General features: G+C 51.8%; 2 protein-coding genes and 1 long non-coding RNA gene across 10 annotated transcripts; 2 read left to right on the top strand and 1 right to left on the bottom strand.

Annotated features, from left to right (window-relative positions):
* Positions 1–1,226: 1,226 nt before the first annotated feature.
* On the bottom strand, positions 1,227–53,742 carry LOC105489773 (bromodomain containing 1). 6 transcript variants are annotated; one of them, XR_011614253.1, is made up of 14 exons: positions 53,389–53,742; positions 48,532–49,912; positions 31,101–31,257; positions 26,397–26,528; positions 25,931–26,059; positions 24,873–25,185; positions 21,117–21,377; positions 14,155–14,465; positions 13,968–14,072; positions 5,567–5,702; positions 4,932–5,059; positions 3,949–4,058; positions 3,497–3,651; positions 1,227–2,331 (listed from the first exon to the last, which is right to left on the bottom strand). XR_011614253.1 is itself a non-coding variant. In XM_071080780.1 (14 exons), exons 2-14 carry the CDS (start codon positions 49,896–49,898, stop codon positions 2,148–2,150), a joined length of 3,339 nt encoding a protein of 1,112 aa, XP_070936881.1. In that variant the 5' UTR covers positions 49,899–49,912; positions 51,305–51,534; the 3' UTR covers positions 1,227–2,147. The 6 variants fall into 6 exon arrangements, 5 of the variants coding, with proteins under 5 accessions (XP_070936881.1, XP_070936879.1, XP_070936878.1 ...); XM_071080780.1 differs by lacking the exons at positions 14,155–14,465; positions 53,389–53,742 and adding exons at positions 43,540–43,701; positions 51,305–51,534; XM_071080778.1 differs by lacking the exon at positions 14,155–14,465.
* Positions 53,743–75,941: 22,199 nt separating this feature from the next.
* Positions 75,942–80,723, top strand: LOC139358765 (uncharacterized). The gene is made up of 2 exons (XR_011614254.1): positions 75,942–78,420; positions 80,552–80,723. It is a non-coding gene; the product is annotated as an uncharacterized lncRNA (long non-coding RNA).
* Positions 80,724–80,825: 102 nt separating this feature from the next.
* LOC105489772 (zinc finger BED-type containing 4) lies at positions 80,826–117,359 on the top strand. Of its 3 annotated transcripts, none has more exons than XM_011754860.3 (2): positions 80,826–80,938; positions 112,247–117,359. In XM_011754860.3, exon 2 carries the CDS (start codon positions 112,576–112,578, stop codon positions 116,089–116,091), a length of 3,516 nt encoding a protein of 1,171 aa, XP_011753162.2. In that variant the 5' UTR covers positions 80,826–80,938; positions 112,247–112,575; the 3' UTR covers positions 116,092–117,359. The 3 variants fall into 3 exon arrangements, with proteins under 3 accessions (XP_011753162.2, XP_011753160.2, XP_011753161.2); XM_011754858.3 differs by lacking the exon at positions 80,826–80,938 and adding an exon at positions 84,670–85,143; XM_011754859.3 differs by lacking the exon at positions 80,826–80,938 and adding an exon at positions 108,917–109,029.
* The last annotated feature ends 14,962 nt before the right edge of the window (positions 117,360–132,321 follow it).

Here is a 132,321-nt window from a genome sequence, read left to right on the forward strand (position 1 = left end):
AATAAAAATACAAAAATTAGCCAGCCGTGGTGGCAGGCATCTGCAGTCCCAGCTACTCCGGAAGCTGAGGCAGGAGAATCACTTGAACCCAGGAGGCGGAGGTGGCAGTGAGCTATCGAGCCACTGCACTCCAGCCAGGGCAACAGAGAAAGACTGTCTCAAAAAAAAAAAAAAAATTGATATGCAGTTGACCACATATTATGTGGTCAGTCCAGGCAGTACCGCTCCCCCCCCCCACCTCAGCCCTCTGTCCCTACAGCTCCAGGCCCTCCCCAGCGCCTCCCCTGGACAAGACATGATGCCCAGAGGGTGAAAATCCACCAAGGTTAAGCCAGAAACAAAAAGCTCAAAGCTTCAGCATCTCCCTCCGCTCAGACCCATACTTAGAAAGCAGATTCCGCTCGACAGCACCATGAGGCTGTGGGTGGGAAAGAGAAGGGACACAAACTGCACCCGCCCTTAGCTGGGCCTCTCAGCAGCCCTGAGTGCTCCTGGGCTCCACCTGGCTCCTGCACCCGATTCCCTTCTGCGTGGGCGGTGGGTGATTCTGGGGGCCACCAGCTGCCGGCGGTGGGGAGGGGCCTGCCGGGCGGGGCTGGCTGTGGGAAGGAGAGCTACGACAGCTAGGAAGCACCTGCCAGATGCAGGACAGAAACTATCTAAGGAAAGCTTTATTTCCAAGTTTATTTTTATTTATTTATTTTTTTTTTTGAGACGGAGTCTCACTCTGTCGCCCAGGCTGGAGTGCAGTGGCCGGATCTCAGCTCACTGCAAGCTCCGCCTCCCGGTTTCACGCCATTCTCCTGCCTCAGCCTCCCGAGTAGCTGGGACTACAGGCGCCCGCCACCTCGCCCGGCTAATTTTTTGTATTTTTTTAGTAGAGACAGGGTTTCACCGTATCAGCCAGGATGGTCTCGATCTCCTGACCTCGTGATCCGCCCATCTCGGCCTCCCAAAGTGCTGGGATTACAGGCTTGAGCCACCGCGCCCGGCCTATTTCCAAGTTTCTATGGAGATGTTACCAACGGTGTAGGCTTAAAAAGCATTTAAAACTTTTTTGTAATTAAAATTTTAAAATAAAATATGATCAGGTGAAATAATACATACTGCCATCCCATAACAATTTTTAAGATAAAGGCGTGTCCCCGCCCCTCGCAGTCAGCACCCCACCTGTCCTCGGGGCTCACCCAGCCGTCTAGGGCTGTAGGAATAAAATGGCCACACCGTCCAAATCTTGACTTTATTTTTAATATAAAAAATGCAAATTTGGAAACCCACCCTACTTTCCCCAACATAATGCTTTACCTCTTAAAAATAAAAATAAAGTACTAATTCTATATACATCACATGTACCATACAAAAATGTATCCAAAGTTTCTATTGCTACCAAAGTGTTCTAAATTAAAACAAGTTACAGAAAGCCCCTCATTGTAAACAAAAGATTACAAGTTATAAAATCAAAGTACACACAGGCCAGAGTCATTTATACAACGCAATGCATTCTGCTCCCAAGCCGAGTTGAATTTTTATGTGCCTGTATAAAAATGCATATCAATATACCTTTGCAAATGTATTTTTCATTATAAAGCAAATGAATACACTTTCTACAATAAATAATCCGCTGGGAGGCACACCTGCGGGGTGGAGGCGGGCGGGACGGCGGGCGCGGGCAGCGGGCGTTTTTGGTGATCTGCAAGTGATGTGCACAGCATAACTTTATTCTCCCCTTTCCACAAAGTACCATTCAAAATAATGTCCTTTTCTTTCTTAAAATACACATTTGTCATTGTAAATTTACATCCCGTCTTATTAAATAAGTGGTACTCTGTGTAAAGAGGATGATTTACAAAATTATTAAACATTCAAAAGTCTTTAAGAAAAAGCTACATGTCAAAGACAGTGACGCCAGCAGCACGGCCCGGGGTCGTGTGACAGACGCACTGCGCTGCCCGGACGCGCCCACCCCACTCACAGCGCCCAGACGGAGATGGGTTCCTAGAAAACGTGGAAATAAAACCTCCCCCTCCCTGGGGAAAAAGAATTAAAGAGCTACAACTAAAAACCAGAATAAGTTAAGTTTTGAACAATATACAAACATGTACAGCTTATCAACACTATGGACAAGACCCGCGCTGGCAGCCGGGCCGTCAGTCAATGTCACTGAGGTCGCTGGTTGGCTCCCCGTGGACGCGGCTCAGGTGGTTCATAGCGCGGTCAAAAGCGATCCGCACGGCCTTCCGGATGCTGGAGTTCCTCCCTTCCATCATCTTTAACTTGTCTATAGTTTCGTCAATACCAAGGGGAACCATTTTGGACTTAGGAAGCCACTGCCTTTTTAAAAGGAAAAACATGGGGAAATCATTGCTTGCATGTGGTGCTTCAACGTGCTCCATGTAATCATCTAACACATCCACTGCCCTCTGATAGAAAGGGACCCTGCTCAGCACCACCAAGACAGCTGGGCCCTGTGTAGGGACAGGCCCGAGGCCAGGGGTGCACCCCTCCCTTCCCCTCCCTGGCTTGGGGATATGGGGAGCTAAGTAAGGCAGAAAAACCATCACCTCCTCCTCCACCTCCAAAACGTTCCCAGTGCCTGCCGAGTGACAAGACATGCACACACGATGCCCAGAGCCAGGGTGGGCCCCGGAGCAGGGGCCGGCGGCTGGGGAGACCCCATCAAAGGGGCCCTCGGATGGACAAGGTGTGGGCCTTGCTCAGGGCCTGACAAGGAGCAACGGCCGTGTGGCCAAAGAGGCAGAAGTCGGGGCAATGAAGAGAAAGACGGTAGGGATGCCTGTGTTGCCAGCCATGCTCCAGGCACACCATACACAGGTGGCCCTGAGCCTCTGCGCCAGGTCCCCAGAGCAGCCAGCTCCACGGGGAACCAGGAAGCACCTGCCTGGGCCACGTGCGCAGGGCACAGCTGGGGCTACATCTCTTCCCAGAGGCATGTGCTGCCAGCGCGTCCCACGCAGAGGCGTCCTGGGGTCTGAACCCTGGCACATCAGAGCCCCAGGCACTGTGCGAAAAAGCAGCCCAGGGCACAGGGGGAGCCTCCTGTGATGGGGTAGACGTCTGAGCAGAGCTGGGTGACGCCAGGACGGAAGGCTCTAAGCACAGGGCCAGAGGCCAGGCCCGGGCGGGGGCCGTGTCCTGCAGCACAGGGGTCCAGGAGCCCAGCAGTGGGACCCCCAACACTATAGCCGACACGGGTAAGGAATAGAAGAGATAGCCCGGGCCAATGGGCTCAGGTGAGAGGGAAACAAAGCCATCAGACAGAGACAGACCCTGTGCTCAGTGCCCATCCCACAGTCCCAGCAGGGGTGCTGGGCAGTGCCCTTCTCCACCAGGCAAACAGCAGAGCACCCACCTCCAACTTTAGCTCTGCCAGGGCCCAGCAGATAAAGAGGCTGCTCACCACAGGGACCCTCGGGTCACCAAGCCCACGGCCCCCACACCCCAGCCGGCCCCCGGAGTCTAAGGCCTCTTGACTCACCAACTTCTCTTATTATCAAAAAAGAGAACGAGGAACAGCTTCTCGTCGGACTTGGTCTGCATGTGCTCCCCAATCTTCAGCACGTCTAGGGGTGGGGCCGGGATGGTGACGCCATTGTGGTGGCCAGGCACGCGCGGCATCTTCGGGTCAATGATCTGCACGAGAAGGACCCACTGAGGTCACTGTGAGGCTCACACCCACAGACGACTGCACCTGTCACCACACCCCCCCCACCCCCCCCAGCTGTGTGAGCCTCCTCGGACCCCCCCCACCCCCCAGCTGTGTGAGCCTCCTCGGACCACCCCCACCCCCCAGCTGTGTGAGCCTCCTCGGACCACCCCCACCCCCCAGCTGTGTGAGCCTCCTCGGACCACCCCCACCCCCCCAGCTGTGTGAGCCTCCTCGGGACCCACAGGTGCTGGGGCCCTGGGCACCACGAGAGCCACACTCACCAGTGCCGGGTAGGAGGGGTAGCCGCTGCACTTGGCCCACACCACCTTCAGGGGCTCCAGCACTGAGGCGGCAGCATCGGTGGAGATCCACATGCTGTTCTGGCCAACTTCTGCGGAGAGAGGCACGGTGTCAGCAGGACAGAGGGGGCGTGCCCTGCCCCCCAGCAAAAGGTACACAGCAACAGGGTGGGGTCTCCGGAGCACAGCCCAGTTCCCAGGCCTTTCTCACCCACCCCCGGCAGCACCACTGCCTCTCTTGTGGAGTCCAGGCCCCTGCATCCCCCCCCGTCCCTGCAGCCCACCTGGGGACCCACCAGCCTCCCCCGGACCCAGAGAATTTTCTGCCCTCCGGGCTGGAAGGCTCTGACTCCAGGTGCCCAGCCCAGTCCCTTCTGAGACCTCCTTGCCCCAAGGACGGGGCTCCCAGCGTGCTCCTGCCTCATTTATGCAGCTGACACCCCAAATCCGAAACCAAAGTCCTGGCTCCCCCTCCGCCAGACCAGCTCCCTGCTGTCCCTCCCACCGGAGGGGGTCTCCGTCCTGATGCCCCCTCACAGCATGGCTGCCTTCCACAGTGAGGGCCGTGCCAACCCCAAACCCCAGGGCCTCCCCCTCTCCCAGGAGCCTGAAGCTGGGGGCACCCCCTCTGCAGTCAGTCCCCTGTGCAGCCACAAATGACCACTGAACCTCAACAACCCCAGACAGCCTTGACAGTGCCCGGCAGCCAGGAGCCACACAGAGCTGGACGTTCCACAGGGAAACGAAGGCAGGATGGAGGAGGCGCCACCTCCACAGGCACCCCAGCAGGGCTGCAGCCCAGAGCCCCTCGGTGTATGATGAACCCCTCCCCAGGAGGTTGGCCAGGGTGGGGCTCCACACAGGGCACCGTGCTCCCTGAGCCAGAGTCCAGTCCCCAGCAGTCGAGCCCTAAGACGCTAACCGGGAGGTGTGGAGAGCCACGGACGCAGGTCCGGGCGACTCACCGGCTGCGATCCTGGCCGCCTTGGCGTAGTTCCCATTCTCGATGCAGGAGATCAGCTCACTGCGGTCCTCCAGCGTGTGCCTTCGCACAAGAGCCGGTTTGCCCCGCCCACATTTGGGCACACTAAAGCTTCGGGAGGAAGAGCAGAGGGAGTCAGGTGTCCCACCCCTGGCTTCAGCCTCACTCAGGTTTCGTCCCGTGGGCTGCCCACCACCAAGCCGGCCACGCGTCCTGCCTGACACCCCTGCAGCCAGGCAGGCCTGTGGGTGCACAGGTCTGGAGGGAGTGAGCCTGTGGCAGGGGGTACTCAGGAGGCCAATGAGACAGGCAGGGCTGTGCTCACTGCCAGATTCTGGGAGGAAAAGATCAAGTATAAACTTAATTGCAGTTTCTAAAATTGCGTTCCTATTTCACGTAGTGTTTTTCCTACTTCTGCTTGAATTCTACAAAGCAGATTAATATGCAGCACGGGAAACCACCCACAAGAGCAGAGCACACATGAATCCCAGGCCAGAATTTTTCAGAGGGCACTAAGATGGGAGCTGGAACGTCCTGGTCTCCTGGTCTCCAGGACAGCCAGGCAGGGCGGGTGGCTCGGGAGCTGCGTGGCAGGAAGTGCGAGGCCGCGGTGCCCACCTCGAGTCGCAGAGCGGGCTGTTGCTGGAGGAGATGCTGGACTCGGAGGCGCAGCGTCGTCGGGGTGTGGCTTTCCTCCCCAGGCCGCCGCCTGGCTCCTGCTCGCTCCTCGTACCCCCAAAGCCGTTGGTGAGACCTGGAACACAGGCAGGCCAGCCCTGAGCTCAGCGCAACCAGGGCGTGCCCAAGCAAGACTCAACTAGGTTTCACTTGGAACACATCTTACAAGGAACGTTTCACAGACAGGTAAGACAGCATCTTCCTTTTCACTCCCAGAGTACAGTCCTTACAGTAAGCAAACACCAAAGTTACTCGTTAAATGAAATCAATGTAACAAATTGCAGTCAGCTCTGACCACAGTAGTTTGCTGAGCACCGTGAAGATGCTCCTCTTGACAAGCCCAGGTCTTTAAACAGGCTCTGTGAAGGCAAAGAAAGGATGCCGTGAGCCTGCCACAGGAGCAGATGTGCAACCTGTGAGTGCAAACACGGGGGTGGCCTGTCCACGTGGGCACACGCCGCATCGGGACGGACCCTTCACCAGGCTGAAAGGGTCACCAAAGACACAAAATCGTGTTCACAGGAGCAGAGTTCCAGGGAACAGGAAATCAGGTTTTAAAAAGAAAAAACCTTGGTTCAAAAGACAAGTGTTAACATGAAGTCAAAAATGCTGACGAAACACTTTAAAACAGAGAATCCGGGGCCATGGCCATGTCTGAGTGTCTCCGGCCTCACTCACTATGAAGCTGTGATCACTGGCATTCAAGTATTATACACAGCTACACAAAACACAGTCTACAATTCCATCATCTCAACATTTGAAAAATAAGGCATATCTCAGTCTTTTCCCCCTAAAAAGGCCTGACTTTATGTCAGTCAACAGGAAACAACACATGTGCCCAAGGTCCCCCCCATGAGGTCCCCCACGGGAGTCACAACGGGGGACGATGTTCCCGCCAGGGCAGCCTCTGGGTGTGAGAGCTGAAGCGGTGTGTAAATTTTTTTTTTTTTTTTGAGACGGAGTCTCGCTATGTCACCCAAGCTGGAGTGTAGTGGCCGGATCTCAGCTCACTGCAAGCTCCGCCTCCCGGGTTCACGCCACTCTCCTGCCTCAGCCTCCCGAGAAGCTGGGACTACAGACGCCTGACACCTCGCCCGGCTAGTTTTTTGTATTTTTAGTAGAGACGGGGTTTCACCGTGTTAGCCAGGATGGCCTCCATCTCCTGACCTCATGATCCGCCCGTCTCAGCCTCCCAAAGTGCTGGGATTACAGGCGTAAACCACCGCACCCAGCTGTGTGAATTTTTTTTATCCAAAAAGAACCCCATTTTCTTGCCTACCTCATCCTTAAAAATTTTTAAATCTATTTCCAAAGGAAACTGTGTAAATTTGTAAATAAAGCATTAATGTAGAATTTTTTTTTTGGAAACGATGTCTTGCTCTGTCACCCAGGATGGAGTGCAATGGACTCCACAGCTCACTGCAACCTCAACCTCCTGGGCTCAAGTGATCCTCCTGCCTCAGCCTCCCGAGTGGCTGGGAGACATGTTTCAAAGGGAATGGCTGGACTGTGGGGTTTTCCACCTGATTCGAACGCTTCCCGTCTGTTCTCAATGAGCACGACTGACTGAAACAGAGGGGCTAAATCAACCTCGGTGAACAGCTCAGAAGGAAATGCGCAGACTAGGAGGGCACCGTGCTGCCCTCCACAGACTCAAGTCAGACACTCGCTCTGTGTCTGCTGGACTGGAATGTACCGTGAGCTCCAAATGAAGCTCTGTGTTTCTCATTTTAACCTCGGTCATTTTAAGGCAGGAAATACGGCCAGGTGGGGGTGTCATACTCATTTTTGGCAAGGGAACAAATAAACGCAAGAATCTACAGTAGAAGGCCTTGAGCCACATGCTGAGCTGCCCCAGGGCTCCACATCCTCCCCACACTTATCACAGAGCGGCTCAGACCCTGCACACTCAGGCCCTGAAGGTGTCTCAAGAGGGAGTTTAAAGTCCTGTCCTGGCCCCTGAGGACCCCTCAGGAGCAAGGACTCCATCCCTACTCCCACCTGAGTGGGTGAAGGCAGGGGAAGCCCACCCGGCTTGCATCAGCAGTGGACGGATGGAGCCCAGCACCCCTGCCAGCGTTCAGCCCACAGGCCCAGGGACGGGTCTGCCAACGCGTGTGAGCCGTCTCCAGACAGCAGCCACCAGCCTGGCGACCCACACCCCACAGCCAGGCCCCCAGCGCACTTCAGACCCCAGGTACAGGGTGAGCAGACGTGGCCCAGGGCCTGGGTGGGGAGGCTTTGAGTAGTTACTGCTCCGCCGAGCAATGGCCACCTGGGGGGAGACGAGGACCAGTGCAGCCTTCACAAGACTGCCCAGTGACGCCAGCCTGAGGGCCCCAGCACCAGAGCACCCGCAGCTGTGCCGGCACCTACAGCCCCAACACAGCCAGGCCATGCACAAGCCACTCACTAGCCATGACGGCCCCAGCTCCATGAGCACCACCACATGGAGTGGGGCCAGGCAGGGGATTAAAACACAAGGCAAGTCCTTAATTCTCAGGAAGAGAAGAATGATAAAATGCCCCTCTTAATTTTCCTAAGCATTCAGTGAGTGCACATATGACGCAAGTACACACAGAGGTTCCGCGTGTCACCCGTGAAAATGTGACAGCCCCCAGGAAGACGTGGGCAGCACGGACAAACCCAGACCAACCAAGACGCCACCCAGCGAGAGGCCTGGTGGGGGCGCGATGGCCGCAGGGCCTGACAGGCAGTTCGGGAGCTACAGCAGTGCAGGGTCACCCCAGAGGCCAGACCAGGCCACAGACACAGCCCGGGAGGCTCTGCGGCCACTGCCTGGAGTCCCCAGAACCTCAGGGGAGCTTCGAGGTGGCCTGTGCTGCCCAGACCCTCCCAGCCTCCACCTGGGCCACCAGAAAATAATCTAAGACAGCTATGGTTCTGAGATCTCTCCATCTCAGCCCTGCCAACTCCCGCCCTGTGAGGCTCTTCCGGCCAGCTGGGAAATGTCCATCATGACGCGCACCCTCGGCACCCCTGCAAGGACCTCAGCCCAGAACATTCTGAAGCCCAGGCCAGCCTTGAGGTGGGAGCCAACGTGGGGAACCCAGGGCCTGAGGTCTGCAGAGAGGGGTGCCTGGTCCATGAGGCATTTGCAAACTGCAAGCACTGACATCGGGCCCAAGTCTCTAAATTGTGTATACAGCAGGGGGCAACTTTCAGCAACTTTTTCAGCACGAGGTGTTTTTTTAATGCTGAAAGTAAAGCTAGTGATCGTGCAAAATACATTAAAAGAGGCGGCGGCTGCCAGGGAAGGGCCACTGTCCCGTCAACACAGGAGCTGCACAAATTCCCACAGTGGCCAGGGTCTGCCCACCCTCAAGGGGCCTTCCCAGTGACTTCCTAGGAGGCCAAAGACTGAACACAGAAACGTCCCTCTCTGCTCCCAAAGGAGATGGCACAAACGAGATGACGCAAAGGTGTCCCACAGCCCAGTCAAGCGTGGTCCCTGGAAGCCTGCCTGTCACCAGGTATATCCACAGCACACCTGTAACTGCCCTGGGAGGTCCCCAAAGGGTCTTCTGAGAGACTGCAGGCCACGGCAGCTGGGACACCGCCCCTCCCCACAGGCAAGAGAAGCCCCAGGGCCCACCTGGGGAGGCGGAGGCCTGCAGGTCTGACTGATGGGCCATAGTCTCCTCTAGCCTCAGGTTCCCAGCCCCTAACCCATATGGACACCACAAATCCTCCAGGCCACAGGTACAAGATCACCAGGCCCTGATCAGTGGCTGCAGAGACGCCTGAGGGCAGGGAGCCATGGGAACACATCCCCACAGCCCAGGATACAAGCCCGCCCCTGCCCACCCCTGCCACCAGCACCCAAGCTGCCGCCTCGGCTTCTCTGGCTCATAGGAAGCTTGGCTGTATGAAGCAGGTGGGCTGAGCCTGCACCCCGAAGACCTGAGCCCTGAGGGCCCCACGCAGTGGCAAAGGCTCCAGCATCCACGCTGCCCCAGAGGTGGGAGAGCCCATTATCTTCTGTTTTCAGTTTCACTTTTACCGTCGTTAAAAGGAGAGCATTTTTGGTGCATTTTTCAACCTCTCAATAAAAACACACACAGAAGAAGAGTCCAACAGCACTCTGCTCTCGCTGGGACCCGCTCGTGATAACACAGCCGGGACGGTCAGAGACAGACCCAAAGCCCAGGCCAGACGCCTGCACAAGACTTGCTGGGACCTGCTCCATGACAGTGCAGCTGGGGACAGTCAGAGACAGACCCAAGGCCCATCTCGCCGGGACCCGCTCCGTGATGATGCAGCCGGGATGGTCAGAGATAGACCCGAGGCCCAGGCCAGACGCCTGCACAAGATCCCAGGCGTCCAGGGATGCCCCATCCAACGAGCAGGACTTCTCAGTTGGCCGCAGGGACACTCAGCGTGGCAGCCAGCAAGAGATAAACAGCAGCACTGCTCAAGAATCCACTGGGGATTATGGGGAGAAAACAGAGGAAGGGGAAGTAAGGGGAGAAGAAAATCAGGTAGAAAACCCAGAAATAGAGAAGATGCTAGCAAGTGAGTGAGCACGCACTGTCCATGCCACATCCTCAGATGGCGCCGAGCCAAGTTCCTCCATACCCCACGGCACCAACACAGCACAACGCGCCTGGGCATGGCCGCGGCACGCGAACCAAAGGTCACTACGGGATGGCTCCACACGCTCAGGACAGCCTCAGAATGCTGTCCACTGTGTCGTCGGCTGCAGCAGGCTCCCAGCCGGTGCCGGGCTCTCCTCTGCGTCCTTTTGTGACTATCCAGAGGGAAGGCTGAGGCGCCGCGACATCCCACCAGCTCCAAGCGTGCACCGGGCGCCAGCACCATTCCCACTGCCGGGCTGACTTACAGAGGGGGCGGGCTGGGGTGGGGGAGAGCTCCTCCAGGGCTGCTGTTTGTGTTTGTGTTTAGAGGATGTTTGAGCTGATGATTCCAATGGGATCCGCAAGAATTAAGTGAAAGGCAAGATGCAGTGATCTTTGTGTGTTCCAAAATGGCCGCTTAGCAGAACTCCAGTCCAAGTTGAGGTAAGAGAAAATGATTAGGGTCCAAAGAGTGAACTACCCAGCACATTAGTGGTTAAAGTGAGAACCTGGAAAACAGTGAAAAAGCCATTTAGTCTGAATGAAAGGGCAGGACAGCTCAGCCTCCTCCCTGAACCGCCGGAGACACCGAAGACACCTCCGCACTCTCACGCCCCACCACGTGCACACGGAGACTCTCGCGGCAGGGGTCTCCGAAGGGCGGCGAGTGGACAAAGACACCCCCCGCGGTCTCACACCCCAGCATGTGCACACGGAGACTCGCGGCAGGGGTCTCCGCAAGGGCGGCGAGCGGAACACCGCTTCCGGTGACGGTTCACTGCTGGCGAGCGCGCAGCCGCGGGGGAAGGAAGCCACGAGCCAGGGCCAGCCTCTGGGGCTGGGCCATCGCGGAAGCAGAAGGCCGCTGCACCGCACTCAGGCGGGAGGCCCACAGTGAGTGCTTCGCCTCCGGACCAGCAACGCTGTTCAGCCTGACTCAGAATCGTGCGCGTGCTGGTAAATGCCAGAGCAGTCCTTAAAGTTCAGAGCACACAGATGAATGTTTGGAAAACATCAGAAGGTTCCGAATAATTCCTGTCCTAAGACTGACAAGAACTGCAGCTCGGAGCAAGAAATCCCCCATGTGCAGAGCACCAGAAGGTTCCGGTGAACCCAAAGCGAGGGCGGATGGTGGGACTGGCACCATTCAGAGCACGCCCAGCCCTCCCCCGGGCACCTTGGCCGCAGCAGTGGAATGCTCCTGCTCCCGAGGGCCTGGTCTTAATGCTGCTGAGGCTCCCCGCTGCTCAGGAGAGAGCTCAGGAACTCGCCGCGCCTCCACGGAAATCCACTGTCACTCGGGAATGAGAGAGCAGAAATCTCCACTTCAGTCAGGACCAAAGGGCACCACAATTCTCAAAAGCTACCATGGGCCACGCTCACTGAAGGTCTGCAGTGAGACTGCTCTACACCACTGTCACCACGGGAATCCCGCACAACACAACACTCCACTCCGGTGCAGGACAGTGGCCTGCAGGGGACACGTGCGCTTCTACAAGGGACATCTGATGTGCGAGCCTGAGCGGTTGCTGAGGCCGTGGCCGCCAGCCGGCAAAACCCTGTCCACGGGGGGAGCCACAGCCGGGGCAGGGCCCGGTCGCTGGCGCCCCCTGGTGGAAGCCACCACATGAGCATCCTGCCGAGTGCGGAGGGGAGGCCGCCCCAAACCCCGCCCCGCGGCCAGCAGGGCCTCCACGCACAGAGCCCCACGCCTCCGCCACCGACAGACGTGAAACCCCCAGGAAGCGGAGCGCCAGCCGAACTCCAAGTTCTGCGTGCGGAGGGGACGCCCACACCTGCACCGAACCAACCCCTAGTACCCAGCGCACAGCACCCTGACCCGATGCATCGCAGGACTTCCAGGGCGCTTGGAAAACCAGGTCAAAGAGTCTTTCGCCAAAGGTGGCTGAGAAAGGCCAGCGTGGTTAAGAGACATCCCCAAGTCCTGAGTCAAGGGCCACCTATCCTTATTGGTATCTTGTAAAGGATTTCAATAGCCTATTACTTAGAAATCAAAAAAGCTTTTTCAAATTATTTTAAAATGCCAATTTAGTATCAATCCATCAAAGTAAAAGCACATGGGCAGAAAATTTCTACACAATTCATTTATGTGCAAAATTTTCATACAAATCAAAATGACATTTACCAGAAATTACTTTGGCAACAAGAGGCATGACCTGATCGCTGGCAAGGGTGGGAGGTGCCCTTCCTTCCGCACAAAGACCTAAAGACAGCACCTGGTCTCGCTCCCCTCCCCGACGCTTCAGGCCAGAGACCAGCAGAAGGAGCAGGGTCAAGATGTGAAGAGTGGCCTGGGCGGGTCTCGCCCACCACAGCCTTCCGTCTGCGACCGGCCCGGCGAGGCTCCACGACACAGGGCTCACTCGCCGCCCCTCTGGGAAATAAGCAACACCACCCAGCCCCACTCTCTCTCGCTGCCGAAGTGCACGAGGAACCACCGCACACCAGCACAGCCAGAAGAAAACGCGCTTCCCCTTATCTAGGTATAACAGGCAGACAGGACAGCCGGGAACCAAGCCTTGACTTGGGACAAAAACCAGAATGACAAACATGCTCCAAACACGCTTCCAGAAAGGAGACACTGGCAGCCTGACCTGGCACCTCCAGAAGCGCAGCCGGGACTGAACAAGCAAACCAAAGACAGGGGCTCCTCTTAAAAGGACACAAACTCCTCGACTTCCTCTGAGGGGCGGGGAGCAGAGGCTGCAGGAACACAGCTGCCCTCCTCAAATGCTCTCGGCACACACACGGGAACACCCCCGCCGAGTAATTCAACAGAGTTCAGTTACGAAAGCGCAGGAAGAGATGAGAAGCACTTTCCGGTGCTATTTCGGCAGGTCCTAATACCTCATCACATATGTGGCTAACAGGGCCACATAAAACAGTGAGGAAACGTTGCTGAAATCAACTGCAAAGTACCGCATTTACCATGAGGGCAGGTCCTCTCAGAGGCCCAGGAAGGGCCAGGCTCAACCCCGGTGTCCTAGGTCTGTGGGGCTACAGGAGACCTGACTGAGGGGTGCAGAGTGGAGCTCCCACAAGTGCTGGGAGCGGCCAGTCACCAGTTTACCCAGATGTGCACAGCAAAGTCAAGATGACCAATTAAAACTACACTTGAATTCATTCTCAGTACTTTTTTAAAGATCAGAAGGGGCCAGGTGCAGTGGCTCAGACATCTAATCCCAACACTTTGGGAGTCAGAGGCCAGGAGTTCAAGACCAGCCAGGAGAACACAGTGAGACCCCATCTCTACCAAAAATTTTCAAATTAGCTGGGAGTAGTGGTGTGCACCTGTAGTCCCAGCTACACAGGAGGCTGAGGCAGGAGAATCACTCGAGCCCAGGAGTTGGAGGCTGCAGTGAGCCACTCACTCTAGCCTGGGTGACAGGGCAAGACTCTGTCTCTCTTTAAAAAAAAAAAAAAAAAAAATCAGAGAGGAAGTATGCGCAGAAGACAGGACCAAGGACCACTGACCCCTGGCCCAGGGCAGCCCGGCAAGGCTGCACAATCTCTCGTGGCAAACAGACCCCCCCATGAGGGCGCCGACCTCAGAACCACAATTCAAGGCTTTTGAAAGAAAAAACTGCACTGCTGTCTTCCCTGGAAATTCAGAGAATGCTGCAAAAACAAGCTCGGCACCCCCCCATCACACCAAGGATCCTGAAGGACGCTCCCGGCACCGGTCGGCAAGGGCGCCTCTCAGGGCCGCCCGCGGCATTTACCTGCATCCAGGCGCTTTCCTGGGGACTCCTCCTCCACCTCGGAGTCTCCGCATGTGCTCCGCGACCTTTTCCTTGGCTGCAGAAGAGTCTCCAACCTCGGAAGGACTACAGACAAAAAGGTTTTGGTCCCTAGCTGAGGAGAAGTTGGCTGGGTTTCAGTGTTCTTGGCAGACTTTGGGGGGCTTACACTTTTCGATTTGCAGAAGAGAACAGAAGTGCGTCTGTTTACATCGCTTGCTGGCTCCGCCACCGCGGAGGCCGCCGCCGCCGGCACATCGCCACTACTGGCGCGGGTGGGCTCTGGAGGGCGTCCGCTTACCAGTGCGCTCTGAGTGCAAGCGCTATGTGATTCATTATCAAATGTGACTCTTTTGAAAAGTTTACTCTGCTCTGGGTTGAGTTCTACTGGTTTGAGGGTTGGTGGTTCTGAATTAGTCTCCGAGTTTGAAGGAAGAGGTAATGCATCTGATGGTTCAAGTTTAGGGGGAGAGTTATCTCCTGAAAAAATTATAAATAAAGTGATTTTTGAAAACTGAAGATTATAAAATCTATTATAAAACTTACTATAAATGTGAAGCCCACCAAAATACTAATTCAGTTAAGGAAACAATGCATCGCACGTACTGACTGCTCGGCAGTGCGGCCCTGTGGGCTCGGGCCACACTGTGTGGGCTTCCCTAACGCCAAAGGCTGTGGCCCTGGGTGCAGTGCCCGAGCGCACAGTTACTCTCTGAAAAAAACTGTGAAAGATTATTTCACACGCGCCAATATTAAACACATCACTCAAGTTCATAACAATTTCTGCAATCAACAATTCACTTACCTTGAGGAGGAAAAGGTATCTCACATAACTAAAGGAGCCTTAAGTGGGCATTCCCACAGAGCTCTACTGCGCCACGAGGTTCGCAAATAAAAGGAAAGAAACATTAAATCTGATCTCTGGGCCGGGCGCGGTGGCTCAAGCCTGTAATCCCAGCACTTTGGGAGGCCGAGGCGGGCGGATCACGAGGTCAGGAGATCGAGACCATCCTGGCTAACACGGTGAAACCCCATCTCTACTAAAAATACAAAAAACTAGCCGGGCGCGGTGGCAGCGCCTGTAGTCCCAGCTACTCGGGAGGCTGAGGCAGGAGAATGGCGTGAACCCGGGAGGCGGAGCTTGCAGTGAGCTGAGATCCGGCCACTGCACTCCAGCCTGGGCGACAGAGCGAGACCCTGTCTCAAAAAAAAAAAAAAAAAAAATCTGATCTCTGCTCAAGGTCTTCCAAGTCAAAAATGCAAAACAAGCAAACAAACAAAAAAAGAAAAAAGCGGAGTGGTGACTGGCTGTGGATGACTCTCAAGAAAGGCAGGAAAAAAAGCCCCGCTCACCCCAGCGCAGAAGTCTGTGCCACGTTCCCAAATACTGTGATGGGAGCTTTCAGGAAAAAAAAAAAAATGTTTTTAAATAAAAAGTCTTTGGAAAAAGACTAACCTCTTTGTAAAGCCTTTTTGACATTATAAAAACCAGAAGTGTGAAATGGTACAGAGCCCACGGTCAGGGGGACGGGCTCTGTGCGCTGCCCTGAGTCCAGGAGGCTGGACGGGCTCTGGCACAAGGCTGACGGGGCGAGGCGATGCCACACCAGGCCGACCACTGAGGCTTCTTCCCAAGCAGGACCGGTGCTGGCAACAGGAAGTGTGACCACTTTAATCCTTAGTATATATTGTCACCGGGTACAGCTTTCATTTCATTAAACCTACAAACTTTTCTAAAACTGTCTGAAGTATGTATGGTTACTTCTGTATTTCAAAAAGTCGTTTTGAAAATCCAAAACTACACAACAAGGCTCAGAGCAATGTTTTGAGACTGACAGAAAAAGTTCTCCCCAAGGCTGGGCCCCATGATGCCGGGCAGCAGTGCTTTTGGCTGCAAGGTGCCTCTGATTTCAAATGACACTGAGCGCCTTAGAGCGCCTCACAGCCGATTCAAATACAAGGGGGAAAGCCTCACCTCAACAAAAAGTCACCCGTGCCAGCCGCTGGGAGCACAGCTGTCACGTGGGAACGCTGTATCCCAAGGCAGGGGCACACGCGAGGTGACAAAACTCCTTCCCCTCCTGTTCAACGTCGCCAACAGGCTTAAGGAAAAGGTGTTTGTGAGACACCTGGGAACGCTGGCCGGAGGGAACTGGGCAATGCGGAGGAACAAGGCTGCTCATGAGCATCTACGGCTCCAGCGTCCCTGGGCCTGTGCAGCAGCCGGAGGGGCTCAAGCACTGAGTCTGCAGCGTCCTGATGCAGCCAGTGTCTGGGGCACAAGGCCTGGGGCCTCACTTCACTTCCTGCCTCCTCTTCCACCTCCTGGCCCCCCTTCGAGCTCTCGTCCTGATCATGACATTCAACTGCTCACTGCAATCCCAACGGCCTCTGCAGGGCCAAAGCCAGTGGTCAACCCCAGTCTTGGCCTCTGTGAGCACAAGAGCACCAGGCCAGCAGAGATGGAGCCTGAAGGAGCCTCCTCCCAGCACCTCCAAGAGATCCCCTTCCCCCCACTTTTCCACAGCTATCTAACAGGCACTGTAAACCCCCATCTCCTGCTTCTGGCGCAACCCTCAGAACCACCACTCCTGTCTGGCAGCAGCCCCAAGACGTGCAGACGTCCCTGCCTTGCAGAGGGCCCTCCCCCACCATGGGCCACACCCCCTCCTCCACACCTCCAGCTCTCCGCCCAGCAAGGATGCCCCATGTGGGACTCATAACCATCTCCACGCTGCAGGGACTTCCCCAACCCCTGGTCTATCCCAAAGTGGGCCCCCGTGGCCCTGCCTCAGCCATGCACGCCCCCCACATGCACCCCACACGCCCCCGACCTCTCTGCGGCAGCTCCACATGCAAGTCGGGCTCCAGCCACCAGCACACAGGCTGAGGACGTGCTCCTGCAACACTGACCAGAGGCATGAAGGAGGCCGTGGTCAGGAACAGAGGTTGCCGGCACCTGGGTGCACAGCCACCTGCCCAGCCGGGACCACACAGGCCCCTCCCCCAGCCAGGACCAAAAAGGCCCCCGGACCGTTCAGTGCCTCAGTTCCTCATCCATAAAATCAGAAAAAACAGGACCTGAGCCTCCAGGCTCCACGACACAACAGGCAAGCCCAACCCATCCCTCGAGTGGAAATCTGACTAGAAGTTAACATACAAGAAGGAAAACTCCTCTCAAACCTCGCTGACTGCGGGCCACCTCAGGCCGTCACTTAACTGCACATGAGAAAAGCTCAGAACACACTCGATACAACTCGGGCATAAGCCTCTCAGACCCCGTCCATGTATGAGTCAGGATCCTAGAATTCCAGTCCCTGGAACTTGTCACATATTCCAAATGGCAAAATGGTTATCTAATCTAAACCAGCTACTCTAAGAAACTAAAAGACCTAGTTAAGTCTGCAAGAACAATTCTGCAATATTTTGCCCACCTGGCCACCCACGATGTCAATCAAAGGCTTCTGTATCGAAGCCACAGATGCTTTGGAAAATCACAGCATAACACAGGCAGACATTTTAGCTCACGAGCGGCAACCACACTGTCCCTCCAACAACCCTGCCTCGAGCCTCCATACTCTGCAATTCTGAAGGGATAAAGCTGCATACTCTGCACCTTCTACCCTGAGGAACACGCATCCTTTCTTGAGGGCCACAGTGCTCCACAGGCTCAGTGCCCGTGCACATGAAGGGCCCACAGCTGCCCTGGACTAAAGGGGACGCCCCAGAGCCTCTGGCAAAGGCATCACTGTGACCGGAAATCCCAACAACTCGACATGCAAGCCCCTTTCACCAGTTCACAGTGCAGACCCTGCTCCTCCTGCCTGCACTGTCCTGCCTCACCATGTCAGCAGACACCAACCTGAGCACACGGTGGAGATGAGCCTTCTGCCATCCCACAGGCTCATCAGACAGGATGGAATCCCAACTGTGGCATGGCCCCCACCCAGCTGACACGCAGCCCCGGGGAAGTCAGACCTGGCAGGGCCAGCTCACAGCAACAGCCCGAACCTCTGCACTTGGCAGACTGAGTCATGGCTACAGCAGAGCCTGCGGGAGGGCAGGTGCAAGGGAACTGACCGGGACCAATGGCGCAGCCCAGGAGGTGTCTCCTTCCTTCAGATACTAGAGTCTCAGGGGTCTGGCACCCAACGGCTACAGCTTGTTCAAGCTACTTCAAATGGAAGCAATATAAGTATGACATAGGTACTGTTAAATTACAATTTAAGTGAGACTGTATATTTGCCATTGAGGAAATACTATCTTTTCAGGTGTGAAAATATTGTGGTTATATTTAAGAAAAATGATGGAGAGGCTTTACTGATGAGAACGTTCCTGCTGGATTTTTAAACGTCTGATTCTTGGTTTTCGTCCTATTATAAGTATCATAAGTTCACATTTCTATACCAACTAACAAGCTTGCTTGTGGCTGTCTTCCCTAACACTGTGTGACGTCCCCATTCCAGTCTGGCGCTCGCCTCTCCAGAGACCCCCATCTTCTCTGAGGGGCAGGACCCCGCCCACCTCACCTTGGAGTGGACCTTCAGGCCGCTTGCTTCTGCACCCACTTTCCTGTCGGCTCACAGGAAATGCCCTTTTCATTCATGGAGTCACCGTGAACATCGGGTGTAACAGGTGATTCAAGGCCACCTGTGTCTCAGTCACACTGTATTGTGTTTTCTTTAGAATGACCCCAGAAAAAAACTACATAAAAATAAAATGACTCCAGAGCTACAAAGCAACAAAAACGGTCTCCAAGGGCTCCTGCTAAGCGTTGGGGGGTATGAGGAGCCACGCTCACCACAGGGGAGGGCCAAGCGGCTCCAACCGTGCAAGGTCCTCAGCCCTGCGACCCAATAACCGTGCGGGGTCCTCAGCCCTGCGACCCAATAACCGTGCGGGGTCCTCAGCCCTGCGACCCAATAACCGTGCGGGGTCCTCAGCCCTGCGACCCAATGGCGATGGAGGAAGCCACTGATTAAAAAAAAACTAAAAAGGTAACTTACTGCTCTACAGTGAAAATGCTACAACTGTGTGGGAAGAGAAGCGCTGGAAGCTATTTTGAGACTGGTGAGTGGACCTGCTGGCAACCTCCTCACAACTCAGTCCTCAGGACCCAGGAGACAAGGACAGAAGGGCAGTCCGCCTCGCGGGAGGCCCGCACAGCCTCAGTGAGCTGCATGAAAGCAAAGGCTGCGGGACCAGGCACCAACCTGGACTCCTGGGCACAACGGGGCAGCCCAGGGCCCAGACAGCTGTGGCCGCCAGAGGGTCCTCTAGGCAAACGTTCCCCAGAAAAACCACGAGGCCCCCAAAGCAGACGAGGGATCAGGTGCTAACAGTAACAGCCTTTGAGAGAACAGAAAAGCAAGCGCTCACCTTGAAACAGAAAAGTCTTTATTCTATGGACCTAACGTAATTGACACCAGCCCCAAAAGAGACATTCTAGAGTCTCGCTGCTATACTATAGTGAACTAATCAGAAGAATCCCAAAACAGAAAAACAGGCACAGAATGAGGAAAAGGATGCGTAAGAAACTCTCAGCTGCATGCACAGGAGTAAGTTTCTAAGAGAGAGAAAAGCTTAATGGCTCTCATTCAAGTTGCCCAATGCAAACAGCATAAAAGGGGCGAAGCTCTGCAGACAGGAGCCACACGAAGTTTGGGGGATGAAAAGGGCCCTGAGACCGTGAAGACCCGCTGACCTGTGTGGCGTCATGAAGACACAGCGTCACTCAGAGCACAGACGTCCATAAGAGATGAACGTCTTTAGGCCGGGCGCGGTGGCTCAAGCCTGTAATCCCAGCACTTTGGGAGGCCGAGACGGGCGGATCACGAGTTCAGGAGATCGAGACCATCCTGGCTAACACGGTGAAACCCCGTCTCTACTAAAAAAAATACAAAAAAAATTAGCCAGGCGAGGTGGCGGGTGCCTGTACTCCCAGCTACTCGGGAGGCTGAGGCAGGAGAATGGCGTGAACCCGGGAGGCGGGGCTTGCAGTGAGCTGAGATCCGGCCACTGCACTCCAGCCTGGGCAACAGAGCTAGACTCCATCTCAAAAAAAAAAAAAAAAAGAGAGAGAGATGAACGTCTTTGTTTCAAAAGAAAATTGTACAACAATTCTGTCTTATTTCAATTGTTTGCTGTTCTGACTTTGATGTGCAGGGGAAGGGCAAGAAGGCCACGAACCAGCTGCTAATGCTGTGGCGAGAGGGTCTGACCCTACTGTCTGCTTCGTGTAACTGGAGCGTGTCAAGGTCAAGGTCAACTCCAGAGACACCGGGCAAAACACAGCGGCAATGACTTTCCACCAGTGTCTCCAAATCCAATTTAGTTTTAAAATTCCCCTTTCACCAAGTATGGGACACACCAGCTCTACCTCCTCACCCTGCCAACCTAGATGGACACAAACCATCACTCGTCAACTCCCTCCTCACCATCCCAAGCCTACATCTGCCCTGGGTTTTGCTAGTTCTCCTTCTGGATAGATGGATTTCTTCCCCTACATTCATTTCTTAGTCATTAAAGCATCTTTGCTGCCGGGACCTTTCCCCAGACATTCTTTGACAATGATCACGGCAGGCTGCTACCTACCGACCGCTGCAGAGGAGCTGGTCAGGGACCCTCCGGGCAGACGAGGCCTCTGCGGTACCATCCCTCCCTTCACAGCATCAGGGAGGAGCCTTTAAGTGATAATAATCTAAAACGGCCCTTTGAAAATGCCACATTTGATGGCCTAGTGTATCATTAAATGGCTTCCCGTCAATTTACAAAACACAACAAAAACATTTCTCACTCTTATCGTTCAAGCTACCTTTACTCTTCAACATAGATCTAAACCATTCTTTTCAAATAGTTTTTCAGGCCCAAGTTAAGAGAAAAATTTTATTCTGTGCCTTAAATTTTATCAACTAATTACGTGAAAAAACACAGACAGCACAAATTATAAAGTCTCTTTCGAAGGAAACCACCACCCAGTGGGAAAATCAAGTGTTCTGGGCTTTGTGAATTTTACGGAACTGGCGCTAACCCGAGCCTCCATGCACACCAACGCTGCTGCCCGTGTCTGGGTCTGTGCCTGTGCCTGAGCCCTGACGGCAAGAAAGAGGGGCAGCCCTCACCATGGCTTACCTTCCTCGCCCGCCTCCAGCCCCAGTGAAGCTCCGTCCTCGTCACAGCCTTCCGAGCCTGGCCCCACGGGCGGGGGCTGGCTGTGCTGCTGGCTCAGCTTGTTTCGGAGAAGGGCAATTTCCTTTTTGAGCAGCTTTGCCCGCTTGCTCCGGGAGCCACTGGACTTCATAGCGCAGGTGAGGTCGAGCATGTCCAGCAACTCTCTCAGCTGCTCCTCCAGGCCCAGGTGGGCTCTGTTGGCGGGGTCCAGCAACCTGTCCACTGAACCAAAGGACACACGCTGTCAGTCATCAGGTCCCACGCACCTTCTGGGAACACATCACCGGTCCCATCTTTCAAATCACCTTCGGCCAAGGCCCTGAGAATGGCTGTTAGCAACGAGGCCCAGGCCCTGCTCACCAGAGGCCCCAAGCGGCCCCTCCCCTGCGCTCTGAACCCACCATGGGGCTGCTGCTACAGGAACACCCTGGGATGCTCCTGATGGAGAATTTCTACTCCCATGACAGTCACCGCAGAAGGGGCAGCGTTCAGGTAACATCGCAACCTCTCCTGGACCAGGACCCTCTGAGGCTCCCTGTGCAGAGAGCCCGGCTGGCTGGGTGAGGGCACAACACACAGACCCCAGAGAGAGCCCGGCTGGCTGGGTGAGGGCACAGCACATAGACCCCAGAAAGAGGCCCACGCTCCACCAACCCAGCACAACTCAGATGGACCTGCACTGGCTCTGCAAACAGAGGTGACGACTGGCAAATAATAAGTTAGGGCCACGGCACGTCCTGAGCAGTGTCTCAGCTGAAGGATTCAGACGCTGATCACTATGTGGCTTTATTAAACGGGCTGTAAAATTCACAGATCATTCTGAATTTCAGGCGTATTTACTACAAAGTCCCTAAAAACTTCACTTTCAAAAACACCAAAATGTATAAAGCACAAATTACCTTAAGTAAGAGGTGGCCAAGAAAAGAAACTGCTCCTCAGAGCTGTCTGAAGATAAAACCAGAGCGAGGAGAGAGGACAAAAAACAAAGTAAGACTGCCCAAAACACGTGGATTCTCTTCATCTAAACACAGGTGTTTTACTGAAAGCATCTGTCTTTTTGACTGAATAAGTAAAGCAGTAGCAGAAACAAAATGTTTAAATCATTACTCCTTCAAGACTTGTATCCATAACATCACTTTGAACAAATGTCATAGATAATACTCAAAAATGTTCATACAAAAAAACACATCCTTTGAAACCCCAAGAAGAAAGCCTCCAAACCTCCGTTTCTTTTAAAACAAGAGACCCATGGCCTCCAGGTCTGTGGCTCGGGCTCCAGGCAGTGGGAGGTGTCGGCTGTGCTGAGAAGGGCAGCAGGTGCGCCCTCAAGGCACACCGTGGCCACAGGCTCACCTGTGCACTCTGAAATACTGAGAAAGAAGGAAACTAGGACTTCTCATCCTTCATTTTCTCCTTAGCAAAAAAAACCCGAGTGTAGAAATTCACTTAACAACTTGCATGACCATGATCTGAAAGACGCTGACACTCAGAGACCTCCACACCGCTCCATTCGAGGGAGGTGGCGTGGTGCTGGGAGCACGATGTGGGGGAGCACAGGAGCAGGGCCCTAGGGGCAAAGGACGCTCCAGGCTGCTCAGAAGACAGGGAGTCCAAGAGTGATGCGTCTTCCTGCTTTTAAAAAAGGGCAGGCAACCAGCATGCATCCTGAATGGCCGGCACCGGGCACCAGGTGGGCGTCTGACAGCTGATGGCAGGCAAGGCATCCAAGCTAGAGCGTGAAGGCTGTAGGGGGCAGGGGAAGCTTTCCCATGATCACCAGAGGCTAGAGAAGGGCCTTCCAGGACAAGCATGAGCCCTGGGCTCACTCTGAGGCGGCTCAGCCCCAGCTCCTCTCAGATCCTCAAGGGAACGTTTCGGAAAACGATAGCTGGTCTGATCAGCCTGGAGAGTGCAGCTTCAGGGAGGGGTTAAAGCTCCACCAGGGTTCACCAAGAGTCAGCAGCACTGTTTGGAGCTTGTGTTTATTTTCTAAATTTCTCCAAGAAAAACGTGTTACTCTTAAAATCAGAGACAAAGCATAAAAATATAATCCCATTCTGTTTTTTCTTCGAGACGGAGTCTCGCTCTATCACCCAGGCTGGAGTGCAACGGCACAATCTAGGCTCACTGAAAGCTCCACCTCCTAGGTTCACACCATTCTCCCGCCTCAGCCTCCCGAGTGGCTGGGACTATAGGCGCCTGCCACGCCGCCTGGCTAATTTTGTTTTTGTATTTTTAGTAGAGACGGGGTTTCGCCGTGTTAGCCAGGATGGTCTCAATCTCCTGACTTCGTGATCCACCCGCCTCAGCCTCCTTTTCTTTTTTTTTTTTGGAGACAGGGTCTCACTCCATCACCCAGGCTGGAGTGCAATGGCACAATCTCCGCTCACTGCAGCCTCCGCCTTCCACGTTCAAGTGATTCTCCTGCCTCAGCCTCCGAAGTAGCTGGGATTACAGGCACGCGCCACCACGCCCGGCTAATTTTTTGTATTGGTAGTGGAAATGGGGTTTCTCCATGTTGGCCAGGCTGGTCTCGATCTCCCAACCTCAAGTGAATCCACCTGTCGGCCTCCCAAAGTGCTGGGATTACAGGCATGAGCCACAGAGCCTGGCCCTATTCCCATGCTTTAAAAGAGTACAGCCCATCCTCCAATGCTCACAGGTGTCAAGTGCTGCGGGACCCCACGGGAAGCAGAGAGCCAGCACTGTTGCCATGAGGGGAACGGACGGTGAAGCAACAATGGCCCAGCTTGGCTGAACCCCACGATGGCAGGAACATGGAGGAGAGAAAGAGGGCCAGGCCTCATCCCAGAAGAAGCAACCTGGCACGGGTCAGTGATTCATCAGGAGAAAGGGTAGGCCAAGAAATCAGGGATATGGGACCTTTTGATAAATGAGCCAAACACACCATGATTTCTGCTCAGTTTGTGGCTCAGAGCTGGAGCTGAGGTGCAGGAGCTCTAGGTGCTCTGACAACCCATGTGGGCAGGACACACCCTTCGGCAGACAATCCCGGAGGTGCAATCAACAAGCAGGGTGCAGGGGACACCCCTGGTTTCCGAGGACCGGTCTAGAGAAGGGTGCAGGTGACTGCACACGGCTGCAGCACGTGCCTGGGCAACCGAGAAGCGCAGGCCCTAGCTGGAGTCCAGGTGGGCCGTGAACATGCTCCTAGAGCCCTTTCTACAACATGCGCAAACCACGAAGTTAAAGGGCCGGAGGCAAAGCCAGAGTTCCTCCGGCTTCACGCCACCCTCGGAAGTTATCCACTCCTAGAGGCCCACTCTGGATGCAAACCCCCAACTAAGCTGCTTTCTGGGTCTGCATCATCGAGACGGGCCACCCCGTAGGGAGCCACAGCCACATGGGTCCTCCTGGCGGGCACCCAAAACACAGCCAGTCTGAAGTGACAGGTGCTGAGTGTAAAATACACATCAGATGGCAAAGAAAGCTTATATATCCTCAGTAACGTTTACACTGATCCCATGTTGAAATCAACTCTTCCATATACTGAGTAAAATAAGATACATTATTAAAATAAATTCCACCTGCTTTTTTTCCATTTTCCAGTGAGGCTACTAGAAAATGTAAATGATGTATGCGGTTGCGTGCAAGTCCTCCCGGACCGTGCTGATATGGAGCTGGCAACACAGAGCAGGACAGAGTCTGCTAGAAAGAGCGTCTTCCAGCTCCTCCGGACACAGCGCCAGTTCTTACCGTCTTCCCAGGAGAAAGGCCGCCGCGGCGCCACAGCAGGCCGCTCAGCCAGGTGCATCCCCGAGGCCTCCTCCAAGCCGATGCTGTCCACCTCACGCCGGGCCTGCCTCAGAACAACACCTCCCTGATCACGCAGCCTCACCGCGGCTCTATAGAACACGGTGTCCCTGGCATTGTACTTCATGCAGTTATCTATAATGAGACCAAAATCCTCCTCAAACTCATGGAGGTTTTTATACCCTTGAGCTTCTAACCGTTTCCTCATCGTGGCAAAGTCCATGGGCTGTTTAATGTGATCCAAATAATCTGGTACCTAATTTTAGGAAGGAAAAAGAATCATTTACAAACTAAAACAGGATATTAGTTTACTCTGTATTTATTATTCCATAGAACCCACAAGCCCATCCTATCTGAGAGCCACGCACACACACACACGGTACAGACACAAGACCCAAGTACTGCAGGGACCTTCCCGACCCCAGCTCCTTCAGCTAAAGCGCACTGGAGGGTGCCGGGTGCATGCCGCCACAGCTCAGGGTACTGTCTGCACAGGGCCTCTCACTCACTGCACTTTCAATATTTTACAGTGAAATGCATCACTTTTATAATTTAAAAACAAATATGTTAAATAAAAACGAGAATTTTTTTTTTTTTTTTGAGACGGAGTCTCGCTCTGTCGCCCAGGCTGGAGTGCAGTGGCCAGATCTCAGCTCACTGCAAGCTCCGCCTCCCGGGTTCCCGCCATTCTCCTGCCTCAGCCTCCCAAGTAGCTGGGACCACAGGCGCCGCCACCTCGCCCGGCTAATTTTTTGTGTTTTTAGTAGAGACGGGGTTTCGCTGTGTTAGCCAGGATGGTCTCGATCTCCTGACCTTGTGATCCGCCCGTCTCGGCCTCCCAAAGTGCTGGGATTACAGGCTTGAGCCACCACGCCCAGCCAAATACGAGAATTAAGAACACAAGGGACGTACTCTAGCCAGTCACACATTTCCCAGTCAAACGGCAGCACAAATCCACAGTCACAGGTGCTGCAGGACAGATGAGCGTCGCAAACACCCACCTCCTTCAGACTCACGGGCTGCGCAAATATCCTGGCGGGGTCCTTGTCCTGCAGCTGGTCCAGCACTGAACGCAGCAGCACCGTCAGCGGGGTCAGCCGCAGCTCCATGGCAACCTGCTCCACCTTCACCTGGGGGGGCCCAGCAGAGCCTCAGCTTTAGGGAGCCCCACACGCACCCCACAGCCACACGCACCCCATACGCACCCCCACAGGCTCCTGGGCTTCTGTCAAGGCAGGGGTCAGTGCAGCCTCCACTTAGGGCCCTGCGACCCATGGCAGCCAGGCACCCGGCCTGGGCTGAGCAAGGCACTGCCGTGGGCCAGGACCCACAGGGTGCAGCCCACCCTCTGCAAGAGCTGCCAGCATCCCACCCACACCCCATGGCCAGAGGTGCACTCCATGCGGGACAGACCCACCCACACCCCATGGCCAGTGTGCACTCCATGCGGGATGGGCCCAGCCCCACCTGCTCACGCTTGAGCTTCTCCCGCTTGCGCAGCAGCTCGATCAGCAGGCGGGCGCGCTCCAGGTCGTGCCGCAGCCGCTGCCAGTACTTCAGCTTCTCTTTGGCAGCCTTCATCTCCTCATCGTTTTCTCTCTGAGAACAGCGAACACTTCCGTCAGTCAAACCCAGAGGCTCCTCCTGCAAAAGGCCTCAGATACTGCGCAGGTAAGACCCCAGGAGGTGTCCACAGCAGGGGCCCTGCAGGCCCATCCTGGGGAGGACAACAGACCCACCCTCACTAGAGAGCCCCGGACAGCACCGGGACAGAGGGGACAGAGGGGACAGAGGAGATGGAGGGGATGGAGGAGATAGAGGGGACCACCAGGCCAAGGTGAGCAGGGAGGTGGCTCCGGGGCACAGATTCCACCCTCCAGAGAGAGCAGAGGTCTCCACAAGCTGGCGGGGAGGGGCCTTCACAGAACCAGAAAGGCCCACAGAGGTGGGACCAGGACAGAATGGGGGGCCCATGAGGACCCACCTCAAGGACAGCTGGGAATGGAGGGAGCAGCTTTGAAAAGAAACCAGGTGCATAGAAAACAACATGCTGGGCCCATCCTGGCTTGGACAGAGCGTGATGGGGGCCTGGCACACAGCCGACCTGCCGACCTGCCGCCCTGCCCTGCACAGCGCCTCCATCCCGACGCACATTTCCCCACAGCCAGGGTGTCATCTCCATCGACAGCACCTGCTCCCTTCTCAGTGGGCAGAAGGGTATGCCAGACAGCACAGGCCGCCAGCCTCACCCCAGCCCACATCCACGCCAGGATGATCAGAAGAAAATCAGAGCCCTGCAAAGGCCACGACACAGACGGTCGCAGGAGAGGAGGCCACCTGGGTCTGCCCTCAGCCCCGTCCTCACCATGTCCCCCAGGCCTGGCCATATGAGGCCTGCTCATCACAGTGCCAGGGGCACCCTGACCCTACCTCAAAGGGGAGAGGAAGTCACCGAGTGAGTGGGCCTGAGCGGGCCCCCGATGCCTGTCGTCCTCCACAGCTGCAGGACACGCACGCCCTGCCAGCCTCAGGCCAGCTGTGGCCATCGGTTTCTGGCACATGCTCCACAGCTCTGAGACCCTCCTCTCCCCCAGTGCCTCTGTCCCCAGATTCCCACCCGCCCACCTCAGGGTGCCGTCACAGCTTTCTGAAGGACTGACGGTGTGAAGGCAAAGACTGCTGGACTACAAGATGCAAGGACCCCGGACTCCAAACTGCTCAGAAAAGGAGGCTCAAGGAGGGAGACCGAGTCCCGCACCCCCAAATCTCCTGAGGCCAGGCCTCTCCAGGGCGAGGCGGGGCACTGAGGTGCCAGTGTCCCCTGCAGTGAGGATCTCTGGGTTTTCCTCAATGCTGCTGAACACCCTCAGGCAGGAAATCGGGGCTAACAGTAACAAGGTCCACATCAACTCAAGCAAAGACGGGAAAACATGGGCTCCAAACACCAAGCTCCCCAGAGCATATGAATACTGCCTGTCCCCCAGCTTGCAATCGACACTTCTGAAAACCGTGGCCAAAAGGATGTTTGGCATGGGAATCTGTTACGAAGCGGAAGAAATCTCATCACCTGAAAGTCCTTTATCACACACTGGCTGCTGAACAAACTTACTAGTCTGCTCCCCAACCTGGTTTAACAAAGAAACGCCACTGGCAGCGGCAAGGGCCCCATCAACGGCACCTGGGCCCTGAGGCCGACCGGCCTCCCGGCTTCGCCATGCAAGGTGCCATGACACACACAGCCTCATCCACTCAGAAGGACCAAGGTTCCTTACTCAGCTCTGAAGTGGTTGATACTTTCCATGTAAAAATCAACACTGGGAGGATCCACAAGAAAGGACAGAAGTGAAGGAGAAGCACTCAGGTGTCCCCACTGCCGGGAAGCAGCACTGAGCGCCTCCGCGTCCATTCCAGACACACGGGGGAGACGCAGGGCTGGGGAATGGTCAGGTTAAAATCCCCTCTGCTGGGAGGCACAGACCAGCTCCTGGAGTGAGGCCCAGTGTCACAGAGTGGCCGGTCTCAGCCTCACCGGCCCCAGGCCTCCTGGCAACAGCACCCGGCTCCTGCCACTGGGCCCAATGCCGCCACCCGCTCCTGCCACTGGGACAGGCAGAGGCCACACCCGCAGCACAGCAAGGACAAGGTGGGCAGCAGCGCCCAGCATGCCCCAGAACAGACACTGGGAAAGCTGGAGGATGTGCTCCCAGGACAGGAAGGATGGGCCACGGGAGCAGGAGACAAGTGCGACGCCACCAGCATACGCACAAATTGCTGCTCACCCTAAAGCTAAGCCACCGCCCTCGTTCTCCCTGCGGCCTTCAACAGCCGCACACGCCAGAACAAACACCAGGGCCCTGCACGCGCAGCCAGCACAGACCCGCCATTGCCGCAGCATCCTCGGCACCTGCGGGCCTCTCAGAGACCCCATCCAGCTCGTCCACCTGCCCCCACCCCAGGGTCCTCTCCCAGGGGCAGGCTGGGGCAGGAACACAGAGACACAAAAGAATCAAATGCGTCAGGTACTTCCAAAGCTTCGAAACCATGAAACCGCACCACGCCATGGCCGTCCCTGGCCAGAAGGTAGAAAGAAGCACAGTCTCTCCCAACAGCCCATCCACACAGAGGCAGGCTTCCAGGCTCTCCACGCCAACTACTGTGCTGTGGCTCAAGTCTGGGCAGCTCCTTCTGCCCCAGGTGTCTTCACAAAGCCGCCCCTCTGCCGGAAGAGCTGCTCCGGCCGCGCCGTGGGGATGCTCCCTCCTTACAAACGTATTCTGCACACAACAGGACGTGAGGCCTAACAGGCAGTGGTGAAGCAGAGGGGGCCCAGCTGGCAGGTTCCAGCTGATCACCTCTTCTTTGCAACCCTCCCCCTGCCCTTGCCTGGCTCTACCACACCCCAGGCCACCCCCAGCCGCCTGGGTCCCCGTGGCCCCTGCCCACTGGCCCACGTGTCCTGCTACAGCAGGGATCCTGGCCCTCGTGTCCCAGGTCCTGAGAGTAGAAATGAAGAGTCCCACCGCTGGACGTCCCCTGTCTGGCCACATCCACGCCCACTTCCCATGGAATCCGCCCTTCACAGCTCCTCTGAGGCTTATCTGGAGTCCTGTCCAGCCCCAAGTTGAGACCCAAGATCTGAATCCTCAGCTTCCTCCCAGCCAAGCCTCTCTTCCATCCCCCAACATTGCGGGGCCAAGACCAATGCCTCCAGTCCCCAGAGCTTCCCGCCACTCAGCCACTTCCTGACTCTGCCTCTTTAGAGCACCCCCCCAACTGCGCTCTCCTTCTGGGAGCCCTGGAGGCTACGAGGTGAGGACGAGGAGAGATGGAAAGCAAAGTCACATCACGGAACGGAAGATGCAGTTAACACATTCAACAGCCAAAAAACATTCACTGAAGCCTCAACTCTGTGGCCATGTGAGGATCCCACTTGGAGAGGGACTGGCTCACAGACTGTCCGGGGAGCCCCAAGTTCCCTGGACAGACACACAGTGGGGCAACCCAGGTAGACGGCACAGGAGGCCCAGAACACTCCACAACCAGGACACACCAAGGCCATCAGAAGACCCTGGACCCCACCACCAAATCAGACCCACAAATCACCAGCTGCCAGACCAGAGCGCCAGACTCTGAATTCCCTGGAGCACGAGGCAGCCACAGCAGGTGACTGAACAGGGCTCACGCTGCGGGGGCAGAGTCTGCAGGGCAGAGACAGCACCGGCCACCGCACAGGAACCCAACTGTGAACCCTGCAGGGGAACCCTCAAGCTTCCCCTGAGCAAGTCGCCACCTCACAGCAGAGCAGGATGGTTCTGCTTCGTGCCCAGGATGGCAGTGAAAAGCACCATGAGGAAATTCCAAGAGGTGCTCAGGCCACGCAACACTGGCCGCAGATAGCTCTTCCAAAAAATCAGCGGCTCCTCACTAGGCAGCGTGGGCAGAGGGTGCTGGCCGCAGGTTCTGGGCCATGTGCAGAGCCATTTGTGTTTTCAATTTACTTTTGTGCATCTCACAAAAGCTACTTCACTCTGTAAACCCATTTTTTCAGAACTGTTTCACAATATCAGATGAGTCTATAAACTCAAACCTACTACCAAAATGTAAGAGTTTGAGTTGGTTCTTTTAAAAAGGAAAAGTACTGCTCCTTCTCTTCCACTCTCTCAACTCTCTCAAGCCCTCCCCACCCTATCACAGTCCATGCTAAACCAGCCTTCAGAGCAAGGCCCTCGAAATAAACCACTCCTCACACATTTCTAAAACCCACACTCCAGGCCCAGCACACAGACCCCCACCCACTGGCCCAGGTGCTCACTGGGTCCCACTCCTGCTGTCCTCAGCCTGGACACTCATGCAGCCACAGCATAACACATCCCTGAGCATCCCCAGCCCCCAGAACCGGTCACTGCCCATCAGCATGTGTGCGGGTAGGGCAGGGCGGGGCAGGGGAGCACAACTCACAACCGAAGAAACATCCCCCAGTGACAGGCATGGATGAGAATCACCCCCAAAGTCACAGATCCAGGGCCCAGGGCACACCTAACTCCTCCTACAGGTCCGGGGCTGGACGAGACCGAGGCTTCCCAATGGGGAGCCTGGACCCAGGGGGCAGCACCACGTCCAGCCTGAACCAAGTGCCCTCTCCCTGGAGGGTGGGGGCCGTGAGCCACATACCTGCTGTGAGCTTCGCTGAGACTGCAGGCTGGACTGGAGCCGCCGCAGCAGGGGGGCACCGTTCCTGGACAGCCGCTTGAGCAGCCAGTAGCTGTGGGCTCGCTCCACAAACTGCTTCTTCCGCTGAATGGCCACCTGATTCGCAATCCTATTTAACCTAAAACATAAACACTCAGTTTATCTTTGAAGCAGTACATTAAGATGTTTCGTCACATAAACTAGAAATGACAGTGTTACTGCTAATAAAACCATGTGTTCATGCTTTTTCTCCCTAAACCATGACACGTGTAATTTCTACTATCCCTAGTGCTGCTAAAATTCACAATCTCCAACCACTTGAAGATTTCATCTACTTTTTAGGTTGGGTGCAGTGGCTCCTACCTGTAATCCCAGCACTTTGGGAAGCCGAGGCGGGCAGATTACTTGAGGCCAGGAATTTGAGACCAGCCTGGCCAACATGGTGAAACCCTGTCTCTACCAAAAATACAAAAATATTAGCGGAATGTGGTGGTGCATGCCTGTAGTCCCAGCTACTTGGGAGGCTGAGGCAGGAGAATCCGTTAAACCTGGAAGGTGGAGGTTGCAGTGAGCCAAAATCGCATGACTGCACTCTCAGCCTGGGCGACAGAGCGAGACTCTGACTCAAAAAAAAAAAAAGATTTCATCCACTTCTCATTCACAACATTTATCAGATTGAACATCCAAAAGAAAACATGCTGAGCAAAGCCTTCGACAGTTTTCATTCTTCCTGTATGACCCCATCTGCACACAAGCTGACTTCAACCACATCTGCGTCAGCGGGTTCAAAACCCTAGACCCCATCCACTCGGACACCATGGGAGAGGTGGGTGCTGGTCCCCACATCACCTCCAAGAGGAGAGAGAGCTCCAGGTATGAGCCACTGACAGGTGCTGTTTCACTGTGCTCACTAAAATGACCTCGGCCATCTTCAAGTCTCCCAAGAAATGCAAAGTGCTGCCCCTGGGGACACACGGAGCCACCAAGACCCTCGGCGCCTCTCATCCACCAAGGGAACACCCAACACTGCCTCTTCCGGCAGGACCTGGCTCAAGTGTGGAGCCTGCAGGAGAACACCCACCAGACCCAGAACTGACCGTGAGGTGCCTCCTCACAGGTGACCTGCCGGGGGAACTTTGCCAGAGTGACCCATCACCAAGAGCTCCCGTGCAGGTGTGGAACCCCTTTAGGCTAAAACAATCCTGCCCACCACTCCAAGGGCAGTCTGCATGCTCAGGACACCAAACGCCTGCCCACAAAGCACACCCCTCCAAGGACAGCCAACGGAAGGAAGCCAGAGGCGGGGGAGGGAGTCGGCAGGTGCACTGGGACACTGGGCTCCGATCACAGCCCCACGTGGCTCCTCCTCTGCAGACTGGGCTGCGCTGGGCTGGACCTGGTCATCTCATGGGCTGTTGTTTTGGGAGCAGTTTGTTTTTACCACTTTGAACTGAGGCAAACCATGTGCAGGAAATAGCACGACCCTTAACTCTTCCGGTTCAGTGAGTCTTGTTTGTTTGTTTGTTTTGAGACAGAGTCTCACTCTGTTGCCCAGGCTGGAGTACCTCCGCCTCCAGGGTTCCAGTGATTCTTCTGCCTCAGCCTCCCAAGTAGCTGGGACTACATGTGCCCGCCACCAGGCCCAGCTAATTTTTGTATTTTTAGCAGAGACAGGGTTTCACCATGTTGGCCAGGCTGGTCTCAAACTCCTGACCTCAGGTGATCCGCCTGCCTCGGCCTCCCAAAGTGCTGGAGTGACAGGCGTGAGCCACTTACTGGCCGCAGTGAGTCTCAACAGGAATGCAAATGTTTCCACACATGTATACCCTCAGGGTATTTTAATGACCAAATGAGGCAATATAGATAGAAGTATTTTTTAACAATTTGAAGATCCAAAGAAATGCTACTTGACAATATGCTCATAAAGAAAGCATCCAGAGGCCAGGCACAGTAGCTCATGCCTGTAATCCCATCACCTTGCGAGGCCGAGGCAGGCGGATCACGAGGTCAGGTGGTCAAGACCATCCTGGCTAACATGGTGAAACCCCGTCTCTACTAAATATACAAAAAATTAGCCAGGCGTGGTGAACGCACCTGTAGTCGCAGCTACTCGGGAGACTGAGGCAGGAGAATCACTTGAACCTGGGTGGCAAAGGTTGCAGTGAGCCAAGATCATGCCACTGCACTCCAGCCCGGGCAACAGAGTGAGACTCCATCAGAAAGAAAGGGAAGGAAAAGGGAAGGAAAAGGGAAGGAAAAGGGAAGGAAAAGGGAAGGAAAAGGGAAGGAAAAGGGAAGGGAAGGGAAGGGAAGGGAAAGAAAGAAGAAAGGAAAAGAAAAGAAAGGAAAAGACAGAAGAAAAGAAAAGAAAGAAAAGAGGCTGAGCTAGGCGCAGTGGGTCCGCCTAAAATCCCAGCACTCTGAGAGGCCGAGGTTGGAGGATCACTTGAGCCCACAAGTTCAAGGCCAGCCTGGGCAAGATGGCAAGACCCCATCTCTATAAACAAATTTTTTTTTAATTAGCCGGGCACAGTGGAGCATGCCACCTGTAGTCCCAGCTACTCAAAAGGCTAAGGTGGGAGGATCCCTTGAGGATCTCCTGGGTCCCCAGGAATTCAGAGTGGCAGTGAGCCGAGATCATGCCATTGCACTCCAGCCTGGGCAAACAGAACAAGGCCCTATTTGTTGTTTGTTTTAGAGATGGAGTCTCACTCTATCTCCCAGGCTGGAGTGCAGTGGGGCGATCTCGGCTCACTGAAACCTCTGCCTCCTGGGTTTAAGCAATTCTCCTACCTCGGCCTCCCAAGTAGCTGGGAGCACTGCCACCACACCCCAGCTAATTTTTTTTTTTTTTTTTTTTTTTTTGACAGAGTCTCACTCTGTTGCCAGGCTGGAGTGCAGTGGCGCAATCTCGGCTCACTGAAAGCTCTGCCTCCCAGGTTCATGCCATTCTTCTCCTGCCTACAGCTGGGACTATAGGTGCCCGCCACCATGCCCGGCTAATTTTTTGTACTTTTAGTAGAGACGGGGTTTCACTGTGTTAGCCAGGATGGTCTCGATCTCCTGACTTCGTGATCTGCACACCTCAGCCTCCCAAAGTGCTGGGATTACAGGCATGAGCCACCGCGCCTGGCCCACACCCTGCTAATTTTTATATTTTTAGTAGAGATGGGGTTTTGCTATGTTTTCCAAGCTGGTCTGGAACTCCTGGCCTCAAGTGATCCACCCACCTCAGCCTCCCAAAGTGCTGGGATTATAGACATGAGGGAAGAACGAGAGAGAGAGAGAAAAAGAAGAGAAAGAAGAAGGAAGGAAAGGAATGAAAGGAAAGAAAGGAAAGAAAAAGAAAGGAAAGAGAAGAAAGAAGGAAAGAAATAAAGAAGGAAAGAAAGAAGAAAGAAGGAAGGAAAGAAAGAAGGAAGGAAAGAAAAGGAAGGAAGGAAGGGAGGGAGGGAGGGAGAGAGGGAGGGAAGATTGTTTTTATTTCTTCTGACCCTTAAGATGTGAGAAAAGACTCTAACTTCATAAACAAGCCACCATCTTCTCCAGTCAGGGCTTCTGGAAATGTGAACAGCCCATGAGTTGTGAGCAAAAAAGGCTTTGATGAAAATGCTTTAAAAACTCAGAGCCAGAGACAGGGGTGTGCGTCTGTAACTCCAGCTACTTGGGAGGCTGAGGGAGCTCATATGAGCAAGAGGCTGAAAAACCCAAAATTAGAGTGAGGAAGAGCATGGAACAGCAGCTTCCCAGCTGAGAGGATGAGCCTCCACCTCAACTCAGACAGAAGAGTTAAGGGGAAACAGACCTCAGATGAGAAAACTAAGCAAAGACATACATATGACAACCACAGAAAGAAGTCCCTGAGGGCTGGCTGGACTGAGATGCCGGCAGAGCGGGCAAGATGAGGGCCTGGGTGCAGCAGCCGTGATGCCCACCTCAGGGAGGATTGTAGACAAGTCAGAACCCACAATAGGGAAAAGAACCCTGGAAACGAGGGGAGGTCACTAGAGTTCCAACATCAAGTGTTCCTTGGATTTTTGTTAAGCCAAGTCTACATGCTGACATCTAAACACTTTACCATGGGACCCACTAAATGCACTAAGGAATGTATGACTGGAAGACTGATATTGTTAAGATGTCAATACCACCCAAAGTGATCTATGGATCCAATGCAATTCTTATCAAAATACCAATGATTTCTTTTGCAGAAATAGGAAAATCCACTCTAAAATTCATATGGAAATTCAAGGAAACCCCAACAGCCAAATCACCTTGAAAAAGCTGGAAAAGTCACGCTTCCTGACTTCAGAATTTACCACAAAGCTACAGTCATCAAAACAATGTGGTGCTGACGAAAGGACAGACATACAGACCATGGGGATAGCAGAGAACCCTGAAGCAAACCCTCCTGTATCCAGCATAGACTACTGACAAGGGTCCCAAGACCATTCAGAGGGGAAAAGACAGTCTTTTCAGCAGATGGCACTGGGTCCAGTAGATATGGCTATGCAAAAGAACGTGAAGTTGGACCTTGCCTCATTCCACATATAAAAATTAACTCAAAATCAAAGACCTAGACATAAGACCTAAAACTATAAATCTCTTAAAACAGAAGGGGAAAGCTTCATGACACTGGATTTGGCAATGATCTCTTGAATAAGACACCAAAGGCACAGGAAATGAAAGAAAAATAAACAGGACTTCATGACAAATGTTAAAATGTGTGCATTAAAAGATACATCGCAGGCCGGGCGCGGTGGCTCAAGCCTGTAATCCCAGCACTTTGGGAGGCCGAGATGGGCGGATCACGAGGTCAGGAGATCGAGACCATCCTGGCTAACACGGTGAAACCCCGTCTCTACTAAGAAATACAAAAAATAGCCGGGCGAGGTGGCAGCGCCTGTAGTCCCAGCTACTCGGGAGGCTGAGGCCGGAGAATGGCGTGAACCCGGGAGGCAGAGCTTGCAGTGAGCTGAGATCCGGCCACTGCACTCCAGCCTGGGCTACAGAGCGAGACTCCGTCTCAAAAAAAAAAAAAAAAAAAAAGGATACATCGCAGAGTGAACGGGAGAAAACATTTTCAAATCACGTATCTGATAAGGGATGAATATCCAGAAATTCCTAAAACTCAACAAAAAATAAACAACCCAATTCAAAACTGGTTAAAATGCTCAGACAGACAATTCTTCCAAAGTACAAATGCTCAATAAACACAGAAATGCAAATCCAAACTATGATGTTACCTTCAAACCCATTAGAATGGCTACCAAAAAATACTAACAAAAATTAAAAAAACATTGGTGAGGATGTGGAAACCCCGAACTCTTGTGCACCACAAGCAGGAACGTAAAAAGGTGCAGCCACTGTGGAAAACAGTGTTGTAGCTCCTCAGAAACTTAAAGACAGAAATGCCGTGTAACCTGGCAATGCCACTTCTGGGTACACACCCAAAAGAACTGAAAACGGGCTCAGATACTTATCACCCGTGTTCCTCGCAGCATCACTCACAATGGCTAAAACATGGGAGCAACCCAAGTGCCCATGGAGGAAGGAATGGGTAAGCAAAAGTTTATCTCCACATACAGAGGGTTATTCAGCCTTAAAAGGCAAGGAAGTTGCAATGCATGCAATGACATGGAAAAACTTTGAAAATGTGCTCAGTGCAATAAGCCAGACACAAAAAGACAAATACTGCCTGATTGCACTTACGTGAGGGACTGAAGAGGAGTCAAATTCATGGAGACAGGGAGTAGAACGGTGGGTGCCTGCGGCCAGGGAGGGAGGAATGGGGAGTTCCTGTTTCACGGGGACAGAGTTTCAGACTGGGAAGACAAAAAGGCTCTGAAAATAGATGGTGGCGAAGGCTGCATAGCATTATCAAAGTGCTTCATGCCCCTGAACTACACACTTACAATGGTTAAGACGATAAATTTTATGTTATGTGTACGTGACCACAGTAAAATACTGAAAAAAACTTGAAATCAGACAGTTAAATGGAATGTGTACCTTCCAAATCAGTAGAGGAGGAAAAATGCCCCCCACTCAAAAAAAGCAAAACCATCTGAGTCAATACATCAGAAGAAAAAGGCAGCCGGGCGCAGTGGCTTCCGCCTGTAATCCCAGCACTTTCGGAAGCTGAGGAGGGCGGATCACGAAGTCAGAAGTTCGAGACCGGCCTGGCCAACATGGGGAAACCCCATCTCTACTAAAAATACAAAAAAATTAGCCGGGCGTGGTGGCGCACGCCTGTAATCCTATTCAGGAGACTGAGGCAGGAGAACTGCTTGAACCTGGGAGGCGGACGCTACAGTGGGCTGAGATCACTCCAGCCTGGGCAATACAGCGAGACTCCATCTCAGAAGAAAAAAAAAAGAAAAAGGGAAAAAAAGGATCATGGAAACAAATCTAAAATAGATCAGTAATCCAACATAAGTCAACAGTCTAAACTTGCTAATGAAGAGTTTGTCAATCAGGTTAAAAATTTAAAATTCCAGTTTTAGGCCAGGTGCGGTGGCTCACGCCTGTAATCCAGGACTTTGGAAAGCAGAGGCAGGTGGATCATGAGGTCAGGAGTTCAAGACCAGCCTGACCAAGAGGGTGAAACCCCGTCTCCACTAAAAATACAAAAATTAGCCAGGCATGGTGGCAGGTGTCTGTAATCCCAGCTACTTGGGAGGCTTGAGGCAGGAGAATCGCTTGAACCTGGGAGGCGGAGGTTGTAGTGAGCCGAGATTGCACCACTGCACTCCAGCCTGAGCAATAGAACGAGACTCCGTCTCCAAAAAAAAGAAAAAATTTTAATTCCAGTTTTAAAATACCACAGCAAAGCTGAAGCTGGACATAAGGAAAATGTCCACGTATACACTAAGGAGCAGAAAGTGGGTACTGCTGACCGATCAGCTGAGCTGAGGCCAGAGAAACACCTTGACTGGAGTAAAAGGGCTACGAGGGCTACTGCACCATGATCGAAGGAAATAACCAAATTCCAATGCGTACACACCGCCTAACAGGACATCTTGAAAATATCAAATACAAAACCTCCAGGAGCTACAATGAGAACTGTTAAACTTACAAGCCTAATGAAGCCAATTCACACAAAAATAAAGACATTAAAAATGTAAGCATGATTTACACATTTGACCCAAGCTCATATAGAATATTGCATCAAATAAAGAACACACATATTCACAAGCACAGATGGACTATTTACAAAAAATGTATAATCTATTGGGCCATAAAGTCTCAACAAGCATCAAACAATGAATGTGTACCATGCAGGCCACATCCTTTGCCCATAGCACAAGCAATGGATATTAAGAGTTTAAAAAAGAAAGAAGGAAGGAAGGGAGGGAGGGAGGAAGGAAATCCCACATGCTTCTAGACTGCTAACAGGTAAAGGCAGAAATTATCATATAGAGGAATACGGTGGCCAGACACGGTGGTTCACATCTCAGTCCCAGCACTTTGGGACACCAAGGCGAGAAGATCGCTTGAGCCCAGGAGTTTCAGACCAGTCTGGGCAATACAGTGAGACCCCATCTCTTAAAATATATTTATGTGCATATATAAAAATAAATAAAACCAGACCCAGCACGCACACACCGCGCAGGAAAAGGGTGATAAATTTGAGGAGTACAATGAAATTAACAAACTTCGGTTCATCAGACACTATAAAATTAAGGTTGCTTTTAAGAACCTTTACACACTGACAGGTGCATGAATGGAATTTCATTACCGGGACTTGCTTCAAAACAAAGGAATGGAAGGAACAGGCAAGTGGAGGCTGGCCAGGCGCGTATAACTTCTGAAGCTGAGTGAAAGAACGGGGGGGCTCTCTCTAAAGATTTCCAAATTAAAAAAGAATTTTTTAAGGATATCACTAAAAATGAAAAGATACACCCACCCGGCCGGGCGCGGTGGCTCAAGCCTGTAATCCCAGCACTTTGGGAGGCCGAGACGGGCGGATCACGAGGTCAGGAGATCGAGACCATCCTGGCTAACACGGTGAAACCCCGTCTCTACTAAAAAATACAAAAAACTAGCCGGGCGAGGTGGCGGGTGCCTGTAGTCCCAGCTACTCGGGAGGCTGAGGCAGGAGAATGGCATAAACCCGGGAGGCGGAGCTTGCAGTGAGCTGAGATCCGGCCACTGCACTCCAGCCTGGACCACAAAGCGAGACTCTGTCTCAAAAAAAAAAAAAAGGATACACCCACCCACGGGCACAAGCGCACAACATACAGGGCACAGGCAGGGCAACAGTCCCCACAGCAGGCCCAGAGCCCTGGCATGACACACATGCACACCCCATGCCGGGCGGTGCAACATGGAGGACGCCGTGCCCACATCCATCGCTCAGGAAACACGAAAGGCCAGCCAGCCAGAGCCCTGAATCTCACCTCAGGGAACTCCTGCACCAAGGCTGGAGCACCACCAAGCCTGCTGCCCATCGCCAGGGGACACCTGCTCTCTTCACACGCCTGACGTGCATGGGGAAGGGCCACATCTGGGATCCTCTCCGACGGGGCAGGGAGGGCACAAAAGGACGCAGCCCCAGCAACAGGCAACTCTACGTAGAGCACCTGGTAGTCCCTGCTGTCTTTATTTTTGTGAATATTTTGTAAATTTGAAGTTATTTCCACATAAAAAGGTAAAATCAAGCTCCCCACCAGCCCGAGCCCGGGAGGTGCTCTCAGGAAAGCCACCACCGCCTCCAGCAGCTCTAGAAATGAGCCAGTTCATCCACCGGCGACGGCAGGTGGGAACTCAGAGTACCTCAAAACAGCTGCACTCCCCCCGCCCCCGCCCAGGTAGCACCTAGGCTGGAGCAGAGGCGAGAATGTGCGGCAGGAATCTGCCCCACTGTCCCCAGTAGTAAAGAAAACTTCACATAAATGTTCAACCCTACTTCTGCCAAAAGTAAGTAAATATGGTGACAGTGAAGAGAGACAGCAGTCAGCTACACTGTGGTGTCTCCCCTCTGCTGAGAACATCCTCTGCATGCCTGGGGTGCTTCAGGAAAGAGAACTAGGCCCAGCAGAACGGTGCCCCACAAAGCTAGGGGTGGGAATGACATGGTTGGGTACCCAAGTTGTGGGGGGCAGGGCAGAGCTGTCTAAATGGCCAGGTGACTGTGGTCCATGGCCCATGGCCCTGCTCTGTGAAATGCTAGCTTTAGTTCAGGAAATGCCAGCATCTTTAGGAGAGTCAGAGTGTGAGAGTGCAGAGGAAGGTGTGGTGAGGCCGGTGAGAAATACAGCCCATCCTGTGAGCACTCCATTCTCCCCAGCACAATTTTTATTTGCTTCAGCTTTTTCAATCAAAACAAATCTAGGCCGGGCACAGTGGCTTATGTCTGTAATCCCAACACTTTGGGAGGCTAAGGCAGGCGGATTACCTGAGGTCAGTCAAGAGTTCAAGACCAGCCTGGCCAACGTGATGAAACCCCATCTCCACTAAAAATACAAAAATTAGCCAGGCACGGTAACAGGCACCTGTAATCCCAGCTACTTGGGAGGCTGAGGCAGGAGAATCGCTTGAGCCTGGGAGGCAGAGGTTGCAGTGAGCTGAGATTGCACCACTGCACTCCAGCTTGGGTGACAGAACAAGACTCCGTCTCAAAAAGAAAAAAGAAAAAGAAAAGAAAAAAATCTGTTCCCAGATACAGTAACATCCATTTCAGTAGAGGAGAATCCCTCCCGCCTGTCAGCCTGCACCGGGAAGAGCTCCATCGTGAGCTGCCAGCTACAATCTGCACGAAAACCCAGAAAACCAACAAAGTCACAGGAGGGCAGGAATGGGTCCAGTGTTTCAAACGGCATTCAGGTCTGTTCCTCACGCAGGAGAGCAAGTGCTCCCGCAGACTGCGTCCACCCAGGTGCCCTCCCGGGCTCCCAAGCACTGGCTGGCCCTGCCCTGCAGCTCCTCCTTCCAATGTGTCGTCCTGGTGCTTCCTTTTCGAGTGCCCACTACTCTAGACCTGATGTAGGTCAAGCACAGGGAGCTGCCACCTGTGGCCTCAGTGCCCCTGCCATGCCTCCCAGTGCCACCCACAGCAGCCAACTCATGCACCCACACTGCCCGGGAGGTGCCTACACAGGGCCTCCCAGTGCCACCCGCAGCAACCAACTCATGCACCCACACTGCCCGGGAGGTGCCCACACAGGGCTCCCCCAGGGGGCACTGAGCCAGAACTTTTATAAAACAAAATTAACAGCCAGAAATATGGAGGAAAAAAAGACTTAAAAACACAAGCCAAAGGGGGCCCCGCCCGGTGGCTCTAACCTGTAACCCTAGCACTTTGGGAGGCTGAGGACCACTTGGGCCCAGGAGTTCAAGGCTGCAGTGAGCTATAATTGTGCCCCTTCACTCCAGCCTGGGTGACAGAGCAAGACCCCGCCTCGATTAAAAGAACAAAACCAAACCTCTGCAGGTGCCCACCAGGTGACAGCTGGGATCCTCACAGGGCCTACCTAGCAGACTCCATGCCCCCAAGACAGAACAGCTTCCCCACCCTCTGAGGACAGCTGTGCAGCTCAACAGCCTGGGGCTGCAGCAAGAGCCCAAGGGAGACAATGCCTCCCAACAGTGACCCCAGAAAACGTTCCAGAATAGTGACATCTTTATTCCAGAGTCAACATTACTACCCTCCAGCATCAAACAGACTAGAGACTAAGGCCGGGGCTGGGCGAGGTGGCTCACGCCTGTAATCTCAACACTTTGGGAGGCCTAGGCGGGAGGATTGCTTAAGCCCAGGAATTCAAGATCAGCCTGGACAACACAGTGAGACCCTGTCTCTATAAAATCACAAACAGACTAGGGCCAGGTGGCCTCCAACAGTGTGGTAAGCGAGTCCGGGTAGGAAAAAAGGGCCAGCAGCCTTCTGAATTCCAGGGCCCCGGGTGCCTACCGGGCAGGGAATGGCAGACAGGCACTCTCTGGACTGTGGGGACTGAGGCCCGCCACCCAAGGCCCTTAGCGGCCGGCATACACCACCTGTGGGTGACCGTGTCTACACAGGACTTTGCTATCCATCCACCAGGACCTGAGGGGAGAGAACTGCCGGACCCCATTTTTGCCCGTTCTGCCACCATTTCAGACACCCCACAGGGACTCATTTTGGGGGTTCCCACCGACTTCCAGCAAGTCCAAAAGCCGCTCAATGACCCCAGCTTATAGGCAGCCATCTGTCCTTGCCATGCTGACCCTTTTCCCCTGATCTCGCAGTGCCTCAAGCTCCAGGAATGGCTCAGAAGGGGTGCAGAGCCAGTGGTGACGGCACAGTGGGTTGAGGAGTCATCCCTGGAGCGATGTGTCTGGCAGAGGCCTTGGGGAGCTCAAAAGGATGGCACTAGGGGTGCACGACTGTTCATGAAGACAAAAAGAAATTAAAAGAGGCACCAGAAGGAACTTTCTTCACGTGAGATAGTTCAAGTTCAGACCACCTGCTAAAAACATCTATTAGGACACGGGATGGACCAACTAATCTTCATATCAAATCCAAGACAGGAGATCCAGACGAACTCCATAATGTGTGCCAAGTCCAAGCTCAAACGATCAGCTGGGGGACCTGTCTGCTGAACGACTGGCGGTGATGGGCTAGGACCAGCAGGCGGCCCAGGGGCCCCGAACAGCTCTGTTCACCTCCATCCAACCACATCGCTCTGCACACCAGGCACCATCTCTGTAGGCTCACCACTAACAAAGGGACCAGTACCATCTCAGGACTGCCTTTAACAACAAGACTAAGATTTCTTGGAAGAATATCAATTGCAGGGATCAGTGTTTCTCTTTCTCTAAACATGCCTCACACAGAGGATCTCCAAATGCAGCTGTGTCAAGGAGAACCAAAACTCAAGAGACTGCTCTGGATAACCATGCAAAACCCTTTAGAGACAGGGTCTCCCTCTGTCGCCCGGGCTGGAATACAAAGGTGCGATCACAGCTCACTGCAGGCTCGAACTCCTGGGCTCAAGCAGTCCACCCACCTCAGCCTTCCAGTGTTAGGATTACTAACCCGAGCCACCGCACCCAGTGAACTTCTCTAACAGCTGAAGTCAATCAAACTTAAATGCATGATGAGAAGCAGCTAGGTATTTAAAGTTCGCCGCGCATTTTCACCTGACTGATGCTTCCCTTCCTAAGGCTGACCAAGACCAGTTGATCTTTTTAAACTAAAAATAAAAAGTCCCCAGTGAAGGCAGGAGGAACACCCTATCAGGGTGAAGGCGGGAGGAACGCCCTATCAGGGTGAAGGCGGGAGGAACGCCCTATCAGGGTGAAGGCGGGAGGAACGCCCTATCAGGGTGAAGGCGGGAGGAGCGCCCTATCAGGGTGAAGGCGGGAGGAGCGCCCTATCAGGGTGAAGGCGGGAGGAACACCTCATTTGAATGAAGGTAGGAGGAGCACCTTCAGAAAGCCTTGCCTATCTGAGGTTCCTGTCCATGAGGTCAGAAGTTCAGGCTCTCTTAGTAGAAGAGCTCCTCTAGAAGATGTGAAGCAGTCAGAGGAACCAAACCAACACAGGCTGTCTGCCTGCTGATCACAGTCTCTTTTAAGACACTTTCTATTTTGCATGCTGATGAACCTAGGAGTTTTGTTAAACAGATTATGCGTGTATTTATCCCTCATTTCATGCAATTAACCAAAAACAGTGACCATGAAACCCTGTTCGTCTTTTCACTGCATGTATGAACCCTCATGTGAATGAGTCCTGCAGCAATTCATGTTAAGGGAGCCCTAATTTTAAACTGGTGCAGATGGAAAAGACTTTCTCTTTTCCTTTAATGCTAAAGACAAAATGCCATCCTCTACAGATGCAGCTCAATCCCTGTTAACAAAAACTGATGTATGCTGGAGAGAGGCAGTGAGAAGAAAAAATAGGGCCAGGCGCGGTGGTTCACGCCTGTCATCCCAGCACTTTGGGAGGCCGAGGCGGGCGGATCACCGGAAGTCACTAGTTCGAGACCATCCTGGGCAACATGGTGAAACCCCAACTCTACTAAAAATACAAAAATTAGCCAGGCACCGTGGCTCACACCTGTAGTCCCAGCTACTCGGGAGGCTGAGGCACAAGGATCGCTTGAACCTGGGAGGTGGAGGCTGCAGTGAGCCGAGATCATGCCATTGCACTCCAGCCTGGGCAACAGAGTGAGACTCCATCTCAAAAAAAAAGAGAGATGAACAGAAAAGAAAAAATAACAATAAATCAATGTAAGGTCTGGCATGGTGGCTCACACCTGTAATCCCAGCACTTTGGGAGGCCAAGGTAGGCAGATCACTTGAGCCCAGGAGTTCAAGACCAACCTAAACCCCATCTCACCAAAATAAAAACATTAGCAGGACGTGGTGGCACACGCCTGTGGTCCCAGCTACTCAGGAGGCTGAGGTGAGGGAGTCGCTTGAGCCCAGGAGGTTGAGGCTGTAGTAAGTCATGATCATGCCACTTCACCCCAGTCTGAGCAAAAGAGCAGGACTCTGTTCAAGAGATTCTCCTGCTTCAGCCTCCTGAACAGCTGGGATTACAGGTGTGCACCACCACGCCTGGCTAATTTTTATATTTTTAGTACAGATGGGGTTTCACCATGTTAGCCAGGCTAGTCTCGAACTCCTGACCTTGTGATCTGCCCACCTCAGCACCTCCCAAAGTGCTGGGATTACAGGCGTGAATCACGCACCCAGCCCTGCCTGTTTTTCAAAGTGTCTATTTACTGCTGTCTTTTTAAAAAACTATCTTTTTTAGCCTGGTGCAGCGGCTCACACCTGTAATCCCAGCACTTTGGAAGGCCGAGGCGGGTGGATCACCTGAGGTCAGCAGTTCGAGACCATCCTGGCCAATATGGTGAAACCCTGTCTCTACTAAAAATACAAAAATGGGCCGGGTGTGGTGGCACATGCCTGTAATCCTAGCTACTAGGGAGGCTGAGGCAGAGGTTGAACCCTTGAACCCAGGAGGCAGAGGTTGCAGTGAGCTGAGATCACGGATGGCACTGCACTCCAGCCTGGGCAACAAAGCGAGCCACTGTCTCCAAAAATAAAAATAAATAAAAGCAGTCAGTCCCTAAAGGCAGATTCTGTTCTGTCCACAGGGAATAAGCAAGATCCCCTTTCTCTAAAATCTCCAAAACATTGCTTAGATGGGGTCACATCCTCTTCCAGTGTGCCTGGCTGGCCTGAAGCTCTAGACAGGCCCTACCCCAGAGCCATGGGTTAGTGCACACCCTAACCAACTAGACTCAGCATCCCTGCCAACAGCTGCACATCGAGAAGCTTCACCATGGGCCAGGCACAGTGGCTCGTGCCTGTAGCCCCAGCTGAGGATGGGAGGAGGCTGAGGCGGGAAGATCGCTTGAGTCTAAGAGTTTGAGGCTACAGTGAGCCATGATCACGCCACTGCACTCCAACATGGGCGACAGAACAAGACCCTGTCTCTAAACACAAAATAAAAAACAAGAAGCTTCACCCTCATCTACACAAAATTCAAATGCACAGCTGAGGCTTCCTACATGCACCCAGGGTAGTGCCCAGGGCCTAAGAACAGGGCTGCCAGATCAGCTGCCTCTCAGGCCACAGCAAGGCTATAAACCTGGTTTCAGGCAGCAGTCAGTACTGTGCTGAGAGGCTGCCCCTCACAACCACCCCAGAGATGGGTCCAGCACCATGGTGCCAACAGGCCAGGAGCACTGGGAGCTCCTCCACTGGTGGCAAGGCGGCCTGAAGCACCAGCATCTCCTGGAGACTGGGAAACCCAGACTGCAGAGACTGCGGCCAAGAACACTTGTCCAGGTTTGTTTCTCTCTCTCTACTCAAAGCTAAAATAATAGTTTATTCCTAAGTTAGGAAAAGAACAGAACCACATAGTACGTGGTCTAGCTCCAACACCTGCTTTCAAATATTTAGGTCCAAAGCACGAGTTTTCTTCTCAATCAGCCCTGGCCACTTCAGGCCCCCGCGTCTCTGCATGCAAACGCTGCGTCCTGCAAACAGTCCTGCTTACCCAACACCAGCAGCCAAAGAATAGGGCGTGGGGCCCGGCCAGGCCCTGCCTCTCCCAGAGCAGGTCATCATCTGGTACTGGCCAGGGAAGGGAGCACTTCAGACTTTCGGCTCTTCATTTTGTTAGATCACATTTTGTTTATTTTGCTTCAATTTCAGTAAAGCTGAAATTTTTAGACCTCTTATACAGAAGCTCTTAATACAAACCCTAGACTTTTTGACTCATAGGTAGAAATCCAAGCAAAACCATCTCTTCAAAGTCAGATTAATTTACAAAGATAAACACCTTGGTTTTCACAGGGGTTTTCTCTGGATGGGAAGGATTATGAGCATTTTTTGTTCATTCTGTCTGAACTGACTCATTCTCTGAGTATTTACAGCTCTGTGAAAAGAAACTGCACTTCACTTTGGCAAAGTAGAGTAATATTAACAAAAATCACTTAAAACTTTTTTTTTTTTTGAGACGGAGTCTCACTCTGTCACCCAGGCTGGAGTGCAGCAGCACAATCTCAGCTCACTGCAACTTCCCAGCCTCACCATCCAATGCAGCTCAGCCTGCATGCGTCCCACCTGTGCTGCCCTCCCCTCACATGTGGAGCAGGTCTGACACCTCAGAGGGTCCTGCTCGCTGACCCCCAGCAGTCCTGGAAGGTCTGTGTGGTACTGGGGCTCCAGGCATCTCCCCCAGCCAAGCTGCAAGCTCAGCACTAGGCTGGCTCTCCCCGCCCTGTTGAACAGCAGGCCCCGTCTGTGCTCACAGCTTCTCCCCTTGTTTGGCCACCCTGTCCTCAGGGCATCTGCAGCAAGTGGGGGGCACAGCACGGGAAACGGGGCCAACGCCACAGCAGTGGATGTCCCGATGCCAAAGTCACTGGGAAGCCCAGGCCAGAGCCTCTCAGGTTGAAAGTCATACAGAGTTTCCGTGTTGGCTTCATTCCTTCTTAAAGTTTAGTCACTGAAATTCTTAAAAATCTTCACCCTTGGCTGGGCGTGGTGGCTCACGTCTGTAGTCCTAGCACTTTGGGATGCAGAGGTGGGCAGACTGCCTGAGCTCAGGAGTTCCAGACCACGCTGGGCAACATGGTGAAACCCCACCTCTACTAAAAATACAAAAATTAGCTGGGCATAGGAGCATACGCCTATAGTCCCAGCTATTCGGGAGGCTGAGGCATAAGAATTGCTGGAAGCTGGCAGCAGAGATTGCAGTGAGCTGAGATCGTGCCACTACACTCCAGCCTGGGCAACAGAGAAAAACCCCATTGAAAATAGAGAAAAAAAGGCCGGGCGCGGTGGCTCAAGCCTGTAATCCCAGCACTTTGGGAGGCCGAGACGGGCGGATCACGAGGTCAGGAGTTCGAGACCATCCTGGCTAACACGGTGAAACCCCGTCTCTACTAAAAAATACAAAAAACTAGCCGGGCAAGGTGGTGGGCGCCTGTAGTCCCGGCTACTCGGGAGGCTGAGGCAGGAGAATGGCGTAAAAACCCAGGAGGCGGAGCTTGCAGTGAGCTGAGATCCGGCCACTGCACTCCACCCTGGGCAACATAGCGAGACTCCGTCTCAAAAAAAAAAAAAAAGAAAAGAAAATAGAGGAAAAAAAAAAAAAAAAAGCTGAGCAAGTGCTATAATTCCAGCACTTTGGGAAGCCAAGGTGGGCAGATCACTTGCGGTCAGGCGTTTGAGACCAGCCTAGCCAACATGGTGAAACCCTGTCTCTATTTTAAAAATACAAAAATTTGCCGAGCGCAATGGCTCACGCCTGTAATCACAACACTTTGGGAGGCCGAGGCGGGCGGCTCACGAGGTCAGGAGATCGAGACCATTCTGGCTAACGTGGTGAAACCCCGTCTCTACCAAAAATACAAAAAATCAGCCAGGCGTGGTGGCGGGTGCCTGTAGTCCCAGCTACTCGGGAGGCTGAGGCAGGAGAATGACGTGAACCCAGGACACAGAGCTTGCAGTGAGCCGAGATTGCACCACTGCACTTCAGCCTGGGCGACAGAGCAAGATTCCGTTTCAAAAAAAAAAAAAAAATTTGTCAGGCATGGTGGTACATGCCTGTAGTCCCAGCTACTCAGGAGGCTGAAGCAGGAGAATTGCTTGAACCCAGGAGGCGGGGGTTGCAGAGAGCCGAGATTGCACCACTACACTCCAGCCTGGGTGACAAAGCGAAAACTCCATCTCAAAAAAAAATCTAGAAAACTATAGATCATTCCAAGCCTACAGACTAAAATCTTTTACAACATCTATTCCCCAAAAAGACGTGGTAAACAAGCAGAACCACACTTCAGGGGAATATCAGGAAGCTGCGCCAACAGGAAGCGCAATGATCACCCAGCACGGGCCCTGCAGGTTGTGCCTGCGTCCGCCCAGGGTCCTGCACTGCAGGCTCCTTGTGGACCCAATGCTTGGACACGCTTACCTCTGCGGGGGTATGTAAGGAGCGCACACAGTCGGCAGGACCGCGCAGGGCTCAGCCAGAGCCTTCTTAGCCTTTTTTGCCTTCTTCCTGACCTTGGATGTGGACCTGACCGTTTTGACCGAGCTGTCTTTTCGACAGACGCCATTTTTCATTTCGACATCCCCGTAAATATTCAGAGGCCTCCGGGTGCAGCCTGGAGGTGTGTGGACATCACAGTAAGCGGTCTTTCTGACGGAGAAGGTGGTGCCACCACCAGTCAGTTCCTTCACGGGCTCCATTTTCATGTACAGGCCAGCCTTCTGGGCACACGTCACATGGAATGCTGTGTAGCAGTTTGCTTTGTGGCACTGGATGCAGGCACCCACGCCCTTCTGCTTACAGAGGTAGCATGTCAGTTTCCACCGGGCTGGGGGAATGTTCCTCACCCCGTCAATGGGCTCGATGAACACCGTGTTGGCAAAGCCGACCTCTGGGATCCACAGGGCACACACCACGTGACCCCAGCGGTCATCATCTGTCTTTTTGAAGGCACCACCCTTGTTGGGGCACAGCACACAGTCGGCGGGCCGGGCCCGGGACTGCAGGCAGTGGCGGCAGAGCCACTGGCCCTCGGGGATGTAGGGCACCCCGTAGCACTCCTGGTGCACGGCCAGGTTGCACATGTCGCAGAAGAGGATCACGTTGCTGTTCTGGCACTCCCCGTCCATGCAGATGCAGCACACGGCGTCCTCATCGATCAGAGACTGCTGCTCGCCCTGCTTCTGGTTCTCGCAGTGCGACTCCTTCTCGAAGCGGTCCATCAGGAACTCAAACATGCTCTGCGACACGGCGGGGACGCAGTCGCCCTTGCGCTTCTCGTTGATGATCTCCAGCCAGGCGTAGTCCTCCTCGTCCATGTCGTACTCCACCTCGTTGTCCAGTTCCTCGGCCGACTTCTCGATGAACTTGTAGTACACCGGAGGCCTCCTGGGGGCGGACGGAGGGCTGTACTCCACGATGCGCACCTTGGGCTCTGGAAGGGCGCTGGCCGAGGCCGGCGTGCCGTGGGCGGTGGGGAGGGCTTCATTTTTCTTTTTGACTCTGTTGTTTTTGTGACGCTTAGTTCTTAAGCAGACAGGGGGCCGCTCGCTGTTTTCCTTATTGCTGTTGCATTCACTCATCTCTTGAGCCGTGAGGTCATCTTCTAATATGATCTCCAGGGGATCAAAAATACTGATCCTGTGCAAGCGCCCTTCAATTTCTATCTCTACCATCCTTTGAGCTTGAGCGTAGGTCAGCGTTTCTCGCGTGGGGGAGTGTTTAACACTGCACGGGGAGGAAGGATGCCTCGCTGCAGAGCCTCGATGACATCGTCCTTTCCTCCTCATTTGGTAATGATTACCTAAAATAAAGGCAAAGATAAAGTTAATTCTTTTTTTTTTTTTTTTTTTTTTTTTGAGACGGAGTCTCACGCTGTTGCCCAGGCTGGAGTGCAGTGGCGCGATCTCGGCTCACTGCAAGCTCCGCCTCCCGGGTTCCCGCCATTCTCCTGCCTCAGCCTCCTGAGTAGCTGGGATTACAGGCGCCCGCCACCGCGCCCGGCTAATTTTTTTTTTTGTATTTTTAGTAGAGACGGGGTTTCACTGTGGTCTCGATCTCCTGACCTTGTGATCCGCCCGCCTCGGCCTCCCAAAGTGCTGGGATTACAGGCTTGAGCCACCGCGCCCGGCAGATAAAGTTAATTCTATGCAGGGTGACCAAAGACTCGAGAAAGCTGCAAAAGTACACTTGGGCAGATCTAGCTCACCAGCTCAAAACCCAATCAAAGCAAAACTCACAACTAACTTCTTTCCGAGGTGTCAAAAATCACGCATCCAGGCCCAAGCAACTCCCCAGGACCAGGGAGAGAACAGCGGTAATAGGCAGAGAGGTAGCCTGAGGAGCCCTCCTGAGCACCTGCATCCCTATCACTACGCACCAGTCCCCTCTCAGACCACACCAACAGGCTGCGGAGACCACAGAAATGCTCCCCAAGAAGGAGGGGTCTGGCCCAGAGCCCACAGCTGGACTTTCCTGGCATGCAGGCGATAACCCAGGAAGTCCACATATAGGGCTGGACCCCACCAGACACAGAGGCTATGCCCACCAGAGAGGCATGCTCAGTGGCTACCTGGTCCTATCGGATACTCCCCCTAAACCACTCTTCCCCTCCCCACTGCTCCCAGGAGAGCACCCACATGAGCCCAAAGTCACCACGGTCCTTGCAGCATTCCTGCTGGGCTAGGGGTAGGAGACAGACCACAGTCTGTCCATGCTCTATAGACAGGCCCTCCACACGCACACCACAGCACAGGGGACCAACAGGGGAGCCCTGTACTGGTCTGAGGGGACAGTCTTCGCCCCTGGGAGGCCCTAACCCCGCTTCTGCAGAGCCTTGACAGTGACCACCACGGAAACACCCACAGGCCGAGTCAACCTGCCGCTTCCCCTCAGGGGCACTCCTCAAGCCCCAGTGAGACAATGGTGCTGGCCATGTCCTCCTCCTTTCCGAGCGAATCCGGATACGTGCAATACACCAAAGGGCATCTCTCTGTTCTCCCCGGCACACGTGAAGGTAGACACTCTGCTCAGGCTACACAGCGAGGGGTGGCCCCCAGGACCCCCTAGAAGCTTGCAGAGACCCTCACCAGGAGGGTTGCCAGCGCTGGCTCAGGTGCCTGAAGACTTGGTCACAGAGATTTAGGAGAATTTGCCTTTCCAGAGATGGGCAAAATCAGTGAGCTGCCACCCATACCTCCAGCTCCTTGTGGCAGAGGCCTCTGCAGTTCGAACACCACGGACTGTGTCTGTTCCCAGCTGTCCCCGGGGTGCCTCGTGTGTGGGCACCTCCAGTGAAGACCACCACCCGCCGGGCAGTGCCTCCCTCCAAAGCGCCACACTTCACTGAGAGGAAGCAAAATGATTTTTCAGTGACTGACTCGCAAAACAAATATTCTCAGCTGAAGCCCAAGGCCCACTCTGCATCTAGCCCTGCAAGGTCAGGGACGCCTGGCCTCGGGGCCCAGGGGGAGCAGGGGCACCCGCAGCAGCCTGGCTTCAGAGCCTCACCCTGGGCCTAGATCTACTGGGCCTCAGAAAAAGCCCTCAGGGAGCAGGCTTCCCTCTGTGAGTCCCGAAAGGAAATCCCAGCCCACTTCAAGGGCACTTCTTAAGACAGACCCTCCAGCCACTGTGTATCTTTCCCTGTATCAGACAGAAATCCTCATTGTATGTTGAAACTAGATTGCAATTACCTACAGAGAGGACAGGAGAGAAAATGTGGTCAGCCAAACCTCAGCCCCCTTGCATTTCTAGGGCCTCCAGGTACCCACTCAACCCTGGATTCCTGGAGAGCTGTCAGTACAGCCCAGCCGGCCCTGGGAGCCCTGCAGAGGTGACACCACAGCCTGCAGAGAGCTACCCTAGTGCACCCGGGACGGCGACACGCGTCATTACTGAGGTGGGGCAGAAGCAACAGTTGGTTACTCACCAGATCAGAAACGAACCTGTAATTTTCCCCTCGACAGCAAAGTCCTGAGTCGCCCTAACGACAAGCAGCCCCCGGAAACCCACTCTCTCCCAGGGAGCCGCGAAGCTCTTCATCTCAACACTTTCTACAAGGGGGAGAACTGAACCGAAGGCTTCACGGCCACAGCAGCTCTCAACACGGAACTGGGACCCGGGGAGAGTAGACCCTCGGCAGCGCAGGGCGACCCACGCCCTTCCCTGCTTCCCCGCTTCCCCCCTGGGCCGGTTCTGTCCGTGCTGGGACACGCATTTCCACCGGGAGGGATCCGCGGGGGCACACACGTCGCTTCTCAAGGAATAATTCCCTTAAGTACATCCTGAAGAGCTCTGCGGGCCAAAAGCAGGGAAGGCTGCTGCCCACAAGACGGCCGCTTCCCTCTTCCCACCGCCCGCCCAGGGAGAAGCCGACCACGCGCCGGGCCGCTCCCTAAAGGCCACGGGAGCCGCGGCCGCTGAGCTGTGCGAAGTTGTGTGAAGCACACGGCACTCGGGACGGCGCTGGGCCAGGCAAACAAAAACCTCCGCCGATTCCACTAACTACACAACCACCTGGCGACCGACCCTCAAAAACAGACCCGGACGGCCGCGCTTTCTGGGGGACGGGCCCGCACCCCGCGGGGCAGGGGCTCCTGCTGCTGAGGATTCTCAGAACTCCCGCGTCCGCTCACAACAGCCGCGTTTCCCGTGAACTGCGCTTCAATCGTGTCACTCGTTTAAAAGGCCCGGGGAAGCCTCGCGTTCGTCGCGAGGCGTCTCCCTGCAAACGCCCGGGGAGGCGGCGGCGCCGGTTCTCCAGCCCGGCCGCCGCAGGCCGCGCGGCTCCTGGGCGATCTCGGGGCGCGTCCCTGCTCACAGGGAGTTCCCGTCTGGGCAGAGCTCGGCCGGCCTGTCTGTTACATAAGGGGCGGCCCGGCCGGCTCGGCGGCTGCCCGAGGCCCGACCCGACTCGAGCGCGGACTCCGGGCGGGCGCCGCGGCCCAGGCCGCCGAGACCCATAGCCCGACTCGGCCTCCCTCGACTCCCCGGCCTGACCTCCCCGGTCTCCCCGCCCGGCCTCCCAGGCTCCCTGCCTGTCTCCCCGGCCGCCCGGCCCGAACTCCCCGGTCTCCCCGCCTGGCCTCCCCGGCATCCCGGGCTCCCGGTCCGCGGACAATGCGGAGCCGCCGCCGCCGCCGCCGCCAAACATGGCGTCGGCACCACAACCCCGAGAGGCCGGGCCGAGGCGGAGGCGGCGGCGGCGGCGGCCCGGGAGGCCCGGGCGGCCCGCGAGGCGGCGGGGAGGCCTCCACGGCCAGGCCTCCGCCCACTCACCTTCGGGGCGCCGCAGCCGCGGGAGCCCGGCAAGCGGGCGGGCGCGGGGGCCGGCGCGGCCGAGGCGGCGCTAATGGCGCCCGCGGCTCCTCCGCCAACGGCCGCGCAGGCCGGGCCCCGCCGCCGCTCCTGGGCGCGGGCTCCTCTCGGCCGCGGCGGCTCCGGGCCCGGCAGCGGCGGCCGCGGACTCTCGGGCGGCGGCTCGCGCGGCGCGGGCTCGGGGCCCGGCTGGAGGCCCGGCTCGGGGGGCCCGGCCGGCGGGCGCGGGCGGCGGGCGGCGGGCGCGGGACGCGGGGCTGGCTCGGACGCCAGGGCCGGGTCGCTCGCTCGCTCCCCAGCGAAGCAAACAATGCGGCGAGCGCTCCGCCCGGCGCGCTGCGTGCGAGACGCGCCCCGCCCGCCGCCGCCATGACGCGCGGACTCCGCCGCCTCAGTGGCGCGCGGGGGAGGGGGCGTCGCGAGGAGCTGGGGCCAAGTGGGGACCCTGAGGCGGCAGGGACCGGGCTGGGAGTGGGGGGTCGGGAGGATGGAGAGTGGGGGCCCTTGAGTTAGGGAGGACCGGCCCAGAGGGTCCCTGAGGAGGTCAGGAGGATGGAGAATGAGGGGCCCTGAGGCAGGGGGACAGGCCTAGGAGTGGGGGACCCGAGGCAGTTGGGGAGCAGCCGGGAGTCGGGGGCCCTGAGGCAGAAGGGCATTGGCCCGGGGTGGGGTCGCTGAGGCGGGGGGACGGCCCGGGAGTGGGGGACCCTGAGGCGGGGGGTACCACCGTCCGGGAATGGGGGACCCTGAGGCCGGGGGACCGGCCGGGAGTGGGGGACCCAGAGGTGGGGGTACCGGCCGGGAGTGGGGGTCCCTGAGGCAGAAGGGCTTTGGCCCTGGAGTGGGGGGGGCCATCGAGGGCGGAGGGGGGAGCAGCCGGGAGTCCAGGGCCCTGACAGGGGGGACCGGCCAGGAATGGATGGCCCTGAGGCAGGGCGATTGGCCCAGGAGTGGGGGGCCCTGAGGCAGGGGGCGATTGGCCCCAGAGTGGAGGGCCCTAAGTGGGCAGAGGGGACCCTGTGGGCCCACTGGGTGAAAGTAGAAGGGGCACTGGCCGGGGCACCCGACTAAGTAGGGGAAGGTGGTGCAGCCGGGCTGGGGAGCCTCCCCTAGTGAGTGTCAGGCCAGGTGTGCAAGTAGTCCTGCCAGTGTGAGGGCCCTGCCCAGTCCGGCGTGAAGCAGATGCCCTTTGAGGTTGCAAGAAAAGGCCCCTGCGGGCGCGAGTTGAGAGGCCTGAGTCTCTGCCTTCGCTTTGGCCTTTTGTGTAAACTCTAAAATTCAGTGGGGTCATAACAATTTTCACTCCAAGATTAAGTCCCAAAATGTTTTAAGGTGAGGCAGGAGCTCCTTGGTTTCCTTGAGAATCTGTGATCAGGACGATGGTGCTGTGGAATCCCTGGGTTCCAGCAGTCCAGCCTGTGGCATCTAGGCAGGCCCCTCGGGCAGAGCAGCTGTCCACCCTGGGACAGACCTTCCCCATGGGGCAGCGGAGCGGCCCCACTGCTCAGGGCACTGCATCAAACACCTTATTGGGAGTGGGGTGGCTTTGTTCACCCAGGTGTCCCTGATGGGACAAAGCCCCACAGGCCTTTTCCTGGCCAGCCCTCATGCCCATGGCACTGTGCGTGGGTTGTGATGTGAAGACTTGAGGGCAGGTAGGACCCCAGCCAAGGTCCCTAGTGGTCAGTCCTGATCTAGGACTCCCTGCAGACACACCCTTGAGCCGAGAGGGTGCAGGCCACTGGGGCCCTGACCTCTTCTGCACGAGACCCAGGAACTTCGTGTCACCTCCGTTCTACTGATGTCTGTTTACCTGTGGCCAAACAAGCAAGCTGAGCCGGAACCCTTCTCTCCTCCACCTCAGGGAAGCCAGATGGAAACAAGCTGGAGGTTCTCCACAACGCAGAGTGAAAGTAAGACACAGTCTCATGAAAGAGAAGATGAAAAGACACGAAACCCTTCACAGAACAGGAGAGAGACGGGGACAGTGACTTCTCAGACAATGGAGGTGATGCTCAGAGGAGAGAAGAACAAAGCCTCGAATGTAGGCGTGTCAGAGGGAGACTCAGGAAGGCCTTCGGAGAGAGAGAAAGGATCTTTTTTAGAGTTCAGACTGATCCTACAGAGGAGGGGTTGCCAAAATACTAAGAGAATTGAACCATAACTCATACACAGTGAAACTAGCGTTCCAGTGAGACAGCAAAATAAAGGTGTCTTCACGGCTTGTAAACATCCATGTTTACCACACACGCAGTCTCTAAAAGTACTAGAAGAAATACCTTAACAAAGTGAAAAGTGGACTCAAGAGTAAGACGTGGATGCTAGCAAATAAATCAGTCTGGTCTGTTAAAATCAACCTGAGAGAAATCCCAGATGAGCTCAACATGACACATGGCAAGGCCGGGCGCAGAAGGAAGTGAAAGTGCACGAAAGCTCTTGTATTGTTTGGTTTGAGGATTTTAGAATCAATAGAAAAAAAGGTTAAAAATTTTAGCTGGGCATGGTGGGTCACACCTGTAATCCCAGTACTTTGGGAGGCCAAAGCAGGCGGATCACCTGAGTCGGGAGTTCAAGACCAGCCTGATCAACATGGAGAAACCCCATCTCTACTAAAAATACACACACACACACAAAATTAGCTGGGTGTGGCGGCACATGCCTGTAATCCCAGCTACCTGGGAGGCTGAGGCAGGAGAATTGGTGGAAACTGGGAGGTGGAGGTTACGGTGAGCTGAGATGGTGCCATTGCACTCCAGCCTGGGCAACAAGAGCAAAACTCCGTCTCAAAAAAAAAGAAAAATTAAACTATCAGAAAGTTTCCACAAGAATGGTGGGAAAAGAATATACCACTTTCAAAACAGCTGAGGAAAAAGTGAAATGAAAAATGACAGCACCAAAACAACAAAAAAAACCAGGAATGAGTAAAAGATAAAACCATGATAAATATGGAACATAATATGAGTTGGCAGGACTAAGTTCAAACATTTGAGTAATCAGAGGAATGTGATTGGATTAAATTCATCTATTAAAAGACAGCCTCTCTGAATGGAATATGAATATGGTTAAATACTGCTGCAAGAAATTCACCTGAAAATAACAGATGAATAAAAAAACAATGAGGCCAGGCACAGTGGCTCACGCCTGTAATCCCAACACTTTGGGAGACCGAGGCAGGTGCATCACCTGAGGTCAGGAGTTCAAGACCTGATGAACATAGTGAAACCCCATCTCTACTAAAAATAGAAAAATTAGCCAGGCATGGAGGCACGTGCCTGTAGTCCCAGCTACTTGGGAGGCTGAGGCAGGAGAATCACTTGAACCAGGAGGCTGAGATTGCAGTGAGGCAAGATTGCCCCACTGCACTCCAGCCTGGGTAACAGAGCAAGACTCCGTTTCGTAAATAAAAGGATGGAAATTATCATATGTTTGTTCCTCAAAAGGCACTGTAAAGAGACTGAAGAATGAAAAACTAAAAGATATGTACACCTTGCAAATGATTAGTATTTAGAATATAGAGAGAACCGCTTCAGAACCATTAGAAAGAGAGAAACAAGGCCGGCGCGGTGGCTCAAGCCTGTAATCCCAGCACTTTGGGAGGCTGAGATGGGTGGATCACGAGGTCAGGAGATCAAGACCATCCTGGCTAACACGGTGAAACCCCGTCTCTACTAAAAAATACAAAAAACTAGCCGGGCAAGGTGGCAGGCGCCTGTAGTCCCAGCTACTCGGGAGGCTGAGGCAGGAGAATGGTGTAAACCCGGGAGGCGGAGCTTGCAGTGAGCTGAGATCCAACCACTGCACTCCAGCCCAGGCGACAGAGCGAGACTTCCTCTCAAAAACCCAAATCAGCAAAGAAACCCGTGTCATAATCAGGCTTCTTGCAGAGAACATGGAAACGCCTATCATCTTACTAGTAAATTTGGAAATGCAAACTAAAACCACACCAAATAGGCACCAACATTCATATGTGGCATTACTCAGCAATGGCAAGATGGCAGAGCAATACCCTGCTGGTCAGAATGTCAAATGGGACAACTATTTGGTAAATATGGCCATATGGCATTACCCAGTGAAAACGGACATGTTTGTCAGTTTCCTGTTGCTGCAAAACAAACCACGCCCAAAACTTTGTAGCTCAAAACAACAGTCATTCATTTTGTTCACACATACGCTATTTGGGCAGGATTCAGCAGGCACAACTAGACTACTTCCTGCATCCTCACTGGGGCACCTTCACTAGGGGCTGGAAGAGCCACTTCCAAGATGGTGCACTCACGTGGCTGGGACCTTGATCCAGGTTCTGGGCTGAGGGCCTTGGGAACATCCTCATGGAACAGTAGCCATGCTCCAGGAGCAAGGGTATCAAGAGAAGCAGGTGGGACCTGTATCACTTTTCACATCCTAGCTTCTGAAGTCACATAGCATCACTTCTGCCGTAGTGACAAGCCTGTCCAGATTCAAGAGTTAGGGAGATGTGTTATCATCACATTTTAAGAGAAGCATCCTGTATGGAAGAAGTTGTTGTGGCCACTTTGAGAAGATGCAAGCTCCCCGAGTGTGCATACCCATTCCCGGCTGTAGGGTTAAGTCTATTTGTATTCCTAGGTGCATTCCATGCCTGGGTGTGTGCCTGAGAAACTTGTTCATCAGGAGGCATGTGGCATGTGCATGAATGTTCAGAGCAACACTGTTTTTGTTTTTGTTTTTTTTGTTTTTTTTTGAGATGGAGTCTCGCTCTGTAGCCCGGGCTGGGGTGCAGTGGCCGGATCTCAGCTCACTGCAAGCTCCGCCTCCCAGGTTTACGCCATTCTCCTGCCTCAGCCTCCCGAGTAGCTGGGACTACAGGCGCCGCCACCTCGCCCGGCTAGTTTTTTGTATTTTTTAGTAGAGACAGGGTTTCACGGTGTTCGCCAGGATGGTCTCGATCTCCTGACCTCGTGATCCACCCGTCTCGGCCTCCCAAAGTGCTGGGATTACAGGCTTGAGCCACCGCGCCCGGCCTGTTTTTGTTTTTGTTTTTTTTGTCTTTTTTCTTTTTATTTTGTTTTATTTTAACACTGTTTTTATTTTTATTTTTATTTTTTTAAATTTATTTGTTTGTTTTTTTTTTGAGATGGAGTCTCGCTCTGTCACCCAGGCTGGAGTGCAGTGGCTGGATCTCAGCTCACTGCAAGCTCCGCCTCCCGGGTTTACGCCATTCTCCTGCCTCAGCCTCCCGAGTAGCTGGGACTACAGGCGCCCACCACCTCGCCTGGCTAGTTTTTTTGTATTTTTTAGTAGAGACGGGGTTTCACCATATTAGCCAGGATAGTCTCGATCTCCTGACCTCGTGATCCGCCCGTCTCGGCCTCCCAAAGTGCTGGGATTACAGGCTTGAACCACCGTGCCCGGCCAACACTGTTTTTAATAGCAAATACTGAGGGAAATCTTAAATATCAAAGAACAGTAAAATGGACAAAGTGAGGTATCTCCACACAATGGAATAGCACACAGCAACAGAAATGAATGAATTCCACCACCAACATGGCCAAATCTCAAACACATAATTCTAAATGGAAGAAAGAAATCTCAAAAGATTACAGAATATGATTCCATTTACACTCAGCAGACAGAGCTAGGAAATATGTAAGTATGTACACACAAACACATACACACACACCTTTTCTGATACCTCTTAGCAAATCTTGAGTTCATACTGATACCTGTACCTCCAGTTACAATCTGGCATGGAGCTGATTCTACTCTTCCATCTTTCTACATAACTATCTATGCCTTCACTTAGTAGCTCAGTACCCCCCTACATAACCATCTCTGGGCTGTACAGAACAGAAAATTGGCCCCAGACACAACCACTGCCCCCATTTATGCACCAGCCAAAAACACGGTTCTGGGGTCATCACTGCTCCCCAGAATGGTTACATCTGCAGGCTGAAAGCACAGCCCAAGAAAAGGCAAGGAGGAGGATGATCATGTTGTTTCTGATATTCTGTTTCTGGCAGGAATAAGACAAAACCCTTTTTCTTTGATCTATCTCACCTTTAATTAATTAATTAATTTATTTATTTATTTTATTTATTTTTTTTTTTTTTTGAGACAGAGTCTCGCTCTGCCGCCCAGGCTGGAGTGCAGTGGCCGGATCTCAGCTCACTGCAAGCTCCGCCTCCCGGGTTCACGCCATTCTCCTGCCTCAGCCTCCCGAGTAGCTGGGACTACAGGCGCCCGCCGCCGCGCCCGGCTAGTTTTTTGTATTTTTTAGTAGAGACGGGGTTTCACCGTGTTAGCCAGGATGGTCTCGATCTCTTGACCTCGTGATCCGCCCGTCTCGGCCTCCCAAAGTGCTGGGATTACAGGCTTGAGCCACCGCGCCCGGCCTCACCTTTAATTTAATTAATTTTTATTTTTACCCAGTGTCTACAACAATCACCTTTAATTTAGGAGACTATCCTTTCACAAACAAATGAAACGTTCTTTAAATGTTGTTTTTCTCACTTCAGAATTCAGGAAAAATAGTTTTACTGACATTTACTTTTAATAAAAATGTAGTAATTTGCATTGTTGCAGTAGAAATCTGTCCTCCTTGGCCGGGCGCGGTGGCTCAAGCCTGTAATCCCAGTACTTTGGGAGGCCGAGGCGGGCGGATCACAAGGTCAGGAGATCGAGACCACAGTGAAACCCCGTCTCTACTAAAAATACAAAAAATTAGCCGGGCGCGGTGGCGGGCGCCTGTAGTCCCAGCTACTCAGGAGGCTGAGGCAGGAGAATGGCGGGAACCCGGGAGGCGGAGCTTGCAGTGAGCCGAGATCGCGCCACTGCACTCCAGCCTGGGCAACAGCGTGAGACTCCGTCTCAAAAAAAAAAAAAAAATTAAATTAAAAAATAAAAAAAATAAAAGAAATCTGTCCTCCTTGTCACTAGGATATAATCAGTCAAATTGATAGTGGAGCCCAGGCCTTAAACGGGTGTCATATTTGAGACTAATGTTCCTGTGCTTCCACAACATGCCCACCATTAAGGAACAAGGGTTGTGGCATGTGTGCTGAACCAATGCCCACAGAACCCTCAGACCCATACTGGCCAGGCACCTGTATTCTGGCACACAAGGCCTTGGCCTCACAAGTAGTGAGAAGGACACTTCCTGGCAGGCCAAGAGCCATGGCAAACACCAGAACCCTCTGGAAGATAGAAACTTGCATACGCACAGGTCCTGCAGGCACACCTGAGGAAGGTCGATTTGGTTCTGCTTCCTGACCTAGGAAGAGAAAAGCAAATAAGATTAAAAAAAAAAAAAATCTCGGGTGTAATGTAGGCTCAGTCTTACATTCCTTCTGATGACACCTCCCAACAGAAGTTGATTTTCTGGCTTGGTCGTTGCATAACGCCATCTGGTTTAGATGTGTCATGTTAACAAGGACACTCGTGCGTGTTAATTACCACTTCTTGCAGAGCCTGTGTAGATGAATTAGGTCAGAACGCAAGACTAGCTTGCTGTGGTCAAGAATAACCTTCGGAGATTATCATCCCAAGGGGGAGCTAATAAAAATGTCCCAAATTGAGGATTAGACACCCCAAAATGAGTGTATCTATTCAGTGGCAGGTTGTGTTCCTGAGCAAGCCTGTCAGGCAGATTTTCGGATCCTCTGGAGTGTGCACCTGTTTAACTTGCTATTTACTATTGATTATGATATTTTACAACTCAGCAAGGGTAGACTTTAATTTGTTGAAGACAGATGGCCAAGTAAAATTATTCCTGTCTGAAAGCAACGCAAATAAATTTTGCCCGGCAGTGAGTGATAGAAATTATTTCTCTCCAGTAGAAAAGATTACAGTTAGAAAAGGTTGCAGTTTGGCCAGGCACAGTGGCTCACGCCTGTAATCCCAGCACTTTGGGAGGCCAAGGTGGACGATCACCTGAGGTCAGGAGTTCGAGACTAGCCTGGCCAACATGGTGAACCCTCGTCTCTACTAAAAATACAAAAATTAGCTGGACGTGGTGGTGGGCGCCTATAATCCCAGCTACTCAGGAGACTGAGGCAGGAGAATTGCTTGAACCTGGGAGGTGGAAGTTGCAATGAGCCAAGATCACACCATTGCACTCCAGCCTGGGTGACAGAGCAAGACTCCGTCTCAAAAAAAAGAAAAGGGCCGGGCGCGGTGGCTCAAGCCTGTAACCCCAGCACTTTGGGAGGCCGAGACGGGTGGATCACGAGGTCAGGAGATCGAGACCATCCTGGCGAACACGGTGAAACCCCGTCTCTACTAAAAAATACAAAAAACTAGCCGGGCAAGGTGGCGGCGCCTGTAGTCCCAGCTACTCAGGAGGCTGAGGCAGGAGAATGGCGGGAACCCGGGAGGCGGAGCTTGCAGTGAGCTGAGATCCGACCACTGCACTCCAGCCTGGGCGACAGAGCGAGACTCCGTCTCAAAAAAAAAAAAAAAAGAAAAAGAAAAAAAGAAAAGGTTGTGGTTTATGACTTGTAGAACATTAACCAGTTTTTAAAAAAATCTAAATAAGCAGAATTACTCAAACTTTTTTTAAGTCACTACAAATATTTCCCTCTCTCCAACATTTTGAACCAGCCTCACCATCGTGCTGGTTCCCTCATTAATGACTTAAATAAATCCTTTTTTTTTTTTTTTTTTTGAGACGGAGCCTCGCTCTGTGCCCCAGGCTGGAGTGCAGTGGCGCGATCTCTGCTCACTGCAAGCTCCGCCTCCGGGTTCCCGCCATTCTCCTGCCTCAGCCTCTCGAGTAGCTGGGACTACAGGCGCCCGCCACCTCGCCCGGCTGATTTTTTGTATTTTTAGTAGAGACGGGGTTTCACCGTGTTAGCCAGGATGGATGAGTCATGTTTTTAACTTTTTTTTTTGAGACGGAGTCTCGCTCTGTCGCCCAGGCTGGAGTGCGGTGGCGCGATCTCGGCTCACTGCAAGCTCCGCCTCCCGGGTTCCCGCCATTCTCCTGCCTCAGCCTCCCGAGTAGCTGGGATTACAGGCGCCCGCCACCACGCCCGGCTAGTTTTTTTGTTTGTTTGTTTGTTTGTTTGTTTGTTGTATTTTTAGTACAGACGGGGTTTCACCGTGTTAGCGAGGATGGTCTCGATCTCCTGACCTCATGATCCGCCTGCCTCAACCTCCCAAAATGCTAGGATTACAGGCGTGAGCCACTGCGCCAGCCCTGTTTTTAACTTTTTAAGAAGTATGCTTTGACAGCTCCAACATCTAGCTGCCTTCTCAGCCTCTCCTCCAGGATGTCCTGCAGGCATCTCGAACTCAACGTGTCTGGCACTCAGCTTTTGGCATTCATCCCCAAACTTCTCCCCTGTCTCCCTCCTCTGTTAGGGGTTGAATTGTGTACCCCTCCAAAAGGTATGGTGAAGTCCTAAGCCACAGTACCTGTGAACATGACCTAATTTGGAAATGGGGTCTTTGCAGATATAATTAAGTTAGGATGAGGCCAAGCACAGTGGCTCACACCTGTAATCCCAGCACTTTGGGAGGCCGAGGCAGGCGGATCACCTGAGGTCAGGAGTTCAAGACCAGCCTAACCAATGTGGTGAAACCCTGTCTCTACTAAAAATACAAAAATTAGCTGGGCATGGTGGCGCGTGCCTGTAGTCCCAGCTACTCGCAAGGCTGAGGCAGGAGGATCGCTTGAACCTGGGAAGCAGAGGTTGCAGTGAGCAGAGATTGCACCACTGCACTCTAGCCTGGGCAATAGAGTAAGACTGCATCTCAATAAATAAATAAGAATAAATAATAGGCCGGATGCGGTGGCTCACGCCTGTAATCCCAGCACTTTGGGAGACCAAGGCAGGCAGATCACGAGATCAGGAGATGGAGACCATCCTGGCTAACATGGTGAAAACCTGTCTCTACTAAAAATACAAAAATATAGCCAGGTGTGGTGGCGCGCGCCTGTAGTCCCAGCTACTCGGGAGGCTGAGGCAGGAGAACGGCATGAACCCAGGAGGCGGAGCTTGCAGTGAGCCGAGATCGCACCACTGCACTCTAGCCTGGGGGACAGAGAGAGAGACTCCATCTCAAAAAAAAAAAAAAAAAAAAAAAAAGACATAAGAAAAAAAAAGAATAAATGATGATGATAATAATAATAATAATAAAGTTAGGATGAGGTCATTGAGTTGGGCCCTAATCCAATGACTGGTATCCTTTTCTAAACTACAATCTGCTAACCTTCTCTGTATCATTCCAATTTTAGTATATGTGCTGCTAAAGCAGGCACACGGTATTCTTATAAGAAGAGAAAGTGGGACGCAGACACCCAAGCAAAGACAGCTGTGTGACAATGGAGACAGAGAGTGGAGCGATGTGGCCACAAGCCAAGGAATGCGAAGTACTGATGGCCACCAGAAGCTGAAAGAGGCCGGAAAGACCCCTCTTTCTGGGCTTCAGAGGGAACACAGTCCTGTTGATGCCTGGACTTCAGGCTTCCAACCTCCAGAACTGTGGGAGAGTGAGATGCTGCCATTCTCAGCACCCCCCAGGCTGTGGCGCTTTGTCATAGCGGCTATAGGACATGAATCTACTTTCTCAGCTAAGGCAACTCCAGGCTTCCTAGGTGAGAGGCAGTCCCTCCCTTCTCATGTCTGACTCGCTGGCAAAACCTGTCAGCTTCCCTTTCAAAATAAGTCCAGAGGCAGCCCTGTGTCACCGCCTCCTCTGTTCCCTCCCAGGGACAGTGGCCAACACTTCTCACCTGGATTATCCCAGTAGCCTGACCCACCTCTCTGCTTCACCCTTGTACCCTTCTGCTTCTTCCTTTCTACAGCAGCCCAAGTGACAGCATCTCCTGTGTTTAATGCCTTCTGCTGACTTCCCATCTCCCTCGGAAGAAAAGCCACAGTCCTCAACTCCACAACAAAAAACACAGAACCTGATTTTTTTTTTTTTTTTTTTTTTTTTTTTCTGAGACAGAGTCTTGCTCTGTCGCCCAGGCTGGAGTGCAGTGGTGCGATCTTGGCTCACTGCAACCTCTGCCTCCCGGCTTCAAGTGATTCTCCTGCCTCAGCCTCCCAAGTAGCTGGGATTACAGGCACACACCATCACGCCTGGTTAATTTCTGTATTTTTAGTAGAGATGGGGTTTCACCATGTTGGCCAGGCTGGTCTCGAACCTCTGACCTCAGATGATCCGCCTGCCTCGGCCTCCCAAAGTGCTGGTATTACAGGTGTGAGCCACCGCGCTCAGCTAGAACCTGATTTTAAAATGGACAAAGGACTTGAACAGACAACTACAAATAGCCAATAAGCACATCGAAAATGATCATCATTAGCTCTCAGGGAACTGCCAATCAAAACCACAATGACATCCTACTGTGCACCCACCCGGAGAGCTAGACCCAAAAAGTCAGGTAGTGAGTGTTGACGAGGATGTGGAGACGCCAGAACTCTCTCATGCTGCTGGTGGGAATGTCAAACGGTGCACCTGCTTTAGAAAATGGTCGCGCAGGCCGGGCACGGTGGCTCAAGCCTGTAATCCCAGCACTTTGGGAGGCCGAGGCGGGTGGATCACGAGGTCAGGAGATGGAGACTATCCTGGCTAACATGGTGAAACCCCGTCTCTACTAAAAATACAAAAAAAAAAAAACTAGCCGGGCGTGGTGGCGGGCGCCTGTAGTCCCAGCTACTTGGGAGGCTGAGGCGGGAGAATGGCGTGAACCCGGGAGGCGGAGCTTGCAGTGAGCCAAGATCCGGCCACTGCACTCCAGCCTGGGAGACACAGCGAGACTCCGTCTCAAAAAAAAAAAAAAAAAAGAAAAAAAAAAAAAAAGAAAATGGTCGCGCAGTTCCTCAAAATGCTGAACACAGAGGAGCCATAGGTCCCAGCAAGTCCACTCCGAGTCGTATCCCCAAGAAATGAAAATATGTGTCCACATTGAAACTTGTATGTGAAGGTTTGTCACAGTGGTATTTTTCGTAATAGCTAAAAAGTGAAAACAGGTCGTGAATGGATAAATCTGGCATATACATAAATGGTATATAATTTGGCAGTAGAAACCAAGTATTGACACACGCTGCATCATGAAGAACCCTTGAAAACATGATGCAGGGGCCGGGCGCAGTGGCTCAAGCCTGTAATCCCAGCACTTTGGGAGGCCGAGACGGGCGGATCACGAGGTCAGGAGATCAAGACCATCCTGGCTAACACGGTGAAACCCCGTCTCTACTAAAAAATACAAAAAAAAACTAGCCAGGCGAGGTGGCGGGTGCCTGTAGTCCCAGCTACTCGGGAGGCTGAGGCAGGAGAATGGCGTGAACCCGGGAGGCGGAGCTTGCAGTAAGCCGAGATCTGGCCATTGCACTCCAGCCTGGGTGACACAGCAAGACCCTGTCTCAAAAAAAAAAAAAAAAAAAAAAAAAAAAGAAAACATGATGCAGGCAGGGTGCGGTGGCTCAAGCCTGTAATCCCAGCACTCTGGGAGGCCGAGACAGGCGGATCACGAGGTCAGGAGATCGAGACCATCCTGGCTAACACCGTGAAACCCCATCTCTACTAAAAAATACAAAAGACTAGCCGGGCGAAGTGGCGGGCGCCTGTGGTCCCAGCTACTCGGGAGGCTGAGGCAGGAGAATGGCGTGAACCCGGGAGGCGGGGCTTGCAGTGAGCTGAGATCAGGCCACTACACTCCAGCCTGGGGGACAGAGCCAGACTCAGTCTCAACAAAAAAAAAAAAAAAAAAGAAAACATGATGCAGACACAAAAGATCACATATCGTATTGATTCCACTTACATGAAAAGTTGGGAATGAGCAAATAGGCCGTCAGGGGTCTCGGGGAGGGGAAATAGGGAGTGAGTGCTAACGGGTATGAGGTTCCTTTGGGGGATGATGAAAATGTTCTAAAATTGACTATGGTTAGGATTGCACAGCCCTGTGAATATACTAAAAACATTTCACTGAACTTGTTTTCGAGACAGGGACTCGCTCTGTTACCCAGGCTGGAGTAAATCACAGCTGGTGCAATCACAGCTCACTGAAAGCTTGAAATCCTGGACTCGAGGGACCCTCCCACATCAGCCTCCTGAGTAGCTGGGACTAAAGATGCGCACACCACACCCGGCTAAATTTAAAAAAAAAAACAATTGTGTTTTTTTTTAATTAAAAAAAAAATCGCTGTGCTGCCCAGGCTGGTCTGAAACTCCTGGACTCAAGCACTTCTGTCTCCTCAGCCTCCCAAAGTGCTGAGATTATAGGCTCGGGCCACTGCACCTGGCTTGTCCGTTTTAAACACACAGTAAACCACATGGTATGTCTGTGACTTCTGTATCAGTGAAGCTATTTTAAAATCCATAGAATAAATAATTACATAAATAGGCCGCGCGTGGTGGCTCACGCCTGTAATCCCAGCACTTTGGGAGGCTGAGGCCGGCGGATCACGAGGTCAGAAGATCGAGACCATCCTGGCTAATACAGTGAAACCCCGTCTCTACTAAAAAACAGAAAAAATTAGCCGGGCGCGGTGGCGGCGCCTGTAGTCCCAGCTACTCAGGAGGCTGAGGCAGGAGAATGGCGGGAACCCGGGAGGCGGAGCTTGCAGTGAGCTGAGATCCGACCACTGCACTCCAGCCTGGGTGACAGAGCGAGACCCTGTCTCAAAAAAAAAAAAAAAAAGAGGAGGCCGGGTGCGGTGGCTCAAGCCTGTAATCCCAGCACTTTGGGAGGCCGAGACGGGCGGATCACGAGGTCAGGAAATCGAGACCATCCTGGCTAACAGGGTGAAACCCCGTCTCTACTAAAAAAATACAAAAAACTAGCCGGGCGAGGTGGCGGGCGCCTGTAGTCCCAGCTACTCGGGAGGCTGAGGCAGGAGAATGGCCTGAACCCGGGAGGCGGAGCTTGCAGTGAGCTGAGATCCGGCCACTGCACTCCAGCCAAAAAAAAAAAAAAGAGGAGATGGAAGGGACTCATCTCTCCGTGCTCCTCCAGCTACGTACACCTTTCAGCACTGGGAGCCAGTACAGGAGACAATTGCAGGCCTCGAAGTGGTGGGAAGAGGGGAGTCGGCCGGTGGGGACCGCGGACTGGGAAAAGCGCGGCCGCCTGGAGCCTCCCATCCCCGCCCGGCAGTGGAAGGCAGTCCAGGCCCAGCATCTCCTGACCCAAAGTGGCGTAAGGGAGTCCAGGCCTAGGGCCTCCTCGCCTCCCACCACGCCTCCCCAGCAGCTGGGGGAAGCCCCACAGCCCTCCCATGGGGGAATCAGCAGAGGCGGAGCCGGAACCTGCTGGCACCAGGTCCGCCTACTCCCCGCCTAACAGCTCGGAGAAGCCTGGAGAGGCGCCTCTGTCCCCACCGGCAGCACCAGCCTAATCACGTAGACGCCTAAATAGCAGATTTAGTAGATAAACTAAATTATGGTAGGAGCCACAACCCACAAAAGTAGGCCAGGACGTGCTGCACCTCCACAGGGTGACTGTCTGGTAAAATAGCAGGTTTAAGTAGGATTCAGAGTCTGCTAATACGCAAACTGTCCGGATTACAATTCAACAATCACGCATCACACCAAGAGCCAGGAAACTCATAACTTGACTAAGAAAAGACAAACACATGCCAACACTGAGATCAATCAGATATTGGATTATCCGAAAATGATTGTAAAGCAGCCATCACAAAAATGCTTCAACAAGCAATTACAAACTATCCTGAAACAACTGAAAAAATAGAGAAAAAAAAGCTTCTTTTTTTTTTTTTTTTTTTTTTTTTTTTTTTTTTTTTAATAAAACCGGGGTGTGGGGAATGGGGGCGGGTAGGCGGCTGAGGCAAGAGGATCGCTTGAGCCTGGGAGGCTGACGCTGCAGTGAGTCATGATCGCACCACTGCACTCTAGCCTGGGTGACAGCGAGAGACTCCGTCTCAAAAAATAATAATAATAATAAATAAATAAAAGAAAAGAAAAAAGAACCAGATGGAAATTATAGAGTTGAAAAGCACAGTGGCCGGGCGCGGTGGCTCAAGCCTGTAATCCCAGCACTTTGGGAGGCCGAGACGGGTGGATCACGAGGTCAGGAGATCGAGACCATCCTGGCGAACACGGTGAAACCCCGTCTCTACTAAAAAAATACAAAAAAATAGCCGGGCGAGGTGGTGGGCGCCTGTAGTCCCAGCTACTCGGGAGGCTGAGGCAGGAGAATGGCGTGAACCCGGGAGGCGGAGCTTGCAGTGAGCTGAGATCCGGCCACTGCGCTCCAGCCCGGGCGACAGAGCCAGACTCCGTCTCAAAAAAAAAAAAAAGAAAAAAAAAGAAAGAAAAGCACAGTAAGCCAAAATAAAAAGCTCACTGAATGGGCTCGATAGCAGCATGAATACCACGGGGAAAGAATCCGTGAACTGGAAGACAGAGCAATAAAAGTGACCCAATCTGAATAAAAGACGGAAAATAGACTGAAAAAAACTGATGGAACACAGCCTCAGAGACCTGCGGGACTATGTTTAAAAATCTAGGCCAGGCGCGGTGGCTCGCGCCTGTAATCCCAGCACTTTGGGAAGCTGAGGCGGGTGGATCACCTGAGGTCAGGAGTTCGAGACTAGCCTGGCCAACATGGTGAAACCCCGTCTCTACTAAAAACACAAAAATGAGCTGGGCATGGTGGCAGGCGCCTGTAATCTCAGCTATTCAGGAGGCTGAGGCAGGAGAATCCCTTGATCCCAGGAGGCAGAGGTTGAGTGAGCCGAGATCATGCCACTGCACTCCAGCCTGGGCGATGGAACACGACTCTGTCTAAAAAAAAAAATCACCAAAAATTGACCATAGATCTAAACGTGAAACTATAAAACTTTTAGGAAAAACATAGGAGAAAATCTTTGGGATCTTGGGCTAGGCAAAAAGTTCTTAGATTTGATAACAAAAGCATGAGCCATAAAATAAAATATTGATAAATGGGACCTCATTGAAACGAAAAACTTTTGCTCTGTGAAACACCCTGCTCAGAGGATGAAAAGACAAGCTACAGCCTGAGAAAAAGCATTTGCACACCCCCTGTCTGACAAAGAACTGGCGTGTATAATGTAGAAAAGCTCTCAAAACTCAACAGTAAAAAATAAAAATAAAAAAGCAATCCAATAGAAAAGTCAGCAAAAGATATGAAGAGACATTTCCATGAAGGGGATATACAGAATAAACACACACAAAGATGTCCGTCATCCTTAGCCATCATGCAGGTGCAAACTAAAAGTGCAACGAGACATCACACCTGTGAAAATGACTCATATGAAGAGCAGTACCACCACCAAACGCTGCCAAAGACCTGGAGAAGCTGGGCCACTCGTGCATTGCTAGTGGGAATGTAACATGGTACAGCCATTCTGGAAAACAGCTTGGCAGTTCCTTCAAGAACTAACCATCCAACTACCATGGGACCCAGCAGTTGTGCTCCTGGGCATTCATCCCCGAGAAATAAAGACTTTTTTTTTTTTTTGAGACGGAGTTTCGCTCTTGTTGCCCAGGCTGGAGTGCAGTGGCGCGATCTCAGCTCACTGCAACCTCTGCCTCCCAGGTTTAAGCAATTCTCCTGGCTTAGCCTCCAGAGTAGCTGGGATTACAGGCGCCCACCACCACACCTGGCTAAATTTTTTGTATTTTTAGTAGAGGTGGGGTTTCACCGTGTTGGCCAAGCTGGTCTCAAACTCCTGACCTCGTGATCTGCTCACCTCGGCCTTCCAAAGTGCTGGGATTACAGACGTGAGCCACCGTGCCCAAGAAATAAAGGCTTTTGTTCACACCAAAACTTGTACACAAATGTTCATAGCAGCTATATTTGTAACAGACCAGAACTGGAATCAGCCCAGATGTCCTCCAGCAGGTGAATGGCTAAACACACCATGGTGCTCCCAGTCCACGCAGTTCTACTCAGCATGGAAAAGGAACAGGCCATTGACACATGCAACTGGGATGAAGCATCGCCAAGGAATTATACTGAGCAAAAATATCCCATCCAAAAATGTTACTTACTATGTGATTTTTTTTTTTTTGAGACAGAGTTTTGTTCTTGTTGCCTAGGCTGGAGTGCAGTGGTGCAATGTCAGCTCATTGCAACCTCCGCCTCCCGGGTTCAAGTGATTCTCCTGCCTCAGCCTCCCAAGTAGCTGGGATTACAGGCACCCACCACCACGCCTGGCTAATTTTTTGTATTTTTAGTAGAGATGGGGTTTCACCATGTTGCCCAGGCTGGTCACAAACTCCTGACCTCAGGTGATCCACCTGCCTCAGCCTCCCAAAGTGCTGGGATTACAGGCGTGAGCCACCGCACCCAGCCTACTATGTGATTTTTAAATGACACAGTTTTAGAAAAGAACAGATTTGTGTTTGCCAGAGATTCGTGTCAGGCTGGGGACAGGAGGGAGGTGGGTGTGACTATAAATGGACGACATGAGTAATCCCATGGTTCTGGAGCGCTTCCGCATCGTGACTGTGGATGCACAAGCCTCGCCTGCTGATAAAATCATGCAGAATTTAATATACACATAGAAATGAGTAAATGTAGAACTGAGGGACTCTGAATAAGATCCGTGGGTCGTATTGACATCCATACCCTGGTTGTGACGTTCCACTCTAGTTTTGTAGAATGGTACCCTTGGGAAACACTGAGCAAACCATGCAAGAGATCTCTCTATGCTATTATTTCTTACAACTTCATGTGAATCTACAATTATCTCAATACAATTTTGCACTGCAGCCAAGCACTGCAGCTCACACTCATAATCCCAGCCATTTGGAAGGCCAAGGAGAGAGGATCACTTGAGCCCAGGAGTTCAAAGCTGCAGTGAGCTAGGATGGTGCCACTGCACTCCAGCCTGGGGGACAGGGCAAAACCCTGTCTCAAAAAAAAATAAAGATTTTAAAATAAATATTTAATGTTTCCCTGCCAGGAACGTTTTCTTTTCTTTTTTTTTTGAGACGGAGTCTTGCTCTATCCCCCACGCTGGAGTGCAGTGGCGCCATCTCGGCTCACTACCAGCTCCGCCTCCAGGGTTCCCGCCATTCTCCTGCCTCAGCCTCCCGAGTAGCTGGGACTACAGGCACCCGCCACCACGTCTGGCTAATTTTTTATATTTTTAGTAGAGATGGGGTTTCACTATGTTAGCCAGGATGGTCTCCATCTCCTGACCTCGTGATCCGCCCACTTCGGCCTCCCAGAGTGCTGGGATTACAGGCGTGAGCCACTGCGCCTGGCCGCCAGGAACGTTTTCTAAGAAAATACCCAGAGGATCCACAAAGGAACAAAAATGATCATGGTCCTCTAGGAATTGTTTTTGATAGGGGAAGGAACACACTTCAGATCCTTGCTGAGAGGAAAAAAACTGTTTTCCTCTCCTCTCTCACATAGAACACCGCTTCCAACGCCAAACAGGGGCAGAGGGTTCCCACATCAGCAACTTCTATTCCCTGGACACCAACTGCGAGTCCAATGATTCTCTCTGACGCTCTCCACCTGCAGCTCGAGGCAGATCCCACAGGTTAGGGGCTCCATCCCACAGGTTAGGGGCTCTGTCCCACAGGTTAGGGGCTCCGTCCCACAGGTTAGGGGCTCCGTCCCACAGCCTGCCCCCACTTCAGGTGCCGGTGGAAGGTCTGTGTCGCTGGTACTTCTGATCAGGCAAGTGCGATTCAGGGGTTCCTACAACCCCTTCTTTGGGTTGGACACTTTGCTATGAATAGAATGGTTCATGGAACTCAGAGAAACATGTTTATTATAAAAGATATGATAAAGGATAGGGATGAGGAGTCAGATGAAGGGTCCATAAGGCGAAGTCCAGAAGGGTTCTCAGCGCAGGAGCTGCCAGCCCCAGGGAGCTGGGGTGCTCCACTCCCCCCACAAAGAGATGCGTTCACCAGCCTGGGAGCTCTCCAAACCCCCACTGTTGAGGGACTTCCATGGAGACGTCATCGCAAAGGCATGACGCATTAGAAATGGTGCCTCTAGCTAGCCCCTCTCCCCTGCTCAGAGGTGGGGGTGGGGCTGAAGCTCCAGGCTTCTCATCATGGTATGGTCTCGCTGGTGACCAGCCCCCCTCCAGGAACCCACCAAGAGTCACCCCATTAGAACAGAAGAAGCTCCTATTATCCAGGAAATTGCATTGGTTTCAGGAGCTCTGTGTCAGGAGCCAGGGGCAAAGACGAAATATCGATTTCTTATTATGTCACAATCCCACAGGACTGTGTGCGTGAATGTGCTGTGCAGTGTCAGGCAGCCATTCAAAATGACCCCACACCACCATCACCAGTGGCAGGCGAGGCTCTTTGCTAAGCAAAATCAGCAGTTTAGAGAAGAGAACAGACACGGCGCAAAGCCCAGAGGTGCCACACGGCTTTCTGCAGGGTGGCCACGAGTGCACTGGCTCAGCAAACAAAGCCCCCGAAATTCCAGATGAGGTCAGAGATTAGTTTCAGGGTGTCCGCAGCTTTGCCATGGATAGGAACTCGATTCTCAGTTCAGGATTCTTTGCTGTGGGAGTTTGGCTGACCATGAATTTGAGTGACGCCCGTTGGCCTCATGGCACCGTAGGCACGGACGTAGCCAAGTAGACAAGTGGAATCTCGTGCTGTACCTGAACCTTCCAGAAACAGAGCCTACAACCTGTGATCACAAGATGTGCCACCAGACAAGATGGCAGCTGAAGTCGGACTCCGCCGGCCCCTTCCTCCCTGCCTGGCTTCCTTGCGTTCCTTGAGTGCACTCAGAACTCCACGCCCTGGTCAGCAGTCAGGCCTCAGCCATGGTGCTTCCTCTGCTCTATAAAGTTCTGTAAGTAGTTCCTAAGTTTCTGCAGGGTGTGAATTTTGCTGTTGTCCTGAAGAATAGCAATGGCATTTTAACAAGTGTTTGAAATACAGATGACACACATTTAGGCCAGGCACAGTGGCTCGAACCTATAATCCCAGCTACTCCAGAGGCCGAGGTGGGAGGACCCCTTGAGCCTAGGAGATTCAGGCTGTAGTGAGCCCACGCTGAGCCACTGCACTCCAGCCTGGGGGACACAGCAAGACTCTGTCTCTAAAATATATATATATATATATATATATATATATATATATACACTATTCTTTTGCCCAGGCTGGAGTGCAGTGGCACGATCTTGGCTCACTACAGCCGACATGGACACTGTAGCCACAAACTCCTGGGTTCAAGTGATCTTCCCATCTCAGTCTCCCAGTGTTGGAAGTACAGGTGTGAGCCACCATGTTGGCCTTCTTTTTTAAATCTACGGTCATATATAAAACCTAGGCAATGTCGGGCGGGTACAGTGGCTCATGCCTGTCATTCCAGTACTTTGGGAGGCCGAGGTGGGTGGATCACGAGATCAGGCGATTGAGACCATCTTGGCTAACACAGTGAAACCCTGTTTCTACTAAAAATACAAAAAATTAGCTGGGCGTGGTGGCAGGCGCCTGTAGTCCCAGCTACTCAGGAGGCTGAGGAAGGAAGATGGTGTGAACCTGGGAGCTTGCAGGGAGCTGAGACAGCACCACTGCACTCCAGCCTGGACGATAGAGCAAGACTCCATCAGAAAACAAAACAAAACAAAACAAAACACTTAGGCGGCTGGGCGCGGTGACTCACGCCTGTAATCCCAGCACTTTGGAAGGCCAAGGTGAGTGGATCATGAGATCAGGAGTTTGAAACCAGCCTGGCCAATATGGTGAAGCCCCATCTCTACTGAAAATATAAAAATTAGCTGGGTGTAGTGGCGGGCGCCTGTAGTCCCAGCTACTCGGGAGGCCGAGGCAGGAGAATGACATGAACCCGGGAGGCGGAGTTTGCAGTGAGCAGAGATAGTGCCACTGTGCTCCAGGCGGGGCAACAGAGCAAGAATCCATCTCAAAACAAACAAACAAACAAACAAACAAAAACGACTAGGCAATGCCAGGTGCAGTGTCTCATGCCTGTAATCCCAGCACTTTGGGAGCCCAAGGCAGGCAGGCTGTTTGAGCCTATAAGTTCAAGACCAGCCTGGGCAACATGGTGAAACCCCATCTCTACTAAAAATACAAAAATTAGCCAGGTGCCTGTACTCCCAGCTACTCAGGAGGCTGAGGTGGGAGGACTGCTTGAGCCTGGGAAGTGGAGGCTGCAGTGAGCTATGATTACACCACTGCATTCCAGGGTGGACAACAGAGCAATACCCTGACTCAAGACAACAAACGAAAAACACAAACCCTGGGCAATATACACCTAATTGTTCTTAAAGTTATTCTTCTAGGGATGTGGTCATAAATAGTTTTTTTACCTTTTTAAATACTTTTGCTGTTGACTGGACTATGTACAGAGAACAACATTCCTGTTATGATTAGGGTTGCCAGATAAAATACAGTACAATCAGGTACATTTTAATTCCAGATAATAATTTTTTACTATAGTATGTGCTGGGCAATTTTTTTTTTTTTTTTTTTTTTTGAGACGGAGTCTCGCTCTGTCGCCCAGGCTGGAGTGCAGTGGCCCCATCTCAGCTCACTGCAAGCTCCGCCTCCCGGGTTTAGGCCATTCTCCTGCCTCAGCCTCCCGAGTAGCTGAGACTACAGGTGCCCGCCACCTTGCCCGGCTAGTTTTTTGTATTTTTTAGTACAGACGGTGTTTCACCGGCTTAGCCAGGATGGTCTCGATTTCCTGACCTCGTGATCCGCCCGTCTCGGCCTCCCAAAGTGCTGGGATTACAGGCTTGAGCCACCGCGCCCGGCCTTTTTTTTTTTTTTAGACAGAGATTCGCTTTCATCATCCAGCCTGGATGGCTCAATCTTGACTCACTGCAACCTACGCCTCCCGGGTTCAAGCGATTCTCCTGCCTCAGCCTCCCGAGTAGCTGGGATTACAGGCGCTCACCACCACACCCCGCTAATTCTGTATTTTTAGTAGAGACGGGGGATTCACCATGCTGGTTAGGCTGGTCTCGAACTCCCGACCTCAAGTGATCCGCCCACCTCGGCCTCCCAAAGTGTTGGAATTACAGGCGTGAGCCACCGCGCCCGTCCCGTCCCATGCAATTTTGTATTTTTATCCACTAAATCTGGCAGTCCCAGCTATGATTACAAGCTCCAAATCCCTTTCCACCTGTGGGCGCCCAGACAGAACCAAGGCCACCGCAGCCCGGAGCCGCTGCCGCCCCACCCCTCCCAGCGCGTTCCCTTAGCCCCCTCGCGTTCCGGCTTCCCCGGCTCCAGAACCTTAAGGCCTGACCTGAGCACCGGCGGGCTCCTGGAGCTCACTGTCCAGCACCCGACGCACCTGGCCCCGCCGCGCAGCCCCTTCCCCCCGGTCTGAGTTTCCCTCCCGGCGCGCACTGCCCTTGTGACCCTTTCCCTCCCCGGCCACAGATGCAGATCTCGGCCAGAAGCTCCACTTCCCCGAGGCCGTCGCCCCTGCCAGGCAACTCCCCTGCGGCGTCGCCCACCCTGAGTTCTCCTCTTAGACGCTCCCTCGGTGTCCCCCAGCAGCCCCGCCGGTCTTCTCCCCACCTTCAGCCCCCTCCCCGACCCCGCAGGAAGGGGCCAGACTCCAGCCCAGCGCTTCCTGGTCCTTCCCTTCTGGGCGCCCTCCAGACCGTCCCCTTTAGGGAAGTTGGCCCGCGGCGCGCTCCCACCCCCGGGCCTCCGCCTGGACGGAGGGGCGAAATCCGGAGGGCGCACGCTCCGGCCGGGAGAAGGGGGTGCCGCCGGCGTTCCGATTTCTCAGGAATGGGGAAACAGAGGCACGGTGGGGGCTAGGCCTGGGGCTGGGCGCTGACCTAGGACCCTGCCCCGCCCCGCCTTGCGCCGCGCCCCTCCCGGGCCGGGCTTGCCCGAGCGGCTCCACGCGGGCCCGGGGCTAGTCCACCCGACAGGAGCTGGGGGCTGCAGCCCACGAGCCCACGAGCCCGCAGCGACGCATCCGGAGTGTAACCGCGCAGAGTCACGGAAACACTTTCCCGGTGTGGGCGCCTCGCTGCGCTTCTTCCCCGCGGACTGCGGCCCCCCGGGGCAGGACAGAGCCGAGATGCCTGGTCGGGAGCGATGCCTACGTCGGGGCGATGCAGCGGGGGAGATGCCTGGGGGGAGGGTGAGAGGGTGAAACCTGGTGGGGAACAATGGGGGTGGGTAGGCGATTCCTGGGGGAGGTGCCCGGTGGGGGTGTTTCTGGTTCGCCCGGGGTCAGTGCGCGTCCCCCAGCCCACTGCGCCCGCCCTGCCTGTCCCACCGAGGTCCCCCGGGAGCGTCTGGGTCCACGGCTTCAGGGGGTTTCTCCGAGCCCTGGGCGTTGTTCTGGGGGAGCCGGGGCCCGGACCACCAAGGTTCGTGCGGGCCATGAGGTGTCCCGCGCCCGGGCTCGGGGATCCCAGCTCCCCGCTTCCCTCATGGGCGGCGTGTCCGGGACTGCAGGTGGAGACGGGGACGGGCGCCGTGGGGTCGCGGACAGCTGCAGGGCGGGACAGGGCGGGAGGCGGTGGGGCGGGACAGGGCGGGAGGCGGCGGGGCACAGAGTCCTCGGGCCGCAGGCGCGATCCGGGCAGCTTCCTGGAGGCGGCGGGAGCGCGGTCGCGGCGCCTCCGGGGTGGGGTCCAGGTTGGAGGCTCCGGGGCGCACCGCCCTAGCCCCACCCCGGCCGGGTCCCCGCGCTGCCTCTGTAGAGAGGGTGGAAGGAAGGAAGGAAGGAAGGAAGGAAGGAAGGAAGGAAGGAAGGAAGGAAGGAAGGAAGGGGACGGTCGGCAGGCGTGGGGTCCGCGGCATCCTCAGGGCTCCTTCCTTCCGTCCGCTCCATCCCGCAACCTGTAGCCCGAGCGGGGTCTAGCTGCCCCCTTCCCGATCACAGCCGCCCCTGCGCCCGGCTCCTTTCCTCCCTCCCCAACCCGGAGCGCCTCCCCACCCTAATGCGGGAGTCCACGGAGCTCGGGAAGCCTCTTCCCCTCCCCACCGAGGTTGCCCAACGCCCCTTCCACCCTCCGAACCCCCGCAACCATCCCTCAAATGCCCCAGCGGCCAGCAGGGCTGGGGTGGGCGCAGGAGAGCCAGGGGTCCTGCCGGCATGCAGGGGTTTGGGGTCGGTGTGGCCCAATGAACGCGCGGGTTCAGATGAGCCTCCTGACCCAGCCCCAGAGGACAGTCTGAGAGGCCGGTGGCCGCGGATTCTGGATGCGCCTCCCTCCTGCCTGTGGTTTCCCTTTATTCCCGCAGCGCTGTGAGTCCACCTTTCACTTACCGGAGCCACATCCAGAACCTTCTCCTGGGACCACAGCGTGGGCTTCCGAGACCTGTGTGACCTCAGCTCTGCCCCTTCCAGGCTGCGTGGTGAAGCCCTCAGGACACTCCGCCTGGGTTGGTTGGGTGAGATGGATGAGGGACAACGTGGTGAGGTCCCCATCATGGTGGAGAGTGACCAGTAGGTGCCCAGGACCCGACCCTTGTCTGCACCCAAGAGCAGCCATCCCCTCTGCAGCAGCCCCCGCCTGGTCGCTCTGGAGTCCTCCCCACCTCCCTCCCCAATGGGGCACACAGCATTCTTGCTGCCCTGAAAGGCAGGCGGGAGGCACAGGAAGGCAGAGGGGTGCCAGGTCTGAGATTCCAGACAGAAGGGACCATGGGGCTCCACTCCACCACCACTGTAGGCAGGGGACTGGCAGGTGTACACCCTCACTCCTGCGGGGCCCAGGGACACAGCTACCCTCCTTTGAGGCCCTGGCCCTCAGGACCCTGCCACAGCGAGGTCTGTGCCTCCCCAGTGACCAATGGTCACCGGGCTCGGGGTCACCCAGCTGCTTCCACATGCGACACCATCAGCTCCATGCCTTACCCCCAAGCTGGGCTCATAACCTTAATTCACAGCTAAGAAACTCAACCAAGGTCACATCACATGAGGGCGAACCCCCCAGGGCCACAGTGCTCCAAGTACGGAGGGCTCCCTGCCTTCAGAAGATGCTGTGGGTCCACCTGCAGCCTTAGTGGACAGAGGACCAGGGCACCAGCTGCTCTTCTGTCTCAGTGCTGAGCACCCCTGACTCGCACTGCCCTGTACAGGTAGGGCTCAGAGTCTGTGCACGGAACTCAGATAAAACACCTGGTCCTGGGATGTCACACTTTGGTTCAGATGAATGAAAAAGTAAGATACTGACACTCTGGATGACTGAGAATCGACTTATGTCTTTCCCATAATGGGAAACTGTCCCATGAAAAGCCACTTACATGTTTGGATGGTCCTGTAGAAAATATTTTTTTTCTCCTTATCTCTCTATAAGATGCATAAGAATGCAATTTAAGACAAACAGCAAATAAATACCATCTGTGCATGTACCAAGCACTTGCAGACTTAAAAAAAAAAAGAAAAGAAAAAATAAGATACTGTATCTTGGGCACACAGAAAGTGCCCATCAAAGATTAAATGAATGGACTGCAGCTGGTGGGGGTGTGGGGTCCTGGCTTGCTGGAACAGTCCCAGTTGATGCTGGGTCCTGGCCCCATGACGTGTAGTGTGCCCTTCCGTGCTCCAGGGTGTCCCATGTGGGCACTTAGTCCAAGGACCACCCAACACACAAAACAGTATCTTCCTGTGAGGGGCCAGAGAATAGGCCACACCGGCTGCCCTGCACAAGTTGGAAGGCACTAGGAGGGACCTGTCAACCTGCACTCAGTCACTCACTGGCAGGTCCCTCTGGGAAGAGCTGTTGCTCTTTGGCCCCAGGAATCTTCTAATTCTGCACCTGAGTGCCAGGCAATTGTGGGGCCCCATTAACCTACTCCACAAAGCGTAGGAGGGCTTGCTCTCCGCACTGGCCAGACTCCCTCAGCACATACAACAAAGAAGTCCCCCTTCCCTCTGATTCTAGCAGGAGGCTGTCAGGGGCAGTCATGACACAGGCATATATAGTGTGTCAGAGCCCGGAGAGGGGATGAGGACAGCAAAGTGTTACTTCATAGAGCATGGCCCCGGAGAGCCTCCTACTATGCTGACATATGGGCAGCCGTCTGGGAGTTTGACACTGGCAGACGGGAAGAGCATTCCAGGCAGACAAGACTCAGTGCAAATACCCCAAAGCAAGCACCAAGGAGGCCGGGGGCTGCTGCAGAGCTGATGAGGGGATGGCAGGGGCAGAGCAGGCCTGAGAACACTGGCCTCCACTCTGAATGAAACAGGGATGATCCCCGGGCCAGGCACAGTGGCTCACGCCTGTAATCCCAGCGCTTTGGGGGAGGCCGAGGCAAGCGGATCACGAGGTCAGGAGATGGAGACCATCCTGGCCAAGATGGTGAAGCTCCATCTCTACTAAAAATACACAAATTAGTTGGGCGTGGTGGTGCACGCCTGTAGTCCCAGCTACTCGGGAGGCTGAGGCAGGACAATCGCTTGAACCCGGGAGGCGGAGGTTGCAGTGAGCCGAGATTGCCCCATTGCACTCCAACCTGGGGACAGAGCAAGACTCGTCTCAGAAAAAAAAAAAAAAAGAAAGAAAAAGTAAAAAAAAAAACAAAAAGAAACAGGGAGCCCCTTTTGGGTGTCAGTGCCCTGTCTCAGTTCCTCAGCTATGGTGGAAGGTAAAAGCAGTTTACCTTTTAACTATATGAACAGGCATGGCGGTGTTCCAATTGAACTCCTTAGGAAACTGACATTTTATTTTATTTTATTTTTTTGAGACGGAGTCTGGCTGTCACCCAGACTGGAGTGCAATGGCGCAATCTCGGCTCACTGCAACCTCTGCCTCCTGGGTTCAAGTAATTCTTCTGCCTCAGCCTCCCGAGTATCTGCGATTACAGGCGCCCACCACCACGTCTGGCTAATTATTATTATTTTTTTAATTTTCAGTAGAGACAGGGTTTCTCCATGTTGGCCAGGCTGGTCTCGAACTCCTGATCTCAGGTGATACACCCGCATCGGCCTCCCAAAGTGCTGGGATGACAGGCGTAAGCCACTGTGCCCGGCCGATATTTGAATTTCATATACTTTTCATATATCCTGAAATACTGTTTTAATTCTCCCCCAACTTCTTAAAAACGAGAAAAGCATTCTTAGCTCAGGCACCATACAGAACCCGGCTGCAGGCTGGACATGGACTTTGGAACAGTCGGCGTGTGGGTGAAGGGGGACATCCCGGGGCAGGGGCAGGGGCAGGCTCCGGGCAGAGGCGGCCGGGCTAACTCCACGCTCCCGCTCTAGCCGGTGACCGCCACGCGGGCTCGTCTCACTCTCACACTCAGGCCGAGAAAACGCCGAAAGCCGTGTCACCAACGGAGGACCTCGGGGCCACATTCAGCCTGCAGAGTTTATTTGGTCGGCTCAGACATTTGTGTTAGGAAATAACACATTAAAAGTACACATTTTCTTCAGACCCTGAGAGCGGACGAGTCCCGCGCGCTCCGCACCGCCAGTCCCGGTCCCGCGCCCGCCCAGAGGGCCGCCCTCCTCCCGCCGACCCGGCTCGGGGCTTAGGCGTTAATCCCGCCCCCGGGGGGCCGCGCCGGGAGCCCGATCGCCTTAGGCTCAAGGGCTTAGGTCCCAGCCCACGGGGCCCAACCGCACCGCACTGAGCGGCCTCCGCGCCAGGTAAGGGGATTCGGGGCGGGACCGGGACCCGCGCTGCCGGCCATCCCGGAAACCCGCGGTGGGCCGTTGAGTGCGCGCCGAGCCGCCGCCAACGGCCAAGCCACGGGAACAAACCGCGGCGGCCGCACCCCGCCCCGCCAAAGCGCCTGGGCCCTGCCCGTCGCCCCCCCCGCGCCAGAGCTCGCACTGCGCCTGCGTAGTTTGCCCACCCAGACCCGGAGGCGGAGCCGCAGCGCGCACTGTGTCTGCGTCTTCCGCCCGGCCCCGCCCCAGCGGCAGTGCCCCAGCCGCTTCGTCCTCCCACCCGGCCAGGGACGAGGCGGGGCGGGTACGCGGACATTGCGCCTGCGCGCGTAGACCCCGCCCCCAAGTCGGCCCCGCCCCCGGCCAGCCCCGCCCCGCGCCGCGCGGGGCCCTGGGAGGGGCGCAGCGTCCGGCGGCGTCGCGGGCGGCGGGCGGCGGGCGGCGGGGCCGCGGGAGGGGCGCGGGGGCAGACAAAGCCGCGGTAATGAATGGAGCGTCCGCCCGCGCCGCCGTCGTCCGCAGCCGGCCGGGAGCCGCCCCAGAGGCCGGGCCGAGGGTGAGTGCGCGGGCGCCGCCGCCCCGCCGCCCGCCGCGAGCCCCGTCCCCCGCGGACCGCGCCGGGGCCGGGCCGGGCCGCGCCATTGTCTGCGCCGCGCCGGGCCGGGGCCGGGGCCAGGCGGGCGGGGGCGCGGCTCCGTGGCCTCGGGGTCCCCGCCTGGCGCCGCCCCGGACCCGCCCCCGCGCGGACCCCGGCCCTGACAGCTGGCGCGGGGGGCGGCGCCGACTGAGCGGCCGAGTGCCCGGGGTCGGCGCCCGGCCTGGCCCACGTGCCCGCGCCGCTGCTTCCGGGCGGACGGGACGGGGCTCGGGGCGCCGCCCGGGTCCGCCGGGAGCGCGCTGTCCCGGCCACGTCGAGTTGCCCCGCGAGCCCGGTCCCTGGGGCTTCTCTGGATGTGTCATTCCCGTCCCACCTCCAGGAAGGGCCACCCGGGCCCTGCTTCATGTCTCAGCCCAGATGGGTCCTTGCGACGCGCCCCGAGGCAGGTTATTGTACGTGGTTCTGGGGATGACCGTTCACATTGAATGAATAAAAACATAACTTGCCTTGCGAACCATAATTTCAAATGTTTTTCGACTGCAGTGGTTTTCCTACACCCAAATGAGCTCGCAGTCAGTTTTGTTTCTTCTTTTGTCCCGTTGTGTGACCCACACGGTCTTCATTGCTAAGAGAATCGCAGCCCCTCGGGCTCCCTTCTGCGCCTTCGTATTCCGGGTGGCCCTGGCAGACCCGGGCACCGCTGTGGAAACGTCCCGGCCAAGCTGAGCCGTCAGAAGCTTCTGTTGTTCTGGTGTTGGTCAAAAGGGAAGTTATTTGTTTTGAAGTTAGCCCTGATCAGATTATGTGCATAGTTTTTAGAAATCCATTCAGACCTTATAATGAGGCCAGTTTGGTAAAGCAAGGGCACCCTGCGACTTTTTACATAGAAATATTTTTTATTATTTTCTGTGTATGTCATGGTGACAAAATTGAGACTAGGAAGGATTTGGTTGGGATTTTTTTTTAACTGCCATGAATAAGCCACATTTTGATTATCAATTAATTTCAGTTACTAAACAAAGTTATCTTGGCGGGCGCGGTGGCTCACGCCTGTAATCCCAGCACTTTGGGAGGCTGAGGTGGGCGGATCACGAGGTCAGGAGATCGAGACCATCCTGGCTAACACGGTGAAACCCCCGTCTCTCCTAAAAATACAAAAAATTAGCCAGGCGTGGTGTCGGGCGCCTGTAGTCCCAGCTACTTGGGAGGCTGAGGCAGGAGAATGGCGTGACCCGGAAGGAGGAGCTTGCAGTGAGCGGAGATCGCGCCACCGCACTCCAGCCTGGGGGACAGAGCGAGACTCCATCTCAAAAACAACAACAAAAAACAAAACCAAAGTTATCTTGCAAGAGGAAAGTTTACAGGAGTTCGATTCCATAGGGTTTCCAATGGGACGTTCATACAAGGATGCACACTTCCCGTAGTCCTTAAACGGATTATATCTGCTTGTCATGACTGGCTTTTTTTCAAGAAAAGATCTAGCACAGGTTAAGAGAGATTCTGTGAATCTTGAAAAAGCTTCACGGGGCCCAGTTTTTGAGGTGAGGACACAGTTAATCTATATGGAAAGAAACCTAAGACTTTTGGTCCACTTGACAGGTGGTTACAGTCTCCCCCAACACACCCTCATCCAGTTAATTCCTGAATAAGGTGGTCGATGTTTCGGGTGTAAAACTGCTGCTCTTTAAGGTCGCCTCCTCCCCCCTCCCCCCCCCCACAGTGAGTGACTCAGCTGTGCAAAGTATGCCCATAACACCTTGGAGAAAGACTAAGAAAATGACTAGGGGAGCGGACTGACTTCTGTGTGTGCAAAGGAGCTGAGAAGCAGCTTTTTTAGTGAAAGGTGTGTGTGTGTCTCAGATTCCTGGTGAGGATCCCTGGGGAGTGGAACGCTGGGGGCATGACGGGCAGTAAGTGACCATGGTCAGTGCCGCCCTTCGCTTTGTTTTGCATTTTTTCTTTGCCTGGCTTTAGCTTCTGGTCTGGTTCTCTTTGGTGTGGTGCTTGTCTTTTGAGAGGAGGGAGCAGGTAAAACTGCTGGGTGTGGCTCTGCCCAGCCCTGGGGTAGAGGCCAAGCTGACCCTTCCTTACCAACGTTGTTTCCTTCACTGTTTAAATCTCAGGACCTGAGAATGTACCTGTAGGAATCCCTCTTATTTACATTTGGCTGTGTAAGAAAGTCAGTGTGGGTTTAGCTCGTGACACCCCTTAGTGTTTTGGTTTTGTCTTTCCGTTTCAGTGTCTGTGGATACCAGCTGCTCTGTGGCTTCAGCCCCTTTCGGGGGTTCGGCCCTCTCTGTATCCCAGCCTTCCAGGCCCTTCTCCTGCTCCCCACTTTTCAGCATCTAGGTTTGTCCTCCTGCAGTACCTCAGATCGCTTCCTTGCTAATCATTGGATATGTGCTTTTGGTAGTTCAAATTCTGGGAGGTGTCGTTGGGAATAAAATAAGCTCTTTGCCGTTTCTGAGGCGGAGGGAGCAGGAGAGACAGAGGTGCCTGCCTCTCTGCCTGCTGGGGCCATGGTGGTTTTAAAAGAAGGCCCCGGCCTCAGGGAACATGGTGGTGGTGAGGAGCAGCATAAACCAGAGAAAAAGGCTCAGTAGGTGCTTCAAGGAGAAACACTGGCAGGTGAGAGCAGCGGTAATCCCGGTTTCTCGGGAAAGTGTGCTCCGGAGGCCTCATGGGGAGAGGAGGTTAGAGTCCAGCCCTGAAGGGTCTGGGGGCGATGGCAGAAGCCCCAGGAGAGCATCATCCATGAGGTGCAGAGGCAGCCTTGCAGCATCCCAGTGCGCGCCTCCTGCCTGGCCCAAGGGCCTGCTGCTGAAGCCACCTCCCAGCTCCCCCAGGTTGTTTGGGGATTCAGGGGACATGCAGTCTAAATGACCCGCACTGGAATGCCGGCCAGCTTCCCATCCCTCATTCTGTGAAGGCCGCGCTGGAATGCCGGCCAGCTTCCCTCCTCTCATTCTAGGTGAAGGCGGCGCTGGAATCCCGGCCAGCTTCCCATCCCTCATTCTAGGTGAAGGCCGCGCTGGAATCCCGGCCAGCTTCCCATCCCTCATTCTAGGTGAAGGCCGCGCTGGAATGCCGGCCAGCTTCCCTCCTCTCATTCTAGGTGAAGGCGGCGCTGGAATCCCGACCAGCTTCCCATCCCTCATTCGAGGTGAAGGCGGCGCTGGAATCCCGGCCAGCTTCCCATCCCTCATTCGAGGTGAAGGCCGCGCTGGAATGCCGGCCAGCTTCCCACCTCTCATGAAGCCTTTTCAGCAGCCATGGCCCAGGTCTTTCCCAGCGAAGTCTGTGTGCAATGGAAACAGCTGATGCTGGCCTGGCCCTGGGGGTGGGGCTGTGCCTGATGCAGCCCCCTCCCTGATAAGGGTCAGGAGGACCTGGCCCCCAGCCCTTCCTGCCTCACCACCCACCTCGCCACCTCCACAGACAAACCCTGAGGGGCTGAGTTCCTCCAAAGCTGCCCCTCATCGAGGCCCACCTGGTGGTGTCTGCTCTACGTGTTTGCTGCAGAGAGCATGTGCATTTGGGAGAGCTCTGGTTACTCCGTCACAGAAGCCACGCTCCACATCCTGTAAGTGAGAGGCTCCCAAGCAGTGTTCAGCCACAGTTGCGATGTCAGGCCTGTCACTAGTGGGACTGCCCGGACCCCCATGGTACGGGTACACGGCGAGGGTGCTGGTGTTAAATACAGGGGACCCACAAAACTACCAGCAGAACAATCCACGTGACCCTGTCGTGTGACCCAGAGCATTTCAGGGACAGAACTCAGACCGGCTGACCTTAGTGTGTTGCTGGCTTGCTTTGGAAGGTGCCCTGTTTCCAAGACGGCCTTGCCTGGGTTCCTGAGCACGTCTGACAGAGCAGCTCTGACTCCGGACTTCTGGAGTCAGACCCCTTGCCACTGTCTTTGACCTTTAGCTTTGGGTTCCCCTTCTCTGTTTGTTTGTTTATTTCTTCTCACTCTGTCGCCCAAGCTGGAGTGCAGTGGTGCAGTCTCGGCTCACTGCAGCCTCTGCCTCCTGGGTTCAAGTGATTCTCCTGCCTCAGCCCCCCGAGTAGCTGGAATTACAGGCACCAGCCACCGCACACACTCAGCTAATTTTTGTTTGTTTGTGTTTTGAGATGGAATCTTGCTCTGTCACCCAGGCTGGAGTGCAATGGCGCAATCTCAGCTCCCTGCAACCTCTGCCTCCTAGGTTAAAGCAGTTCTTCTGCCTCAGTCTCCTGGGATTACAGGCATGTGCCACCATGCCTGGTTAATTTTTTTTTTTTTTTGTATTTTTAGTAGAGACGGGGTTTTACCATGTTGGCCAGGCTGGTCTTGAACTCTAGATCTCGTGGTCTGCCCACCTCGGCCTCTCAAAGTGCCAGGACTACAGGCGTGAGCCACCGCGCTCAGCCAGTGTTTGGATTTTTAGTAGTGTCACCATGTTGGCCAGGCTGGTCTCAAACTCCTGACCTTAGGTGACCCACCCGCCTTGGCCTCTCAGAGTGCTGGGATTACAGGCATGAGCCACTGCACCTAGCCCCCTTCTCAGTTTAGCCCAGACCTGGATGTTGGCTTCTGTGTGAGCAGCTGTTGTGAGCCCGTGGCTCCTGCTGGAATCTGTGGCAGTGATGCTGCTGTGCACCCTCAGAATAGGTGAAGGCTACTCTCAGGTGTAGCCCGGATGGTAATTTATGTCCTCAGGAGGAGAAACTGCCATATGCCTGTCTGAACCAGGCCCGGAGTCTGATACGTAGCTCTTTGACTCCCTGGGTGTACTCGACAGCCTGTTGAGAGCGCGTGTGCTCTGAGCTGAAAACGAATATACTTCCGTTGTTTGAAGGTTATTGTAAAGTTTCTAACTTACGGAGTTGGCACTCCTGTGTCCCTTGCCCCCAGCTGGAGCTACTGTGACTGCCACCCACTGCCACCTGGCACTTGCTGGACTGTCTGGAAGGAAATTGGAGATATCAGGACACTTCTCTAAGTGTTCTTTCTCCTGAGAAAGGGAAAAGGACATTCTCCTGTCTAACGACAGTCGCGATCGATGGCGTCTACGAAACTGTGTCCCTTGGCATCATCCAGTAGCCAGTCCATGGTCCGACTTCCCCAGTTGTCCCCCAGCGTCCTTACTAGCTGTTTTTCCCAACCAGAATCGAGTGCAGGGCCACACGTCACAGTGACTGTGATGTCTGTCTTCGTGTGGAGCCCCCGGAGCACCCCCTGTGATCTGGCAATGGGAGACTTGATTTGATGCAGGGGGCATGTTTGGGGCGCAGGTAATGCTGTGTGCTGCACTGTGGGCGGAGGCTGTCCCATGAGGACGGATGCATCTTTGCTCGCTGGCCCTTTAAATTGTGTGCCCGCCCCCCGCAGTTGGCAAGTTAGATGAGGGGGTATCTCAGGGTGTGTGGACGCCCTTCCTCCATCAGACTTCCACATACTGTTTGCTGGTCTCCCCAGAACCCGTGGGCAGCAACACCTTGACTTTCGTATGCTGTTGTTCCTTTTTTTCTTTATCTTTATCTATGTTTTCCTTCTTTGCTGCCTCTTAGAAAATGCTGAGTTCTTTCCCTTTATTACCAATGTTTAGCAGAAGGTGGTCTAGTAGACACATCCGTGGGGGCAAATGTTTTTACTTTTCCTTTGTCGTCTTTGAGTATCAAGGTGGACTAGTGGACTTTTATTTATTTATTCACATGTCATAATCTAGTAAAGCCTTTTGTTTTGTGATGCTCAAATGGCTATAAATGTGACCAGTTGGGAGCACCTTCCAGGCTGGCCCCTGTGTCCTTTTCACTCAGCACATGGTCCTGGGAGTGCATCCTTTCTGGCCCAGCGTCCGAGGCCCACGGTGACGGCTTTCCCTGGCCTGCGTCAGCTGCTTCTTCGGAGTGTCTGGGCTCCTTTTCGTGCAGAAAGGCATCTGGACACCAACGTCCGGGCCGTAGACGTGGTCACTGTGTTTGTTATTGCTTAATGCCCTCTTCATGGACACAGCTAGAAAATACGTATTTAAGATGTTGTGAGTTCATTCTGGTATTCTCAATATGAATTACAATTACAATTAATTTTCATTAAAATTGTGTAGTTTTGCTGGGTGTGGTGGCTCACACCTGTAATCCCAGCACTTTGGGAGGTAGTTTTGCTGGGTGTGGTGGCTCACACCTGTAATTCCAGCACTTCAGGAGACTGAAGTGGGGAGACCACTTGAGCTCAGGAGTTCCAGACCAGTCTGGGCAACATGGCAAAACCCCATCTTCACAAAAACATACAGAAATCAGCTGGGCAAGATGACAATGTGCCTGTAGTTCCAGCTGCTCAGGAGGCTGAGGTGGGAGGATCACTTGAGCCTGGGAGGTTGAGGCTGTGTGAAGCCGCAATCATGTCACTGCACTGCAGCCGGGGTGACAGAGTGACACCCTGTCTCAAAAAAAAAAAAAAAATATATATATATATATAGTTTTACATAATTTCTTTGAATCTTAAATTATATATTCTGAAAAATCTTAATACCATTTGTATAATTACTTGTTTTTTGCTAAAATGTACATAAAATAGGTTGTGGAATTACAATACTACTACTACGAAGAAAACTGCTTCGTTAAGTTTGTAGGTTTTTTGTTGAGTTCTTTTTGTCCTTAGTTATCTTCCACTTTGGATGAATAAAGTGCTGTGTTTTAAAGTTCCTTGACAAATACTCTTGTTCTATTTTTTATTTTATTTATTTTTCCCAAGAAAGAAATAAGACAAATATTCTTTTCTCTGGTTATGTTGCCCATTTGTTTCAGATCATTTTTAGATTTAAGATTTTTAAAAAATTTTATGTACAAAATAATTACCTGTTATAAAGGTCAGAGCTGCATAAAAGCTACCTCTCCTATCCCCACCACTCTTGTAAGCAACTGTTTTTTTGTTTTTTTTTTTTTTTGAGACGGAGTCTCGCTGTGTCGCCCAGGCTGGAGTGCAGTGGCGTGATCTCAGCTCGCTGCAAGCTCCGCCTCCCGGGTTCACGCCATTCTCCCGCCTCAGCCTCCCAAGTAGCTGAGACTACAGGCGCCGCCACCACGCCCGCTAGTTTTTTTTTTTTTTTGTATTTTTAGTAGAGACGGGGTTTCACCATGTTAGCCAGGATAGTCTCGATCTCCTGACCTCGTGATTCACCCACCTCGGCCTCCCAAAGTGCTGGGATTACAGGCTTGAGCCACCGCGCCCGGCCTTTTTTTTTTTTTTAGAGACAAAGTCTTGCTGTGTTGCCCAGGCTGGAGTGCAGTGGCTCAGTCTCGGCTCACTGCAACCTTGGCCTTCCGGGTTCAAGCAATTCTCCTGCCTCAGCCTCCCGAGTAGCTGGCACTACAGGCACGCACCACCACGCCCAGCTAATTTTTTGTACTTTAGTAGAGATGGGGTTTCACCGTTTGCCCAGGCTGGTCTCGAACTCGAGCTCAGACATTCCACCTGCCTCGGCCTCCCAAAGTGCTGGGATAACAGGCATGAGCCACCGTGCCCGGCCTAGGCAACCCTTTTTACTTCTGCTACGTCCTGTAAAAATAAGCAAAACGCACCCACAACTCATTTCCCCACCTGTCTTTCACAAAAGTTACCATGGGCTGTTGACACTGTGTGTGTCTGGTTTTTCTTGTTTGTTTTGAGATGGAGTCTCGCACTGGATTCAAGCGATTCTCCTGCCTCAGCCTCCTGAGTAGCTGGGACTACAGGCACCCGCCGCCACGCCTGGCTGATGTTTATATTTTTAGTAGAGATGGGGTTTCACCATGTTGGCCAGGCTGGCGTCGAGCTCTTGGCTGCAAATGATCTGCCAGCCTCAGCCTCCCAAAGTGCTGGGATTACAGGTGTGAGCCACTTGCACCTAACCTGTTTGTTTTGAGACACCGTCTGGCTCTGTTGCCCAGGCTGGCGTGCAGTGGCCTGATCTTGGCTCCCCACAGCCTTGACCTCCGGCCTCAAGTGATTTTCCCACCGCACCCTCCCGAGTAGCTGGGACTACAGGCACATGCCACCATGCTGGCTGATTTTTTCAAATTTTTTGTAGAGATGGGGTCTCACTATGTTGCCCAGGCTGGTCTTGAACTCTTGAGCTCAAAAGATTTACCTGCCTTGGCCTCCCAAAGTGCTGGGATTACAGGCGTGAGCCGCCGTGGCTGGCCCCTGCGTGTCTGGTTTTTCTGCTGAGCACATGTATGAATGTGTGGGTCCTGTTGACGGACTCTGATCCTTTGCCGTCGGATGCTGCTGTGACAGACGTTGCCGTGTGTTGCATTGTGTCTGGTGAGGGCTGTCTTCAGGTCTGTTCCTAGCATGCGGTTGCTGGGTAGGAGGATACGTGTAATTTTGGTGAGTGCTGCCAGATTCTCCCGCACAGGCCTGTGCCCCGTCAGCACTGGGGGAGACGCCAGATTCCCCTGCACAGGCCTGCGCCCCGTCAGCACTGGGGGAGACGGCCTGACCCACAGAGGGCGTTACTAAGCATTTGGATTTTTGCCAGGATGATAGGGTGAGAAGGGGTATCTTGAACTGGTTTTCATTTAATTTGCTTCAATCTGAATGTGAAAAATGAAAAAAATGTGCTTTACTAAATTGGATGTAGCATGGAGCGCTTGAGATCATTGAATGCACGTGGCTCATTTTGTTAGTAAGTCCCTGAGGGCGGTTGGCCCTGTGCGTGGGACCTGTATGCAGCGGCCCGGATGTTTCTGCTGCAAAGTCACTTGGAAGGTGGTTTCTCTTCTTTATTTTTTGTACAGCGGAGGCCTTGCTTTTTTGCTGGGACTGGACTTGAGCTCCTGTGCTCAAGCGATCCTCTCACCTTGGCCTCCAGGTAGCTGGGACTACGGGCGTGAGTCACTGCACCCAGCCTGGTATAGCTTTATAAGTGTGTTTTTAAACCTTTTTTATTTTAAAGTGTGGCACAGATACAGAAACAGAAATGGAATAAAATCAACGTCCAGCGTAATATGATGAGATGAACACAGTTGTAACTGATGCTTGAGTCAAGAGGTGCTTGCCAGCTTCCAGAGCCCCTGTGCGTATCGCCCCAGCCCCTCCCTCCCAGCAGAGGCTGCCTCGATCTTACTGTTACAGCAGCTACTTCCTTATTCTTTGTTGTTTTGACTGAATTGAGTACCTCTAAATATTAGTTAAGTTTTTCCTTTTTTTTTTAGACTGAGTCTCGCTCTGTTGCCCAGTCTGGAGTGCAGTGTTGCAATCTTGGCTCAGTGGAACCCCTGCCTCTCGGGGTCTAGCAGTTCTCCTGCCTCATTCTCCTGCGTAGCTGGGATTACAGGTGCCACCACCATACCTGGCTAATTTTTGTGGTTTTAGTAGAGATGGGGTTTCACCTGCTGCCAGGCTGGTCTCGAACTCCTGACCTCAGGTAATCCACCCGCCTTGACCTCCCAAAATGCTGGGATTACAGGTGTCCACGCCCAGCTGACCTTTCAGTCTGAATCTACAGGTTACATTATCCACCCCACCTCCTGTGGAAGTATTTTCGGAGGTAACTTGGTGGTTGGACTAGATTTTGCTGCATTCTTCTGGAGAAGCCCAGTGTGTTCCTCTATCCTTTGGTTTCCTGTAGATTGTGGTTGGTTTTAGTCAGGGTCTCGCTTCGTGGCCCAGAATTCGGTGCAGTGGCACTACTGGGCTCAGGTGGTTTTCCCACCTCAGCCTCCCTGATAACTGGGACCGCAGGCGCACATCACCATCCCCAGCTAAGTTTTAAACAATTTTTTGTAGGCCGGGTGCGGTGGCTTATGCCTGTAATCCCAACACTTTGGGAGGCTGAGGCGGGCAGATCATGAGGTCAAGAGATTGAGACCATCCTGGCCAACATGGTGAAACCACGCCTCTACTAAAAACACAAAAATTAGCTGGGCGTGGTGGTGGGCGCCTGTAATCCCAGCTACTTGGGAGTCTGAGGCAGGAGAATCGCTTGAACCCGGGAGGCGGAGGTTGCAGTAAGCTGAGATCGCACCACTGCACTCCAGTCTGGGGACAGACCAAGACTTCGTCTCAAAAGAAAAAAAAAAAAAAGTGTGATGTTCTGGCTGAGTTATTGCTTCTTTATGTGGTAGATGAACTAGTAAAGAGAAACCTTTTCTTATCCGTACTCGCTGGTGTTATAGTTCATGGAGAAAACTGAAGATAAATGCCTGATTCTTTTTTTAAATTCATCAGTTTTCACAATGATTAATCATTTTCCTATCAGCCTCCAGAGGTGACCAGTTAGGGATTTGATGTTGATATTGATGAACTAATGAATTTAAACATATTTGGGGTGTTAAATTCTGTCCTCTTTGGACACTGGGAGCCTTTACAAGCTGGCTCCTGGATCCTTTTGACATCATCCCTGAACTCTCTGAGGTTTCTGGCTGTCTGGTGTGTTCTACGCTTGTCTTGTAGTTTTCCTGCTCCAGACCCAAAATAAGCCATTTCTTCAGCTTTGGTTTATTTTAATGGCTTGGAAGTGATGTTTCAAAGCCACGGTCTGCATGTGACAGTGTGACAGGTGCTTACTGCTGTCGGATTGGCCGCTGGTTCTAGGCCTCTGCTGGAGTGTGTGGGCTGCTTTCTGACAGCAGGGCGTTCGCTTGGCCGTGCTTTAGTCTTATGTCTCCGTCCTCTTTTTCCACTGAGAGTCTTGGTCTCAAGGACAGTGGAGATGAGAGAATTGGAATATTGCATCATGTCTCATCTGTCTTATCTCTTGCTACAAACATCACAGTCTCAACAATGGCAGTACAACTACCACCTATATCCTTACCGAAAACAGTGAAGATGGTTTTTGCCTCAGTCTTCCCATTCTTTTTTTATTTTTTTGAGATGGAGTCTTGCTCTTTCACCCAGGCTGGAGTGCAGTGGCGCAACCTCGGCTCACTGCAAGCTCCGCCCCCTTGGGTTCACGCCGTTCTCCTGCCCCAGCCTCTCGAGTAGCTGGGACTACAGGCACCCGCCTCTGCGCCTGGCTAATTTTTTGTATTTTTAGTAGAGACGGGGTTTCACTGTGGTCTTGATCTCCTGACCGTGTGATCCGCCCGCCTCATCCTCCCAAAGTGCTGGGATTCCAGGCGTGAGCCGCCGCCCCCAGCCAGTCTTCCCATTTGGTGTAGTTATGCACTGTCTCAGCTGCAGAGCGTGCAGCCATTACGTGCTACGATGCCCCGCAGCTCAGGACACGGCCACGTCTGATAAACCCATCAAAGTTGAAAATGCACGTAATACCTGACTGGAGCCTGGGCATGGTGGCTCACGCCTATAGTCCCAGCACTTTGGGAGGTTGAGGTGGGAGGATCACATGAGCCTGGGAGTTTGAGACCAGCCTCGGCAACAGAGTGAGACCCCCTGTCTACAAAAAATGTTTAAAAATATTAGCCAGGCGTGGTGACACTCAGGTATAGTTCCAACTATTCAGGAGACTGAGCCAGGAGGATCGCTTGGGCCCAGGAGATTGAGGCTACAGTGAGCTGAGATTGTGTGCTGCACTCCAGCCTGCGTGTCAGAGTGAGACCCTGTCTCAAAAAAAAAAAAAAAACCCCTGATTAAACCGTCGTGGAGCTGAAAAATTGCGAGTCAAACCATCATTAAGTTCAGATGCTCCTTGACTGACCGTGGGGTTCTATCCCAGCAAAGCCCCCGTGAAGTCAGAAACCGCGGAGTCCAGCTATGGTGCTGTGTTTCTCCCCCCAAACCCTTGTTCAGTCCTAGCTCTGCAAGCGACGGCAGCCCCGGTCTCACTAAGGGCAGGGGTGTGATCTGAGGAATGTGTTACTCAGCGACGTTGTGTTGTGTGAACCTCATAGAGTGCACGTACGTGCACAAACCCAGATGGTATAGCCTGTCACTCCGAGGCTGCAAATCTGCACAGCAGTTACTGCACTGAACCCTGTAGGCATTTGTAACACCATGGTAAGTATTTGTGTGTCCAAACAGAAAAGGCACAGTAAACAGACGGTGTTCTTACCTTGCGTAGCCACCGTGGGGTGTGCTGCTCTTTGCTGATTGAGGCGTTGCTGTGCAGCGCGTGACTGTGTGTTAAATGCTCACACTGGGGCTGGGCGTGGTGGCTCACACCTCTAATCCCAGCACGGGGGGAGACCAAGGACCAAGGCGGGTGGATCACCCGAGCTCAGGAGTTGGAGACCAGCCTGGCCAATGTGGTGAAACCCCGTCTCTATTAAAATACAAAAAAAACCCCCAAAAAACTCGTCTATTAAAATATAGGCGTGGTGGCAGGCGCCTGTAGTCCCAGCTACTCAGGAGGCTGAGGCAGGAGAATCGCTTGAACCTGGGAGGTGGAGGCTGCAGTGAGCAGAGATCGTGCCACTCATTCCAGCCTGGGCAACTGAGCGAGACTCTGTCTCCAAAAATAAAAATAAATTCTCACACTGGGTCCTCGTGTTCCTGTTGTCTTTGGTTGAGGTTTGCTCTCCAGTAGATTTCTCAGGGGGGACTCATGGAACAAGATTTCCCGGCTTCCTGCATCTTGAAATCTTTTTTTCTGCATTCATTGTGCTCGAAGGTCAGTTTGGCTTCATATAAAATCCTTGATTCACATTTTCTTCCCCGCACCCCGCCCTTTTTTGTTGTTGTTGTTCTTAAATTTTTGTAGAGCTGTAGGTCTCACTGTATTGCCTAGGCTGGTCTCAAACTCCCAGCTTCAAGCAGCCCTCTTGCCTCTACCTCCCAATGCTGGGATTATAGGCATGGGCCACTGTGCCTGGCTAGTTCACTTTTTTCTTGAATCTCTTTTTTTTTTTTTTTTGAGATGGAGTTTCACTCTGTTGCCCAGGCTGGAGTACAGTGGTGTGATCTTGGCTCACTGCAAGCTGCACCTGCCGGGTTTATGCCATTCTCCTTCCTCAGTCTCCCAAGTAGCTGGGACTACAGGCGCCCACCACCACGCTAATTTTTTGTATTTTTTGGTAGAGACGGGGTTTCACTGTGTTTGCCAGGATAGTCTTGATCTCCTGACCTTGTGATCTGCCTGCCTCGGCCTCCCAAAGTGCTGGGATTACAGGCATGAGCCACGGCGCCTGGCCCCTTAAATATCTTAAATATGTTTTTCTATGGTCTTCTAGAATAAAGCATTGCTGTCAAAATCATGACAGTTTTTTCTTTCCAAGTGACTTTGTACTTTGCCCGAGAGCCCAAAGGATTTCTTTTAAGTCTAGTAATTTTGTTAGAAAATATGTTAGTGTTATTAGTTGAGGATGGATTTTCTCAGTCCCTTTCACTGTGTGGCTTGACAATTTCTAATTCAGGAAAGGTTTTTAAGTGTTTAGTATTCTGTTCTTTGGCCCTGTCCCCTCCTGTTTCTGGGGTGGCTGTTCTGATTGTACATATGTTGGATCTTCTTTACCCGTCTTTTAAATTGGTCCGTTTCTCTTGAGTCTTTTTTAATCCCCTCATTTCTGTTTCATTAAAAAAATTGTGATTCGCCTTCATTTGTCTTAGGTTGTCATCTGTGGAGTTTGTTCTCATGTTTCTTCTTTTTTAGGTCTTCATTCTTGAAGTCATATTTTACTTTTATTTTTAATGTTTTTGTGGGACCTATAATCTCACATCAGAATTTTTCTATCCTGATTTATGTTGTTTCTTTATATCATTTTCTTAATTTCTTTTTTTTTTTTTTTTTGAGACTCGCTGTGTCTCGCTGTGTCTCCCAGGCTGGAGTGCAGTGGCGTGATCTCGGCTCACTGCAAGCTCCGCCTCCCGGGTTCCCGCCATTCTCCCGCCTCAGCCTCCCAAGTAGCTGAGACTACAGGCGCCCGCCACCACGCCCAGCTAGTTTTTTGTATTTTTAGTAGAGACGGGGTTTCACCATGTTAGCCAGGATAGTCTCGATCTCCTGACCTCGTGATCCACCCGCCTCGGCCTCCCAAAGTGCTGGGATTAAAGGCTTGAGCCACCTCGCCCGGCCTCTTAATTTCTTTAGTGTCTTTGTAATAGGTTACTGTTTTCATTTAATTTGAGGTCACATTTTTCTGTGAGCATATTTCATTATCTGCAGTGATGTTTTTCTGCTCTTTATTTTTCTCATACCCTTCTGTGAGATTTGACAGAATTCTTTTTTTTTTTTTTTTTTTTTGAGACGGAGTCTCGCTCTGTCGCCCAGCCCAGGCTGGAGTGTAGTGGCGCGATCTCGGCTCACTGCAAGCTCCGCCTCCCGGGTTCACGCCATTCTCCTGCCTCAGCCTCCCGAGTAGCTGGGACTACAGGCGCCCACAACTGCGCCCGGCTAATTTTTTTTTGTATTTTTAGTAGAGACGGGGTTTCACCGTGGTCTCGATCTCCTGACCTTGTGATCCGCCCGCCTCGGCCTCCCAAAGTGCTGGGATTACAGGCGTGAGCCACCGCGCCCGGCCGACAGAATTATTTTCTGCTGCCTATTATATTAGTTTTCTAGTGCTGCTTTAACAAATTACCACAAACCAAGTGGCTTCACACAAACGGACATTAGGAGTCTGAAATCTGAGCTGGGTCTCACTGGGCTAAATGAAGATGCTGGCCTGCTGCCGAATGCTGCTCTCAGGGCAAATGCACGTTCTTACCTCTTGTGCCTGCAGGAGGTCACCTGTGTTCCTCGGCTTGCATCAGTTTGGGTTGCTGGTTTTTTCTAGTGTTTTGTTTTAGGTGAGTACTTTATTGACTGGAGGTCATCTTTTCTAACAGGTATGTAGAGCTTTCAGTTTCTTGCCAACCACCACTTTAGCTGCATCTCATACATTTGGTGGGTTGTATTTTTGTTGTCATTCAGTTGAAAATATTTTCCAGTTTCCCTCACAGTTTCTTTTTTTTTTTTTTTTTTTTTTTTTTTTTTGAGACGGAGTCTCGCTCTGTCGCCCAGGCTGGAGTGCAGTGGCCAGATCTCAGCTCACTGCAAGCTCCGCCTCCCGGGTTTGCGCCATTCTCCTGCCTCAGCCTCCCGAGTAGCTGGGACTACAGGCGTCCGCCACCTCGCCCGGCTAGTTTTTTTGTATTTTTAGTAGAGACGGGGTTTCACCATGTTAGCCAGGATGGTCTCGATCTCCTGACCTTGTGATCCGCCCGTCTCGGCCTCCCAAAGTGCTGGGATTACAGGCTTGAGCCACTGCGCCCGGCCTTCCCTCACAGTTTCTTTTTCACCCATGAGTTATTTAGAATTGTATTTCATTTCCAAATAATTGCTTACTTCCCAGATTTCTTTCTTTTGCTTTATAATTTAACTCCATTGTGTTTAGAGGACTTGTATAGTTTCAGTCCTTTTGAAATGCCCAATGCGTACGTTACGGGCCGGCATGTGGTCTGTACTGGGGGACATTCCCCGGGCCCCTGAAGAAGCGTGTGTGCCGGCGGCTGTGGGGGCGGTGCCCCGCCGGGTCCGCTGGGTCAGCTGGCTGACGGTGTTCTCAAGTCTTCTCTGTTCTTGCTGACTTTCTGTCTAGTTCTGGGTGGCCTGGTAGGCCCAGCAGCTTCTCTTTGTGCGAATTTTTGCCCCGGAAAGAAGTGTCGGCTGTTTTGTTTTGCCCCAGATTGGACCTCGGACCCTGACCCTCCTCTGCTTTGCAGATGTGCGGAAAGTCACCCACTTGAGCAGCTTGGTTCTGTGGGCCGCCCAGTGGTACCTGTCAGCTACTTGGGGATTATCGGTGTATCACACGCTTGGTGACATCTTTCTTTTCCAGCTGAACAGAATCATCTAGGCCTTGGAATACTGATTTTGAGGGCTTCCATCCTGATCTACCCATCATCAATTAAAAATATCCTCAGTTGAAAATGCATTGAACACACCTAATCTGCCAAACATCATAGCTTCGTCTAGCCTCCCTTAAATGTGCTCTGACACTTGTATTAGCCCAGAGTTGGACAGAATCACCTGACATAAAGCATGTTTTGTAATAAAGTGTTGAATATCTCATGCAAGAGTGTCACACCGTATGTTGCTACCCTTAAATATGCTTGGAACACGTACATCAACCCAGATTTGGGCAGAATCACCTGACACAAAGCCTGTTTTGTAATAAAGTGATGAATATCTCATGTAAGAGTGTCACACCATATGTTGCTAGCCTAGGAAAAGATCAACATTCAGAATTCAAAGTACAGTTTGTGCTGAATGCCAGTAGCTTCCACACCATCGTAAAGTTGCAGATTCATAGGTTGAACCATCATTAAGTCAGGGACCCACTTACCCATATTCATGGCTTGTCCCTTCCACTTACATTTGGTGGTTAACGGAAATACCGTGTCCGTCTTTGTTGTTGTTGATAACATCAGAGGATTGTGGTTTCACTGTTCTAGTTTTGCTTTTATTGAGAAATTTGGAGAAACTAAAAAATAAAATGCAGGTGGTGTTACAAGCAAACAAATGAACTTACTATATTTCAAATGAATAAGTACACTTAAGGAAGAAAGCTGGCCGAGGCAGGTGGATCACCCAAGATGAGGAGTTCAAGACCATTCTGGGCAACGTGGTGAAACCCCATCTCTACAAAAAATGCAAAAAATTAACTGGGTGGTGGCACACACCTGTCGTCCCAGCTACTCAGGAGGCTGAGGTGGGAGGATTACTTGAGTTCATGAGGCAGAGGTTGCAGTGAGCCAAGATTGTGCCACTGCACTCCAGCCTGGGCACCAGAGCGAGACTGTGTCCTCCAACAAAAAAGAAAAATGAGAAGAAAACTGACCCAAGAAACTCCTGGACACGATAAACCTACAAGTATAAAGATAAAAATTATAAACGAATTGTAATCTCCAGCTAGAAGGCTTGTGTTCTTGGTGGCATGGGTTAATTCTGCAGCGACTTCGTGCGCGTGTTGTAGGGTTAAGCAAATGAGGAAATCTGCTGGGAGAGTGGGAGCCCAGCCTCCCAGAGGTGGACTGAAATGTCAGGGATGCAGGCCGGGCGCGGTGACTCACACCTGTAATCCCAGCACTTTGGGAGGCCAAGGCAAGCGGATCACCTGAGGTTAGGAGTTCGAGACCAGCCTGACTGACATGGAGAAACCCTGTCTCTATTAAAAAAAAAAAAAAAAAAAAAAAAACCCAGGTGTGGTGGTGTATGCCTGTAATCCCAGCTACTCGGGAAGCTGAGGCAGGAGAATCACTTGAACCCAGAAGGTGGAGGTTGGGGTGAGTGAACCAAGATCGCACCCCTGCACTCCAGCCTGGACAACAAGAGTGAAACTGTCTCAAAAAAGAAAAAAAAAGAAAAGAGGAAAAATCACGGTTGTGGAAAGAGGGAGGCTCGGTCTCGTGATCTCAGGGCAGAGTTGGCGGCATCAGTGTGAACTTGTGGGTTTGATTCACATACATGTGTGCATGTCGGTGTTTCCGGGTTCTACCGCTCTACTGGAAGGGCTGACAGGCAGAGGCACCCGTAACAGTGAGTACACGGCTGCCTGCCTCGGACCCGCGTGGCGGTTATCTGCATCGGGCCTTTTTGGCAGCGCTCTTCCTCCAGACCAGATTATTTCATCTCTGCTGGAGAACACTCTTGTGTGGCCTTTAATGTGGGTCACTTGGAGACACGGTCTGTGTGTGGTTTATCTGACGGTGTTTTTAGTTCCTGTTTATTCCTCAGGGGATATTTGTGCTGCTTACTGAATTCTGGTTTGGTTCTCATTTTTCACAGCTTTGAAGATGTCGTTCCTTTGTTTCCTGGTTTACGTTGTTTCTCTTGAAAAGTAAGCAGTGTATCTAATTGGTTTTTTTCTTAAAATAGCTCTCATGGAAATAATCTGATATACAGAAATGTGGAAGGAGTAGCATAACAAACCCTGTGCACGCATCCCCGGCTTCAGAAGTTACCAGTTCACAGCCATTCCCATTTCATCTGTGTCCTCCACTCCCTTCTTAAAAAAATTTATTTTTAAAAATAATTTCAACTTTGGTTTTAGATTCATCAGGCACATGTGCAGGTTCACGACATGGTGTATTGCGTGACGCTGAGTTTGGGATAAGAATGATCCTATCACCCAGATAGTGAGCGTGGCACTCAATAGGTTGTTTTTCAGCCGTGCCCCTCCTCCCCGCTCCCTCGCTCCTCACTCTCAGTCCCAGCGCCTGTGGTTCTCGTATTTATGTCCCTGTGTACCATGTGCTTAGCTCCCACTGATGGGTGAGAACATGTGGTATCTGGTTTTCTGTTTCTGTGTTCGTTCACTTAGGATGATGGTCGCCAGCTGCATGCATGTTGCTGCAAGGGACGTTATTTTATTCTTTTCTGTGGCTGTATAATACTCCATGGCGTGGATATACCGCATTTTCCTTATCCAGTCCACCACTGCCAGGCCCGTAGGTTGATTCCATGTCTTTGCTATTGTAAATAGTGCCGTGATGAACCTACATGTGTACGTGGGGTTTTTTTGTAGAATGATTTATTTCTTTGGGTACACACCTGGTAGTGGCATCACTGGGTCAGATGGTAGCTCTGTTCTTAGTTCTTCGAGAAAACTCCACACTGCTCTCCGCAGTGGCTGAACTCATGGGCATCCCTGCCAGCAGCGCTTGAGTTTCCCTTTTCTCTGTAGCCTCTCCAGCATCTGTTATTTTTTTCTCTTTTAAATGAAAGCCATTGTGACAAGTGTGAGATGGTATCTTGTTGTGGTTTTGATTTGCACTTCTCTGATGACTGTTGATGTCGAGCCTTTTTTCACGTCTGTTGGCCACTTTTATGTCTCCTTTTGAGAAGAATCTGTTCATGTCCTTTGCTCGCTTTTTAATGGGGTTATTTTATTTCTTTTTAAGCTTCTTATAGATTGTGAATTTCAGACCTTTGTCAGATGCATAGTTTGCAGATATCTTCTCTTATTCAGTGGGTTTTCTGTTTATTCTGTCCATAGTCTCCTTTGCCGTGATAGGTTCAGCTATGCAGAGGCTCTTTAGTTAGCTCCCGCTTGTCAATTTTGGTTTCTGTTACAATCCACTCAATTATTTGGAAGCAAATACCTGAAATCATAATTCACGTAGCTACATTTCAGTAAGTATTTTTAAAAGATAGATTTTTTTTTTTTTTTTTTTTTTTTTTGAGACGGAGTCTCACTCTGTCATCCAGGCTGGAGTGCAGTGGTGCAAGCTTGGTTGACTGCAACCTCCACCTCTAGGGTCCAAGCAATTCTCCTGCCTCAGCCTCTCAAGCAGCTGGGATTACAGGTGTGTGCCACGATGCCTGGCGCATATATATATTTTTTTTAGTAGAGATAGGGTTTCACCATGTTGGCCAGGAGGCTGGTCTCAAGCTCCTGGGCTCAAATAATCCATCTGCCTCAGCCTCCCAAAGTGCTAGGACTACAGGCGTGAGTCACTGTGCCTGGCTTAGAATTCTTTTATATTCATCAGCACTTTGGGAGGCCAAGGCAGGCGGATCATGAGGTCAGGAGATCGGGACCATCCTGGCTAACATGGTGAAACCCCATGTTTACTAAAAATACCAAAAATTAGCTGGGTGTGGTGGCGGGCGCCTGTAGTCCCAGCTACTTGGGAAGCTGAGGCAGGAGAATGGCATGAACCTGGGAGGTGGCGCTTGCAGTGAGGCAAGATTGCACCACTGCACTCCAGCCTGGGCGACAGAGCGAGACTCCATCTCAAAAAAAAAACAGTATATAGTTGGCTGGGCGTGGTGGCTCACGCCTGTAATCCCAGCACTTTGGGAGGCCGCAGCAGGCGGATCATGAGTTCAGGAGATCAAGACCATCCTGGCTAACACGGTGAAACCCCGTTTCTACTAAAAATACAAAAATTAGCCAGGCATGGTAGCGTGCACCTGTAGTCTCAGCTACTCGGGAGGCTGAGGCAGCAGAATTGCTTGAACGTGGGAGGTGGAGGTTGCAGTAGAGCGAGGCGCGGTGATAGGAGGTGTGCTGCCTCGGGTCTTCCCACCTCCTCACCCCCACCCTGCAGCCCCAAGAAAGGCTCAGAGAGAGTCAAGACCAACCTAGAACGAGATGTCTGTTTTGAAGAGAGAACGGCTGGGTTCTTTTCGACCCGCAGAGGTGCACGGCCCACCTTGTAGGTTGGAGCAGGGAGCGTGGAGGACAAGGTCATCCTGGAATGAGAAAATAAGGGCTGGTGAACGGGGCAGCGCTGCCGCCAGGGAGGAGAGGTGCCTGAAATTAGAAAGGACATCCCGGGGGAGCTGGCCCGTGCCAAGAGCAAGAATGAGCTTGAGTCCTGTGACCCTCTGAACTCTCTTACTGTTTAGCTCTAGTACTGTTTTGTGGAGGCCTTACAACCTTTAGGGCATCGATGGCCCTGTCGTCTGCCCATCAAGGCAGTTGTGATTTTCTCTGACAGCCGCCTCCTGCCTGGGCAGGCTCCCATCCAGTGCTGGGTAGAATATGCTGAGGGGAAGCACTCACTCTTTCCCTGATGAGGATGATGGGAGCCGCACTGTTTCCTGGATGCCTCTTATAAGGCTGAAGACGTTTCCTTCTATTCCTGGTTTGCTCAGAGTTTTTGCTGTGAATAGAGGTGGAAGTGTTGGCAAATGTTTTTCTATGTCGAATGACATGACCATATGGTTTTCCTCCTTTCGCTAATGTATTGTTTTAATTTTTTTTTTTTCCTCTGAGATGGAGTCTTGCTCTGTCTCCCAGGCTGGAGTACAGTGGTGCAATCTCGACTCACTGTAACCTCTGCCTCCCAGGTTCAAGCGATTCTCCTGCCTCAGCCTCCCAAGTAGCTGGGACTACAGGTGCCCACCACAATTTTTGTATTTTTAGTAGAGACGGGATTTCACCATTTTGGCCAGGATGGTCTCGATCTCCTGACCTCGTGATCCAGCTGCCTCGGCCTCCCAAAGTACTGGGATTACAGGCATGAACCACCACGCCCAGCCTTTTTTTTTTTTTTTTTTTTTTGAGACAGAGTCTCACTCTGTCGCCAGGCTGGAGGGCAATGGCTGGATCTCAGCTCACTGCACCCTCCACCTCCCAGGTTCAAGCGATTCTCCTGCCTCAGCCTCCTGAGTTGCTGGTTAAACAGGCGTGCGCCACCATGCCCAGTTCATTTTTGTATTTTTAGTAGAGATGGGGTTTCACCATGTTGGCCAGGCTGGTCTTGAACGCCGGACCTCAGGACATCTGCCCGCCTCGGCCTCCCAAAGTGCTGGGATTACAGGTGTGAGCCACCGCGCCCGGCCTGTTTTAATTTTTTGATTATTAAACCCACCTTTTATTCCTGTGATAAATCATGACATATTATCTTTGATAAACAGTGCTTAATTTAATTTGTTACATTTTTGTTAAGGATTTTTTTTCTATGTTCATGGGGATATCAAGCTGTTTCTTTTATTGTAATGTCTGCTGGTTTTGGTATCAGTAATGCTGCTTATATAAAGAATTGGGAGATGTTTCTTCCTTTATTTTCTGGAAGAATTTGTATGTTTTCTTTCTGTAATGTTTGGTAGAATTCACCACTGAAGCCATCTGGGCCTGGAAGTTTCTCTGTGGGAAGGTTTTTCTTTTCTTTTCTTTTTTTTTTTTTTGAGACGGAGTCTCGCTCTGTCACCCAGACTGGAGTGCAGTGGCCGGATCTCAGCTCACTGCAAGCTCCGCCTCCCGGGTTCACGCCATTCTCCTGCGTGAGCCTCCCGAGTAGCTGGGACTACAGGCGCCCGCCACCTCGCCTGGCTAGTCTTTTGTATTTTTTTTTAGTAGAGACGGGGTTTCACCGGGTTAGCCAGGATGATCTCGATCTCCTGACCTCGTGATCCGCCCGTCTCGGCCTCCCAAAGTGCTGGGATTACAGGCTTGAGCCACTGTGCCCGGCCTTTTTCAACTATAAGTTCAATTTGTAAATAAAAGGCTAATCAGCTTATTCTTGAGTTTCTGTGGTTTTTGTCTTTCAAGTAATTTGTCCATCTGAGTTGCAGAATTTCTTTTCTTTTTTTGTTTTGGGACAGAGTCTTGCTCTCTCACCCAGGCTGGAGTGCAGTGGCGCCATCTTGGCTCACTGCAGCCTCCGCCTCCCAGGTTCCAGGGATTCTCCTGCCTCAGCCTTTCAGGTAGCTGGGATTACAGGTGCACCCCAGCTAATTTTTGTATTTTTAGTATAGACAGGGTTTCACCATGTTGGCCAGGCTCGTCTCGAACTTCACCATGTTGGCCAGGCTGGTCTCAATCTACCCACCTCGGCCTCCCAAAGTACTGTGATTACAGGCGTGAGCCACTGTGCCTGGCCTCCATACTGTTTTTTATAGTGGTTGTACTAGTTTACATTCCCACCAGCAGTGTAAAAGTTTTCCCTTTTCACTGCATCCACACCAACCTAGATGTGTTTTTTATTTGTTTGTGTCATCAATTCTTTCTTTCTTTTTTTTCTTTTTTTTTTTTTGAGACGGATTTCACTCTTGTCGCCCAGGCTGGAGTGCAATGGCACAATCTCGGCCCACTGCAACCTCCGCCTCCCAGGTTGCAGGGATTCTCCTGCCTCAGCCTTTCAGGTAGGTGGGATTACAGGTGCACCCCAGCTAATTTTTGTATTTTTAGTATAGACAGGGTTTCACCATGTTGGCCAGGCTGGTCTCGAATTCCTGACCTCAGGTGATCTGCCCACCTCGGCCTCCCAAAGAGCTGGGATTACAGGCGTGAGCCACCACGCCCACTTGTCCATTTCATCTGAGTTGCAGAATGTATTTTTATAAAATTTTTTATATGTTTCCTTACTATCCTTTTATACCTGTAGGATCTGTAATGATACCCCCTCTCTTATTCCTAGTAGTGGTAAATTCTATCTTCTCCATTTTTTCCCTAATCAATATTTGTAGAAGCTTACCCATTTTATTGCTCTTTCCCAAGAACCAGAGTTTGGTTTCATTGATTTTTTTTCTTTTTTTAAAATTTCATTGATTTCACATCTTTATTATTTTTTTCTTGCTGCTTACTGTGGGATTAAATTTGCTTTACTTTTGTGATTTTTTTTCTTTGATACTGTGCATAATGTGTTATTTATTTGAAAATATTTTGGGTTTTTTCAGATGTTATTCTATTGCTGAGTTTTTATTCAGTTCCCTTGTCAGAAACCGTTCTCTGATTTTGGTTCTTTTAAATGTATTGAGGTTTGCTTTATTGTCCAGAGAAGAGTCTGTCTTGGTGGAGGTTTTGTGTACACTTGTAAATAATGTGTATTCTGTTGTTGTTGGTCTGCTCAATAAACGTCCGTTAGGTTAACTTGGATAATAGTGTTGATTTGAATCTTCCGTGTCTTTACTGATTTTTATGTACTTGTTCAGTTACTTACTGAATAGTTCTGTGGAAATCTCCATCTGTGATGGTGACTTATCTTGTCTCCCATTAGTTCCGTCAGCTTTGCTTCATGTGTTTTGAAGGTCTCTTTGCAGGTAGATGCCCCTTTGGGAGAATGCGTTCTGAATGAATTGACCCCCTTGTAATTTTGTGATGTTGTTTATTGTATTTAGTATGTTATTCTTGAATCTTTGCCCGGTGTTAATATCGCCACTCCAGCTTTCTCTCGGTTTGTATTAACGTGGTGTACCTTTTCCCATCCATTTGTTTTAAACTCTTCTCCTGTTTGCCCCGAGAACACTCACTGGGAGTGCTTGCAGCTGCAGCGTTTACCCCGAGATAAGTTTGCCACGAAATCTCTCGTTTTCCTGATGACTTCTGCGTTGCTCAAGTATGTCGACTTTGGAAACAAAAGACCTCATTCTATTTACGGCATTCTGTTTTTAGTCGTGGTATTTCCATTTACAAAATATAGGGATTCTCAGTTGCTGAAAGCGTCAAATCCCAGAAGACACAGCGTTCCCACGCATGGTGTTAACATCATTCTCAGTTGCTGGCCAAAGATTCCTTTGATGAATCCAGTTTTTCCAAAATAGATGATTCTGATGATTCAGATGACTCTGATGTTAGTTCTGTTTAGAAATAATTCCAAGAACAGTTTTTATGTTTTATTTTCACATTGAAAATCAGTCAGATTTACTTCAGCCTCAAAGAGTGTGTTTATGTAAAAGTAAATGAGCGCTGGCAGTGAGCTGCAATTTTTTTTCCTAAACGAGAGAAGGATTAAGCTATGTGTCTTTATGTTTAAAGCGTGTTTCTTGTAGGCAGCATATAGGAAGTCTTGCTTTTTTATTCAGTCTGACAATCCCTGTCTCTCTAAAAACACAGCTTTATTATTTATTTATTTATTTATTTTGAGACGGAGTCTTGCTCTGTCGCCCAGGCTGGAGTGCAGTGGCTCGATCTCAGCTCACTGCAACCTCCACCTCCCAGGCTCAAATGATTCTCCTGCCTCAGCCTCCCAGGTAGCTAGTATTACAGATATGTACCACCACGCCTGGCTAATTTTTGTATTTTTAGTAGAGACGGGGTTTCACCATGTTGGCCAGGCTGGTCTTGAACTCCTGACCTCATATGATCCCCACCCCGCCTTGGCCTCCCAAAGTGCTGGGATTACAGGTGTGAGCCACCGCTCCTGGCCTAAAAAACAGCTTTATTTGGATATAATTGATATACAATAAACCACACATATTTACAGTGCATAATCTGATATATATCCATATCCATATATTATGCATAAACAGCTGCTGTGAACGTTATGCTTGCTCATCCATAAACCCATCCTGCATGCAGCATGGACACACTGACTGTGTCTTGTGCCCCTCGGGGCCCCTCCTCCCCCAATCACAGATTTGCCCGTTCGCTTTCCGTACTTTGCATGATTGTTTCCAGATTCATCCGTGTTGCATGTATCCATTCATTCTTTTGTTGTTGCTGCGTAATGATCCATTGTAGGGATATATCACAATTTGTCTTCTAGTTTTTAGATATTACATATAAAGCTGCTGTGAATTTTATATGTAAGTCTTCATACAGAGGCTGGGCGTGTTGGCTCAGGCCTGTAATCCCAGCACTTTGGGAGGCCGAGATGGGCAGATCACCTGAGGTCAGGAATTCAAGACCAGCCTGACCAACATGGTGAAACACTGTCTCTACTAAAAATACAAAAATTAGCGGGTGTGGTGACAGGCATCTTCCAGCTACTCGGGAGGCTGACGCAGGAGAATCATTTGAACCCGGGAGGCGGAGGTTGCAGTGAGCCAACGCACCACTGCACTCCAGCCTGGGTGACAGAGTGAGCCTCTGTCTCAAAAGAAAAAAAAATTTCTTCATACAGAGATAGGTTTTCATTTCTCTAGGAGTAATAGTAACTAGGGGTGGAATAGCTGGATTATGTGGTCAGTATAATCACTGAAGAAGAGATTGGAGGAACGAATAGAGAATCCAGAAATAGATCCATACATATGCAAGCAACCAATTCTTAACAGAGTTACATGGGCACTTAATGGCGAAAGGATTGTTCTTTCAACAAATTGTGTTGGAACAGTTAGACATCCGTGTGCAAAAAAAATGAACTTGAATCCCTCAAAGATCTAAATATAAAACTGTAAAACTTCTAAAAGACAACACAGAAGAAAATCTTTGAATTAGGCAAAGATTTCTTTGGATACAAGCCCAACAGCACAATCCATAAAAAAATGAGTGAAGTGGACTTCATCAAAAGTAAAAACTTGTGCTCTTCAAAATACACTAGTAAGAGAATTAGAAGACGAGGTGGGTGGATCACCTGGTCAGGAGTTTGAGACCAGCCTGGCAAACATGCTGAAACCCTATCTCTACTAAAAATACAAAAATGGGCCGGGTGCGGTGGCTCACGCCTGTAATCCCAGCACTTTGGGAGGCCGAGACGGGCGGATCACGAGGTCAGGAGATTGAGACCATCTTGGCTAACGCGGTGAAACCCCGTCTCTACTAAAAATACAAAAAATCAGCCGGGCGAGGTGGCGGGCGCCTGTAGTCCCAGCTACTCGGGAGGCTGAGGCAGGAGAATGGCGTGAACCCGGGAGGCGGAGCTTGCAGTGAGCCGAGATCCGGCCACTGCACTCCAGCCTGGGCGACAGAGCGAGACTCCGTCTCAAAACAAAACAAAACAAAACAAAAATGAGCCCGGAGTGGGCTGGGCATGGTGGCTCACACCTGTAATCCCAGCACTTTGGGAGGCGTGCAGATCACGAGGTCAAGAGATCGAGACCATCATGGCCAACATTGTAAAACCCCATCTCTACTCATAATACAAAAAAATTAGCTGAGCATGGTGGTGGGTGCCTGTACTCCCAGCTACTTGGAAGGCTGAGGCAGGAGAATCACTTGAACTCGGGAGGTGGAGGTTGCAGTGAGCGGAGATTGTGCCACTGCACTCCAGCCTGGCCACAGAGGGAGACTCCATCTCAAAAAAAAAAAAAAAAAACAAAGCGGGAGTGCAGTGGAGCGATCTCGGCTCACTGCAGCCTCCACCTTCTGAGTTCAAGTGATTCTCCTGCCTCAGCCTCCCAAGTACCTGGGATTACAGGCACCCACCATCACGCCCAACTAATTTTTGTATTTTTAGTAGAGACCAGTTTCGCCATATTGGCCAGGCTGGTCTCAAACTCCTGAACTCAGTTGATCCGTCTGCCTCAGCCTCCCAAAGTGCTGGGATTACAGGCGTGAGCCAGCAAACCCAGCCTAATTTTTGTATTTTTTTTTTTTTTGCAGAGACAGTGTTTTGCCATATTGCCCAGGCACACACCACTATATCCAGTCTTACAATAGCTGTTTTAATGTCTTATGTCTGGGCCTGTTTCTATTGGTTGGTTTTTCTCCTGGTCAGTGTCTGGGCCTGTTTCTATTGGTTGGTTTTTCTCCTGGTCAGTGTCTGGGCCTGTTTCTATTGGTTGGTTTTTCTCTGGCTCAGTGTCTGGGCCTGTTTCTATTGGTTGGTTTTTCCACGGCGCAGTGTCTGGGCCTGTTTCTATTGGTTGGTTTTTCTTCTGGTCAGAGGTTGTGTTTCCCGCTTCATTGCATGTCTAGTTGGTTTTGTTTGTCAGCCATCTTGGATTTTACTTTACTGGATGCAGGATTTTGTTATATCCCTTTAAATGCTGTTGAGACTTGTTTTAGGTTGCAGTAAAGTTGGTCATAGACCATTTCCTCCTCTTGAGGCTGGCGTTTAAGCCGTGTTCGGGTGGCTCCTAAAAAAGAGGGGCCGTTGTTGTGAACCCCTGTTCAGTCCGGACCCTTCTGAGCCTGCTGTCGTCCACTCCCGGTGGTGGAAACGCCGGCTGTTCCCAGCCTCCAGGGAGCCCTGGTGGTTCTTTTTCCCGTTGGTTCTCTGAGGTGGTTTCCTCGAATGCCGATGCAGATCAGTATTGAGCCAAAGACACGAGGATCCTCCGCAGGTCTGCGGGGCTCCCTCCTCCCGGCGCTCGGGACGTGCTCCAGACCGCGGGCTCTGCCGAGCTCCACTCCCCGCCCCGCAGCCTGGAAGCCAGGAGGGCCCGCCGCGAGCGAGGGCCGGCGGCTCCCTCTTCAGCTTTCGCACTTCTGTGATCGCCGTCCTGTGCGTTCTCTTCTCCAGTGTCTGAAAACGTCGCTTCGTGCACGGCGCCTGGCTTATGAGTTGTCTGAGGTAAACCTGGTTTCCTTGTTATATTCATCGTGGCTAGAAGTGGAAGTGACTGTGAGTCCAGCTTTGTTCTTTCTTTCCAAAATAATTTTATTTATTCCCGACTCTTCGTATTTCCGTGTCAATTTTAGACTTCTGTTTATCAGCTACTGCAAAAAGCATTTGGGAATCTTGACTGGGAGCATACTGAATTTATAGGTCAATTTGGGAAAATACTGATATCAACATTGAGTTTTCTAATCCATGAACTTGGTATATTTCCCCATCTATTTAAGCCTTTAATTTCTCTCGGCAGTGTTTTGCAGCTTTCAGTATACAGGTCTTGTACATATTTTTTAAAATTCACCTCTTATTTCATGCTTTCATGCTTTTGGACATTATATGTGGAATTTTAAAATGTTTCATTTTCTGGCCAGGCACAGTGGCTCCCGCCTGTAAACCCAACACTTTGGGAGGCTGAAGTGGGTGGATCACTTGAGGTCAGGAGTTCAAGACTAGCCTGGCCAACATGGGGAAACCCCGTCTCTACTAAAAATACAAAAGGAATTAGCCGGGTGTCATGGCACACACACACGTGGGAGGCTGAGGCAGGAGAATCACTCGAACCCAGTAAGCGGAGGTCACGGTGAGCTGAGATTGTGCTGCTGCACACTGCAGCCTGGGCGACAGAGTGATCCATCTCAAACAAATTTTTTTTTTGTCATTTTCTAATTAATCTATAGAAATACAGTTGCTGTTGGCTGGGCGCAGTGGCTCACGCCTGTAATCCCAGCACTTTGGGAGGCCGAGGTGGGCAGATCATGAGGTCAGGAGATCGAGACCATCCTGGCTAACACGGTGAAACCCTGTCTCTACTAAAAATACAAAAAATTAGCCGGGCGAGGTGGCGGGCGCCTGTAATCCCAGCTACTCGGGAGGCTGAGGCAGGAGAATGGCGTGAACCTGGGAGGTGGAGCTTGCAGTGAGCCGAGATCGCGCCACTGCACTCCAGCCTGGGGGACACAGCGAGACTCTGTCTCAAAAAAAAAGACAGTTGCTGTTTTTTTTGAGACAGGATCTCACTGTTGGCCAGGCTGGAGTGCAGTGGCACAATCATAGCTCACCATAGCGTCAAATTTTGGGGTTGAAATCATCATGCCTCCTCAGTTTTCGAAGTAGCTGAGATACAGGCACACACCACTGCACCTGGCTAATTTTGTTTTGTTTGTAAAGACAGAGTTTCACTATTACTCAGGCTAGTCTTCAAACTCCTGCCCTCAAGTGATCCTCCGACCTCAGCCTCCTGAGTTCTGGAGTAGCTTGGGACTACAGGCTCACCATACTCGGCTTTTTTTTTTTTTTTTTTGTAGAGAAGAGGGTCTTGTGTTTTTGCCCAGGCGGATCTCAAACTCGTGATTTCAAGCGGTCTTCCCACCTCAGCCTCCCAAGTACTAGGGTTACAGGCATGAGCCACCATGCCTGGCCTGTGTTAATCTTTTATTTTTCTTTTCTATCTGGCTATACTTTGTAGAACTTATTATTGGGAATGCTTTTCAGAAAGAACCTGCATTTATTTCTGGTGGAAGCTAGCAGTTTTTATTAACCTTGGAACACTTTTTAGGGCAACCATACATCTTGCTTTGCCACAGATAGGTTTGGCTTAAGCCTGTTTCCCCAGCAGTATTATTATTATTATTTTTTTTTTGAGACGGAGTCTCGCTCAGTCGCCCAGGCTGGAGTGCAGTGGTGCGATCTCCGTTCACTGCAAGCTCCGCCTCCCGGGTTCACGCCATTCTCCTGCCTCAGCCTCCTGAGCAGCTGGGACTACAGGTGCCCGCCGCCACACCCGGCTAACTTTTTGCATTTTTAGTAGAGACGGGGTTTCACCGTGTTAGCCAGGATGGTCTCAATCTCCTGACCTCATGATCCACCCACCTCGGCCTCCCAAAGTGCTGGGATTACAGGCATGAGCCACCGCGCCCAGCCCCCAGCAGTATTATTAATAGCTCCCTTTCACTCTCAGAAATGCCCTGGTTTAGAAAATACATGATGTGGTGACTTCAGTTCTTGGTTCCTGCATGGTGGAGGAATGTCAGGTTCAGCTCCTCCCTGTGGGGGTGACCCATGCTGGCCAGGCTGGGGATGGCGCACCTCTCCTGCCCATTTGCCACTCCCTTGAAGAATTCTCCCACTTTCTGGCATGCCCAGTAATACCTTATAAAGTAAGTTTGTGGTGGGCGCATTGGCTCACGCCTGTAACTCCAGCACTTTGGGAGGCTGAGTCGGGAGGAGGGCTCATGCCCAGGAAGTCCAACCTGGGTGACAGTGAGACTCCGTCTCTTCAAAAAAAGTTTGTTGGAGGTTTTCTAGAGTCTGGCTTTATTACAGGATATTTATGCTGCCATATTACTGAAAACATGTTTTTGTTGCTACTTGGTTTTAGTTCCTTATTAAACTGGGTTCTCCTACCCCAGGTGACTCCATCGTCCTCTGAGCTTCAGCTCAGTTACACCCTTACAGCTCCTGCCCCTGTTCTCTCCTGTCTTTGTAACACCATGTTCCTTCACTTCCAGCATTTACCATAGCTGGAATCTTGTGGTTCTTGGCTGTCGGGTCCCGTGACTGTCTCCTCTCAGCCGCGTTTTCCAGCACGACGCAGCGTCACTTGGGGACGGGGCATTGAATGGGTGACAGAAGGACAGGCTGGAAGCGGTTTATACCCACAGGACATCTTTCCATTCTTAGATGCAGGAACCACCATAGTCCATTTTATATTCAGCTTTTCGTCCGGGTTGATGATTTCATACGTTAGCTGGAGTTTTTCTAATTCGTATTTCATGTATCAGGTCTTCTAGCAAGGTAGGATGAATTGCTTTCAAGGAATTCAGCTTTGCTGATTGTAACAGCTGTGAGTACCTCTCGTGAACTGTTTGAAGGATGAGGGTATAAATTCTAGATGAAGCAACCTCTTTATACCATTCTAGGTTTTAGTTCATGTTCCCCAATCCTTTATTAATAGGCCACTTGCATATTTTTCATGTCTCTATTTTTTGCTTATTTTACAATTTGGGAGTATTTTCACTGCGTAAATGGATTGCAGGAAGTCAAGGAACAAGTTTTTCTATTCCAGTTTTCCATTGTACAGTTTTTTTCTACACATATTTAGGCTGATGTAGCCATGATGATAGAGATTAAAATGTGTGATTTAGTTCCGTGCTTAATTTGATTTCATCTCTTACAGGTAATGCACAAGGGTCACGTGTATGCTCTCAAGATGACCAGGCAGATCCTGTCCTCAGGACCAGAAGCCCGTCTCTGCTGCACACATCGTCGTCTACACCATGAGGATTTAGTAGCAGGACTCCTGGAAAGCAGTGATCTATGCTCAAAGACCATGAGTCACAGATTCTTTTTTTCAGTACTATTTATGATTAGCCATATTTATAGGAACATCCTGAAAGATGGAATTATGATGAAAAAGTGAAGATAATCTACATTCGGGGGCACAAATGAGCATTTGGATCAGTTTTTTACGAACCTAAGACACAGCCAGAGTAGTTATGGTCAGTCATGGAGAATAACTTGAAAACTTGTCCCAAAGAGGACGGTGATTTCGTTTCTGACAAAATAAAGTTTAAAATAGAAGAGGAAGATGATGATGGAATTCCTCCTGATAGTTTGGAAAGAATGGACTTTAAAAGTGAGCAGCAGGACATGAAGCAGACGGACAGCGGTGGGGAGCGAGCGGGCCTCGGCGGGACGGGCTGCAGCTGCAAGCCCCCAGGGAAGTACTTGTCTGCAGAGAGTGAGGACGACTATGGCGCGCTGTTCTCCCAGTACAGCAGCACCCTCTACGACGTGGCCATGGAGGCCGTGACCCAGAGCCTCCTTTCCAGCCGGAACATGAGCTCCAGGAAGAAGTCTCCAGCCTGGAAGCATTTTTTTATCTCTCCCCGAGACAGCACTAAAGCAATATGCATGTACTGTGTGAAAGAGTTCAGCAGAGGCAAAAACGAGAAAGACTTGAGTACCAGTTGTCTCATGAGGCACGTGAGGCGCGCACACCCGACCGTGCTCATTCAGGAAAACGGCAGCGTGTCTGCCGTGTCCTCGTTCCCCTCTCCCTCCCTCCTGCTTCCACCGCAGCCTGCGGACACGGGCGACCTCAGCACCATCCTCTCACCCATCAAACTTGTCCAGAAAGTGACATCTAAGATCCCGTCCCCCGATCGAATAACAGAGGAGTCTGTGTCTGTAGTTTCTTCTGAAGAAATCTCCTCTGACATGTCCGTTTCAGAGAAGTGCGGCAGAGAAGAAGCCCTGGTAGGGGCGTCTCCCCACCTCCCTGCTCTCCATTACGATGAAACTGCAGAGAACTTAGCGGAGAAGAGCCTTCCACTTCCAAAGAGCACCTCCGGGTCTAGGAGAAGGTCCGCTGTCTGGAAGCACTTCTACCTGTCACCACTGGACAACTCCAAAGCCGTCTGCATTCACTGCATGAACGAGTTCAGCCGGGGGAAGAACGGGAAGGACCTGGGCACAAGCTGCCTCATCAGGCACATGTGGAGAGCACACCGCGCCATCGTGCTGCAGGAGAACGGGGGCACGGGCATCCCGCCTCTGTACTCCACGCCTCCCACCCTGCTGCCTTCCTTGCTGCCGCCAGAGGGGGAGCTCAGCTCTGTGTCCTCGTCTCCGGTAAAGCTGGTCAGAGAGTCCCCTTCGGCCTCCTCCTCCCCTGACAGGCTGACTGAGGACCTGCAGTCTCACTTGAACCCTGGAGATGGGCTGATGGAAGACGCGGCGGCCCTCTCGTCTTCCGACGACGTGGGGGAGGCCTCGGCGTCCTCTCCCGAGAAGCAGCAGGCTGACGGGCTGAGTCCTAGATTGTTTGAATCTGGCGCCGTCTTCCAGCAGAATAAAAAGGTCATGAAGAGACTGAAGTCGGAGGTCTGGCATCACTTCTCCCTGGCGCCCACGGACAGCCTCAAGGCCGAGTGTCGGTACTGCGGCTGCGCCATCAGCCGGGGGAAGAAGGGTGACGTGGGCACCAGTTGCCTGATGAGACATCTCTACCGACGCCACCCAGAAGTTGTCGGGAGCCAGAAGGGCTTTCTGGGTGCCAGTCTGGCAAACTCTCCGTATGCCACTTTGGCCTCTGCAGAAAGTTCCTCTTCCAAACTGACTGACTTGCCAACAGTGGTCACAAAAAACCATCAAGTTATGTTTCCTGTTAATAGTAAAAAGACCTCAAAACTGTGGAATCATTTTTCTATTTGCTCCGCAGACTCCACAAAAGTCGTGTGCTTGCACTGTGGCCGGACCATCAGCCGGGGGAAGAAGCCGACTAACTTGGGCACCAGCTGTCTTCTGAGACATTTACAGCGGTTCCATAGCAACGTGCTGAAAACCGAGGTCTCAGAGACGGCGCGGCCTTCCTCTCCGGACATCCGGGTGCCGCGGGGCACAGAATTATCAGGCGCTTCCTCCTTCGATGACACCAATGAGAAGTTTTATGATTCTCACCCAGTTGCCAAAAAAATCACAAGTCTCATAGCTGAAATGATTGCACTTGACCTCCAGCCATATTCTTTTGTAGACAATGTTGGCTTTAACAGGCTGCTTGAATACTTGAAACCTCAGTACTCCCTCCCTGCCCCTTCCTACTTCTCCAGGACAGCTATCCCAGGTATGTATGATAATGTGAAGCAGATAATTATGTCCCACCTGAAGGAAGCTGAGAGTGGTGTGATCCACTTCACATCTGGAATATGGATGAGTAACCAGACCCGTGAGTACCTGACCCTCACGGCCCACTGGGTTTCCTTCGAGTCATCGGCCCGGCCGCGCTGCGACGACCACCACTGCTCGGCGCTCTTGGACGTGTCGCAGGTGGACTGTGACTACAGTGGCAACAGCATTCAGAAGCAGCTGGAGTGCTGGTGGGAAGCGTGGGTGACCTCCACTGGCCTTCAGGTGGGCATCACTGTCACCGACAACCCCAGCATCGGGAAGACGCTGAGCGAGGGGGAGCACTCGAGCGTGCAGTGCTTCAGCCACACGGTGAACCTGATCGTCAGCGAGGCCATTAAGAGCCAGCGGATGGTGCAGAACCTGCTGAGCCTCGCCCGGAAGATCTGCGAGCGGGTGCACCGGTCGCCCAAGGCGAAGGAGAAACTGGCCGAGCTGCAGAGGGAGTATGCGCTGCCCCAGCACCACCTCATCCAGGACGTCCCGTCCAAGTGGAGCACGTCCTTCCACATGCTCGAGCGGCTCATCGAGCAGAAAAGGGCCATTAACGAGATGTCCGTCGAGTGTAACTTCCGAGAGCTGATCAGCTGTGACCAGTGGGAGGTCATGCAGTCTGTGTGCTGTGCGCTGAAGCCCTTCGAGGCCGCGAGCCGGGAGATGAGCACGCAGATGTCCACCCTCAGCCAGGTCATCCCCATGGTGCACATCCTCAACAGGAAGGTGGAGATGCTCTTCGAGGAGACGATGGGCATTGACACCATGCTGCGCTCTCTGAAAGAGGCCATGGTGAGCCGCCTGTCTGCCACCCTCCACGACCCGCGGTACGTCTTCGCCACGCTGCTGGACCCTCGCTACAAGGCCTCCCTGTTTACGGAGGAGGAGACGGAGCAGTACAAGCAGGATTTAATCAGGGAACTCGAACTCATGAATTCTACCTCAGAGGACGCGGCTGCCTCCCACAGGTGTGATGCTGGCTCCCCGTCGAAAGACTCTGCCGCAGAGGAGAGCCTGTGGTCACTTGTGGCCAAGGTGAAGAAGAAAGACCCAAGAGAAAAGCTGCCTGAAGACATGGTGCTCGCGTATCTGGAGGAGGAAGTGCTTGAACACAGCTGTGACCCGCTCACCTACTGGAACCTGAAGAAGGCGTCCTGGCCTGGGCTGTCCGCGCTGGCCGTCAGATTTTTGGGCTGCCCCCCAAGCATCGTCCCTTCAGAAAAGCTGTTCAACACGCCCACTGAGAACGGCAGCCTTGGCCAATCCAGGCTCATGATGGAACATTTTGAAAAACTTATCTTTTTGAAAGTGAATCTTCCCTTAATATACTTTCAGTATTGAAACTCACAACGGCACCACCAGGCCAGAGGCGTGGCTGCCCCAGCGTTAGCAGCCTGTACCGGGTCTGTGACCCGCTCCGCCCAGGGCCGTGCACGACATCAGACCAGGCACTCTCAGGGCCGCCCTCCAGCTCACCAGTGTCTCCACGTGCCTTACCCCTTTTCCTTCAGGCCAGGTTTTGCGGGGTGTTCTATTAAGACATCCACTAGAAATAGCTTGTCCTGTCAACTATGAAATATGGTGACTAGATTTTAATTCATAACTGTAAAGTTTTTTAAAATTTTGGGCTAGTAATTTGTTTTACTAGAATGACAAGATGTAAACAATTTTATTCTGTAGGCTTTTTACTCAATTATGTACAAACCACGAATCAGGTACTGTATTTTAGTTAAGTATTGCTTTAATTGCAACAGAATAGCTTTTGTGGCTATCAAATGAAATCTGTAAATAGGAGGTGGAGGGCAAGCCATCCTGACTGAGCAGTTTTTAACCGCAGGTTCTAAAGTGTCCCGCGGAGTACAGATAATATTCTGGAAGGTAACTGTTTACTACGACAGAGACGTGGCATTTGGAAACGAAACTTAGATGTTTCATGGAGCTTATTTTGAGAACTTTCCCATTTCAGGTTTCTGCATTCAGGCTTTACATGGTCAGTTAACTCAGAGATACCCCAACTGTTTATCATCAGCTCCTCTGAAATGTGATCCGTTTGTAACTGTGCTCATCACTTCGCCAGTGCGTTCGATGACACGCTGACGGCAGGTGGTCCCTGCTGAAACCCCCACGCCTCCGCTTTAGCATCTCCACACTCTGAAGCTGTCTTTCGAAATGTGTGCACTGAGCCCCTTGTTTGATCACATTTGTGTAAAGTTTTTTTAGAAGCGATGGCTTATTAACAGGGAAGAAGCTTGTTATATTACAGTTGTAAGAATAGCCTTAGGTGTTTAGATTTTTTTTTTTTTACGATAGGGAAGATGCAGCCATCACTGGGATATTTTAGAATCCCAAGGACATCAGAATGAAGTATCAGTTGTCAGATTCTTTTAACAATTATGTCTTCAGAGAAAAAAAGATTCATTTTCTCATTTTAAACAAATTAAATATTCTGGGTGAGACAGATCACTCATTTGCCTACGACCTTTTAGAAAAGTTGTTTTGTTGAAATACTGTACCTACGCTTAATCTAAATTTGCATTGACTATGTTTTAGTGTATTTATAAATGGTGAACTCAGTTTCTGAAATTAAACTTTTTATTTGCAATTTTCTAGTGCTGGCAGACACTGGCTTTTTATTTTTAGGATAAGAAAATAGGCATATTCTTTGTGGTCCATCATCTAGAGCCCATACTTGGGCAGCATTTGAAATTTCACCTTAACCCCAGACAGGGCTCCGGGGAAGTGGAGATGTAATTCTTACAACAGCAGTTCTGATCACGGTCATGGTGATGACTTTCCAGGTCTCCTGTTCAAGTGGTGCCAGAATGCAGGAGCCAGTGGGCACTCCGAGGGGTTGCCTTGGCCGCAGCCTCTGTGCATGCCCTTCCTGGTGCCCTCTCACCTGGTAGCTGTGCACTCGTTCCTATGAGAACAGCCTGCTTCCAGAATGCCCAGGAGTGCTGGTCAGGGACAGTGCCCATGAGGCTGCAGAGGAGGTGGGGTCCATGGCCCACCCATCTCTCCGCAGCCAGCAGCTCTGGACAGTGTCATCCTGGTGTAGAAAGGGTTATGCACAGACAGGATAGGAGGGAGCCACAGTTCTTGCTCAGTTGTGCCCACGGCCAGCTTGCAGTCCTGTGTTTCTTAAGATTGTATTTGGAATGGTAATATCCTTAGAATTTTGGGATATTGAGCTTCATGGATTTTCTCTCCAAAACAAGCCAGCACAACTAACTGTAGCAGAATCGTACCCACTCGTTCACTGGACTGGGACGAAGTGTTCTCCCTTCTCCAGGGGTTGGGCTAGTTCCTGGGATGCAACAGAGATTTCCGTGGACACAGTCTCTGGTCTCATAGAGCATATAGTCTAATCCAGGATTGGCAAGCTGCAGCCACGGACCCAGTCCGGCACTCTGCCCGATTTTCTAAGTGAAACTTTCTTGGAATACAGTCACAGCTGTTTTTTAACATGTTGTCTTGGCTACTTTCAGGCTGCGACAGGATAATTGAGTAGTTGTGATAGAGGCCACAGGCCCACTGAAAGGGCCAAACAGGCTGAAAACACTCACTGTTTGGCCCTTTCCAGAACAGCAAGTTTGCTGGTCCTTGAGCTAGCCTGCCTTTATGTTTTGTTTTAAGCTTTCATCTTCATGCTGCTGTGTTTTTAGTTGAAGTGTTCTGAGTAACAGTGAGTGTATAAAAGGGGATTGCAGGAAAAAATGAGGGCTTGCTTTTTTTCAACAGAAATATGGCCCTTCTTGAGTGACACTGGGAGAGTCGTTTTATCTTGTACATTCCCTTTATTTGGTTGGTGGACGTTTGTTGAAACTAGGCATTCAATGGTCAAACCGTCTGTGCCCTCCAGTTGCTGACAGTCCTGCAGGAAGATGGACAAGAGGCCCAGTGCTGACAGTCACACGACTCTCACTGTACTTGAATGAGGGGACTGTGGGTGCAACTAGAAAATATGTTAATTCTTAGCCATTCCCACTTTGCCTCTCCATTCAAAACCCCAGCTGCGAGCTGTTTGTTTCCCTGCCTGGAAATGATGTTTTAGGCAGGTTCTTAATTTCTCAGGTCTGTCTCAGATAATAAAAAGCTCTTCATATGAGCCTCAGAACTGTCTCTTCAGTGAATGAAATTACCAGTCATTATATGAAGGGACTTCAAAAGATTTGTGGAAATATTGAAGTAAAACATAAAAAATAAAAACTTTATTTCTTGGTTGGGCACAGTGGCTTATGTTTGTAATCCCAGTACTTTGGGAGGCTGAAGTGGGAGGACTGCTTGAGACCAGGAGTTCAAGAAATTAGCCAGGTATAGTAGTGCATGCCTGTAGTCCCAGCTACTTGGGAGGCAGAGGCAGGAGGATCACTTGAGCCCAGGAGTTCGAGGTTGCAATGAGCTGTGATCACACCACTGCACTCCAGCCTGGGCAACAGAGCAAGATCCTGTCTCTTAAAACCACCAACAACGACAACAACAACAACAAAGCAACATTTTTATTTCTCAATGTAAGCTCCATCAAGGTCAAGATACTTTTGTAAGCTGTGACACCAGCCATTTAGTCCATCCCTGAAGAACTGAGGGCACTAGGAATTTAAACATGTCAATGCAGCCTGTTTAACATTATTAACTGAAGAAAAAATGAGTGCCTTTAAAGATTTTTTAAAACAAGGAAACAGAGTCAGAAGGAGTGAAATCGGGACTGTAAGGTGGATGCCTCATGATTTCCCAACAAAACTCTTGAAGAATTGCCCTTATTTGATGAGAATAAGAAGCCAGGAGCATTGTCATCGTGGAGAAAGACTCTGGTGACGCTTTCCTGGGTGTTTTTTTGCTAAAGCTTTGGATAACTTTCTCAAAACACTCTCATAATAAGATGTTACTGTGGCCGAGCATGGTGGCTCATGCCCGTAATCCCAGCACTTTGGGAGGCCGAGGTGGGCGGATCATGAGGTCAGGAGATCAAGACATCCTGGCTAACACGGTGAAACCCCATCTCCACTAAAAATACAAAAAATTAGCCAGGCGTGGTGGCGAGCGCCTGTAGTCCCAGCTACTCGGGAGGCTGAGGCAGGAGAATGACGTGAACCTGGGAGGCAGAGCTTGCAGTGAGCTGAGATTGCGCCACTGCACTCCAGCCTGGGTAACAGAGCGAGACTCCATCTCAAAAAAAAAAAAAAGAAAAAAAAAGATGTTACTGTTCTTTGGCCCTCCAGAAAGTCAACAAGCAAAATGCATTGAGCATCCTAAGAAACTGTTGCCATGACCTTACTTTGACTTGTCCACATTTGCCTTGACTGGGCCATTTCTACCTCTTGGTAGCCATTGCTTTGATTGTGGTTTGTCTTCAGGATGGTACTGGTAAAGCCCTGTTCCATCTCCTGTTATAATTCAAGGAAATGCTTCAGGGTCTTGATGCTGCTCGTCTAAAATTTCCATTGAAAGTTCTGCTCTTGTCTGCAGCTGATCTGGGCACAACGGTTTTGGTGCCCATGTAATGGAAAGCTTGCTCGACTTCAATTTTGAACCAGTTGAGATGTCTATGGTCTTGGCTATTGTTTGTTCTGTTCATTATCAGTCCTATTTAATCAGAGCATGAACAAGATGGATTTTTTCCTTGCAAATTGATGTGGATGGTCGCCGCTGTGGTCGTCATCTTCAGCGTTATCTTGTCACTTCTTAAAATGAGGTATCTATGTATATACCCTGCTGATTTCTTTAGGGCACTGTCCTCATACACTTTTTGTAAAGCATCAGTGATTTTCACCATTCTTCCACCCAAGGTTCACTATAGATTTGATGCTTCAGTTTTTGCAGAATTCATGTTGTTCTGATAGGAGCCCTTTTCAAACTGATGTCTTATTCTTACTGCCTCAAACCAGATCTATTCAGGCATGTTATAACAAGTTGGTATGAGTTTATTTTGGTGCAAAATAATTTTGAAATCCATGCATAGTTTTGTCATAGTATGCATTTTCCATGAACTTTTTGAAGACCATTCCTGCAATAATAAAACATTGAACTTCATTTAAAGCTAAAATTCCCTTCCCTTCCACTTCTGACTATGAGGCAGCAACTGGTATCAGACCAAACCTTTCCCAAGAACCATCAAGGCCATATAAAATATGTTTTTAAAAAGAGCTTTTTGAAGACATCAGAGAGCAATTAAGACAGCCAGGATTTGAGGAAACAAAATTCTAGCGAGATGAGACTTGCATAAAGGTGAGTCCTGCATTCACAACATTTTTTCCTGTTGAGCCATTTGCTGGTGTCCTGCTCTAAGGCCTGACAGAAGGTGGCAACCAGAGCTGGTGCGGTGTCACTGGGCTGGGAGACCAGCAGCAACACACAAGCTGTCGTGTTGGCCGGGATGCCAGGAGCCTCAGAGAAGTGGTCCAATTCCCTGTGTCCATCTTCCCCTGCAGCAGGTGCCTATTCCTGGTTGTTGCTTGTGCTCAAGGCAAGAGGCTTGGAAACCCAAATACAGCAGCAAAAGCCTGGAAAGCTGAGACATCTTTGGGCAAGGGAGACAAAACTTGGGACTTCAGTGCCTGCCATTGAGAAAACTCAGGTTTCCAGGTGAGACTCCTGAAGGGCAAACTGGAGAGGGACCAGCCCTCACCAAGTCTGGACATGGCTTGAGCCATCTCAGCCTTGATTGCATCCAGGCGATCTGCTTCACCTTTCTGCCAGAGGAAAACTAAATTTTCTTTCAGTGAAAAGATCAGAGCTCCTATAACTTTACAGATAAACAGTTTGACTCTCATAAAAAATTGAGACGCACTGAAAAAATAGACCAAGTGACTGAAAAGTAAGAGAATCATAAGAAAATAGTCTCACACGTGATCCAAATACTGGGTTTTCAGACATGGGCTTTTATGATTTATCCATTCAGTAATATGGATGAGAAGGTGGAGAATGGCACCAGAGAGAATCTATAAACATGCTAATGCTGAAAAACACAACAATGAATGAAGAGTTCCCTAGATGTAGTTAATACCAAATTAGACATATAGATGAAGGGATTACTGAATTGGAAGACAAGCTGGTAGAAAACATTCAGATTACAGAGAGATGAAAAGTGCCTGAGAGAGACAGTGCAAGGGAAAGGACTAGCACACAGCTGATGGGAGTCCCACAAGAGGAGAGAGAAAGGGTGGAGCGCCATTTGGATGAGATCACAGCTGAGGACTTTCCAGAACTGTTGGGATATCAGCCATAGATGTCAATATCTTTGAACCCCAATGTGGATACATTGAAAGTAATAACCTGCACCTAGGCACATCATGGCAAAGTACTGAAACCTGGGGAGAAAGAGAATCTTAAGCAGAGGGAGGGAGAAGAGACACTTTTACCTTCAGAGGAGCAATAAAGCTGGCAGCTGACTCTCTAAAACAAATAGCTGGAATGGTGGAGTGGCTTTTTTTTTTTTTTTTTTTTTTTTGAGACGGCATCTCGCTCTGCTGCCCAGGCCAGAGTGCAGTGGCCAGATCTCGGCTCACTGCAAGCTCCGCCTCCCGAGTTCACGCCATTCTCCTGCCTCAGCCTCCCGAGTAGCTGGGACTACAGGCGCCCACCACCTCGCCCGGCTAGTTTTTTGTATTTTTTTTTTAGTAGAGACGGGGTTTCACCGTATTAGCCAGGATGGTCTCGATCTCCTGACCTCGTGATCTGCCCACCTCGGCCTCCCAAAGTGCTGAGATTACAGGATTGAGCCACCGCGCCCGGCTGGAGTGGCTTTTTTTAAATGCTGAGAGGAAATAATTACCAATCTAGATTTATATATTCTGTGAGAAGATTCCTCAAAAGTGAGGGTGATCTTAATTTTTTGGACAAAACAGAAAATTGCAGAAATTTGTCACCAGCCAACCAGCCCTAAAACATATCCTGGAGGGAATTCTCCAGGTGGACACTTGATGTGGGAAGGAATGAGGAATGCTCCTGAAAGGAGCGGAAATGGGAAAGTTAAATAATAGACTCTGCCTAAAACTCTCTTAGAGTTTAAAATACAGGTAGACTTAAGATACATGGACAGTAAGTGCAAAAGGTGGGAGGGAAATAAGGGCTTGCACCATCCTGCAAGGGGTGAAAGTATGGATTTAAAGTAGATTCTGGGCCGGGCGCAGTGGCTTGTGCCTGTAATCCCAGCACCTTGGGAGGCCAAGGCAGGTGGATCACCTGAGGCCAGGAATTTGAGACCACCCTGGTCAACATGATGAAACCCCATCTTTACTAAAAAAAAAAAAAAATTAACTGGGCCTGGTGATGCCTGTAATCCCAGCTACTCGGGAGGTTGAGGCATGAGAATTGCTTGAACCCTGGAGGCAGAGGTTGCAGTGAGCTGAGATGGCACCACTGCATTCCAGCCTGGGTGACAGAGCAAGACTTCATCTCAAAAAAATAAAGTAGATTCTGACATCAGACATGATCTTTAGGGTAACCACTAAAAGCAATAAACATGTTGAGGAAATTGGATTAATAACTACTTTCACTAATCCCAAAGAAGATAAGAAAGGAAAAATAACCAGATGGGACACATAGGCAACCGAGAGGCAAATGGTAGCCTTAAACCAAATGTGTCAGCAATCATGTTAAAGGTAAGTGGATTGCGAACTCTGATTAAGTGTGTGAGATGGGATACAGTGACAAAACCCAGCTGTGTTCATTCACAGGATTCACACATCAAGTCCAAGGATGCGGAGTGAATGGAGAGGCCACAAGCCAGGGCACCATCCACATGTGTGCTACAGCTGTTCACATCAGACAGCACAGCCTCAGGCAGAAGGATTCATTAGAGATGGAGGGACAGCTCAGTGACCAAATGGTGAGGTTAACGGGATGACACAACAATGCTATACATAAAAGCACCAAAGAACACAGCTCCAAAATGCTGCTGGAACAGAAAGAACTAAGAGGAGAAATAGACAGTCACAGTGAGAAATCTGAACACTTGCCTCGGCAGCAAATAAAGTGAGTGTTGTTCCAGAATGTGTCCTGACTGACCACTCCCTCTGGCCCCAGTGACCATCCTGCCAGACGGCCGTCTCCTCCCTGGTGGAGCAGTCTTGAGCAAGGGTAGCAGTGGGCAGAGTGTGGAGGCCAGAGGCCTCTCATGTCCACCTGCCCCAAAGGCACTGCCCTGGGGGACAGCTGAGAGGGAGACACCCTTGAGGCAGGGAGGAGAGAGTTGGAGGGAGTCACGTGTGGGAGTGAAACGTAGGAGGAGGAGGAGGGGCAGGAGCATTGCTGCTGGGGGCAGACACAGACAAGACAGGCTGATGGAGGGAGAGGGGAGACTGAGCCCCAGGTGACACCGTGCTGTATACATTGTTTTACAGCCCATCTTTCTATGTTAGTAAAACCACTTCATTATTGTATAGGGCTCTGTGGCTGTATTCAGTATTTTATCACCATAAAAATTCTCATTGGAGCTTTTAAGAGGCAGAGGCATTTGCAGGGGTGAGTCTTCCCATCCTCCTGCTCTGACATCCATTCGCTTCATTCTGGTCCTCGTTTCTCGTTAGGGTCCTTTGTAGGGATTTTGTAATTTTGGTTGAATTTGTGACTGGGAGTTTTATTCTGCTTCATTTTAAAAGTGGGCCAGGTGTGGTGGCTCACGCCTGTAATCCCAGCACTTTGGGAGGCCAAGGTGGGCGGATCATCTGAAGTCAGGAGTTTGAGACTAGCCTGGCCCATGGCGAAACCCCAGTTCTACTAAAAATACAAAAATTAGCCGGGTGTGGTGGCGGGCACCTGTAGTCCCAGCTACTCAGGAGGCTGAGGCGGGAGAATCGCTTGAACCTGGGAGGCAGAGGTTGCAGTGAGCTGAGATCACACCACTACACTCCAGCCTGGACAACAGAGCAAGACTCCATCTCAAAAATAAACAAACAAATAAATAAATAAATAAATAAATAAATAAAGTGGTGTGAGGAGAGTTTGTATCCTTGAGGGAAAACCATTTATGGTTACTTAGGGCTTTACAATTAACATTTAGTTTATTGAGGCTACTAATTAAAATACCAGGTTTTCTTTAAGCATTTAAAGAAATGTCCTCTATTTATAAATGTAGTGGATTTTAATTGAATAGGACCAATCACTCTAAAGGAGTCTTGATTAATATTTGATCAGCTGCAGTTAAATGGGCCATCATTTAACTGCCATCAGTCCACTTGGCAGTCTTGGTTGAGTTCTGGGAAGGGCAAACACTGGGTCTCCTGGGGTCTCCTGTGAGCAGCTCCTCTGCTCGGCATTGTGCCCCAGGGAAGGGCCCGTGTCCCTGCTGGGTCTCCACCCGCCGTCTCTTCCCAGTGAGCTGGTCCTGATGTCCATGTCAGCCTTTCAGTGACTTGCTGCACCTTCCTGCACAGTCTGTTAACAGACCAGAGGAAACCCACTGGTGTGGCTCAACAATTCTTAAATATGCACTTGTCTCTTGCATGAGAGTTCTGGGGCGCTGATGACAGGGCCCTGGGCCTCAGTTGTCACCCAGGCGTCATCCTCATGCTCAGGAACGTCTGTGGCTAAAGCTCTCCCCGTGAGAGGCTCTTTTTCTTCAGGAAATAAAGATTTTTCCAGAAACATCCCAGCAGACCTCGTTTGGCTAGAGCGGGTCCCAGGGGACCTCTCCAGTATCCTCCTAAGGAGGTTGGCGAGGGAGGAGGGGCCACATGGCCACCTACCCCCAGCCTCTGCCAGGTCCATGGTCCCAAGGCCACATGAGCCCTCGTGCAGGCCTGTCCTGGTCCCCTGCTCCTCTCTGGCATGGTCCAGCCCATTGTGTCTCCACCACAGTGCCCTCGGTCTCACAGCATCAGTGAAGTCTTAATATCTTTCCTCTTTTCCTGTCAACATTTACCTGGTACTTTGTCCTCTTTTTATTATTTATTTATTTTGAGACGAAGTCTCGCTTTGTTGACCAGGCTGGAGTACAATGGCATGACCTCAGCTCACTGCAACATCCGCCTCCCGGGTTCAAGCAATTCTCCTGCCTCAGCCTCCCCAGTAGCTGGGATTACAGGTACCTGCCACCACGCCTGTCTAATTTTTGTATTTTTAGTAGAGGCGGGGTTTCGCCATGTTTGCCAGACTGGTCTTGAACTGTTGACCTCAGGTGATCCTCCCTCCTTGGCCTCCCAAAGTGCTGGGATTACAGGCGTGAGCCACCGTGTCCCACCTGTTCTCTTAAATTTCTAAAATCAGGATCCATGAGAAACCCTGACAGTATTTTGATGGAAACGGCACTGAATTTATAGCTCAGTTTGGGGCAGTTTTATGAGCATATGGATGCTTCAGTAATGCACTGTCCAGTTTTAATGCCAAGCTCCACAAAGTGGCACTCGCGGGAGCAAGTCATTAGGACCTGTCCCCAGGAGGAGGCAGCTCAAAAGCATCGGAAACCGACCAGACAGCAAGGAGTTCAGAACGGTGCAGCGCCAGGAGGGTGAGCGCACCAGGAGGGTGAGCGCTGCCGCCAGGACCCCTGATCGCCATCTTTTCATTTTAAAAGAGCCATTGTGTTCAGGCTATTTTAATGGAAATGCCCATCTGCAGCTAGTTTTAATAAAATATATATTCAAACTAGCTTTTAAAAATAATTTTATATTTATCTCTATCTTGTAGGAACGTTGAAAGCACAATACAAATCACCTTTTTCCCTGGAGCCATTGGAAAGTAGCCAACCTGATGCCCACGGCCCGAGTCCTCCGCACCTGCGTCATGCCAGCGGACGCCGGGGCAGAGTTAGGAGGGCGAGAGGAGTTTGGAGAGGAAGGAGGAGGGGTGGGGGAGCCTCAGACGCCCAAGGGGCAGAAACACCCAGGCCCTGGACCCAGGGGGCGCCGCTGCGGGATGTGGGCACTTCTGCCTCCCCCAGCAGAAGGCCAGGCCGGCACATCCCGACCGTCCCAGGCCCTGGTCCACAGAGCCTATGGCATGGGCTGCCCTGGCCACAGGCTTCTAGCACAGCCTCAGTTCCGAAGCTTGTGTCTCATTAGTGGATATGTGTCCTTGGTTTCCAGCGCCCCCCTGGTTTCCGTGAGCTTGGTGCTCATGCTAAGAGGGGAGTCACCTCACAGTTAGACTGGGGCATGCATGTTGGCAGAACGTCACCAAAGGGACTGCATTCTCCTCTGTGTTATGCCAGGGTTGCCGTCTGCTGTAACCACCGTGTTCCTTTGATGAAGGCCGCATCTGCCAGGCTTCTCACTGGGAAGTTATTTTCCACTAAAAACTGTGTGTGGAGGCTCTGAGGCAGTGTACACATCATCCCTCCAGAGACTTCGTATTTACTGATTCCTATTGGTGTGGACTCAGGGCTTCCTGTATTACTTATGAATGAACAGTTCTGTCGTTTTGCCCGGTCCTCCAGATTTGGGTGGGGGAGGCCTCCGTCTGCCTTCCGTGTCATTTCGATAGGTCGTCATCATTCGTAACATTTCCTTCTTTTCTGGGGGAAAAGATCCCCCACGCTCATCCTCCGTCTTCTCTGCCCTTGCCCTGGAATTGCAGAATCTTCCTTTCTCCAAGGAGCCCTCCTTCCCTTCCCTGAAGCATGGTGTCCAGAGGCTGAGCTCTGGGTGCTGGTATAACTGTTGCTGCCCCTCAGGACTTTTGGTACACACACACGTGTCTCCGTATTTCTTTTTTTTTCTTTTCTTTTCTTTTTTTTTTTTTTTTTTTTTGAGAGGGAGTCTCGCTCTTGTTGCCTAGGCTGGAGTGCCGTGCTGCAATCTCGGCTCACCACAACCTCTGCCTCCTGGGTTCAAGCAATTCTCCTGCCTCAGCCTCCTGAGTAGCTGGGATTACAGGCATCCACCACCACGCCCAGCTAGTTTTGTATTTTTAGTAGAGACGAGGTTTCTCCATGTTGGTCAGGCTGGACTCAAACTCCCAACTGCAGGTGATCTGCCCACCTTGGCCTCCCAAAGTGCTGGGATTACAGGCATGAGCTACCACACCCGGCCTATGGTTTTTAACAAATGTTCAATGACATGTATCCACCATTATAGTAATATTATTTATTATTATTATTATTTTTTGAGATGGAGTTTGGCTCTTGTTGCCCAGGCTGGAGTGCAGTGGCTTGATCTCGGCTCACTGCAATCTCCGCTTCCTGGGTTCAAGCAATTCTTTTGCCTCAGCCTCCCGAGTAGCTGGGATTACAGACATGCCACCATGCCTGGCTAATTTTTGTATTTTTAGTAGAGACAAGGTCTTGTCATGTTGGCCAGGATAGTCTCAAACTCTTAACCTCAGGTGATCTGCCTGCTTCAGCCTCCTGAAGTGCTGAGATTACAGGTGTGAACCACCGCACCTAGCCCATTAACGGTATCTTGCAGAGGAGTTTCTCTGCTCTTAAAATCCTCTGCCAGGCGCGGTGGCTCACACCTGTAATCCCAGCACTTTGGGAGGCTAAGGCGGGCAGATCACGAGGTCAGGAGATGGAGACCATCCTGGCTAACACGGTGAAACCCTGTCTCTACCAAAAATACAAAAAATTAGCCAGGCGTGGTGGCGGGCGCCTGTAGTCCCAGCTACTCGGGAGGCTGAGGCAGGAGAATGGCGTGAACCTGGGAGGTGGAACTTGCAGTGAGCCGAGATCGCACCACGGCACTCGACTGTGGGTGACAGAGTGAGACTCCGTCACACACACACACACACAAATTCCTCAATGCTCCACCTACTCATCCTATCCTCCCTGCCAACCCCAGTCTTTTATGTCTCCGTAATTTTTCCTTTTCCAGGATGTCAAATAGTTGGAATCATATAGTATGTAGCCTTTTCAGACTGGCTTCACTCAGTAATATGCATTTAAGATTCCCTCATGTCTTTCCATGGGCTAGTCATTCACTTCTTTTCAGTACTGAATAACAGATATGCCACGGTTTACCCATTCACCTACTGAAGGGCATCTTGGCTGCTGTCAAGGTTTGGCAATTATGAATACAGCTGCTATAAACATCCCTGTACAAGCTTTTGTGTGGACATAGTTTTCAACTCCTTTGCATAGATACTGAGGAGCTTGATTGCTGGATCACAGGGTAAGACTATGTTTAGTTCTGTACGAAGTTGCTGAACTGTCTTCCAAAGCAGCCACACCGGTTAGCATTCACACCAGCAATGAATGAGTTCCTGTTGCTCCACATCCCCACCAGCACTTGCCATTATCCATTTTGGATTTTGTCTGTCCTAACAAGTGCATAGTGGTGTCTCATTTTTGTTTTAATTTGCAATTCCCTAATGACCATATAATGAGGAGCATTTTTGTATATGCTCAGTTGCCATCTGCGTATCTTTAGTGAGGGGTCTGTTCAGATCTTTTGCCCATGTTTTCTTTTTTTTCTCTTTTTTTTGAGACGGAGTCTTGCTCTGTCGCCAAGGCTGGAGTGCCATGGCGCGATCTCAGCTCACTGCAAGCTCTGCCTCCCGGGTTCACACTATTCTCTTGCCGCAGCCTCCCAACTAGCTGAGACGACAGGTGCATGCCACCATGCCCGGATAATTCTTTGTAATTTTTTTAGTGCAGACATGGTTTCACCATATTAGCCAGGATGGTCTCAATCTCTTGACCTCGTGATCTGCCTGCCTTGGCCTCCCAAAGTGCTGGGATTACAGATGTGAGCCACTGCGCCCAGCCTCAATCACATTGTTTTCTTATTTTTTGAGTTTTAAGAGTCCTTTGTATATATTGGATACCAGTTCTTTCTTTCTTTCTTTTGTGTGACAGGGTCTCACTCTGTTGCCCAGCCTTCACCTCCTGGGCTCAAGCAATCCCTCCTGCCTCTGCCTCCCAAGTAGCCGGGACTACAGGCATGCACCATCCCACCTGAATAAATTTTTTGTTGTTGTTCTTTGTAGAGACGGAGTATCACTATATTGCCCAGGCTGATTTTAGAACTCCTAGGCTCAAGCGATCTTCCTTCCTCAGCCTCCCAAAGTGCTGGGACTGCAGGCGTGAACCACCGCACCTGACCCAGTTCTTTATCAGATATGTCTTTCACAAATATCAAACATTTCCTCCCAGTTTGTGGTTTGTCTTCTTATTCTCTTGAGTCAATTTTTTTTTTTTTTTTTTTTTTTGAGATGGAGTTTTGCTCTTGTCACCTAGGCTGAAGTGCAATGACACGATCTCGGCTCGCTGCAACCTCCGCCTCCCAGGTTTAAGCGATTCTCTTGCCTCAGACTCCCAAGTACCTGGGATTACAGAGGCCTGCCACCATGCCCAGCTAATTTTTGTATTTTTAGTAGAGATGAGGTTTCACCATATTGGCCAGGCTGGTCTTGAACTCCTGACCTCGTGATCCGCCCAGCTCAGCCTCCCAAAGTGCTGGGATTACAGGCGTGAACCACCGCGCCTGGCCGAGTGAATTGATTTTTGAGAAAAGTGCAAAGGCAATTCAGTGGTGAAAAGATAGTATTTTCTTTCTTTTTCTTTTCTTAAGAGATAGGGGTCTCTCTCTGTAACCCAGGCTGGAGCACAGTGGTGCAATCACAGCTCACTGCAGTCTCAACCTCCTGGGCTCAAGGGATCCTCCTGCCTCAGCCTCTCTAGTAGCTGGAACTACAGGCGTGCACCACTGAGGATAACGTTTTCAACAAATGGGGCTAGAACAACTGGATATCCATAGACAAAAAAAAAAAAAAAAATTGATCCATACCTCACATCATATTAAAAAATTAACCCCAGCCAGGCACGGTGGCTCACACCTGTAATCCCAGCACTTTGGAAGGCCAAGGCAGGTGGATTACTTGAGCCCAGGAGTTGGAGACTAGCCTGGGCAACACAGTGAGACCCCATCTCTAAAAAAAAAAAAACACCAAAAAATTAGTCTATGAAAAGACATTCAACTTCACTCATAAGAAAAATGATCAAGGCTGGGCGTGGTGGCTCACACCTGTAATCCCAGCACTTTGGGAGGCCGAGGTGGGTGGATCACATGGTCAGGAGTTTGAGACCGCCTGACCAATATGGTGAAATCCTGTCTCTACTAAAAATACAAAAAAATGAGCTGGACGTGGTGGTGCGCCCCTGTAGTCCCAGCTACTTGGGAGGTTAAGGCAGAGGAATCACTTGAGCCTGGGAGGCGGAGGTTGCAGTGAGCCAAGATCGCACTACTGCACTCCAGCCTGGGTGACAAAGCAAGACTCCGTCTCAAACAAAAAGAAAAAAAGAAAAATGTTTGAAACGACACTGAACCACCACTCACCCCTCAGACTGGCCAATTAAAAAAACTTGGCCCTGTGGGGTTGCAAAATGGGACCACCCTGTGGAGGGAACGTGGCAATACCCAATGCAACCAAGGCACAGTCACCCCGCGGCCCAGCGCTGCCACACGCGGGAATTCACCCTAAAGACACACCTCGAACAATCTGAAAGTACAAAGGCACTCGGTTATTCATGGCAGCATTATCTGAATTTACAAAATATCGGGAATAACCTGACCGACTATAGAGAGGACAGCAGCTGAGGGAACTGCAGCCCGTCACATGGCAGAGCGCCAGCCACGTGGTTCTAAAAGACAGTGAGGGAAATCCTTGTGTCGACACCATGGTTTCCAGGAGAGAGTGTTATGTGAAAAAAACAATGTGTGGCTGGAAGCTCACACCTGTCATCCCAGCACTTTAGGAAGCCAAGGCAGGGGGATTGCTGGAAGCTTGGAGTTCAAGACCATCCTGGGCAACATAGCGAGACCCCATCTCTACAACAAAAACTTTAAAAAAATTAGCTGGGCTTGGTGGCACACACCTGTAGTCCCAGCTACTCAGGAGGCTGAGGTGGGAGGATGGCTTGAGCCCAGGAGATGGAGGCTACAGTGAGCTATGATTGCACCACTGCACTCTAGCCTGGGTAACAGAGCAAGACCCTGTCTCTGAAACCAAACCAAAAAGCCAGAGTGCAGAAGAGCATATAAAGAATGCTCCGTCTGGGCCGGGCGCGGTGGCTCAAGCCTGTAATCCCAGCACTTTGGGAGGCCGAGACAGGCAGATCACAAGGTCAGGAGATCGAGACCATCCTGGCTAACACAGTGAAACACCCGTCTCTACTAAAAAAATACAAAAAAACTAGCTGGGCGAGGTGGCGGGCGCCTGTAGTCCCAGCTACTCGGGAGGCTGAGGCAGGAGAATGGCGTGAACCCGGGGGGCGGAGCTTGCAGTGAGCTGAGATCCGGTCACTGCACTCCAGCCTTGGCGACAGAGCGAGACTCCATCTCAAAAAAAAAAAAAAAAAGAATGCTCCATCTAAGAAAGAGGAATACATGTGTATACGTTCATCTTTACAAAATAAAACACACGAGAAAACCAGGAGACAACTATGCTCAATACCAAACAGTGAGGAGGAGGTACGGGAGGGCTCCCTGCATCTGTCTTTAGGGGCAGTTTTGACATCTAGAAGGATGGTCACACTCTACAAACCTAACAGGACAGGGCGTGGGGTGTGGTGGGAGGCACAAGACTGAAAGCAAACGGGAAGAATGAACCCAGCTGTATTTCCAATGAAGGCACCACAACACTGATGGTGGAGAAGCCTATCCAAGGAACTCATGAGCACAGCACTTACGGCACCTG

This window comes from Macaca nemestrina, chromosome 15, assembly GCF_043159975.1.
Source record: "Macaca nemestrina isolate mMacNem1 chromosome 15, mMacNem.hap1, whole genome shotgun sequence".
Classification (NCBI taxonomy): domain Eukaryota; kingdom Metazoa; phylum Chordata; class Mammalia; order Primates; family Cercopithecidae; genus Macaca; species Macaca nemestrina.

Coding starts and splice junctions, on each gene's coding strand:
- LOC105489773 (XM_071080777.1), bottom strand. CDS start 49,898: ATGAGGAGGAAAGGACGATGTCATCGAGGCTCTGCAGCGAGGCATCCT. Junction 26,529..31,100: donor CTCAGCGAAGCTCACAGCAG/GTATGTGGCTCA, acceptor CGCTGTTCTCAG/AGAGAAAACGATGAGGAGAT. Junction 26,060..26,396: donor AGAAGCTCAAGCGTGAGCAG/GTGGGGCTGGGC, acceptor GGGCCCCCCCAG/GTGAAGGTGGAGCAGGTTGC.
- LOC105489772 (XM_011754860.3), top strand. CDS start 112,576: ATGGAGAATAACTTGAAAACTTGTCCCAAAGAGGACGGTGATTTCGTT.